This window comes from Scyliorhinus torazame, chromosome 16 (assembly GCF_047496885.1).
Source record: "Scyliorhinus torazame isolate Kashiwa2021f chromosome 16, sScyTor2.1, whole genome shotgun sequence".
NCBI classification, from domain to species: Eukaryota; Metazoa; Chordata; class Chondrichthyes; order Carcharhiniformes; family Scyliorhinidae; genus Scyliorhinus; species Scyliorhinus torazame.
In genome coordinates, this window is record NC_092722.1 from 177,802,980 (window position 1) to 177,947,158 (window position 144,179).

The 144,179-nt window shown below is 44.4% G+C and overlaps 2 protein-coding genes across 2 annotated transcripts in view; both read right to left on the reverse strand.

The window, feature by feature from the left end:
- Positions 1 to 646: 646 nt before the first annotated feature.
- Positions 647 to 103,327, reverse strand: smc3 (structural maintenance of chromosomes 3). The gene is made up of 29 exons (XM_072479521.1): positions 103,107 to 103,327; positions 90,090 to 90,165; positions 87,548 to 87,586; positions 86,435 to 86,502; positions 82,569 to 82,640; positions 80,213 to 80,292; positions 79,089 to 79,167; positions 74,450 to 74,567; positions 73,150 to 73,325; positions 71,093 to 71,173; positions 68,863 to 69,027; positions 67,217 to 67,338; positions 60,054 to 60,267; positions 57,389 to 57,492; positions 54,951 to 55,050; positions 54,047 to 54,207; positions 53,402 to 53,543; positions 52,460 to 52,610; positions 41,978 to 42,131; positions 38,985 to 39,135; positions 26,649 to 26,807; positions 25,896 to 26,003; positions 19,281 to 19,389; positions 13,345 to 13,592; positions 9,580 to 9,792; positions 6,570 to 6,740; positions 5,791 to 5,968; positions 3,199 to 3,305; positions 647 to 1,196 (listed from the first exon to the last, which is right to left on the reverse strand). The coding sequence occupies exons 1-29, from the start codon at positions 103,119 to 103,121 to the stop codon at positions 1,125 to 1,127; spliced, it is 3,633 nt and encodes a 1,210-aa protein (XP_072335622.1). The 5' UTR covers positions 103,122 to 103,327; the 3' UTR covers positions 647 to 1,124.
- A 29,761-nt stretch (positions 103,328 to 133,088) lies between these two features.
- Positions 133,089 to 144,179, reverse strand: part of dusp5 (dual specificity phosphatase 5) — a 13,702-nt gene continuing 2,611 nt past the window's right edge. Inside the window, 4 exon segments of the mRNA XM_072479522.1 lie at positions 133,089 to 135,508; positions 135,510 to 135,750; positions 137,111 to 137,330; positions 141,021 to 141,178. Of these exon segments, the coding sequence (XP_072335623.1) occupies positions 135,358 to 135,508; positions 135,510 to 135,750; positions 137,111 to 137,330; positions 141,021 to 141,178 (770 nt within the window). The 3' untranslated portion in view covers positions 133,089 to 135,357.

The following is a 144,179-nucleotide window of genomic DNA, read 5'->3' on the forward strand; positions in this document are numbered from 1 at the left end:
GATGCCTCCAACCCCCCAAATCGGGTAAGGGTAGCATAGACATTTGACCGAGAAAAGGTTGTTGTCCTTCCTAATGCAAGTACATTTTTAATGGCACAGTGATTCTTAATAACTGTCAAACCTCTTTCGGACTGACTGAAAATTAGCCTTTACCAAGTGTGGAATCTCAATCTGGCAGCTTCTAATTGTAGCTGGAGATTTTTGAAAAGCAACATTTCTCACATGATTTTCCGTCTGTAGCATGAATCCTACATTTATTTTCCATTCTATTGTGCTTTCTGTGCCTGATGTCATTGAATTAATGATTCCAACTGGCTCAGATTCTGCCTGCCTCATTATCGCTTCTTCAATCTGACTGGTTAAGGAGATACACAGTTCCTCGTCCTGTTCGCACAGGCCCCAGACACCTGGAAGAGGATGACACATAAAACTCCACGGAGGTGTGTGTGCAATACCAAGTATGATGAAGCAACAGCACTGTTTGTTTGTCACTGACTGCAAAATCTGGCCCGTAATGTGTTTTAGTTAAATTTAGACATTAGTGCACGTGTGGAAATGGCTCCATATGCAGCCTTGCAGATGCCAGGAACAAGATTGCAGTAGAATAGGGGAATTCACTCCAACAAAAACCTCAAAACACTTAAAATTTTCCTCAAACATTTTATTGCAACCCTTTAAGACAATGAACTAGTTATAGAGAGGAAATGATAAAATTACATAAAGAAAAGCTATTTATTGCAACAGCAATTATAAAGAGCATAAAAACAGCAACTAGAAACTTTACAAAATCATGAGCATAGTCCAGCGGTGTGTGCGAAAGAGATCTGATGCATATTTTTATTTTTAAAAACGTATAGCAATAAAGATATAATAAAAGCAAAATTTACTGGGAGGAATAGATCTACACTGGTCACTTCCTAAATGCCATGGATTTTGTAACTAAATTTATCTCAGCTTAACTTCAGAGGCAGGATAAAGAATAGCTCCAAAGTTGACCATCTGAAATGCAGTCACCACCTAAGAGTTTAGTATGATGAATATGTGCATTACTTGCAGAAATCACATCTGCAGATAAAAAGTGTACAACTGAAGGTCAATCGATTGGCAACCAAGCTCTCGCATCTTTATCCATGTGTAGTATCATCTTCCACAAAATCTTTAGCTTGTTCAGCTGTGATCACGTCAATGTGACTGACCTGTAAAACAGACCGTTTAAAAAAAATAAAGCAAAGATGTACAGTAATCTGAACAGATCGATTGTAACTGAAAGAAAACATTAATAAAACAAACCAAATAATACTATGAAGGAAGCCCCACATAAATGGGCAAGTTAAACAAAAGAAATGTGCGACTCCTTAAATATTGTAGCGATAAAATTAATGTGAAGTGCTTTTTACATGAATTCCAAATTTCTTCAAAACAACATTTTTGATACAGCACAAATTTATTAATGGAAGGAGAGTATTTTGACATTCACATTATGCACCTTATTGATTATAAATCTGACAAGTTACTGAGGGGTATAATTGCTATACAACTTATCTTTAACTTATTAAATGCTACAAATCAGGGAAAGAGGAAAATTAATTATGCAAATCTGAGTAGGTACAGAAGGCGGTAAAGAAGGCAAATGGTTTGTTGGCCTTCACAGCGAGAGGATTAGAATACAGGAGCAGGGATGTCTTGCTGCAATTATGCAGGGCCTTGGTGAGGCCACACCTGGAATATCGTGTGCAGTTTTGGTCTCCTTATCTGAGGAAGGATGTTCGTGCTCGAGAGGGAGTGCAGCAAAGGTTTACCAGGCTGATTCCGGTGATGGTAGGACTAAGGTATGAGGAGAGATTGAACCAGTTAGGACTGTATTCGTTGGGAGTTCAGAAGAATGAGGGGGGACCTCATAGAAACGTCTAAAATTCTAACAGGAATAGACAGGATAGATGCAGGAAGGATGTTCAGGATGGTGGGGGTGTCCGCAACCAGGAGTCAGAGTCTAAGGATACAGAGATGAGGAGAAATTTCTTCACCCAGAGTGGTGAGTCTGTGGAGTTTGTTACCACAGGAAGTAGTTGAGGCCAAATCATCGCATGTTTTCAAGAAGCAGTTAGATATATCACTTAGGGTGAAGGGGATCAAAGGATATTGGGAGAAATCAAAGAATATTGGAGGAAAGCGGGATTAGGCTATTGAGTTGGATGTTGTTCACCCATGATCATAATGAATGGCGGAGCAGGCTCCTCCTGCTCCTATTTGCTATGTTTCTGTGGTGAAAACCCAGTTAATTGATTCATTATCTTTGGAAAAACAAGTCATATGGATGTTCAGAGTTTTCTTTTTACAGAACCAACCCAATCAATAACAGTCCATTTTTTGGAGATAACTTAAAATATGGTAAAACAATTTTAATATCGGCAATGTGGTCTTTCCATGGTCTGGAGCTTGATATGGCTCAGCTTAGCCATTCACTACTGGGTCTCCAGTTTTAGAACATGTCAGTCACAGCTCTGGTCGCACAGTGGCAAAAGGTGAAGCCTGCCACCTCTACCGAAATACTAACATTCAACAGATTACGTTCCACAGCATCCCCCAGCATCCAGCTAGACCACAAACTGACATTAGTGCAGCAGTTACACAAGAAAAAGTTGAGAACAAAGTTAACTCTGAACAACTATTTCAAGGCTGGCCAGGAAATACTTTTTTTTTTTTATAAATGGGAAGAATATTTTTCACTGCAATTCTCCATTACTCCCAAAAAGGGGAAGAAATACTCCCACTGACAATTCAAAAGTCTTTTCAAACAAGCAACAACACCGAGCTTCTAAAACGTTCCACACGTAATTAAAACGTAATTGGGGAATTTATTATGAGACCCCTTAATCCGAAATCTACGAAACTAAAAACATATTAATACACTTAAAAAGCGAGTGGCATAAGTTCAACTGAATTAGGTGCCAGAGAAGGCAAGTTGAAGTGGAGTGCTTTAAGTTCCAACGCATTGTATTAATCAGTCGCAGGATTGAGGCATGCAGTTACTGTGTGCCATAAGAGTAAACTCCTGTTCAGAATTACCCTGCTATTCAGTTCAGACCATTTAAAAAAATATATATACACATTTTTAAACTGACCAAATAGCTTTCCCAATAAATCCAGAATGCAAAAAAGAATAGATTATGCCATCCAATTCACATGGTGTGAAGTTACCTTGTTCCTGAATTTCACTCCATAAAACTTGTCTGCTGATTCAAGCAATTCTGGCCTGAATGTAGTGGTAATGAACTGAGCATGCGCAGAGAGTTCAGAAATCATATCTATTGTGCAAAACATGGGAAAAAAATAATAGTGAGGAAAAATGAACACTATTCCACTTTATAAAGGCAGGAAGTAACAAGCGAGACTACTACACATCAAGAAGTAAACTAAACTTTTATGAAGTGGACCTGATTCACTGAATCAGAGCAGCCACTTTGCAGCTGGCATGTGAAGTATTTATTAACTCCAACACTTGGGCACAGCCACCGAGGGACCATCGTGGCAGCATGTCTGCCAGATCAATTCAAACCAACGGGCGGTCACAGGTTTGCGAGGTTTGTTTATCAAGTGCCGGGAAAGCAAGGCGACCAGTCCACTTCACCTTGCTTTCTGTATATGGGCAGCCACAAGTGCACATCCCGGATCAGGCCCTTTGCCAGTGGACCCGTAACAACAAAAAAACATCCATCAAATTGATGGAGAGCTGCATCAAATTATTTATTGTAACTAGCAATTCTTTTTGTCCATGGGTATGAATAAATAAGGTCAATGAATAGACATCTGAAGAATCCTTGCTGAAATTCTCTCCCTGACCAAGGCCCCATATGACCCCAATTTCTATTACAGCATGAAGTAAGCTAATCCACCTTGTACCCGAGCAGGCTCTTTGAAATAGATATCCAATTAATTTCACTCCCTTACTCTTTTTCCACAGCCCTGTAAATATTATCCAATTTCCTTCGAAAGTTAATGTTGAGATTCATTCCACCACAGGCAGTACAATACAGATCAGAGCCAACTCACTGTGTATAATAAGTGGTTCTTTTTGCCCATCACAGTAAACCTTTCCTCGTTGGTTACCAACCTTTCTGCTACTGGAAGCAGTTTCTTCTTATTTACTCGTTTCATCATTTTGAACACCTCTATTAAATCTCCTCTTAACCTTCTCCGGTAAGTAAGAGTGCCAACGCACTCTAAAAATGAGTTGCAACCTGACTTTTAAGACCACTACCGACATTCACTGGATAAACTGGGCACTTTAAAAAAAAGAAATACCGACCAGGAAACCTTTCCAAGTGATTTTCTGTCATCTTCAATCATAAAATTAAAACTAAATTGTTTCTTTACCCATTAGGCCGCTGTTGATGCCATCCGAATGACGTAATGTTTGTGAAGAAATAGGTACATGATGTCATCTATAACATTAAGTATCTCTTCACAGCTGGCAACTTTATGTAATGGTGAACGCTAAGATTTAACATGACGATTAGGACATTTTTCCATTTTTCAAACTGCCTCCTGGAAGGGAGGGAGCCCCACCTGGTGGTAGAGCAGATCAGAAATGAGGATGCTTGCTGCCTACAATTTTCTGACTGTTTAGGTTAAATGATCGCAAATTCATGTGCAGTACATCCCATGTCTCACTCCTAATGGTCAAGGCGCGTGCCATTAGGATCGGGGAATTGTGAAACTACCCATTATAGGCTAGCTATAAGTGTACTCTCCATCTGTCTCACTGCTTTAAGTGCCTCAAAACCCAAATTAAACTGTAAAGACAGTTTTTCACACAAATGGAGAGGTAGTAACAAACTCATTTTTATTATGCCTGCCCATTCCAAAACCTAATTATATTTTCTTTAAAGGTTGAAATCCAGGACAGTTTAGGGATTGTTAACCACTCACTTCATTGGTATCGTTACAACTGTAATAACTTGCATTCATACTACATTCCCACATGTAATGTGACACAATACATCTGGCCCATGAATATGTGAACTGTAAAACACACTTTTAGGGCATTTAGAGGAGTTTGTTCAAGTTTAATCTGATCCGGTCTTAAAATACACAGATCAAATCATTGGCGTAACTGTTCAACACCAGGAAAGGATCAATATCACAAAACAAGTTAACCTTTCAGCAAACCAGGCAAAAGGTTTCATGAAAAGATACCAGCAAAGGTCAGGAGGATAAACTTATTTCTCTCCCTTAAAACCTTTTCCAACACAAAACAACATTTACTGTAATGCAAACCTGAGCTCAAGCATGCAACAGCATAGTGAATCTAAAAGGTTTACTTGTCCATAGTTTGTACATGTGCCACTTCATAGCCGCCACAATTTAAGCAGGTGGCCTTACCTATGGTAAAGTTTCCTATCTCATTATTAGCTCAAACACAATTTTAATCTGAGATTGACAGAATTTGTTCGACAGGGGTACAAACATGGATTGAGCCAAGATATGTGGTCAGAGTTACTTGACAGGCAGGATGACATTGAAAGGCTTAAAGGACTGAATATACTAGAGTAGCATCGCGCCACATGTATGCCATTCCTTTCAGTAGCGTCACCCAAACTTATCTCTGCACTGGGCAACAGTAACGGGCAGCTCCACAACAGTCCCAACTTAAAAACTCTCAGTTGGGTCTTAAATATTTCTATTATTCCTGTTGCTGGATCAATAGACGTAGACAAACTCACAACAGACATGAAGCATTCTTACACTCAAAAAAAAAAATCAGAAACACATTTCTTTGGGAACGTTTACCTGAAACAGCTTTTCTGTGTTGAGCATCCAGCGCCTGGTCAATTTCATCAAAGAGGTAAAAGGGAGCTGGGTCACATTTCTGAATGGCAAAGATTAAAGCCAGTGCCACGAGAGATTTCTGACCCCCAGAAAGCTGCTGCATTTCTCTCATTTCTCCTTGCTTCCCTGTAAAAGATACCTGACAACAAAGATAGAGAACAGCAAATGCTTGTCAAAGGATTGAAAAACCTGTCATACATACAGATATGCAAAGTACTTAATAACAGTATATTTTGGGCAGCCTAGTCTTACACTGTGGTTAAGTTAAAATAAGCAAATCAGAAGATGGAACAATTTAAATGTTGTACTTAAAGATCTCATCACCGAAACAAAGCACTGTGTTGAAGGAGTTAACAACTTTTGAGACAACCCCAGGGCTCATCCTGATTAGGTAGAATCTAGAAAGATTAACCAGATATCAGATGTTCAAATTTTTTTGAAGGAGTGATGTCTTGAAAGGTACGCAAATTTGGGGGTTCAAGTTTTCCAGAGGATGATGCATTCTTATAAAGTCTTGAATCTAAGTTTTGTACAGCAAACTGATCAGATTTCTGGCATAGTTTCACGAATATCTTCAACATGGTCAAATTTGTAAAACTGAATTACCAGTTCACCTGTCAAGAGTATAGAGAAACAACTACAATAGATTTAATTCTGAAAACTGTGAGGGATTTCACTAAACAAAAAATGATTGCAAGCTTAGAAAAGGATTAAACTGCAGAACGCAGTCCATTACTTACCCGAATTCCAACTCCTGTGAATTGGTCAACAGACGGAACACTGCTCTGAGATGCGCTACCTTCACCCTCATCCTGTGACTGGCTTCCTTCCACATCGCCTTTCTTCATAACCAGTGATGCTTTACCACCCGGCACCAACTTGGTGAATACCTCACTGAAATTCTTAGATACCTGGTCACAGAAACATCGTGATTCAGCAGGCAAGAATATCGTATTGAAGGAAAAAAATGTGATGCAAATCTTACATTCTTCTTTTTCAAACTTATGGACATGCAAAGTCAACGCATTAAGAACATACAAGTTCTGTAGAGACTGGTGCCGTGGAAAACAAAACTTGGCGAGATGAGGTGAGCAAAGTACAATTAAATTTGGTGAAACATCGTGGCCTTAAAATCTAAAAGGTTTGCACCATTAGCAAGCGATTACTGTGCAGAACATCTTCAACTGGAACTAAAAACAGCACAGATCAATAGAAACCGCTTAGTTAATGCACTTGCATATTCTCCCATTAGATAAACATTAGGCGAGAGCTTTGGGAAGTAAGAGCTTGCATAAGCACAAGTATCTACATCACGGACTGCATAGGGCAGTACAAATAAGAGTATGGCTGGCTATAAAGGTTTAAGTTTACATGATCTGCATCATTCAAAACATTTTTTTAAAGTCAATTATGGGGTGTGGGCTTCAGTGGCGAAGTCAGCATTTATTGCCCACTCCTCATTGCCCTGGAGGTGGTGGTGGTGAGCTGCCTTCTTGAACCGCTGCCGTTCATGTGGTGTCGTACACCCAGTGCTGTTAGGGATGGAGTTCCAGGATTTTGATCCAGCGAAAGTGAAGGAAACGCGATATATTTCTATGTCAGGATGGCGAGTGATTCACAAATGATAATTCATTTTGTCACTCAGCCATGTTAAAAGTTTATGGCTTTTAAAAACAAATTAATGGGGCATTCAAGCATACAACCACAGGCTACTTTATAAAGATTTTGGTCATCTTCAGAGCAAGTGGAAAGCATGCGAAACAATTAATATAACTACCAAACCTACTGATTTAAAGAAAGAAACAATCATTCCAGCCCCCCCACCTCCAAAGGAAATGGAATGATTCAGGTCGGTTATTTGTAAATCAGGTAATCATTGGTCCTTTGTCTAAGTGACCATTATGTATGACTGAGCTTTGGCAAATGTGGGTAGGTTATTCGAGCATGGGCAAATACAGCAGAGTCCAATCTTGGCTCATTTCTTTTATTCATTCTCACCATGTGCGCATCATTGCCAAGGACTGCATTGGTTGTCTATTCTTAAAAGGTGGAGGCAGGCTTTCTTTGTGATTATAGCAGTTTGATACCACTGAGTGACTTGCTAGACCACTTCAGAATGCAGTCAAGAGTCAGCCATCTTGGTGTGGGTCTAGGGTTACATATAGGTCAGACTGGGTATGGAACTGGTCGTGACATCAGTGAACCAATTGTATTTTTACGACAATCCAGCAGCTTCACAATCGCTGTTACAAGTAGCAGCTTTTTCTTCCTAGGTTTTAAAAGCTGAATTCAAATTCTCAATCTGCCACGGATGGAATTGGACCTTCTTTCCCTGGATTATTCATGCATTTCAAGTCTAGTAACATTACCAATACACCACCACACTACATATCCAGTGGATTATATTGGACTATCCGAGAAGAATTTTAGCCAATTTTCCCCTTCCTAACACTATTCAATTACAGCACATCTAATACTTCAACTGTGATCAGTCAACACAACAGAGACGAGATTGAGCAGTGATCTCACTGGCTAATCCATTCACTGGATAGACTCACCGAGGCATTGAGGGAAGCTAGCTGCTTTTATAAAGTGATCATACTGGCTGCTCCTGGAGCTTTACACCCCACCCTTTTTGCTCTGAAAACAATGGAGCAATGCAAAGTTGAGACCCCGTCAGGGTACAGCTTCTGCCCAGCCCATTGATTTTAGGATCAGTTTGTTTAAAATTATCTTTCTTCCCGTCACTTATTTTCTATTTTTCTGGAAGAGTGAAAGAAACACTGGGCTGGATTTTCCCAAAATGGGATTATGTCCCCATACCAGCGTAAAAACTGGAGTTTTACTCCAGAAATTCTGATAAACAAGTTGAGCTAATTCAATGCCCTGCAGGGGGCTAGCAGGGACCTGGAGTGATTCTCGCAGTTTTAATTGCGGATAGGGGCCCCCGCACTTCCGGTTTGGAGTCCGCGCATGCGCACAGCGGTGGCCTCCAGCAGCCGCCCCGAGCCCCATGGCGGACTCAGACCGCGGAGCCAGACGGAAAAATGAGACCCCATCCCCGATCGCCCGCATGCCCCAGCATCAAACTGCGCGGATCTAACCGCCAGCTGCCTAGAAGGCCCCAGCTGCGCGGTGTATTCCGCAGTCACGCCGATTTTCGGGTCCCAGAGAATCGCTGAACCAGCGCCGGGCCCGATTACAGCATGAAAGTAGATTCACCGCCCCCTCGCCGGACACGATTTTGGCACTGCTGTGCTGCGGAGAATCCAGCCCACTGTTTCTACCCCGCAGTGTATCCCTTAGATCAAGGATTATATCTGGAAGCTGTTGTGATTTTAGCCAGAGTAAGCAGTGGAATTCTCAAGCCCTCGACACATGCTCTTTGTGCAAAGACTATTTTGCGCTATTGGGAAACATTACATTGAAATGAAAGCTATGGAAGAATGAAAACTATCAGCAAGATTAGCAACTACTGTTATTGTGAATTAGTTTCCCTGTAATTCTAAACTCTGCAAGACATTAAAAAAAATCTTCGTATTTTTAAACGATTAGAAATTGTGGCTGAGTTTTTACCAATTTCCACAACCCAGTTAATTTTACACCAGGACTGATAAATGGTCTTGACCTGAAGCATTAATTCTCGTTTCCCCGGCCTACTGAATTTGTCCAGTGTATTTTTGTTGTTATTTCAGATTTCTAGCATCCCCGAGTATTTTGCTTTCGGGTTCACTTTACGCCGTGTCTTACCTGTTTGAAGGTAAGCTGTATGGCTTCATACTTTCTCAACTCCAGTACGTTCATAAGTTCCATGATGGATTTGTGGCCACGGTCAAGCTCCTCTTGCCGTTTCATAAGTTTCTCCTTCTGTTCCGAGAAATTCACAAACTGGTCCAAGGCTTTCTTGTTGACGTGGCTGTACTTCTTCAACTCCTGATTACACTGTTCCAACTTGCGAAACAGCTGTGGATGAAAGGAAGCAAACATGAAACACAAAGAAAAAGGTAGAAAAATGCTTAGAAAAGGCAAAACGGCAACTATAGATTACAAATCTTTGTCAAACTGAAAGCCAGCAATCTCAATCACATTCACATGACAGACTACGCTACAGGTACTCACAGGCACAACAAACTCTACATTACTATCTTTAACTGAAAGAAAATTAGAATGTATTTAGTTATTTTAAAATCTCTTCCAGAATTATAGGTAAACCCGTTCTGCACTGCAGCTTCAGACAGGATGAACTGTCCACCAGAACGAGTTCTGTCAAGCATGACCCGACCATGATCTCAAAACGTTGTCAGGCGAGATCCAGATAGAATTTATTTCTCAGAACCAAACTGCAGAGAGGAGAGAATGAGGAGTGCACGGTTCAAAGGCCCGGAGAAACATTTTGACGGAATTACCTCTAGGAATATTTGTTAATTAAATAAGATATGCGTGGAATTGACTGGATGGCACGGTGGCACAGTTGTTAGCACTGCTGCCTCGAGTTCAATTCTGGCCTCGGGTGACTGTCTGTGTGGATATATGCATATGCATGATGCAAATCAGTAGCCTTTATGTAGCAAATTTAAAATATATATGCGAGATACAAAACAATTTAGTTGCTTTTAGGTTTGATAAGTAGGCTTATCTCAGTTACTTTGCAATATTATTATACTTCAACTCATTACAGGTCACACGTGTAATACAATGTAGCTCCTCAGCTATACATATTTTATGTCATCTGAATAAGGTAAAGATACTTCCAAACAGCTTTTAACTGCAGTCGTTTTAAAACAGAAGTGTCTTGGAGCCATTGGATTTTATAATAAACATACCCCAACTCAAGAGTCTTGAAAACGTTGCTTAAAGAAAATTCATAGAGTCCCTAGAGTGTAAGAGGCCATTCAGCCCACCGAGTCTGCACCGACCCTCTGAAAGAGTACTCTCCCTAGGCCCACACCCTCGCCCCATTGATCATGGCAAATCCACCTAACCGGCACATCTTTGGATTGTGGAAGGAAACCAGAGAACCCGGAGGAAGCCCACGCACACATGGGGAGAACGTGAAAACTCCACACAGAGAAGACACCCAAGGCCGGAATTGAACCCAGGACCCTGGCGATGTGAGGCAGCAGTGCTAGCCACTGAGCCACCCTTTAAAAACACTTTATAAATCGGTTTGAAATTTATATTAAAATAAATCATTACAATTTCTATACACCCTCTCCCATCCCAAAATCAAAATCATGGAATATGCACCAGGTATCACCAGAAAATAGAAATTTGCAATATCATAACTTACGGACAATGGTATCAATTACCATCAGCATGAGCACACTGCTTTGACTAATCTGATATGTTCTGAATTTTATATCTTCATAGTGGGTCTGATTTGTGTTACTTTTAATAGGATGAATAAACAAATTACAGCCATAACAGGATGAGAAGCCTTAACAGGATGACATGCCTTCAAGCAATTCCTCTAGCCTGTCATCTTAATGTATCAGCTTCTATTATTATTATTATTATTGTTCTATGTTCAATTAATGCAGTGGAGGATTTATAACTCTTCATGGTGGATCCCCCAAAAAGCTAACATTTGTAAAAAAAAAATTTTTAAATTCGAAACTAAAATACAAAAATCTGATTATTTTAAAACATTTTTGTTCAAGCATGCAGTGCTGATGGCATCAGGAAAACTAGCCAAGCGAATGTGCGAGGGATCTAAATTGATGCAACAGAGATGCAGTCATTTCTTCAACAATAAGGTAATTTCAATCAGGCATTAACTCAACTCCCTCACTGCCTAGCTCACCAATTCCCAACACTTGCTCCTCTCAATGAAGTCATCAGATCGCACTGCAGAAAAAATAATATGTAATCTACATACGTCAGTTTGCTTCAAAGTTATACACTGTGAAGTACTCTGGGATGTTTTGGAGAGACAGTGCGTCACTTTGCTTTAGTAAATTCTCTAGTCTGGTTACATGTTCGTGCAACTATATTTTTTACATCAAACAAAATATAGAAAGGCGGCTTGAAATTGCCAGAAGCTTTTTCAATCAGTGCAAGGGTAGCTTTTAGTGCATGAGAAGCATTTATTATTGCAGTTAGAAAATGGAATAGTTCAGACAGGAGCATATCCTAGCAACACAAGTGCATTACGGCATGTCTCACCTTCAAGCCCAGGGATGCTAGAACGGACAGGATTGCTGGCCAGTGGGGTCATGTCACCACCCACCTGCTTGTCTCGCATGAGCATGGACACAGAGCACCCCCTCCCTCATATTAGAAATGATGCTTGCAAATAAAAAAGTGTGGGTGGGGGAGACACAATGGAACAAAATCCTGCCCTAAACCATACACTCTCAACCCTAACCACCAACACAGCACCCTACCAAGAATGTCAGGGCCAGTGAAATTCCCTCTTTGACTGATCCAGAACAGCACAATTGGCACATGATATTTCATACTACAATATTCTACTAGAAAGTTGAGAATGATAAAAAAGCAAATCATACACACACCCTAATGAAAAGCCACTGTTAAGAAACTACAAGTTCACAAATGGAACTAGTTCTGATATGGTAGAAAAATAATATAGAAACTGTAGAAGGTGCAAAAAAGATTCACTAGGACAATACCTGAACAGAGGGGTAATGCCGACCAGAAAAGATTGAACAGTATGGGTTCTTCTCTTTAGAAAAGAGAAGATTGGCTGGAGAACTTTAGGAATATGAAAGGATATTCTTTCATATAGAGAAGATGTCCCCACTTGTAAGAACTACCAGAACTTGGTGTGATAAGTATAGGATTGTCGCTAGCAAAAGCATGTGAAGGTTTAGCAAGAGTGATTAGAATGTAGAACTTGGCTACCTTGGGAAATAGTTGAGTGTTATAGCATAGACCATAGAATGGTCACAGCCACATTTCGCCCTTTGTGTCCTTGCCAGATCTCTGCAAGTTTAATTTAGCTAGTCCCCACCCCCCCGTCTTTTCCCATAGCTCCTCTTCAGGTGCTTATCCAATTCAAAGATGGATTTGAAGGGAAGCTAGACAAGCACGGAGAAGAAAGGAATAGGATTCCTGATGAGGTTAGATGATGATTGGGAGGAGGCGCATGTGCAGCATAAACACAGAAAGCTGCTAGGCTGACTGGCTGGTTCTGTGTTGTAAATACAAAAACTACGCAACACAAACTAACAACCCCAGTCAACCTGCAGAGGGTGCTCACTACTTTCCACTTGGCTTCAAGTGAATAGGTCTCCTACTTCAAAATTCCAATTTATAGAATTTGGTGAATCGGTTACCTCGGACTCCTATAAAGTTACATTCTGTCACAGCTATAACTTCAGCAACCCAATGGCCTCCCATTACATAAAATTAACATTGCAGTAGGTCATGTTGAGTAAAACAGATTCACCGGCAGCCTATCAACACTTAATTTCAAAGATAAGGAATTAGGGATCCACTTTTATCAAATTCAGCATCTTCCCTAATTCCACAGCAATTATCCACGTACGTTACCTGTTTGAGACTCAGTGTTTGGTATTTTTCAAAGGCCTCTTGTGGCAATGAGCCCAATTCTCTGATTTTCTTCATGCATTCCTCTTTTTTCTTAAGCAGCATACCCTGCCGGTTTGTCATCTTCTCCAGCTCCTTGGTGTCATGATTGATGGCTTCCATGTGATCTTTCTCCATGTTTTTCCAGCGGTCCATGCTTTTCTGACGATCTTTGGTTTCTCCTTCTATTTTGTCTATCAAACTGTCCAGTTCTGCAACATACATGTTATTTTAGCACAGATTTTGTTTTTTTTGGAAGATATGGAGGGCAAAAAAGGGAAAGACAACCAGACATTGCTCATCTTACATGAATCCTTAAAATGTTCAACCATTCTAACGTGACATGTGTGTGAATATTATTAATGAAATTACCTACATCCAATAACTAATCTTGTATTTAGGCAATGAAATATCACAGACTGTACCTCAAGAGTTCTAACAACAGCTACTACAGTTACCTGTCTGTGCACGAAGTTAATTCAATGGCAATAAAAAATTGAACCGTGGTTTGCATCGTTAAGATGATCTCAGATAGCCGGCACAAACAAGGAAGCTGCAAATCCTCTTGAGCCACCTGAAGTACTATTCTTCCACATGAAGAAATAGGAGCACTGGCTTATCAATCCTGTTGCAGCATTCAAAAGACCATGGGCGCGATTCTCCACTCCCACGCCAGTTGGGAGAATCGCCTGGGCCGCCTTAATTTCCGGGGACGCCGGTCCAACGCCCTCCCGCGATTCTCCCAAGCGGCGGGAACGGGCCGGTCGCGTTTCGCGGGCCGCAGGCTGGAGAATCGCCGGAGATACCTAAAATGGTGATTCTCCGGCACCCCCGCTATTCTGAGGCCCAGATGGGCCGAGCGGCCAGGCCAAAACGGCGGGTTCCCCCCCCGGCGCCGTCCACACCTGGTCGCTACAGTCGTGGGCGGTGCGTGAACGCTGGGGGGGGGGGGGGGGGGGGGGGGGGGGGGATCCCTGCACCGGGCTTCACCTTGAATGTCGGGCCGTCCTCTCAGAAGGAGGACCTCCTTCCTTCCGCGGCCCCGCAAGATCCGTCCCCCATCTTGTTGAGGGGCGGACTTAGAGAGGACGGCAACCCGCGCATGCGTGGTTGCCGTCCTCTCTAAGTCCGTGTGCGGCTGGCCATTCTCCCTCCGTATCTGCAGGTAAAGCCGGGGGCTTTACGTGGTGCGGGTGCGCCGCCGCAGTTTTGGTCGTAAGACCAGGCGCTTCCTCTGGACCCCCACCCCACCCCACCAGTGCCCACCGAAGCCCCACCTGCCAGCGGAACGGCTCCCCTCCCAACTGTGGCGGCATACAAGGTCCCCGAAAACTGACAGGACATGCAACTGACGCCGTCGGGAAGTTGGCCCATCGGGGGCGGAGCATCGGGGGAGGGCACCAGGTGACGTCCTGAGGCCGTCCCAACGGTGTGCGGCGTACTCAGCGATTATGCCGTTTTTTAGAGGGCGGAGCGTCCGGAAAATGGCGCTGCCCCCAATTTCAGCATTAAACTCGATTCGCCAGCCAATTGCCGAACGCGATTTCGGCGTCAGCAATCGGAGAATCCCGCCCCATGTTTGATCTTCCACCTCAATTCCACTTTACTTCCTGATCTCTATATCCCTCAATTACTTAATAACCCAAGAATCTTGATCTGTCTTGAGCATCTACAGAACCCTGGGATAGAGAATCTCTAAGATTCAAAACCCTCTGAATTTGGTTCAGTCCTAAATGATCCCTTATATGCTGAGCATATAGCTCCCTTGTTTTATACTCTGGAGTACAGGGAGAAAACCTCTCGGCATCAACCCTGTCCAAGTCCTCTCACAATCTTTTATGTTTCAATGAGATCACCTCTTATCCTTCTAAACACTGGAGAATATAGGTCTACTTGACACAATCTCTCCTCATTAGGCAACACTGATCCCAATAATCTCTAGCAGGTAAATACGGCTTCCTTGGGTAGAGAGACTAAAACTACACAGTACTCAGGTGTGGTCTCACCGAAGCCCTGTACAATCACAGCAAAACCTCCGAGCTCTCAAATCCAATCCCCTTGCAATAAAGGCCAACTTACCAACTGCCTTCCTCGCTGCTTGATCCACCTGCATGTTAGCTTTCTGCTATTGTGCACAAAGACACCCAAATCTCTCAAAACAACACAAATAGTTTCTCACCATTTAAAAAAATATTGTTTTTCTATTCTTCCTACCAAAGTGAATAACCTCACATTTTTATCCATTTACAATCTATCTATATTCCTTTGAAAACCCAATGTGTTGTCCTCATAGCTTACTTTCCTGCCTGCTTTGCATTGTCATCAAGCTTGGATACATTATACTCAGTCTCTTCATCAAAATCATTAATCTATAGTAAATAAGCTAATGTAGCCATCTAAGATGACCACCTGCAAAGGGCCATGGGAATTATGGCCAACCCAGGACTCAGACAGATACACAGCCTATGTGTATCTAAGTACGAAGTCTTACAACACCAGGTTAAAGTCCAACAGGTTTGTTTCGATGTCACTAGCTTTTGGAGCGCTGCTCCTTCCTCCATTCACCTGAGGAAGGAGCAGCGCTCCAAAAGCTAGTGACATCGAAACAAACCTGTTGGACTTTAACCTGGTGTTGCAAGACTTCGTACTGTGCTCACCCCAGTCCAACGCCGGCATCTCCACATTATGTGTATCTAAAACACAGGTAACCAGACCTGACCGAAACCCCCACTCGTTTACATTTCAATGGCCCATTTCCCCAGGACAATAGAACTCCAATCAAGCAACCGGGACAGCCACAGACTGATCGGCGCCACTCCCCTTACTCAGAAAGCACAACTGCCAAGGTCAATGACCGCTAAGGACCCGCCCAGCTACCAAGGCACCCGCCCCTTTATTGGCCGAAATCGAAGAGAGTGACCAGAGTCCTGTCGAACTATTGGGTCCAAGGTTAAGGACCGCCCCAGAGAGCGCAAAATCCCAGAGGGATAAAAGAGAGCACAGCCATGTGTTCTGTCTCTCTTGGATTCGGCCTGTGCCTACCCAATTGCAGCAGGAACAGCCAGCTAAGTTCAAGACCAACGATCGCTACCGGACGGATGAGCCCAGCAGAGACAGAGCCACTTTCTTCGAACCAGCCAAGTGAAATCCAGATAAAGGCCTTTATCAGGTCGCCCTGAAGTTAAGTATAGGTTATTGTAGCTGATCGTGTAGTTTAACTCGTAGTAGATATTGTGTTTGCATGTTGAGATGACTCTTGTGTATGTAAATAAACCATCTTTTGAACTAACTAACTGTGTGGTCATTTGATCAATGTAAGGGAAAGGCTTGTGGTTCACCGAGATAAATAAATAGAGCAACACTAATGCCCCAGCGCCATTCCTTGCAGCATCTCATTAGTAACAGTCTGCCATCATGAAAATGACCCATTAATTCCTATACTATTTTCTGTCCTTTAACAAACCCTATATCCAAGATAATATATTACCACCAACCCCATGAGCCCTCATCTCATGCAACAAACTTCTTTGTGACACCTTATCAAATGTCTTTTGGAAATCTTAAACACCACACTAACTGGTCCCCCTTTATCTACCCTGCTTTTCAGGTCCTCAGAAAACACTAAATAGATTTATCAAACACAATTTCCCTTTCATGAAACTGTGCTGATTCTGCCTAACCATATTATGATTGCCTAACCATATTATAATTTAAGTGCCATGTTACCGCTTCCTTAATAATGGATTGCAGCATTTTACGACTGACTGATATTTGGCTAACTGCCCTATAGTTTCTGGTTTTTGCTCTTCCTGCTCTCTGGAATAGCATTATTGCTACCTTTCAATCCAATGGAACTGTTCCAGAATCTAGAGAATTTGGAAGAGCACAATCAATGCATCCACTATTTCAGAACCCTAGTCTGTAGGCCATTAGGTCCAGAGAATTTGTCAACGTTCAGTCTCACTAATTTCTCCAGTATCTTTTCTTTAGTGATTACTTTTAAGTTCCTCACTCTTGAGGGCGACATGGTTCTCACTATTGGTTTTCATTATTTCAGATATGTCCCTGTGCCTTCAACAATAAGAGGCAGGTGGAAAATAGTGACCTAACATCCTGCTCCTGATATTTATATGATCTTAGAGGTCTATAAAATAATGAGGGGCATAGATAAGGTAGATAGTCAACATCTTTTCCCAAAGGTAGGGGAGTCTAAAACTAGAGGGCATAGGTTTAAGGTGAGAGGGGAGAGTTTCAGAAGGGCCCAGAGGGGCAATTTCTTCACTCAGAGGGTAGTGAGTGTCTGGAATGGGCTGCCAGAGGTAGTAGTAGAGGCGGGTACAATTGTGTCTTTTAAAAAGCATTTAGATAGTTACATGGGTAAGATGGGTACAGAGGGTTATGGGCCAAGTGCGGGCAACTGGGACTAGCTTAATGGTAAAAACTGGGCGGCATGGACTGGTTGGGCCAAAGGGCCTGTTTCCATGCTGTAAACTTCTATGATTCTATTCTATAACTGACCAATGCTGGAAGTCAGGTGAGAGAACTTCACCTTGTTGCGGTGTCCTAATAGGCAAATCAGTCACTACTCATTGTTTTGGATCAACACCAAAAATGGTTACTTGGGTGACGTGGCCAAGGATGGTCAGCACTTTTGTGCCTCAGTCCAGGCAGCAACTTCAGAGACTGAGAAAAATTGGAAGGAAGAAAACTGCACATATTGAGCTGGAATAATTATCAGCCTATGACCATGCTCAGAATCTACATTTTCTTGTTTTAAAAAAAAAGGACCTTCTTTGGTCTGATCTTTGATGAACAGCAAGAATTCGGTAATTTTCAGATGACCTGACCACTTATGACGCGGAATTCTCACTTCAGCTGCTTTACCGAACTTTCAGAAAATCTTAATATCGAAAAATGCTCCAAGCAAAGTTATGAATGGAGTTATGTTTATAACCAATATTAACATTTTTACTGAGCCAAACAGTATTCCATTAGACAAATCATTTTCCAGTTTTAAGTGAACTGTGAAAATCTCTACAGTATGCAATATAACTAATTCACAACTTAAGTTTAGAATCAATTTTAAAGTCAGTAAGCACACCTGACCATGATACAATAGAGTGATGGATCATAACTCAATTAAAAGATACATCCTATTGATTTTATTCATACTTGTGCACTTTATTGAGATATGTATAAAAGACACATTATAAAGAAACATTGATCAGTTCTTGGAATTGTTATTGATTTCAGAAGGCAATTTTTCACAAAATGGTAGTGCTAATCTGGAACTTCGGCTGTTGAAGCTAGATCAATTGAAAATGTCAGAACTGATACTCAAGAGATCCCCCTGATTTCACAACAATATTTATCTGTGAACCAACATAACTAAAACTATCTGGTCATGATCATATTGCAGTTTGTGGAACCTTGCTACGATCATATTGGCCACCACATTTCCTGTATTACTCTTCAAAAATACTGTTAATTAGAAAGCACATCGGGGTGTCTTGAGGTTATAAAAGGTAAGTACATAAATGCAAGTTGTTTCTTTCCTTAAAGTCTGTCCTTTGACCAAGCTTTTGCTCGATCCTCTTTCTTTCAAGCTCTTGTACCATTTTCTATATTAAAAGCATTATTTAAATGTAACCATTAATTAGTAATTCAAAACACCCACATTCTCACAAAATCACTCAAAGCTACGTGTATCCCAGAACCGTTGCATTTCATTTGAATTACCAAGGTCTAATCTGCAGCCCTACTCAATCTCACTTTTGAGAAGGCAATTTAAGAATTCCTCCTCGATTAAAGCAATCAGGTCCTGCTAGACACGAAGGCTGCAGTTTAAGTATTATATTAAAACAAATTTCAAAAAGGTAGGAAATTACAGTTGTTCTAACCTTCGGCACGTGCAGTGGTCTCTCTCACTCGCTTATTAATGTTCTCCAGTTCAGAAGTTGTGGCATTTAGAACAGTGTTGCCCTCGGTTTCTCTCAGCTCATTTAACTCCTAAGGAAGCACACAACCAATTTCATTAAAGTTTAAATTACTTTGGAACAAAACAATATAGCAAGGTACAGCTGCTCATATTAGAATAAAACAACCCATAACCAGGATCAAGCATTCCCAGGGAGGTATTATAAAACACTTCTGTCATAGGGTTCTATTCACTCACCTCCTAAAATAAACGGTCACTCTTATGTTGCTATGGTGAAAATTTATGATCCTCTTAAACGTGATTGCTAAATTGTGGTGAATTATTGGACATTGCATCACCCATTAGGAAACTGTCAAAATCATTTCACTTGGAACTCGTCCAACCAATGCTGTGATAAAATTCTCTTCTCACCAATCAAAACTGGATTCAAACTAATATGCAGCACCAAAAGCAGCCATCCTCTAATTCGCTGTGCCACCAATTCACTCAGTTTGATTTTTCCCTACTTTCATTATGCTCAGTGTTTTGACCTTTACTCTGTATTAGTCATGCCCAAACCTCAGCCAGATTAACATGCAGCGACGTGTTATGGTACCAGCATTTACTCTATATATGGCTTAAAGAAAAGCCAAAGGCTTGAACATAGGCTGTGGATTGCATCTGATCAGAAAGTCAAAGAATCAATATTTTAGATCCAAGTGTCAATTTAAACCCATGAAATACTGGCATTTAACATGCTGAAGATAAGAGATCGGGTCAACTAATTGGTGCATAGTACTTCAGAGATTTGTCAAATTGATTAAAGCTTCAAGAATTTGTTAGACCCTTGGTCCATCCTTTTCCAAATGATACAAACTAACTATTATGTAATTTCGAAATCTGTCACTGTTCAAATCTCTAGCATGTAACATAACCAATCAAAACAGAGTATCTTTGACTTCCGGGTGCGGCGATGACCAGCTAAGTCGCACGTTTCGGCAGCTCCCGGTGGAACGGACTTTTGGGCTCTTGATAGGAGCCCCAACGGCAATTTTAACGGCAAAAAACACTGTGCGGTAATCCAGAAGGGAATCCCCCCTGGACACGGATGGAAAAAAGAGAGGAAAGTGGCCGGATTGCGGTGGATCCTCTAGAGCAGCGGCCAGGAAGGCAGGCACAAAGCAAGATGGCGTCGGAAGGAGGCAGTTTAATATGGGCCCTGACCAACAAGAGATCCTGCGGCGTTGCGTGGAAGAACTCAAAAAGGAGATGAAGAAGGAGCTGTTGGCCCCGATATTACAAGCGATTGAGGGGCTAAAGGAGGAGCAAAAGACCCAGGAACAGGAGCTTCGGGTCGTGAAGGCAAAGGCTGCTGAGAATGAGGACGACATACAGGGCCTGGAGGTGAAAACGGAGATGCACGAGGCACAACACAAAAGGTGTGTGGAAAGGCTGGAGGTGCTGGAGAATAATGCGAGGAGGAAGAATTTAAGGATTCTTGGTCTTCCCGAAGGTGTAGAAGGGGCGGACGTCGGGGCATATGTGAGCACGATGCTGCACTCGTTAATGGGATCGAAGGCCCCGACGGGTCCGCTGGAGGTGGAGGGAGCCTATCGAGTTATGGCGCGAAGACCGAGGGCTGGAGAAATTCCTCGAGCCATAGTGGTGAGATTTCTCCGATATAAGGACAGAGAGACGGTCCTCAGATGGGCAAAGAAAACGCGGAGCAGTAGGTGGGAGAACGCGGTGATCCGCGTATATCAAGATTGGAGTGCGGAGGTGGCGAGAAGGAGGGCAAGCTTTAATCGGGCCAAGACGGTGCTGCACAAAAGGAAGATTAAATTTGGAATGCTGCAACCGGCAAGACTGTGGGTCACACATCAAGGGAAACACCACTACTTCGAAACGGCAGATGAGGCGTGGACATTTATTGTCGAGGAGAAACTGGAGTGAGCGGGCCAGAAAAAGAACGTTTGGGACAAAGTGGGGGGGTGAATATGTGGGATGAAGGGGGGGGAAAAGAGGGAAGAGATGACTTCCCAAGTTGTAATCCTACGACCCTGTAACTTTTCTCTCTTCCCCATGTCGTTGGGGGGGGGGGGGGGGGGGGGGGGGGGGGGGGAGGATGAGGAGTTGAGGGCGCCGGCCATTGGGGGCGGGGTCAAAAGGGAAGCGTGGGCTTTGTTCCCGCGCTATGGTAATCACGGCGGGAACAGGGAAGAAGGAAGGAGGGGGCCTCGCACAGTGTGAGCCGAGGTCACGGGGGGAAGCCGAGGTCGGCCAGAGTTTGCTGACTTCTGGGAGCAACATGGGGGGTGCAATTACGCTAGTTTGGGATCTAGCGGGGGGGGGGGGGTTAACTGGGTTGCTGCTGCTGGGGAGAAGGGGGAGCTGGTATGGGGGGGGGGGTCGGGGCGGGGGGGCGCCGCTTGGGGGAGATACGGCTACGTGGGAACCGGGTGAGGAGCTGGATTGAAAAAGGGGATGGCTAGTCGTCAAGGGGGGGCGGGGGGGGTAAAGAGCCCCCCAACCCGGATGATCACGTGGAATGTGAGAGGGCTGAACGGGCCGATTAAGAGGGCACGGGTACTCGCACACCTAAAGAAACTTAAGGCAGATGTGGTTATGCTTCAGGAGACGCATCTGAAGCTGATAGACCAGGTCAGACTACGCAAAGGATGGGTGGGGCAGGTGTTTCATTCGGGGCTAGACGCAAAAAACAGGGGGGTGGCCATACTAGTGGGGAAGCGGGTAATGTTTGAGGCAAAGACTATAGTGGCGGATAGTGGGGGCAGATACATGATGGTGAGTGGCAAATTGCAAGGGGAGGCGGTGATATTAGTGAACGTGTATGCCCCGAACTGGGATGATGCCAACTTTATGAGGCGTATGTTAGGACGAATCCCGGACCTAGAAGTGGGGAAGTTGGTAATGGGTGGAGATTTTAATACGGGGCTGGACCCAGGGCTGGACAGATCGAGGTCCAGGGCCGGAAGGAGGCCGGCTGCAGCTAGGGTGCTTAAGGACTTTATGGAGCAGATGGGAGGAGTAGACCCCTGGAGATTTAGTAGACCTAGGAGTAAGGAGTTTTCGTTTTTCTCCTATGTCCACAAAGTTTATTCGCGAATAGATTTTTTTGTTTTGGGAAGGGCACTGATCACAAAGGTGACGGGGACGGAGTACACGGCTATAGCCATTTCGGATCATGCTCCACATTGGGTGGACCTGGAGATAGGGGAAGAAAAACAACAGCATCCACCCTGGAGAATGGACATGGGATTATTGGCAGGTGAGGGGGGGTGTTTAAGGGTGAGGGGGTGTATTGAAAGGTACTTGGAACTCAATGATAATGGGGAGGTACAGGTGGGAGTGGTCTGGGAGGCGCTGAAGGCAGTGGTTAGAGGGGAGCTGATATCTATTAGGGCACATAAAGGAAAGCAGGAGGGTAGGGAAAGGAAGCGGTTGTTGAAAGAACTTCTGAGCGTGGACAGACAATATGCGGAGACACCGGAGGAGGGACTGTACAGGGAAAGGCAAAGGCTACATGTAGAATTTGACTTGTTGACTACGGGTAATGCAGAGGCACAATGGAGGAAGGCACAGGGTGTACAGTACGAATACGGGGAGAAGGCGAGCAGGTTGCTGGCCCACCAATTGAGGAAAAGGGGAGCAGCGAGGGAGATAGGGGGGGGTGAGAGATGAGGAGGGAGAGATGGAGCGGAGAGAGTGAATGGAGTGTTCAAGGCATTCTACGAAAGATTATATGAAGCTCAGCCCCCGGATGGGAAGGAGAGAATGATGTGCTTTCTGGATCAGCTGGAATTTCCTAAGGTGGAGGAGCAGGAGAGGGTGGGACTGGGAGCACAGATTGAGATGGAGGAAGTAGTGAAAGTGATTGGGAGCATGCAGGCGGGGAAGGCCCCGGGACCGGATGGATTCCCAGTTGAATTCGATAGGAAATATATGGACTTGCTGGCCCCGCTACTGATGAGAACCTTTAATGAGGCGAGGGAAAGGGGGCAGTTGCCCCCGACTATGTCAGAGGCAACGATATCGCTCCTCCTAAAAAAGGAAAAAGATCCGCTGCAATGCGGGTCCTACAGGCCCATTTCCCTCCTGAATGTGGATGCTAAGATTCTGGCCAAGGTAATGGCAATGAGGATAGAGGATTGTGTCCCGGGGGTGGTCCATGAGGACCAAACTGGGTTTGTGAAGGAGAGACAGCTGAATACAAATATACGGAGGCTGCTAGGGGTAATGATGATGCCCCCACCAGAGGGGGAAGCGGAGATAGTGGTGGCGATGGATGCCGAGAAGGCATTTGATAGAGTGGAGTGGGATTATTTGTGGGAGGTGCTGAGGAGATTTGGCTTTGGGGATGGGTATATCAAGTGGGTACAGTTGCTGTATAGAGCCCCGATGGCGAGCGTGGTCACGAATGGACGGGGGTCTGACTATTTTCAGCTCCATAGAGGGACGAGGCAGGGATGTCCTCTGTCCCCGTTATTGTTTGCACTGGCGATTGAACCCCTGGCCATAGCATTGAGGGGTTCCAGGAAGTGGAGGGGAGTACTCAGGGGGGGGGAGAAGAACACCGGGTATCTCTGTATGCGGATGATTTGTTGCTATATGTGGCGGACCCGGCGGAGGGGATGCCAGAGATAATGCAGATGCTTGTGGAGTTTAGGGATTTTTCAGGGTACAAACTGAACATGGGGAAAAGTGAGTTGTTTGTGGTGCAACCAGGGGAGCAGAGCAGAGAGATAGAGGATCTACCGTTGAGGAAGGTAACAAGGGACTTCCGGTACTTGGGGATCCAGATAGCCAAGAATTGGGGTACATTACACAGGCTTAATTTAACACGGTTGGTGGAACAGATGGAGGAGGACTTCAAGAGATGGGAAATGGTGTCCCTGTCATTGGCAGGTAGGGTGCAGGCGGTTAAAATGGTGGTCCTCCCGAGATTCCTTTTTGTGTTTCAGTGCCTCCCGGTGGTGATCACGAAGGATTTTTTCAAAAGAATGGAGAAGAGTATTATGAGTTTTGTGTGGGCTGGGAAGACCCCGAGAGTGAGGAGGGGATTCTTGCAGCGTAGTAGGGACAGGGGGGGGGGCTGGCACTACCGAGCCTAAGTGAGTACTACTGGGCCGCCTATGTTTCAATGGTGTGTAAGTGGATGGGAGAAGGGGAGGAAGCGACGTGGAAGAGATTGGAGAGGGCGTCCTGCAGGGGGACTAGCCTACAAGCAATGGTGACGGCACCGTTGCCGTTCTCACCAAAGAAATACACCACAAGCCCGGTGGTGGTGGCTACATTGAAAATTTGGGGGCAGTGGAGACGGCATAGGGGAAGGACGGGAGCTTCGGTGCGGTTCCCGATAAGAAACAATCATAGGTTCGTTCCGGGGAGAATGGATGGGGGATTTGGAGCATGGCAAAGAGCTGGGGTAGTACAACTGAGAGATCTGTTTGTAGATGGGACGTTTGCGAGTCTGGGAGCGCTGACGGAAAAATATGGGTTGCCCCAAGGGAATGCATTTCGGTACATGCAATTGAGGGCTTTTGCGAGGCAACAGGTGAGGGAATTCCCGCAGCTCCCGACGCAGGATAGAGTGATCTCAGAGACATGGATGGGGGATGGTAAGGTATCGGACATATACAGGGAAATGAGGGACGAGGGGGAGATCATGGTAGATGAGCTGAAAGGGAAATGGGAAGAAGAACTGGGGGAGGAGACTGAGGAGGGGCTGTGGGCTGATGCCCTACGTAGGGTAAACTCATCGTCCTCGTGTGCCAGGCTAAGCCTGATACAATTTAAGGTGTTACACAGGGCGCATATGTCTGGAGCACGGCTTAGTAAATTTTTTGGGGTAGAGGATAGGTGTGCGAGATGCTCGAGAGGCCCAGCGAATCACACCCACATGTTCTGGTCATGCCCGGCACTACAGGGGTTCTGGGTGGGGGTGGCAAAGGTGCTTTCGAAGGTGGTGGGGGTGCAGGTCGAACCAAGCTGGGGGTTGGCTATATTTGGGGTTGCAGAAGAGCCGGGAGTGCAGGAGGCGAGAGAGGCTGACGTGTTGGCCTTTGCGTCCCTAGTAGCCCGGCGCAGGATATTGTTAATGTGGAAGGAAGCCAAACCCCCGGGTGTGGAGACCTGGATAAACGACATGGCAGGGTTTATAAAGTTAGAACGGATTAAGTTCGTGTTCAGGGGTTCAGCTCAGGGGTTCACCAGGCGGTGGCAACCGTTCGTCGATTACCTCACAGAAAGATAGAGGGAATGGAAAAGAAGTAGACAACAGCAGCAACCCAGGGGGGAGGGGGGGGAGGAATCGGACAGACTCTCAGGGATGTTATTGTATAGTTATTTGTTATAGGTAATTGTATATCGGATTGTTTTTTTGGAGAGTATTTACTTTGGACAAGGCAGTTGCCATTTAGTTTTGTTTTTGTTTATATATTATTTATTTATTTGTTTAAAACTGGCCACTGTTATTTATATTGCTTTATTGTTGTGTAAAAGAAACACTACGTATTGTTATGTTTGGCCAAAAATCTTGAATAAAATATATATTTTTTAAAAACAGAGTATCTTTTACCTGCTCAACCTGGTCCAAGCGCTTTCTTAAATTTTCACTGAGGTAAGTCTCCAGTCTGGTCATTATACCTTCCAACTTAATTCGTTCATTTAATAGCTGTCGATTATCCTAAAGGAAGAAACACATTTTTAAAACACCGTCCAAGCCCAGATGTACGAATAATGTTGACTCCAAATCCTTTCTTTTCAGCCTGCATTAACAAAGTTCTTTCAAACTATCATCCACGGGTACAAGAGGGATAAAACCACCAGACTGGATTTAAAAAAAACATATTCTTGTTTGCATTGCCTGACATTTATCCAAATTAATATATCTCATATTTCAGTCCACCTATGCAATTCATCAAGGCACAAATTTCATTGCAATTCATTTTCTAAACACAAAGGATTTCCAGATTTGAAAAGGATCATCTATTACTTCTAAATCATGCTGGCCATTCCAAACCATGTTGACCATTCCCCGTGAAACCAACATGCTCACTTGTAGCATTCCGTAGAATGGCCTCGGGCATTTAACCCACTACGGATGATAGTTTCTCTCCAAATAAGCCAATTAATTTACTTAAGTAAATGATACGTAATTATGTTGACATGGATAATAAGCAATTACCCCTCGCAGATGGTACAATCACTTAATCACTCTCCTTTTTCAACAAAAAAAACAGAACATTTCCCTCAACTCCAATTTAAAGAAAAATTAAAATCTGATGAGATTGGGGTAAAAGGTGACTTTCCACATTTGAAAATACCATACCTGTTGGAGTTGTCGGATTTCGTCGTTGAGTGCATCAACTCTCTTTTGATCATCCAGACTGAGCTGTGAAAGCAGGTCTGTACCAAGCTCAGCTTTTAAGGATTCCCGTGTTGACTCCATAGCGTGCAAACTGGCCTCCAAACTTTGCAAACTCCGTTGCTTTATAAATAAAATTTAAAAATTGACATTAAACAGATATTAGCTGATCATACCTATATCCCCTTTTGGTGCTGAATAACAATTACAACTTTCAACAGAAGGGACATACATGAGCATCACGTTTAGGAGCAAAAGCAGCTGCTGAAAATGGCAGGCAAGAGTGCCTCAAATTATTTTCTTTAAATCAAATGCGCATTTTGCCTCATTGAAATCCATTACTTTGTGTTGCACAATGTTCCTACGAATGAAAGAAAATGAAAACACTAGACTGGAATACTCTTGCAGTCATCAGATTTAATACTTCATTCTTTGGAAGTTCTCCACAATAATCTCACTAAATTTCTGCACACCCCACTGACATGATCGCATTACGACTACTGAGCCACAACCATTTGCAAGATGCACTGCAACCATTCACCAAGGCTTCTTTGACAGTACCGTACACCGCTGAGGATGAGGCAGCAGGTTCATGGGAACAGCACTGCCTGCAAGCTCCCCTCCAAGTCAGACACCACTTTCCTTCATTGCTGCCCCCAATGGATGTACCACGTGGATAGCAGCGGTTCAAGGGGTTGGCTCATCATCATCACCTTCTCAAGGGAATTAGGGATGGGCTAAAACCGATAGTGTCACCAGTGACACCCGCATCCCATAAATAGATTTTTAAAAATTAAAATTAAAAGATTAAAAATCTTAGAAGACTGAACGCAAATCTCAAATTTATCAATTTTTCCTCTTAATTACAGTTTGTTCTCCGATGCCTGGAAGATAAATGAAAAGCTGCTTTAATTTTACCATTTTCATAAAGTTTTAATTAGCTAACCAAGCTGGTGCTCACATAGGAGGAATAAACTTGCTCTGTTTTGAAGATTTATCAGCATTATTCTGCAATAAAACTAATTTCGCAATTCGTTAAGTGAAAGTCCTCTATCCAAAGGTGGATAGCTCAACCCAAGCGAGGTTATTTGGCCCACCGTGTCTGAACTGGCTCTCCAAACGAGAATTACAGCTTAGTGCAATTCCCCCGACTTTCCCCCGCACCTCTGCACATTGTTTCTACTCAGGTAATCATCTAATGCCCTCTTGAATGCCGCAATTGAACCTGCCTCCACAACACTTCCATGCAGCAAATTCCAGACCCAAAACACTTGTGTGAAAAAGCTTTTTCAAACATCACATCTGCTTCTTTTGCAAATTAAGTTGAATACTAGCCCTCTCGTTCTTGATCCTTTTATGAGGGGAATAGTTTCTCCTAACTTTGTCCAGCACCCTCATGATTTTGAACATCTACTGAATCTCCTCTCAGCTTTCTTCTCTCCATGGAGAACAGTTCCAACCTCTCCAATCTTGTAATCCTCATCTGCACTCTTTGAACGCATTCACATCCTTCCCATAGTGTGCCACCAAGAACTGTACACAATATTCCTGCTAGCGTCTTGTACAAATTCAGCATAACCTCCTTGCTCTTGTACTCTATGCCCCTATTAATGAAGCCCAGAATACTATCAGCTTTATTAACTGCTCTCTCCCACCTAACCTGCCACCTTCAATGATCTATGCACATAAACACTAATCGTGTCAGTAATATCATTTTTTTAAATTTAAAGCTGCTTAGTTTTTCCTTGATGGGTTTTGACTTCCATTCAATCTGTGAGCTGGAAAGAGAATCACAAGCAACTCTCAAACTTGAAATCCAATCCAGCATGATCTTGAGCAGATAACACATTTACAATTGGGATAAAACATTTAAATAATCAGTTCAGTCTTATTTCTTCAACTCAAAAAAACATCTGATCCATTCAAGCCGTGTAGTTTGAGTTGAATGAAATAGTCTGCCGTCATACAATGGGCGAGAAAACCAAAGTTAATAATCAAATTAAACAGGTGTAGAGGCTGGAGGCAAAAGTTGACCAACACAAGGAAGTAAAAAAAAAAGGGGCGATTTCAGCTGATTCAAGTTAAATTGGATGTTTCTCTGCGCCTGCAGGATGAAGACCCTGCTATTCAATGACACTTTGCCATTTTTTGGGGCCTCGGTGAGGAACTCCCTATTTCCTGTGCTAGCGAGATACCAGCAGATCGGGGCGCCACTTTTAAAGGCAGCCCCAATCTTTTGACTGTCCTCTGTGTCCCCACCGGGGCTTCAGGCCCCCCTCTTTCACCCAACTTACCCATTCCAGGGTCTGAGAGGTCCCCTTAGCCCATCTCTTATAGGCAAGGCCCGCACCCGCACCCAGTGACACAGGCAGCCTGGCAATACCCAGGTGGCAGGGGGAGTGCCAGGGTAACACCCTGCCCTATCCCCGACCACCCAGCGAGACTCTTCCCCATCCCTACCCCCAGCTAGCAAGGTCACTGAATCCCGGGACCGGATGAATTGGTGAGCGCATATTTAAATGTGCCTAATGGCTTATTTTAAATATGTGCGGCAGTATTTCGTCCAATGAAAGCAAGATAGAGGACAGGGTAGGTGCAGGGAGGATGTTCCCAATGGTGGGTGTATCCAGAACCAGGAGTCACAGTCTGAGGATTCAGGGTAAACCATTTCAGACAAAGATGAGGAGACATTTCTTCAAAGAGCGGTGAGCCTGTGGAATTAATTACCCCAGGAAGTAATTGATGCTAAAACATTGAATATATTCACGAGACAGCTAGATATAGCACTTGGGGCAAATGGGATCAAACGGTTATGGGGAGAAAGCAGGATTGGGCTATCGAGTTGGATGATCAGCCATGATCGTGATAAATGGCGGAGTAGGCTCGAAGGGCCAAAAGGTCTCCTCCTACTCCTTTCTTCTTTGTATCTATATATATATATATATTATATATATATATATATATCCAGATTGCGAAATGAAACGAGGATCCACTGAATCTCATGAGATATTTCGAGCATTGCGAATCCCGATGCAGGCCACTCACGCTCTCACAAGATTCAACAGCCTTGTCCCGACAGAGTTGGCCATTGGTAAATGGAAGGAACGAGGAAAGGAATGGAGATAGTAAACAAAAATGCTCTTCGACTGATAGGACGTTCAAGTTCTGTAGGGTTGCACCGCATGTGGGAAGTAGAGGCCTGTGGGCCTAATGGCAGTTCTATGATAGAGGCAGGTTCAAGGCTAAAGGATTAGTGAGGAAAACGGAAAACCATTGCCAATTGCTTCTCAATGTTGGAGATTGGACGAGGGGAAATTTCAAAGCAAAAAAAGGAGCTCCACAATACTTTTTAAAATCCTTTCACAGGATGTAGACATCACTGGCGAAGCCAGCATTTATTGTCTATCCCTAATTTCCTTAGAGAAGATAGTGATGAGTCTCGTTCTTGAACTGCTACAGTCCATGTAGTATAGGGTACACCAACAGTGCTATGAGGGAGTCCCAAGATTTTGACTCCGCTACAGCGAAGGAACGATACGTCTGGATTGTGTGTGGCTTGGAGAGGAATATACAAATGCTGCCCTTGAGCTCCTGGGTGATAGAGGTTGTGGGTTTAGGACTTCCGGTTGCGGCTATGCTGAGCTAAGTCGCACGTTCGGCAGCTCCCGCCAGAAACGGACTTTTGTGTTCTTTTGAGGGGCCCCTGCGGCATTTGTTCGACGGTTCCCAGTGTGGGAAGGTGACAGTACGATTTCCCCGGCACTGTATGGATTGGACCAGGAGTGGAGTGGTGAAAAAAGTAATTCTGGCGCAGGGAGAAGTGCGAGGGAGGAAAGCCAAGATGACGGCGGGTGGAGACCAGGCAGCGTGGGCGCAAGAGCAGCAGGAGTTCCTCAAGCGCTGCTTCACGGAACTGAAAGCAGAGTTGCTGGAGCCGATGAAGGCTTCGATCGACAAGCTGGTCGAGACCCAGAAGGCCCAAGGGGCGGCGATCCAGGAGGTGCGGCAGAAGGCCTCGGAAAATGAGGACGCGATATTGGGCCTGGCTGTGAAGGTGGAGGAGCACGAGGCGCTGCATAAGAAATGGCAGGAAAAGTTCAAGGACATGGAGAATCGGTCGAGGAGGAAGAATCTGCGGATTCTGGGTCTCCCGGAGGGAGTGGAGGGATCGGATGTTGGAGCATATGTGGTCACGATGCTGAACACGTTGATGGGCGCGGGTGCCTTCCTGGGGCCCCTGGAGCTGGATGGGATCCACCGAGTCCTGGCGAGGAGGCCCAAGTCTAATGAGCCGCCGCGGGCGGTATTGGTGCGGTTCCACCGCTTGGTGGTCAGGGAGTGCAGTGCGTCCTAAGATGGGCAAAAAAGGAGCGGAGCAGCAGGTGGGAGAATGCAGAGGTCCGTATATATAACAGGACTTGAGCGCGGAGGTGGCCAAGAAGAGGGCCGGGTAGGGTTCTGGTTGCGGCGATGACCAGCTGAGTCGCACGTTTCGGCACCTCCCGTTTCAACGGACTTTTGGGCTCTTATCGGGAGCCCCAACGGAAATTTTTTACGGCCAAACCCAGTGTGAGGCGACAAAGGAAGGAGTCCCCCCGGGTGTGGATGGAAAGAAGCGATAGTAGTGCCCAGATTGCGGAGGATCCTCTGGTGCAGCGGCAGAGAAGAGAAGGGAGAAGCAAGATGGCGGCTGAGGGAGCCCAGATGGTATGGGGCCCGGAACAGCAGGAGTTCCTCCGACGATGTGTGGAGGAGCTCAAGAAGGAGGTGCTGGCGCCGATGTTGCTGGCGATTGAGGGATTGAAGCAGACGCAAAAGACCCAGGCGATGGAGCTCCGTGGAGTGAAGGCAAAGGCAGCCGAGAATGAATAAGAGATACGGGGCTTGGTGGTGAAGACGGAGACGCACGAGGCACTATATAAGAGGCGCATAGAAAGGCTGGAAGTCCTGGAAAATAGCTCGAGGAGGAAGAATCTAAGGATTTTGGGTCTTCCCGAAGGGACAGAGGGAGCTGATGTTGGGGCGTATGTGAGTACGATGCTCCATACTTTAATGGGAGCTGACGCCACGACGGGCCCCCTGGAAGTGGAGGGAGCATACCGGGTCCTCGTGAGAAGACCAAAGGCAGGGGAAATACCGCGAGCAATAGTGGTGAGGTTCCACCGCTACAAGGACAGAGAGATGGTTCTGAGATGGGCTAAGAAGACACGGAGTAGCAGGTGGGAGAACACGGTGATCCACATGTATCAAGATTGGAGTGCGGAGGTGGCGAGAAGGAGGGCGAGTTTCAATCGGGCTAAGGCGGTGCTCCACAGGAAGAAAGTAAAATTTGGAATGCTGCAGCTGGCAAGACTGTGGGTTACACACCAGGGCAAACACCACTACTTCGAGACGGCAGAGGAGGCGTGGACATTTATTCAAGAAGAGAAGTTGGACTAGATTTGAGGAATTGATGTTTGGAAAGAAGTAGCGAGCTGGTGGCAAAGAAATGCAAAGGGGGGAGAGGGGGAGGACTTATCGGTAAAAATGTTAGACGGGAGGATTTTTCTCCCCTCCCCCCTGAGGGGGGGGACGCGAAGAAATGTGGGCGCCGGTGGGGAAAGGGACAGGGAAGGGGAGAGGGAGCAGCGCCACTAGGGGCGGGGCCGAGAGGGAAGCGCGTTTTTTTTTCTCGCACTATGGAAATTGCGGCGGGAAAAGTGGGCGCAGGAAGGAAGGGGGCCTCACACGCAGGGAGGCCAAGGGTAAACGGGGGAAGCCGAGGTCAGCCAGAGTTTGCTGACTCCTGGAAGCAATATGGGGGGAGCAATCAAGCTAGAAGGGAATCTAGCGGGGGGGGGGGGGGGGGATTAACTGGGTTGCTGTTGCTGAGGGGAAGGGGGAGCTGATACGGGATGGTCGGGACGGGAGGGCGTTGTCTGGGGGACAAACGGGTGCGTGGGACCCGGGTGAGGAGCTGGTTTAAAAAAGGGGATGGCTAGTCGACGATGGGGGGGGTAAAGGGCCCCCCAACCCGGTTGATCACGTGGAACGTGAGAGGGCTGAATGGGCCGATTAAGAGGGCAAGGGTATTTGCGCACCTAAAGAGACTGAAGGCGGATGTGGTTATGCTTCAGGAGACGCACCTGAAATTGGCGGATCAGGTCAGATTAAGGAAAGGATGGGTGGGACAGGTATTCCACTCAGGCTTAGATACGAAAAATAGAGGGGTGGCAATACTGGTGGGGAAACGATAAGGAACAATCACAGGTTCGTCCCGGGGAGGATAGATGGGGGATTCCAATCTTGGCAGCGAGCAGGAATTGGGAAGTTGAAGGACTTGTTCTTGGACAGGACGTTCGCGAGTTTGGGAGCATTGGTAGAAAAATACGAGTTGCCACCTGGGAATGCATTCCGATATATGCAAGTGAGGGCATTTGCGAGGCAACAGGTGAGGGAATTTCCGCAGCTCCCGGCGCAAGGGATCCAGGACAGAGTGATTTCGGGGGCATGGGTTGGTGAAGGTAAAGTGTCCGATATATACAGGGAAATGAGAGACGAGGGGGAGACGATGGTAGAGGAGCTGAAGAGTAAATGGGAGGAGGAGCTGGGGGAAGAGATTGAGGAGGGGCTGTGGGCAGATGCCCTAAGTAGGATAAATTCCTCGTCCTCGTGTGCCAGGCTTAGCCTGATCCAATTCAAGGTTCTACACAGGGCGCATATGACGGGAGCAAGGCTGAGTAGATTTTTTGGAGTGGAGGATAGGTGCGGGAGGTGCGCGGGAAGCCCGGCGAACCACACCCACATGTTTTGGTCATGTCCGGTATTGCATGGGTTCTGGGTGGGTGTGGCAAGAGTGATCTCAAAGGTGGTAGGGGTCCGGGTCGAACCGAGCTGGGGGGGGTTAGCTATATTTGGGGTTGCAGAAGAGCCGGGAGTGCAGGAGGCGAGAGAGGCCGATGTTTTGGTCTTTATCATAGAATTTACAGTGCAGAAGGAGGCCGTTCAGCCCATCAAGTGCGCACAGGCTCTTGGAAAGAGCACCCTACCCAAGGTCAACACCGCTACCCTATCCCCATAACCCAGTAACCCCACCCAACACTAAGGGCAATTTTGGACACTAAGGGCAATTTTGGACACTAAGGGCAATTTATCATGGCCAATCCACCTAACCGGCACATCTTTGGACTGTCGGAGGAAACCGGAGCACCCGGAGGAAACCCACGCACACACGGGGAGGATGTACAGACTCCGCACAGACAGGGACCCAAGCCGGAATCGAACCTGGGACCCTGGAGCTGTGAAGTAATTGTGCTATCCACAATGCTACCGTGCTGCCCAACTTTGCGTCCCTAGTAGCCCGGCGAAGGATTCTACTTATGTGGAAAGAAGCCAAACCCCCGGGCGTGGAGGCCTGGATAAACGACATGGCAGGGTTTATAAAATTGGAGCGAATAAAATACGCACTAAGAGGTTAGGCTCAAGGGTTCACCAGGCGGTGGCAACCGTTCCTTGACTATCTCGCAGAGCGATAAGGGAAAACAGGAAAGACAAAGACAGCAGCAGCAACCCGGGGGGGGTTTGGGTTTTTTGTTCTTTTCTTTCTTTCCATGCTAGTTGTTTATATTTATTTTTTCAGTATTATTATTTCTCTTTTCTGGTTCTTTCTCTGCACTTGCTGTTAGTTTAATATATTGTTTAAATAACGGTCAATGTACATTTTGTTACAAAGTTGTAAAAATGGAAAATTCTTTTTGATCGAAAAACTTTAAAATATATTTTTTTTTAAAAAGAAGAGGGCCGGGTACAATCGGGCTAAGGCGTTTCTGCATCGGAAGGGGGTGAAACTCGGGATGCTGCAGCCGGCGCGACTGTGGGTCACGTTTAAGGACCAGCACCATCACTTTGCGACGCCGGAGGAGGCGAGGACCTTAATTCAGGCCGAAAAGTTGGACACGGACTGAGGGTCGGTTGTGAGGGGAGGTCGAGGGGGGCTACTGTGGTTACTGTGCTTTGGGGGATGTTCTATTCTGTTCTGCATTGTTTTCTTGGGTGCTGGGTGGGGTAGGGTAAATTGGTTAGAAGTGGGGTTTTGTGAGTGTGGGCATCGGTGGTTGGAAGGACGGGGCCATGGTGGGGGGAGGGGAGATGGGAGGCCCGAGGTGGGGGAGCTGGGATTAGGCCGCAAAAGGGAGATGCGCCAGAGAGGGCGGGGCCGGTCTGAAGGAAAGCGCGGGCTTTTTCTCGCGCTAGGGAAGGGGGCAGGGCCTGGGGAGAAGGGCGGTGTTGGAGGAGCGCCTGCTGATGGACAGGAGGTGGGGGGGGGGGGGGGGGGGGGGGGGGGGGGAGGGGGAGAAAGACTACCACACTGGGGGGGGTCGATGGAGTGGTGGGAGACAGCAGGAGTCAGCTGACTTAGAATCGAGGGGTGGCGATTTTGGTGGGGAAGCAGGTGTCGCTTGAGGCGCTGAACACCGTGGCAGACAATGGAGGTAGGTATGTGATGGTGAGTGGTAAGCTGCAGGGGGTGCGGGTGGTATTAGTGAATGTATATGCCCCGAATTGGGACGATGCCGGATTTATGCGGCACATGTTGGGCCGGATTCCGGACCTGGAGGCGGCGGCCAAGGTGCTGAGGGGGTTTATGGACCAGATGGGAGGAGTGGACCCATGGAGGTTTGTCAGGCCGGGGGCCAGGGAATTTTCTTTTTTTCCCCACGTCCATAAAGCCTACTCCCGGATAGACTTCTTCGTTATGAGCAGGACACTAATTCCGAGGGTGGAGGGCACGGAGTATTCGGCCATAGCCAACTCAGACCATGCCCCGCATTGGGTGGAGCTGGTGCTAGGGGAGGAGAGTGACCAGCACCCGCTGTGGCGCCTGGATGTGGACTTGCTGGCGGATGAGGTGGTGAGCGGACGGATCCGGGGGTGCATTGAGGAACACCGGGTTTCGTTGTATATCGATGACCTGTTACTGCATGTGGCGGACCCAGTTTGGGGGGGGGGGGGGGGGGGGGGGGGGGGGGGGGATGCCGGAGGTGATGCGGATCCTCAGGGAGTTTGGGGACTTTTCCAGGTATAAGCTCAACGTGGCGAAGAGTAAGCTCTTCGTGGTACACCCAAGGGACCAGGGAAGGGGGCTAGACGAGCTTCCACTGAAGAGGGCGGAAAGAAGTTTTCGGTATCTGGGGATCCAGGTGGCCAGGAGCTGGGGGGCCCTACACAAGCTCAACTTGACGAGGCTGGTGGAGCAGATAGAGGAGGAGTTTAAAAGGTGGGATATGCTGCCACTCTCCTTGGCGGGTAGGGTACAGTCGGTGAAGATGACGGTGCTCCTGAGGTTCCTTTTTATATTCCAGTGCCTCCCCATCCTGATCCCGAAGGCCGTTTTTAAGCGGGTCAGTAGGAGCATCATGGGATTCGTGTGGGCGAAAAAGACCTGGAGGTTGAGAAGGGTGTTTCTGGAGCGGAGTAGGGACAGAGGAGGGTTAGCGTTACCTAATCTGTGTGGGTATTACTGGGCTGCCAATGTGGCGATGATACGCAAGTGGGTAATGGAGGGGGAGGGGGCGGCGTGGAAGAGGCTGGAGATGGCGTCCTGTGTGGGCACGAGTCTGGGAGCGCTGGTGACAGCACCGCTGCCGCAGACTAGGTACACCACAAGTCCGGTGGTGACGGCGACTTTGAAAATTTGGGGGCAGTGGAGGCGCCACAGGGGCAAGATAGAGGCTTCGGTTTGGTCCCCGATCCGGGAGAACCATCGGTTCGTCCCGGGGAGAATGGATGGAGGGTTCCTGAGCTGGCACAGGGCAGGAATTAGAAGGATGGGGGACCTGTTTTTAGATGGGACGTTTGCGAGCCTTGGGGTGCTGGAGGAAAAATTCGGGCTTCCCCCCAGAAATGCCTTCAGTTACATGCAGGTAAGGGCGTTTGTAAGATGGCACGTGAGGGAGTTCCCGCTGCTTCCAGCACTCAGGATCCAGGATAGGCTGTCCTCGGGGGTGTGGGTTGGAGAGGGCAGGGTCTCGGCGATCTACCAGGAAATGCAGGAGGAGAAGGAGACCTCGGAGGAGGAGCTAAAGGGTAAATGGGAGGAGGAGCTTGGGGAAGAGATAGACGAGGGTACGTGGGCGGACGCCCTGGGTAGGGTTAATTCTTCCTCCTCTTGCGCCAGGCTTAGCCTGATACAATTTAAGGTTCTTCACAGAGCGCATATGACAGGGGTGAGGCTGAGCAGGTTCTTTGGGGTGGAAGACAGGTGTGGGAGGTGCCCGGGGAGCCCAGCAAATCATACCCATATGTTCTGGGCGTGCCCGGCACTGGATGGGTTCTGGAGGGGTATTGCGAGGACGATGTCTAAGGTGGTGAACACCCAGGTTAAGCCGAGCTAGGGGTTAGCACTATTTGGGGTATCGGACGAGCCGGGAGTGCAGGAGGCGAAAGAGGCTGGTATTCTGGTCTTTGCGTCCCTGGTAGCCCGACGGAGGAGTCTGCTACAGTGGAAGGATGAGAGGCCCCCGAGCGTGGAAGCCTGGATCAGTGACATGGCAGGGTTCATTAAATTGGGGAGGGCAAAATTTGCCTTGAGAGGGTCTTGACGAATGTGATATAAAATAATTGTTTTAGAGATATTAGTTACTGTAATGTAGAGATAGGCCAGTCTCATTCTGGTGAGTTCACAGACAAAGGAAGTCAGAACGGATGGCAAAGCAAGGAGGAGGAGTGTCCAGCAAAGGAGGAGAAAAGGATGCTGGGTCTTAGGGGGCCAGAGGAAGGGATTGGAAGTGAGCCAATTAGGATGTATGACCAGGTCAGGAGGGGTATAGGATGACCTATGGGAATAGTGTATGTGAAACTTGATGCCATTTGAATGTATCAGTAGAGATTCCTTTGTCCTACAGACACACTCGATTCCGGAGGTACAGAAAGCAGGATGTGTTTTGTACCGCTGTGAACTGAGTCAGGCTTGCAAGTCAAATAAAATAACTAATGCTATACCTGCAAATCCATCTCGACTTTTATTGAGGCCAGACTGATTGGTAAAGAAAATTGTGTTTTGTCAGTCTGTGCAAGGGTTCTTTAGGTGGTGGCAACCGTTCCTAGACTTTATAGCGGGGCATTAGGAGGTGGTCAGCAGCAGCAGCAACCCAGAGGGGGTGGGGGTGTACTTTGTGTTTTCTACTGCGTTTATTACTGCTTAATGGGGGGTTTGTATATTGGGGGAATTTGTGATGTAGTTGTAAGATGTTTATTTATGTGTTCTTTGTTTTTCTTTTTTCTGTAAGGGGGTGTTTGTTGAAAATATGTAAACATTTGAATAAAAATATTTCTATAAAAAAAAGAGGTTGTGGGTTGGCAGGTGCAGTCAAAGCAGCCTTGATGGATAGTGCAGTGCATCTTGTGGATGGTATGCACAGCCTCCACTGTACATTGGTGCTGAAGGAAATAAATGTTGAAGGTGAATGGGATGCCAATCAAGCTGGCTGCTACATCCTGAATGGCGTCAAGCTTCTTGAATGATGTTTGCGCTGTACATCCAGGCAAATGAACAGTATTCCATCAAATTTGTGCCTATAGATGTTCCTCTCTGCAGAATTCCCAGCTCTGGCATGCTCTTGTAGCCAGTATTTATTTAGTTGGTCCAGTTCCCGGACCAGCCTCCCCGAACAGGCGCCGGAATGTGGCGACTTGGGGCTTTTCACAGTAACTTCATTTGAAGCCTACTTGTGACAATAAGCGATTTTCATTTCATTTCAGTTTCTGGTCAGTGGTAATCCCAAGAATCTTGATAATGGGGGATTCATCTATGGTAATGCAAATGAATGTCATGGGGAGATGATTGGATTCTCTCGTGTTGGAGATGGTCAGTGCGAGTCAAGAGGCAGAAGGGGAGTTTAATCACTCCAATACTCTTTATTATAAGTGTAAAAATTACACTTGAATATATGTAATTTAGCTATGAAATCATGTTTAATGTAAATTCACTTTTAACATTAAATAATTTTTCAAATCTGTAGTCAGTAATTAAAATGTTAGGGTTCCTTAAATTTATTGTGCAGAAATTATTCTAATCGCGTCAGCTCCCTATGCACGTGTCTCATGTAATCAACTATAAACCGAAAATAAACTTACTGGAATCTTCTCAGGCTGGTAGCGGAGGCCCAATAAAGATGGGGTTTACCAGTTGGCAGCCTTATCAAATCCCAGGAAATGTAGTTCTGACTACAGCCAGGTGCACATTGGGAGATCTTAGCCCAATTTAAAGGCAATGTTGACCCAGATCTTATCAATATTTCAAAGTATTCATTGAACCATTACCTTAGGCATGAAGGTTTTCTCAGACTGCTGCCTCTTCTCCTTCAACATCTTCATTTCTGACAGAATGCTGTCTCGTGATGCCTTAAACTTTCTCTGCTGTGTTTCAATCTGCTGCATTTGGTTCATCAATTGATCGATCTCATTATTAATCTGTATATTGTGCTAAGGAACAGAATCTTTGCAAGTGTCAAAAGAATATCCTGAGCAGACAATCAGCTGACATTTAGTTGCATAAATAATGTAAATGGATTTTGATCTCCAAAATAGGTTTCTTGTTCATATGTATTAAGAATCTTATCTAAAAGAACAAAGTAAGCACTGGTCCCTTTTTAATAATTTAGCTGGCTGTATTTCCACACTGCCAACACATAGCCACTTAAAAAAACACCCAAGACTTACTATTAAACTTTCTGAAACTTTGTAAAATATTACATGCAAAGTACAAGAAAAAAGTTAGCTCAATTGTCTCCATATTGGTTGGTCCTCTTCTACTTCATGTCATTAGGCTTTTATCTCTGGTTTGTCTTAGCATTTGCCAATGCGCGCGGGGGCAGGGGCGGGGAATCTTTTTTGCCAAGGACAGGAGGAGCCTGTGAAGAAACAATTTAGTGTGACAAGACATTCACTTCAGCCTCAAGCAGACCGAAGACAACGTTATCGTCCATCTTGGTTCTTGAGAAAGGCATATCGATCACAAAACAACTAACTCCAATGATAAATGGTTATCTGACCAAGGGTGGGCAAACGGATAATCCTTTCTTGTAAAAAAAAAGGACACACTGGTAACCCAAACTAGGGGAACAGAGTTTAAAAATGAGGGGTCTCCCATTTAATACCAAGCTGAGGAGAATTTTCTTCTCAGAGGGTCATTGATCGGTGGAATTCTCTTCCCTAGTGGGCAGTTGAGGTTGGGTCATTGAATATGTTCAAAAGTCAAGTAAAACAGATTTTTGATCAACAAGAGAGTCAAGTGTTCTGGAGGCATAGAGGAAAGTGGAGTCAACGCCACAATAAGAATAGCTTGATCTGTTGAATGGCAGAGCAAGCTCGAGGGGCCAAAAGGTTTACTCCTGCTCCTAATTCTGCCGTTCCTATAATGCAACATAGAGCAACCTGCTATTATTATTTAATGTATATTATAATTCTGTATAAGTAACCTTGATCTAAATTAAAATAATCAATTATATTTACATGCTTGATTTAAAGAAACATTTTCTGTGAACCGTACATCTCATTAGTTCAAACATCCACAAAGTTGATTACTGTTATTTTCAGAAACCACAGTGCTTTTGAAGAGTATTGTGTCATATCTGCATTCTGTTTGTCCTAAGTTAAAGTCATTAATTTGGGATGAATCATGCGGAACTGAAAAGACTTGTATACAGCTGCATACTCATTATCATCAGCAGAAAAGCAAAGGCCAGAATAACTTATCACACTGACTCACTGCTATTAGGGGAGTCCAGTTTTTACCAACTGGTTTAAAAAAAATTTTTTTTAATTTTTTTTATACACACAGCATATTTCCAAGAACACCAGCAGTGAAATGTCTCTGAAAAGCAGGGTGAATAATATTTTCTTTCTGCTTTCCTACCCGCACTCTGCCCAAACTGAAGAAATCAGAGATGACTTGTATGGATCATCTGATGCAGAATAGCGCTAGTGTGATGGTTTCTCAATCAACAATTTTTTTAACCCACTTTATACATCCAGTTACAACAAAAATTTGAAAAATATAACTAAAGTAACTCTTTCAAAAAAATCATCTTCAAAGAAATCAATTACTTGTGCCTTTTGGAATAAGAAAATGATTGACCAGTAATAATATCATAATACTTAATTATTTGCATGATGGCCATCTTAGAAACAATGGGTTGGAGAACGTGCGGACACCTTAGAAACAATGGGTTGGAGAAATGTATGGCCATCTTCGAAACAATGGGTTGGAGAATGTACGGACATCTTAGAAACAATGGGTTGGAGAAATGTACGGATATCTTGGAAACAATGGGTTGGAGAATGTACGGACATCTTAGAAACAATGGGTTGGAGAAATGTACGGATATCTTGGAAACAATGGGTTGGAGAATGTACGGACATCTTAGAAACAATGGGTTGGAGAATGTACGGACATCTTAGAAACAATAGGTTGGAGAATGTACGGACATCTTAGAAACAATGGGTTGGAGAATGTACGGACATCTTAGAAACAATAGGTTGGAGAACGTTCGGACATCTTAGAAAGAATGGGTTGGAGAATGTACGGACAACTTAGAAACAATGGGTTGGAGAACGTTCGGACATCTTAGAAACAATGGGTTGGAGAAATGTACGGACATCTTAGAAACAACGGGTTGGAGAAATGTACGGACATCTTAGAAACAATGGGTTGGAGAATGTACGGACATCTTATACACATTGCATTGAAGAATGTATTGACCTCTCAGAAACATTGGGTTGGAGTGTGTATGAACATCTTATACACATTGGGTTGAAGATCGTATGGGCATCTTAAACATTAGGTTGGGAATGTATGGACATTAGAAACATTAGAATGGAGAATGTATTGACATCTTAGAAACATTGGGTTGGAACATGTATATGTGGAGCCCAAAAAACAAAAATCAGATTTTCAGAATTAAATCTACATGAGCAATAAATTAGTAACAAAAATAAGGTTCACCTACATTTATACATTGATATCAGAAATTTATACTTAGAACCTTGGAATAACAAAGTACAGAGGCCATTTGGCCCATTGGATCTAGGCCAGCTCTTTGGTAGATGTATCCAACTATTTCCACTTCCCTGTTCTTTCCTCTTAGTTTTGCAAATATTTTGCCTTCAAATACTTATACAATTTCCTTTAGAATGTAACTCAATATACTTCCACAACCATAAAAGACAAACCATTCTGTAAAATAGCACAGAATATGTCCCAGCACTTTTCTTAGACATTCAGGAATAATTAAGTAGAGAATATTTGAAGGATATTTTCAATGTTTCTACGGAGGTTTTCATTCAGCTTTGCTTCCAGTTCAGTTAATTCTTCCTCTGCTTTTCGTGCATCCTTCTGAAGCTCAAGTCTTGATTTTCGAGTATCATAATAGCCACCAGTTAAGGCACCTCGATGACTAACCTGGTCACCTAGGAGGAATTGAACAACATTTATTTCTGCTGAGTCAGGGTAATTCACAATTCTTACAGCATAATGTAGGTATTTTAGGTCAGGACCTGCAAGTTTTTAAAAACTTGGAAAGGCGGCCAGAATTTTACACTCTCTGGAAAGAAGGCCAGAACTTTACACTCCCCGAGGCAGGCTGGCAGGGTGAGGGAGGGAAATGTAAAATTGGGCACGCCACGGGTGCTATTCCCAACGTCTTCCAATTTCCTCCAGCCCCACAGTCATTTTACATAGTGGAAGAGGCACCAGGAGGAAGACCACTTATCTTGGGCCAATTGGGGCTGGTTTAGCACTGGGCTAAATCGCTGGCTTTTAAAAAGCAGACCAAGGCAGGCCAGCAGCACGGTTCAATTCCCGTACCAGCCTCCCCGAACAGGAGCCGGAATGTGACGACTAGGGGAATTTTCACAGTAACTTAATTTGAAGCCTACTTGTGACAATAATCGATTTTTATTTCAAATGGCCATCTAATGGCGCTTAAGGGTCTTTTCCCACCCCAGCAACAATTTTTGCCACGGTGGGCGAAGGTTGGCATCAAGATTGGAGCCGCCATGTCTTACTTCTCAGATTATTTGGTGGGAAAGGGTACATCCTTCACACACCCCACCACACAGCTCCAGACCTAAACCCCCCCCCAAACCCCCACAACTGCCTGTGCGCTTGCCAGGGCCTTGGACTGAGCACACTGAAGCCGCCTCTAGCCTCCTCTCCTTCCCATCCAACTCCAGCAAAGATCTGTGTTGGGGACTGGATGCAGTCCCTGCTGTAGCCACTGCTCCCAATGGCAGAGAGCTGCTAACAATTTGATTGGTTGATAGCTCCCAGGGCGAGAGCTGCATCCCCAGGTGAGAACTGCATCCCCAGGTGAGAACTGCATCCCCAGGTGAGGGTGGAAGTCTCACCCTGAACCAACAAATGCCCTGCCAAGCATTAAATGACTGCAGGGCAACCTGCTGGTACATGTTCACCACCAATCTTCATGCCAAAGGTGAGAAGACCTCCGCAATGCAAAAGCCTGGCCCATGAATCAAGCCAACTAAAAATAAAAGCAATAGACCTCAGATAGGCAAGATACGGTTAAATATTAATGCGAGCATTAAATCGAGCTACAAAGGTGTTCAATCAAAAGCTGAAGCAAGTTGACTTAATAATTCCATAAGGAAGAACTGCAGTCACCACTGCAAGCAATAAATAAATTATATTGAATGTATCTTCAAATCAAATGTATCATTAATGTCTTTATGAGTTGGTGGTGGTGCATGGGCAAATCAAGGTCTGCAAGAGTTGTGTGTACAAGATTTATGTCGACCCTCAATGTCAGGAAATAAACGAGCAGGAAAATTAAAGAAGTGGTTGGACCTGGAAACATTCTGATTCCGAAACAACGTTTAGCTGGCTGGCTTATAAGGAATGATTTTCTGAATACATGTTCCCAGCACACCGCCTCTTTGCTGGGAGCACAGACAAGAAAACTGCAAAGGCATGCCTCAATTTCTAACCATATAGAACCAAACAAGGCATCATTAGTTTAAAGTGTACAGTTAGTTGCAAGATAATCTTTATAGTGTTCTAAAGAACAAAATATAGTGAAGAGATAGGACTGGAGGTGTAAAATGGTCAAGCTCAGGACACAGGAGACTGTTCAGGAAAACAGCTCTTCACTTACTGGCAGCCTGATTGGTTGAAAAGGAGCACAGTCAATACTGATACAGAAAATGGAGGTCAACAAGGTTGCTAATTTCAGGGGAGAAGTGATTCAATTCTACTAACTTGACAAATTATTCAAAAGCAAAGCAACAGGTCAATTTAGAGAGGAGAGGTATTTTCAATCAAAGATGATCAGTGAAATTATGTGAAGGAGCCATGGTGAGCAACAGTGTAGGCAGAAACACATGCATCACCTTTGGGCCAGAAATTGCATTCGAAATTACAAGTTGAAAAATCCAAAAAGGCATACATATGTATTTCAATACAAAAAATTGAGAGCAGGATTACTCAAAATTAAGAAAACTGAGACTTTGCTGCCATGCACAGAATCCCTAGTGCAGAAAGGGCCATTTGACCCATTGAGTCTGCACTGACCCTCTGAAAGAGCACCCCACTCCCCCACCCAATACCGCAACTCCACCCCAATCTGCATATTCCTGGACTCAAAGGGGCAATTTAGCACAGCCAATCCACATAACCTGCACATCTTTGGACTGTGGGAGGAAACCCACGCAGACACAGGGAGAAAGTGCAAATTTTGCACAGCCAGTCACCCAAGTCTGGAATTGAACCCTGAGAGACAGCGTGAGGCACTGTGCCACCCCGTGTAGTGCAGTATAGTTTCAGCTGTTGTTGCTCAACTCAGCCCAAATTGTATAAATTGACACTTTCACATTGTACATGATATTGATGCGAGACAAGAAAAAGACTATCACTGTTGAAACACCAAAGGGGACCACTCACAGCATGGCAAACAATGGTATCCAAGCTATATTCCCATTCTACAGATATCCAAGTCTACAACACAGCTATGCCAGGATTTTCATTTGCTGGAAACGGTTTGGGTAGAGATGAGAAATAGTAAAGGCAAGAAGTCAGTTGTGAGAGTTTGTACATTCCCTAATAGTAACCACAAGGCAAGATGGAACACAAAGGAGAGGTTGTCAGAAAGGCATGGCGATAATCTTGGGAGATTTTAATCTACATATAGACTGGAAAAGTCAGATGGGCAAAGGTAGCCTAGATGAGGAGTTTTCAGGATAGTTTGTTAGAACAGCACATACTGGAACCAACCAGAGAGCAGCCTATACTAGGCCTGGTACTGTGCAACAAGATGGGATTAATTAATGATCTCCTAGTGAAGGGGCCCCGAGGTAGTAGCGACCATAATATGATTAAATGTTACATTCAGTTTGAACGAGAGAGGAGCGGGTCCAAGACTCTTAAAAAGTCCAGTTAGGAGGCATGAAAGCAGAGCTGGCTAAAGTGAATTGGCAAATAAAGATTATAGGATAGGTTAATAGAGATGCAGAGGTTAATAGAGATGCAGTGGCAAACATTTAAGGGGATATTTCAGAATACTCAGAATAGAAAACATTCTAACGACTAATAAAAAGTCCAAGGAATGGACCCATCATCAGTGTCAACTAGAAAGATTAAAGATGGTATCAAAAAAACAGAAAAAGCATATAATTGTGCAAAAACAAATAATTTGTGGAAAGTCAGAAGATTGGGCAGAATATAAGGATCAGTAAAGGATGGCTAAAACAGTTAATAAGGAGGGAAACATTAAAGTATGAGAGAAAGCTAGTCTGAAATATAAAAAACAGATTGTAAGAGTTTCTTTAAATATTTTAAATAAAAACAAGTTAACAAAGTGAACATTGGTCCTATAGAAAATTAGTCTGGAGGATTGATCATGGAAAACAAGGAGATGGCAGATGAACTGGACAGACATTTTGCATCAGTCTTCACTATACAGGATACATGTCACATCCCAAAAGCAGCTATAAACCAAGTAATGGGAGGGAGGAACTCAGGAAAATTACAATCACCAGAGAAGTGGTACTGAGTAAATTGTTGACAATTTCCTGGACCCTGTTGGACTTCATCCTAGGTGGAAGTAGCTAGTGAAATAGTTGACGCATTGGTTTAATTTTCCAAAACTTCCTAAGATTCGGGGAAGGTCCTGTTAGATTGGAAGATAACAAATATAACTCTATTATTCAAAAAGGGAAGGGGACATAAAGCGGGAAATTACAGGTCATTTAGCTTAACATCTGTCATAGGGAAAACGTTAGATGTTATTGAAGTTATAGCAGGGCACTTGAATAAGTAATCAGGCAGAGTCAACATGGTTTTGTGAAGGGAGGTAATAGAATAATAGAATCTATGGCAGAGACAGGCCCTCTGGCCCAAACTGGTCCATGCCAACCAAAAGGCCCATCTAAGCTAACCCAATTTAGGATAGAATGTTGAACCATCTTATTGAAGTTCATTGAGGAAGTAACATATGCTGTATATAAAAGGTAACCAAGTGGATGTACTGTACTTCAATTTCCAAAAGGCTTTTGATAAATATCCACATCAAAGCATATTACAGAAAATAAAATCGTATAAGGGGTAACATTTAGCATGGATAGAAGATTGGGTGGCTAACAGGAAGCAGAGAGGAGGCATAAATGGGTTTGCAAGATCTAATGAGCGGTGTGTCACGGATCAATGCTAGGACCTCAATTGTTTACAATTTTATGAAGGGATGCTGCCAAATTTGCTAATGACACAAAAGGAAAGTAAGTTGTGAAGGCATAAGGAGGCTACAAAAAAAATATGTTAAGGAGGGACAAAGATCTGGAAAAAGGAGTTAAATGTGGGAAAATGTGAAATTGTCCATTTTGGCAGGAAGAATAAAAGAGAAGCATATTAACTAAATGGTGAGAGATTGCAGAGCGCCGAGATGCAGAGGGATCTGGGTGCCTTAGGACATGAATTGCGAAAGTCTAGTATGCAGGTACTACAAGTAATTAGAAAAGCTAATAGAATACCATCATTTATTGTGTGGGGAATTGAAAAAATAGGGAGGTTATGCTTCAGTTATATAGAGTAGTGAGACCACATTTGGAGTACAATGCACAGTATTTAAATGAGGATATAAATGTGTTGGAAGCAGTTCAGAGAAGGTTTAGCAGATTAATACCGGAATGGGCGCATTGGTCTTGTGAGGAAAAGTTGGACAGGCTAGGCTTGCACTGACTGGAGTAAGAGACGACTTGATCCTGAGGGGTCTTGACAGGGTGGATGTGGAGAGGATGTTTCTTTTTGTGGGAGAATCTAGATCTAGGGGTCACTGCTTATAAACAAGGGGTCGCCCAATTAAAACAGAGATGAGGCAATTTGTTTTCTCTGAGGGTTGCAAGTCTTTCAAACTCTCTTCCTGAAAAGATGGTGGAAGCAGAGGCTTTGAATATTTTTAAAGACAGAGGTGGATAGCTTCTAGGCACGATGCAGATTTGAAGTTACAATCAGATCAGCCATGATCTTATTAAATGGTGGAACAGTCTTGAAGGGCCAAATGGTCTACTCCTGCTTCTTGTTCGTATGTTCATGGAAAGGCAACTTTCCAAAATGCTACTCTCACACAATCATATTTTAGGTGGCCATGCTGCAGGTGATTGTAGCTTCAAGAGAAACCATCCTGGCATTTCAAGTAGTCATGAAGCAAAGGGATACAATACGAGGGGAAACAACTGGAAACAGAGATGAGGAACTAAATAGCTCCTAGGAGAGTTGGAGAAAACAAAGTCATTTCAGGACACTATTATACACTTATGGAAGCTAGTGAGGTAACTTTTAATTTGCCATTGAGGCAGTAAACTGGATTGTGAATTGAATGTTCATTACAGAAATCACATCAATCTATTCAAACCAGGAGGTTTCTACAATGAGAAGCACGTCCCCCACACTTATTTCTTCCCCCAGGGGAAAGTTGAAAATCTACCCCAATGCCGATGAGGCGGTAGCATTAGTACAGAACCAGATGATTTGAGAAAGACTACTGTCAATTTGCACAAGAAAATGATTTATCTCTCGTGGGCAGTGATGCAAAGCCCTAGGTTAGGTGGGGTTACTGGGTTACGGGGATAGGGTGGAGGTGTTGGCTTAAGTAGGGTGCTCTTTCCAAGGGCCGGTACAGACTCGATGAGGCGAATATCCTCCTTCCGCACTATAAATTCTATGATATCACAGAATCTTTATGATGAAGAAAACCTAATTTGGCCCATCGTGCCTGCAGCAGCTCTCCAAAGGAGCATGACTTTGTGCCATTCCCCTACCTTCTCCCCGTGCATTGTTTCAATTCAAGGAATCATCTAATGCCCTCCGATTGCTTCAATAAAAACTGCCTCCACCACAATTCCAGGCACCACATTCCAGACCCGAAACTTCTGCAAGAAAACGTTTTTCTCTTGCATCACATTTGCTTCTTTTGCCCTCTCGTTCTCGATACTTGAACGAGCATTTTTTCCCGTTTACTCTGTCCAGCTGCCTCATGATTTTGAAGATCTCTATCAAACCTCCTCTTTGCCACCTCCTCTCCAAGGAGGACAGTCCCAACTTCACCAATCTATCCCCAAAGTTTCTCATCCGTGCACAACCTTGAGAACCAGGTCACTTCACACATCCCAATGCCATTAGGACGCTTACCATGAATAACGTAATGTGATTTGTAATGATAGGATACACAACTATTACACGAAATCAGGACTCAAAGCCGTTGGCTCTTCAGGTATTACAAGATGGACTATGTCAACAACAATTTTTAGTTTCTGCTGCAAAATTATTGCGTTAACCTAATTAATTCACATCTCAGAACGCCAACATCGGAAAAATAAGAGGGGAAATGGAAGAAACAAATACATTCAAAACAAAACTGTAAATGGCATCAGGAATGCAAGCTCAAAATTCTGAGTCAACATCAGCATCATCCTATAATTTCAGCTGGATAAATGGCAAGTGAATATGGGTGAAGATGACAACTTTACACCATTTTATACTTTTAAATTATGTCACGGTAAAAATCAAAAAGACTACTGCACTTTGACAATGATAAACGGATCAAATCTGAAAACATCAATTTGATCTGGAAGAAAATTATATAATCAGAGCGGAGGAGAAAATACATATAAAAGCCCATCATCTCGACTGTGGATGAGTCAGCCTGCTTCTTCCTCCCACTGAGCAACTACGCTCTTACTTCATGTACAGGAGCACAACTTTACATTTACATCTATGGCCAAGGGAATTGCACATCCAGGTATTCCTGTAAAAATGGTGTCATCACCCTTTATATTGTAAAATAATTGAAACTACAAAAATCCAGTGTGTGCACGCCACACAAAAGACTTTACAGAATATTGATCTCACTCCAGCTTTCCAAGCCTACGCTCTTACACATCACTGTGAGTCAGAACTGACCCATACACCACCAGAGCTGTCAATGAGGGTAATCATCTAATAGAGACAGCACTATTGGTTTCAAAGCTGACTAACCTCCCCAGAGAATGCAAAATGGTTCTCGAAGTAGTGTTTTAGCATTTATATCCAAAATCAAGTGTTTGAAATAATAATTGAAATCATCAAACTAACATGAACCAATGTCACACAGAATTCATTCCTTTAACTCATCGCGGTCATTTTAAATTGAGTTCTTGAGTTTGAATTCTAGCACTGAAATAGTTGAACAAATTAATTTGAAAAATAAATGTCATACTTTGCAAGTTTAGTGATTTCAATTGATAAAAACCATTTGTATTAATATTCTGTACTTTGTATGGCTCAATCCTATGCAAAATGACAACTAAGTATACTAATATTCTGTACTTTGTATGGCTTAATCCGATGCAAAATTACATCTAAACTTGAAAGAAAGGTTGAAATGGAGAGCATAAACAAACGTGTAGAAGAGTGTGCGATGCTGCCTTTTGCATTAAAATATCCTGAGCAGGTCATAATTAGTGTTGTGCACAGATTATTCCATTACATGTGGCACCAGATTAAATAAACTATTTATTACAGTGCTGCTCAATTAGCCAGCAGTCTCTTTCTCTCAACTATCCATCACATTTGAGCTGTTGCTGCTCCTTTTCGTTACTAGACAAACAATTAAGTGCAATACAGAGTGAATGTTACATTGTCAGAGGTGTTGGGCGGGATTCTCCTGTTTTCTCTTTTACTATCTTTGTTATCACATTTCCTAATTATTTTTTCATTTGGGTCATGGATGGAAGTTGTCAGTGGAGAAAGGAATTCAGCCAGCACCCGAGGTCGATGAGACACGGCAGGGTATTTTAAAGGAGAAATCTAGCTAAGACTACAGGTTTGGATGTGGTGGTGCAGCCATGCAAGCCTTTGGCAGTGCCGTGGTGCATTGTGCCAACCAGCTCCTGCATTACTAGATCTTAATAGTATGTTTTGACAACTTAAATACCGGCACCCAAGCACAGAGCAAATCGTTAACAGACAAATCAAGACATAGGAAGAAACAATGACACAAAGAGGAAATCTGCAAACTTAGCAAATCTCCAGTGGCACAGCTCAAAACACAATGCATCATTCTTTTCTCAAGTGCAGAGGTGTCCTTTAAAGGTTAAAAAGTAAACAATGCATGAGATCATTTAGGGGTTAGTTAAAATGCAATGGGCATTTTTGGTTCCAAATTTTGTGACGTTGGAGAACTGTTTTATACTTTTCCATGAAGTGTTCAAATTAGGCAGATAACAAACCTGTACTGGGGTGCCAGCTAAAGCAAATTACTGCGGATGCTGGAATCTGAAACCAAAGAAAAAATGCTGGAAAATCTCAGCAGGTCTGGCAGCATCTGTCGGGAGAGAAAAGAGCTAACGTTTCGAGTCCAGATGACCCTTTGTCAAAGCTGGGTTACCATATTTTCTAATATTACTGGGCGATATAATGTGGCATTGCACACAAACGGTCAATATGCTATTGTGTTGCTGTTTCTCTCATTCACCTATTCTGCTTATATCTCCCAACTCTTTTTCCTTCTCTCTATTTGTTCTCTTTTTTAATGGGAGGAAGTGAGCAATGTGTCTCCAAACTTTATTTGTGCTATCAGGGAAAATCTGATACCGCCACTTTCTGCAACCCCTCCCCTAACTGCTCATTCATCTTCTCGCAGCCACCTCAACCACAAGTCAAATGGAATGCGAAGAGAACTGTAAGCAAATTTAAAGTAGGATTTCAATGATAATAAAAATGAACTTCCGTTTACTAACTCCTCTGCAAATAAATGTAGCAGTTGGAAACAAAAACAGGTTTTGCTTTTCATTTTTTCCAATTGTCATAAAGATAACGGGGCGGTCGAGAGACCACTGCAGTTATGAAGCTGATCCTGAACTTGGTATCCAGCATGGATAACTTTTCCTTTGCCGTGGAAAATAGTGATTTATTTCAAACAAAATAAAAACAACTGTAAGTCTAGGAAATGAGACACCAAAGAGTCTGGCCTATCGCTCCATGTACTTCAGTGGAAAGATGATTGAATGCAGAGAACTACCGATTTGCTACAAGTCCATCTCATGCTGTTGGCATTGAACAATGTCACCTGGTGCCTTTTCAAACGAATCACTACAACATAACAATTATACATTACAAGCGATGAAGCATTACTTTAATTAAAACCGGAAAAATCTCATTTTCACCTTGTTCAAGAAAATCACCAAGAATTCGGCAACAATTCTAAAATTTAAACTGGTAAGTACTGTTATGATATGGGTTTTTAAAATGATTTATCTCAAAAGGTTGCACTGGATTCCTGACATAATCAGAAAGTGTGCATAATGGTGATTTAGCGTTAACCTTATTTTGTAAAGGCTGATAACTAAATTACAATTCATGAATCAAAAGGCATTTGACAAGTGCGAACAATAAAGAAATTTAGAAAAAATTCACAAGGGTTTAAACAGTGTGGATTTAACTAGAGATTTTACTCATCAGTTACTGAGTTCTATTAATCTGAATAGTAATCAGCACTTAAGCGACAATCACTGAACAGTACCAGATTCTGGTCTTATATTCTTAACTTCTCAGATAATATGGCTGTGAAACAATAACGATCATACAATTAACAATAACGCAGATTCTAATATTTAAATCATAATTCTGTGACGATCTTCTGCAGCGCTGACAAGGTAAACTATCTGTAATCTTGTTGCTTTCACTTCACAAATACATGAAGGCCCACGAAAGACACGTTTGGTTTGACATTAATCTATTAACAAACATCTTAAAATCAATACTCCAATTACACAAAATTGTTTGCAATGAAAAAATGTCACCCAGCTGAAGACAATCTATTCCCTCTTCAGAAGAGTTTCTACTAATTCTGGTTAAATGGGCCACTTAGATGTACAAGTCATAATCTGAAAATGCAGAATGTAGCACTTCAAGCAATTAAACCTTAAATGCCTACAGCCAAAATTTGTTTCCCCCTCTGGACATCGTGATCATTAATTTCACCCTGTACTATGGGAAGCTGTTTCAAACTCATTACGGCACAATTTTAAAAATTCTGGTTCAAAGCTGGATTCTCCTGTGCAATACTAGAAATTACACAAATTAAGTTACAAATAAGACCAGGCAAAGTGTTGCAATAGAAAAGCTTTTTAAAAAAAACACATTTACCATTTATTTTACATAGTTTTTGATGGCACTATTTGAGCATGAAGAAATAAACACAAAAATATCCAGCACAAAAACAAATCCCATTTTTAAGAGTTAATTTTCACACCTTCCAAAGTTATGCAATCCATATTAAATGCTCTGGCAAGCTGAGTAGATACCTCCATGCTACGACATATCAGTGTTTTTCCAAACACATGTTTATAAGCTTTATCAAATCTCTGTATGTATCGAAGTTTACTTATCATGGGAATTGCATCCTGCAAAGTGAAAATTAAAGGTTAGAAATGCTGTTAAAGGAAATAAAATGTTTGAAAAAACACTCAAAAGTTGCTTTAACCAATACAAGGATTGCAAACATTAAATAAATATTTTGGACCACAACTCATGCTAAATGGATAATCAAGAGTAATGTTTTGGATAAATTACCAGTTATGCGCACGCAGTTCTTACTCAACATTTGGGGGCAGCACGGTAGCACAGTGGTTAGCACAGTTGCTTCACAGCTCCAGGGTCCCAGGTTCGATTCCCCGCTGGGTCACTGTCTGTGTGGAGTTTGCACGTTCTCCCCGTGTCTGCGTGGGTTTCCTCTGGGTGCTCCGGTTTCCTCCCACAGTCCAAAGATGTGCAGGGTTAGGTGGATTGGCCGTAATAAATTGCCCTTAGTGTCCAAGAAGGTTAATTGTGGTTACGGGGATAGGGTGGAGGTGTGGGCCTGAGTAGGGTGCACTTTCCAAGAGCCGGTCCAGACTCGATGGGCCGAATGGTCTCCTTCTGCACTGTAAATTCTATGATTACACGTTGTTAAATATTTATTTTAGGAATGTTTCAATCAGGTCAGCCATGACATTATTGAATGATGGAGTCAGATCAAGATGTCAAATGGTCTAATCCTGCTCCTATTTCTTCTGTTATGTCCAGAATTGAGATTTCAAAATTGAATGCTGCAACAGCAGCTAGGTTTTAAAATATTTGCTTACAGGTACACCTTTGTGGGAACATGAGGTTATGACAGCAAAGGGAGTAGAAGGGAAAAGAGAAGTTTACTTACATTGGTTTCCGGATAAGCGGTGTCTCGCACATCCAGTTTGTTGAGTGGAAGGAAAGTGACTTCGCCAGGAAAGTTTTGTTTATTAAATTCCATCAAAATCTTTGTACTAACTTCATCAGATTCCACAATGTGATAGAACAGTCTAAAAATGGAAAAACAAATTAGCATTGCAAGCCATTTTCATAGAATCCCTACAGTGCAGGAGGGCATTCAGCCCATTGATTTTGCACTTACTTTCTGAACAACCTATCTAGGCCCACTCCCTCACCCATCCCTGTAACCCCACCTAAGCTGCATATCTTTGCACACTAAGAGGCAATTTTTATCATGGCCAATCCACCTAACCTGCACATCTTTGGAGTGTGGGAGGAAACCGGAGCACCCGGAGGAAACCCACGCAGACAAGGGGAGAACATGCAAACTCCAGTCACACGAAGTTGAAATCGAAACCAGGTCCCTGGCACTGTGAGACAGCAGTGCTAACCAGCCACCATGCCGATGCCACTTCAAAGCCAAAGAATCCTTAAATGCGGCATGCTTGTCAGCATTGACTCATACTTGTATTACATCTTTTTAGTAAGTTCCACTCAATATTTCATTCTCCAATAAAAACAATTTAATCTTTATTGCCCAAAACCTGCTCACCGGTTTCCAGCAGTGACTTCCACAGAGGTGTAAAAAGCCGGATCACACTCAAAGTTATTCATTACAATTCCATGATATCCACTTATGACATGTGTGTTGATGCCCTTACGACCAAAGTGTTCCAACACTTTGTTAATACTATCGATACCATTCAAAATAGCCTGAAGGGGGGGGGAGAAAAATAGCAGAGTGGGTATTGGAAAATATAACAGTGCAGCATGAATTTAGTGAACTTTTGAAAATTATCCCAGAGGAAATGCAACAAGTAGGACGTTCACCCACATGCAGAGTTCCCTCATTTGGCCATGTAATCAAGGGCAGGCACTAGTTCTCCTAGTGAGGTACAGAAGAGTACCGGGAAGGACTAATGTTAGGATGTTGCTGCATTCCTTTCAAAAGGAGTAATAACCTGGAGACAGGTGGTCTGCTGACAGGTGGTCTGGGGGAATCAATGTGTAGTCTGGGGTGAGTGGAAGTCAAGAATCTTGAAAATGTACCATAGATATTTCTACCAAATCTCACATTTCTATTCTTGAAATTTATGTGAAATGAAACAAATTACACCTTTGAATAATAGGTAAAAAGGTGCAGTCATCACTACAAACGCCAGTGAGTTCTCTGCAGTGCACAGCTCACATGCCATGAAGCTGGTGGGGTTCAGGCACTGTCATCTTTGCTTTTCACTCATACCTTGTGAGGCAACTGGACATACAATAAAAATGATTTGCAGCATTCTGCAAATGCAATTCACCATATGCTTCCCACAAGCTAAAAGGAGAAACATTGTCCTAAATATGATTATAAATTACAAACTACAATCCTCCATGCTGTTCACTCTGGCAACATGCTGCCTTTTTTCATTCCTGCACAATTTGTTCTACGCCAGATTAGTAACAAGACTTGCCTTTCCTGTTGCACCTCGAAGAAGCTGTTGTTTCTTTTCCAACTCTTCTCGCTTTGCTGCTAATGCTTGTTGCTCAGCATTTTCTTCCCGCCACAAATAACTAAGAAATAAATAGTACAGGTTTGAAAAAAAGCTTAGGAATAGGAGGGTAGAGATGGTTGAAAGGAGGGCTTGAGTTTCCTGGATCACTGGTCAGGTTTTGGGAAAGTGGGACCTGTACAAGTCGGACGGGTTGCACCTGAACCATAAATGGGACGAACATCCTTGCGGAAAGGATTGCTAATGCTTTACCAGTGCTGTTGGGGGGTTGGGTTACGGAGTGGAGATACAGTAAGGGATGATGTACAGCCAATTAGAGACCAAAGCAGCAATGTGTGTGTGAAACCAGAAGACCCGAGGTATTAAATGAGTACTTTGCATCCGTGTTCACTATGGAGAAGTACAATTCAAGTATAGAAACCAGAGAGGGAGACTGTAATAAGATTGAACAGATTAGCATCAAGGAGGTGTTAGTGGTTTTAGCGGGATTAAAAATGAATAAATCCCCAGGCCCAGATGAGATGTATCCTAGGCTGCTGTGTGAAGCAAAGGAGGAGGATTCAGGGGCTCTGACACTAATTTTCAAATCCCGTCTATGGCCACAGGAGAGGTGCCCGAGGACTGCTGAGCACTAATGTTGTACCAATATTCAAGAAGGGAAGTAGGGATAAACCAGGTAATTACAGGCCAGTCTAATATCAGTAGTAGGGAAATTATTGGGGGGGGAAAATGAGCAACAGAATTAATCTCCACTTGGAGAGGCAAAAATTAATGCAGGACAGTCAGCATGACTTTGTCAGGGGGCAATCAAGTCTAACAGATTTTACTGAATTTTTCGAGGAGGTGGCTAGTTGTGTAGATGAGGGCAATACAGTTGATGTAGTCTACATGGAGTTCAGTAAGGCTTTTGACAAGATCCCACACGGGAGACCGATTAAAGAGGTAAGAGCCATGGGATTCAGGGTAGTTTGGTAAATTCAATTAAAAATTGGTTTAGTGGAAGGAGGCAGAGGGTGATTGTCGAATTATGTTTTTGTGACTGGAAATCTATGTCCAGTGGTGCAAACAGGAATCGGTGCTGGGTCCATCACTGTTTGTAGTGTGAACTAATGATCTAAACACGAGTGTAGAAGGTATGATCAGTACGTTTGCAGATAACACAAAAATTGGTGGTGTGGTAAATAATTAGGAGGGAAGCCTTAGACTATAGGACGATACAGACAAGTTGGTCAGATGGGCAGAACAGTGGCAAATGGAATTTAACCCTGGGAAATTTGAGGTGATGCATTTTGGGAGAACTAGCAAGGCAAGGGAATACATAATGAACAGTAGAACTATGGAAGTACAGAGGACCAGAGGGAACTTAGGGCGCATGTCCAACAATCCCTGAAGGCAGCAGGACAGGTAGAGAAGGTGGCACATGGAATATTTGCCTTTATTAGTCGAGGTATAGAACGTTGAGAGGGAGGTTATGATTGAACTGTATAAAATGCTCGTTAGGCCACAGCTCAAGTACAGTGCGCAGTTCTGATCGCCACACTGTAGAAACAATGTGATTGCATTAGAAAAGGTATAGAGGATGTTCCGTGGGTTTAAGCATTTCAACTATAAAAAGAGGCTGGGTACGTTGGGATTGTTTGTCTTGAGAGCTGAGAAGGCCGGGGGGCCTGATTGAGGTATTAAAAAATTATGAGGGATATAAGGAAAACCTTTTCCCCTTAGTACAGGGGCCGATAACCAAGGGGCATAGATTTAAGTTAAGGAGCAGGGGATTTAAGGAAAAACTTTTTCACACAGGCCTTAATCACCTCATCTACCCCAAGGGTAAATGGCAATCTGGAACTCACTGCCTGAAAAAGGGGAGCAGAGATGGGAACTCACACATTTAAGAATTTAGATAAACACTTGAAATGCCATAGTAGACAATGCCATGGACCAAGTGCTGAAAATGGATTAAGATAGGTAAATGTTTGATGGTTGGTGCAGACATGATGGGCCAAAAGGCCTCTTTCTCTGCCAAAATCTCTATGACTTGGTTGCAGCACTATTTCATCTGATATGAAACAATTCTTGCACAGGAGGTTCATCCTCATTTAGTGCTTGCCAGAAAGTTCATAATGTGCCACATTCTATTGTCATTATGTTTTAAGAAGTTTTGCCAATTACTGAAATAATTTGTTAACAAAATTCAGTTCAGTTATATTCATAGTCAGAAGACACTGAAGAAGATATTTCAATATTAATTGGTCTATAATGACATACTGTATTAAATTATAAACATTAAAAATAAATATTATTTTAGGAAACCAATGACCACAAATAATATGACATTTCATAGTTCAAATAAGATTGTGGTTAATGAACATTATAGTGCATTATAACTGTCTTTTTGAACCTACTTCCTTTCACTTTGCAGCTCATCCTTCCTGTTTTTCACTTCATAGTACTTCTTGTCAAGATCCTCAACTCGCGCTTTTACTTCAGCCAGATCCTGATCAAGTTTCTGATGAACAATGAAGAAATAAGTTCAGTGAATCATGGAAAGTTGCAAAACAAAGTTTTTGACTCCATTACTTCCCCTCCAAGCCACATATCATCCTGACTTGGAACGATATCCTTGTTGCTTCACTGTCACTGGATCAAAATCCTGGAACACCCTTCCTAACAGCATTATGGCTGTACAAGAACTGCAGTGGTTCAAGAAGGCAGCTCACTACCACCTTCTCAAGTGCAATTAGGGATGGGCTTAACCAGTTATAGCCACGTCCCATGAAATAACTTATTTTCAAACACCCAGGGAGGAAAAATGTTCAAGACACCTGTACCCTTGTTGACATGGCAGAATCTGTGTCAAGATTTATGGTGATCTGCTGCACCTGGACAAACGTACCGTGATCCACATCTGCCGTGAGATATATGGATAGCAGTCAAAGAGTAGGAACATTAGGAGCAGGCTGTTCGTGAAAACCAATTTAGATGCCATACAAGTATCATATGTCAAACAATGCCACACCTCGGCTTACCTCTGTCACTTACTAACAAGCGTCGATATGGCCACAACGAGGTGTTCAAGATAATGAGGGGCATGGACAGGGTGGTTAGGCAGCAGCTGTTCTGCTTAGTTGAAGGGTCAGTCACGAGGGAACACACGTTCAAGGTGAGGGACAAAAGGTTTAGGGTGGGATGCGAGGAAAAGCTTTTTTTTTTTTTACCCAGAGGGTGGTGTCCGTCTGGAATGCACTGCCTGGGAGGGTGGTAGAGGCAAGTTGCCTCACATCCTTTAAAAAGTACCTGGATGAGCACTTGGAACGAATTAACATTCAAGGCTATGGGCCAAGTGCTGGCAAATGGAATTAGGTAGGTAAGTCAGGTGTTTTTTTCATGTGTTGGTGCAGACTCAATGGGCTGAAGGGGCCTCTTCTGCACTGTACTTCCTGTGATTCTGTGAATGTAAAAATAAAAGCTACCACACGATCGACATTCCAAACTGGATTTATAAATAAAATCCTATTTCACACCATGAAATGCAAAAACATTTATAAATACAAAAGTAAATTAGTTGCCCTTGTACATTCTCTTAGTACCATTCTTGCTGCATGTGCCTTTGCTTACCTGAAGAGCCTCTACGTGGTACAACAGGCTGCCGATTCTCTGCAAAGATGGCTGCAGGTGACCTGGGAGGATGAACTTGAATAGCTATGGGCCAAGAAAGCCCAGCTACAGACTGCTCCATCTCAGTCTGGGCTGGCAATGACAAAATTTGCGATCCATGTGCCCATTTTGGGGGGTTATCCAATGGGGTGCATTGAGCGGAAAACCCCGTTGACAATGGCAGGACGAGAAGATCCCACTGCCAACCAATGTTGGGCCACCTCCGCCGCTGCGAAACACGCGGCGCGCTGCCCAGAAAATCCCACTGCTGGAGTGTTCAGAAAGTTAAAACCTTTCCAAGTTTAAACATCCATACATTTCACCTCATCGCATCCAGGAAGAATCTGACAACTTTGTTAACCCAATACACAATTAACTCATTGACTTTATAACAAAGCCCCTTTAATTCATAGAATTTACAGTGCAGAAGGAGGCCATTCGGCCCATCGAGTCTGCACCGGCTCTTGGAAAGAGCACCCTACCCAAGGTCAACACCTCCACCCTATCCCCATAACCCAGTAACCCCACCCAACACTAAGGGCAATTTTGGACACTAAGGGCAATTTAGCATGGCCAATCCACCTAATCTGCACATCTTTGGAGTGTGGGAGGAAACCGGAGCACCCGGAGGAAACCCACGCACACACGGGGAGGATGTGCAGACTCCGCACAGACAGTGACCCAAGCCGGAATCGAACCTGGGACCCTGGAGCTGTGAAGCAATTGTGCTAGCCACAATGCTACCGTGCAGCCCTTTAAGATGCCATAAAGCACTGTGGTGTGACTTTTCCATCACTGTTCTAATACAAGAAGTATCAAAGCCAATTGGAGCACAAGCAGCACCCAAAATGCAATTGAATAAATTACCCTGGGTTTTAGTCATTTTGATTAGGTGATAAATGTTGTCCCAAGTCACTGGAGAACTCCTTTACCCTACTTCAAATTGTACCATGGAGACTTTTAGGCCCAGTTGAGAGCGCAGGCATGACCATTTTGCTTTTTAACCTGAAAGATGGTACCTCCAAATGTGCAGAACTCCCTTAGCACTGCACTGGGAAATAAGCCTAGATTATGCACTCAGGTTTCGCAATGGGGCATCGGGAATACGAAGCTCAGATTTATAGAGGGTGCTATGCCAGACTGACACAAATGTTTTTGTTGTTTTCTTCTTAATCTCCCTACTGAGTCAGATTATTTGTGACCTGCTTCAGAGCATCATACTGATGCAAATCCCTTTGTAGGTCATCTGCTTTATTTGGAATCCCCATCAAAATTTTCAGAGAAAATATAATTTGAACAAGAATGCCTTTTAAAACAAAAATTCTCACCAAACGATAAGTAACAGTACACCATGCAACATACAAAAGGTAGATAAACATCACAAATGATCCATTGGTGGCACTAATTACTTACACTGTACTGCTCCAAATTTCTCTCTTTATTGGCTTCAGTATCCTCCAGGTCCTTGGTAATTGCAGCAATTTGTCGTTTTTTATCATTGATAGCTTGATCGAGTGACTTCAGCTCTTTCTTGATCCATTTATCCCTCTCCTCTTTTGACGTAAACTGACTGCCTCGACCCTGCTTCGCATACAAATCTGTTCTTTCCTGGGTGGCCTGTGCCAACCTAAGCAGAACAAAAGAGATTGAGCCAAAGGATTGTGCGTACTACAACCATTGCCCACAGTAATTCACTTCAGGTCATTAAGACAGAGTGCACTAACGTAACAACTGGGTTTCTGAAGCCTCTATTCCATAAAAACAGAATTTTGAATAAACTGCCATGAAAACAAAGATCGATTCCCAGTAGTACGGTTATTCTTTAGATTTATTTTTATTCTTTTAGAATGGAAGTTTTGGCAGCGGCTTGATCAATTTATACCGTGCAAACGTTTCAAAAGCAAATTGCTTTGAATCTGTCAGTTCTGCATTTTGAAGGTATCTACCTTTACATTATGGGATGGCGAGCTACCTTGGACTATTGCTGTCCGTGTGGTTTAGGCACACTGTCAGTGCTGTTGGGTAAGAGCTGCAAGATTTTGATCCAGCAATAAAAGAATGGGAGGGGGATTATACTCCCAAGGCTATAGATCAGTTTGTCTTGAAAGCAAGTTTTAATATAAAATAAATCCTTCACAACCAACAGGCGGTTCGGATGTCATAAATAACAGACTGGAATTACAACAAGAAGTAAAACAAACAAACAGAAAGTACAGGTTTAAAAACAAAATAAAAGAAAACAAGAGTTTAAAAAAAAGAAATGGTTTGCCAAAGACTCTCCAGTCAGGGCCTTTGCTGCCATGACTCCTGGTGTGTAAATTCAATGCAAATGTAATATTGTGCAACAAGAAGGGGTTAATTAATACTCTTGTTGTGTGGGGCCCTTTAGGGAAGAGTGACCATAACATGTGGGGAAATCTTCATCGAGATAGAAAATGAAATAGTTCATTTGGAAACTAGAGTCCTAAATTTAAACCAAGGAAACTACAAAGGTATGAGGGGTGAGTTGGCTGCAATAGGTTGGGGAACTTCATTGAAAGGTATGATGGTGGTTAGGCAGTGGCTAATATTCAAGGAACGAATGCATGCATTGTCACAATTATACATTCTTTTCTGGCCCAAAACACTATATGCAAAGTGTTCCAAAAACACTATATGCAAAGTGATCCAACCCCTTCTCGTTAAACAATATTAAATTTGCATTGCATTTACACATTAAATAAATAAAGGATAGCATTAGAACCAAAGAGGAAATTAGTATTAGTATAAAGTGCTGGATTAATTAATGGGACTGAAAGCTGATAAATCTCCAGGGCCTGATGATCTACATCCCAAGGTACTAAAGGAGGTGGCCACGGAAATAATGGATGTTTTGGTTATCATCTTCCAAAATTCTGTAGATTCTGGAGAATGGCAAATGTAACCCCACTATTTAAAAATGGAAAGAGGGAGAAAATAGGGAATTACAGACCGGTTTGCCTAATCTCGGTGGTAAGCAAAATGCTAGAATCTAATATAAAGAATGTGATAACAAGTTACTTAGAAAATATCAACGGGATTATACAAAGTCAATCATGGATTTGTGAAAGGGAAATCATGCTTGACAAACTTACAGGAGTTTTTTTTTTTTGAGGACATAATTAGTAGAATAAATAAAAGAGAGCCAGTGGATGTGGTGTATTTGGATTTTCAGTAAAGTGCCATAAAAGAGGTTAATGTGCAAAATTAAAACATATGGGATTTGGGTAATATACTGGCCTGGATTGAGAATTGGTCAGCAGGAAGGAAAGAGAATAGGAATAAATGTGTCTTTTTCGGAGTGGCAGACATTGACGAGTGAGGTACCACGGGGATGAGTGCTTGGGCCCCTGCTAGTCACAATATATATCAACGATTTGGATGAGGGAATCCAATATATTTCTGAGATTGCTGACAACAAAACTAGTTACAATTGTCAGTGGGAAGTAAAGAGGCTTCAAGGCAATTTAGGCAAATAAATTGATTGCGCAAATACAAGGCAGATGCAGTGCAACGTGGATAAGTGTGGTTATCCACTTCGGTAGGAAAAACAGAATGGCAGAGCATTATTTAAACGGTGACAGATTGGGAAATGATCTACAAAGAGACCTGGGTGTCCATGAAAGCAAGCATGCAGGTGCAGCAAGCAGTTAGGAAGGCAATGGAATGTTGCCTTCATTGAGAGATGAATGGCGTACACATATAGGGATGTCTTACTACAACTGTGCAGGACCATGGTGAGACCACACCTGGAGTAGTGTGTGCAGTTTTGATCCCGCTACCCAAGAAAATACTTGCTATAAAGGGAGTGCAGCAAAGGTTCACCAGACCGATTCCTGGGATGGCAGGATTGTCATGCAGGATAGGTTGACTAGGCTGTATTCGCTGGAGTTTAGAAGAATGAAAGGGGATCTCATTGAAACATATAAAATTCTGACAGAGCTGGACAGACTGGATGCAGGTATGATGTTTCCTGGCTGGGGGGTTCCAGAAAAAGGGGTCCTGGCCCCAGAAGAGGTAGGCCATTTAGGACTAAGGTGAGGAGAAATTTCTTCACTCAAGACGATGGTGAACCTGTGGAATTCTCTACCAGATAAGGCTGTGGAAGTCAAATCACTGAATGCATTTAAGAAAGAAATAGATAGGACTTCCGGTGGCGGCTAAGAAGGAATTAGTTGCACATTTGGTGGCGCCCACACGGGTCGGACTTTTGGACCTTTTCCCCCGATTTCTTACCGGACTTGATTTGAAAAATCGATGATAGAGGCAATTGTGTACTGGATTCCCACATCGGTGCATGGAGAGGAGGACTCGCAAAGTGCTCGCAAAGGCAGAAACAGACGGACAGAGAAGGCTTGGGCTGAAGCTGCAGTGGGAGAAAGCATGGCGGATGACCGGACCTCTGGCTTGTCGACCCAGCGGTCAACGGAGCAGCTGATGCAAGTTATCCAGGAGGGCTTCGGCAAGCAGAAGCAGGACTGCTTGGAGCCGATTAAAGAGTCAATTGCGCGGCTGGAGCTTAGATTGGATGCCCAAGATCAGGCGATCCAGAAAATAGAGAAGGCGCTGGCTGAGCAGGAGGAACATCAAACTGCAGTGGAGTTGGGGATGCTGAGAGACCAGCCGAAAAGGTTCCTGGAGAAGGTGGAGGACCTAGAGAATAGGTCCTGCCAGCAGAACTTGAGGATCGTTGGGCTCCAAAGGAGCAGACGCTGGGGCATACATAGCGGGCATGTTCAAGAAGCTGCTGGGGGATGGTGCATTCTCCCGGCCCTTGGAGGTGGACAGGGCTCACAGAGCGCTCGCGAGGAAGCAGCGAATGGGAGACCCCCGCGCCCTCCCCCGCCCCGCGGGCAATGGTGGTGAGATTCCACAGGTATTTGGATAAGGAGCGTATTTCACAGTGGGTCAAGCAGACACGGAGCTGTAAATGGGAGAACAGTATCCTGCGGATCTATCAGGAGGTGGCCAGGAGAAGAGCGGGGTTTAACCAGATCAGGTCGACCCTTTTTAAGAAAAAGGTGAAGTTCGGACTGCTGTATCCGGCCCGTCTCGGGGTCACGTACGAGGAGCAACATTTTTATTTTGAGTCGCCTGAGGAAGCACTGGACTTCGCGAAAAGGAAAGGACTGGTGGCAGTCTGAGAACGTTTGAACTTTGTTGCAATGTTCATGTTTTAAAAAGCTTCTCGTTTTTCGTTTTGTGGACGGTATTTGTAATGCCTTCTGTATTGATTTGGGGCCAGTTGCAGAGCTGAGTGAGTTAAAGTTTACATTTGCAATGTCGGGGGATGGAGGTGTGTTTGTTTAGATGCTGGATCTCTTGTTTGGGCGTTTCTTTGTTTAGCGGTTTGTTTTTCTGTCGGGCAATTGTGTTGGAATATGTGAGTATGAGCGGTGGGGAGGGGGGGGGAACAATAGGTGGGAGAATGTCTGGCGCCAGGGGTGGGGGCCACCAAGCTAGCTGGGCGGGCTAGCTCACGGAAGCATAGTGGGGGGTGAGCAGCCGTTAGGCATATCAATGGAGTCGATTTACATTGTGCAGTTACTAGGAGGGGCGCGGGTGGTGGAAAATGTTCTGCTGACGAGGGAGGGTCTGTTGCTGAGGGACAGAGAGGAGGTCCGGGGCGGAGGCTGGAGACTGGCCCAAGAACGGTGATGGCTGATCGGCAAGGGGGGGGGGGGGAGATGATCTAGGCTGATCACCTGGAATGTACGAGGGCTAAATGAGCCGGTCAAGAGGGCACCCGGGTTCACGCATTTGAGAGGACTGAAGGCGAATGTGGTAATGCTGCAGGAGACGCACCTTAGAGTAGCTGACCAGATTAAATGAAGGATAGGTTGGGTCGGACAGGTTTTTCACTCGGGACTAGACCCGAAGACTAGAGGGGTCGCGATCCTGATCAACAAGTGGGTGGTGTTTGAGGCGGGAAGAATGGTTTCGGATTATGGTCAGTGGGAAACTAGAAGGAGTGAAGGTGGTACTAGTAAATGTGTATGCGCCAAATTGGGACAATGCGGAGTTTATAAAGAGGATGCTGGAGAAGATACCGGACCTGGACTTGCATAAGTTGGTCTTGGAAGGGGACTTCAACACAAGTTATTGACCCTGGTTTTGACCGGTCAAGCTCAGAAACGGGCAGGGTGCCAGCATTGGCAAAGGAACTAAAAGGGTTCATGGAGCAGATGGAGGGGTGGATCCATGGAGATTTGGGCAGCCAAGGGTGAAGGAATTCTCCTTCTACTCACATATGCATAAAGTGTATTCCCGGATTCATTTCTTTATTCTGAGCAGGGCTTTACTGACGGGGGTGGTGGATACGGGGTATTCGGCGATCACAATCTCAGACCATGGCTCACACTGGGTTGAACTACAGGTTAGAAGACAGTAACCAGCGCCCGCACTGGAGGCTGGACGTGGACTTTTAGCTGACGATGAGGTGTGCGGGCAGCTGAGGAAATGTAATCAGAACTACCTGGAAGTCAACGACACGGGGGAAATTTCAGCAGCGGTGGTCTGGGAAGCATTGAAGGCGGTGGTTAGAGGGGAGCTGATCTCGATACGGGCCCACAGGGAGAAGGTTGACAGGGCAGAGACGGACCGACTGGTAAAGGGGATACTACAGGTCGACAGGAGGTATGAGGAGACCCCAGAGGCAGGGCTTTTAAGGGAACGGCGGAGGCTACAGACCGAGTTCGGCTTGTTAACCACAGGGAGGGCGGTGGAGCAGCTGAGAAAGGCGATGGGGGGGGGGGGGGCGATTTATGAGCATGGAGAGAAGGCCAGCAGAATGCTTGCACAGCAGTTTAGAAAGAGGGAGGCAGCCAGGGAGAGAAGGAAAGTAAAGGATGGAGATGGGAACCTGGTTAGAGACTCAGCAGGGGTGAATACGGCGTTTTAAGGAGTTTTATGGTAGGTTGTATGAGTCAGAACCCCCAACGGGTCCGGAGGGGATGAGGCACTTCCTAGGGGGCTGAATTTCCCAAAGGTGGACGGGGAGCTGGTAGAAGGGCTGGGTGCCCCGATCGGGATGGAAGAGATAGCGGAGGGTCTGAAGGCCATGCAGTCGGGTAAAGCCTCAGGGCCGGAATGGTACCCAGTGGAGTTCTATAAAAAGTTCTCTGGAATATTGGGGCCGTTGTTGATGAGGACATTCAACGAGGCAAGGGAGAGAGGGGTGCTTACCCCTTTGATGTCACAGGCAATGATTTCGCTGATCCTGAAGCGGGACAAGAACCTGGAACTGTGTGGGTCCTACAGGCCGATATCCCTATTGAATGTGGACACCAAATTGCTGGCCACAATCTTGTCCTCTGGGATTGAGGATTGTGTTCCGGACGCTATTGGGGAGGACCAGGTGGGGTTTGTTAAGGGAAGGCAGTTGGTGGCCAATGTAAGAAGGCGATTAAACGTGACCATGATGCCACCCGGAAGGTAGGGAGGTGGAGGTAGTGGTAACAATGGATGCAGAGAAGAACTTTGATCGAGTAGAATGGAAATTTCTGTGGGAGGTACTGGGACGGTTCGGATTTGGGCGGGGCTTTATTGAGTGGGTCAGGTTGCTGTATCAGGCACCTGTGGCGAACGTACAGACGAATAGCACAACATCGGACCTGGATATCTGACATGGCTAGCTTGCTCTGTTTGGAGAAAATCAAGTTCGCCTCGAGAGGGTCAATGTTAGGGTTCGCCCGGAGGTGGCAACCGTTAGTCGACTTTTTTGCGGAAAATTAATCGTCAGCAGAAAGGGTTAGTTTAGTTTAGGGAGGTTAATAAGGTTGGAACTGTAAGGGAGGAAGACGGTTTTTGCACTATGTTTATAGATTCATGTACATTGTTTATTTTGTTGTTGTTGTCAAACCAAAAAATACAATTTATATTTACTATATAAACAAATGGCCCATTAAACAATAAAACCATTTGGTAACAGGTGCTTCTGAATAAGCCAATGTGCATTACAAGCACCTAAATCAGCCCAGGTTCCCACTCCTGCTTGCTATGCAGTGAACCCTGCTGGAAAGTGTACAATGAAAGCATTCAAGAATAGGAACAGATTAAGCAGTGGTGTTGCCCACAGTTAAACAGTCTACATCCACATTAACACTGCAATGAAGTTACTGTGAAAACCCCCTCGTCGCCACATTCCAGCTCCTGTTCGGGTACACAGAGGGAGAATTCAGAATGTCCAAATTACCTAACAGCACATCCTTAGGGACTTGTGGGAGGAAACCAGAGCACCCGGTGGAAACCTATGCAGACACATGGAGAACGTGCAGACTCCACGCAGTGGAGACAGTGACCCCAAGCTGGGAATCGAACCTGGGACCCTGGAGCTGTGAAGAAATAGTGCTACCCACTGTGCTACCATGCCGCCCAATCCAGAGATAGCAGAAGAATTCCAGCATCCGTCAAACTATATCCCAGCATAATACAGCTGCTTAACAGAAATAATTGAGGAGAAAATAGGCACAAAAAATCTATTCAATTAAACATTTCCTTGTATAGAAACAAGCTGTTTAATTTTATCTTGTAGTTGCTCCAGAGCAATTGCTACTGACCTCGCTATCCCATTTTCTTCTTTTTCTTTGACAGCACTGAATTTTGGTTCTGTTTCTGCAAGCTCTTTTTGCTTCTCTTCTATCTTTTCTAATAGCTTCTGCCTTTCCTTCAAAAGACGTTTCTACAGAAGGGAAAAATAAAAAGCATCAAATATAAACATAAAATAAGCAAAAGGTTTTGCTTCAATATTACATAGAGCTTCTAGGTCAACACAGATAAACTGCTTCGTAATAGGGAAAATGCGCTATTTAGTTAGATATACAGAATAAAACCAGCTATGGAATCTGAAAATCCAGCTACAGCATGGTACCCAGCGTAGGCGATTCTGGTACAGCACTCAGGCTGGTGTGTTTCCCATGGATCTGTGAGGATGCACTGGGACACTCCAGACCGAGCTGTCTGCTAAGGAAAGAGACCTGGTTTAAGAGTCTCCAAACATGCAAGACAAATAGATAATTTTCCAAGCATCTCAAAATAAATTTGCATGACATTACAATTAGAAGGCAGTACAAGAAACAACCCCCTCCTCAAACCTTTATTTCCCTTCAATGTGTGGTGTTGCATTTTTAATACCCTCTAGTTTAAAATGCTGCTCTTCAATAAATAGGTATATCCGAGTGAACCTTACTGGAACTACACTGTATGTGTGCCAGTGAAGTTAATTTCCTGAATGTAATTTGTTTAAAAATAATAGATTAAAATTTTCCACCATCAATATTTTAAAATCCATAATCACGTCATGAATGAGTCAGCTGGTATGAGCATATTACAGCTGTGGTCATACTTTATCTGGCTGCACAGACCTTGCCTGAGGATGACTGTTGGCCTTATGATAAGAGGATAGACAAATAAACATTTTTGGTCTCAGCAGAGTAATCAACACATGCATCGACTGTAACGTAGTACAGTACAATTCTAAACAAACCGCAGCTTGTTCAGCATGACATCACTACATAATTGAATACAACACTGAAAAGGAAACAATTTTTGTTACGGCAATTCGATGAGTCAGAACATTCAACTGAACCTCTTCAGTTATTGATATTTAACGACGAGAATACTTAAATTTATATGGCATCTCATCATATCAAAGTACTTCATACATTTGTAATGATTTACGTAGACCAATAGTTTTGTATCATACATTAAATAAGAAGGGTAGAAAGGGCAAAAGTTATGGGAGATCAACTACCGTAAAGACACAGTATAGATTCCCACAAACAAGCGCAGATATTCTAATAAGTGTAGGTTTCAGTAGGTAGGACTGCCTTTTACTTTAGGTCTTTCAACTTTGAATATAGTCCCAGGGAATAGATTAGAAAACATTTTGATTATTGGAAAAGGGCATTAGGAAGATTGATCCTGCATTGCTGGATTTTCATCAATGAGACTAACCAGCCTTTTTTATACCAATCAGGAAACACGCTTTTCAATCCAACAGCCCCATACTTCAAAGTCTAAAGTGGAGCAGCCAAAATAGTGGAAGAGAGGAACTGGATTTTTTTTTTTTTTTTTTTTTTGCAGGGTAGGATAGTCTGAATTTAAGGGCTAGACCCATATCACAAGCCATCATTTGGAAACTTCCTTTCTACTTTCTCTCCCCACTCATGTAAAATCTCAAGTCTGATAATTCCCCTTTCCTTACTCTTTGTTCACTGTTTCCAGCCATTTCATCCTGTAGGTCCTTTGCTTTCAACTCAAGTTTAGTCCTTTGTTTAATCTGCTCCTGCCGTTCAGCACTCAGCTGTTCTTTCTCTTCCTTCATGGATAAGATTTTTGCTTTCAGTTCACGTGCCAGTCGCTCTATATCCTTGTTTTTGCAAAACATAGAACAGATATTTGATTTAGTTTCAAATACAAATGGTAAGACAAGCAATGCCACAGTCTACTGAAGATATTTGATGGCATGTTCAACTACAAAAGTGATGAAACAGGAAACTCAATTTTGCAATCCTTGTAAATCCAACAGTAACAATTCGATCTTTTTCTGTTATATAGTTTACTGTTCCAAGTATCAATTAGCACCACAGGCTTCCATCTGATATGCTTTTTATTCTCAAGATACCATACACTAACTGCTGAAACTAGATGTAAACAAATACACATAGATACATAAAAGATAGGCGTAGAAGGAGCCTTTTGACCATTTGAGCCTGCTCTGCCATTTATCACGATTGTGGCTGATCATCCAACTCAATAGCCTAATCCTGCTTTCTCCCCATAACCTTTGATCCCATTCACCCCAAGTGCTATATCTAGCCGCCTCTTGAATATATTCAATGTTTTAGCATCAACTACCTCCAGTGGTAATGAATTCCACCGGCTCACCACTCTTTGGGTGAAGAAATGTCTCCTCATCTCTGTCCAAAATGGTTTATCCTGAATCCTCAGACTGTGACCCCTGGTTCTGGACACACCCACCATCGGAAACATCTTCCCTGCATCTACCCTGTCTAATCCTGTTAGAATTTTATAAGTCTCTGTGAGATCCCCCCTCGTTCTTCTGAATTCCAGCGAGAACAGTCCTAACCTAGTCAATCTCTTCTCATATGACAGTCCGGCCACCCCTGGAATCAGTCTGGTAAACCTTCGCTGTACTCCCTCAAGAGCAAGAACATCCTTCCTCAGAAAATGAGACCAAAACTGTACACAATATTCTAGGTGTGGCCTCAACAAGGCCCTGTATAATTGCAATAACACATCCCTGCTCCTGTACTCAAAACCTGTCGCAATGAAGGCCAACATGCCATTAGCCTTCGTTACCGCCTGCTGCACCTGCATGCACAGCAACATCGGGTCCGATGCCTTCCCCGCGGACTGGAGAATCGCCGACAGTCGTGCGCGCGCGGTTGACATGGCGCCGGTCGGGGGCCCCTGCGGTGATTCTCAGCCGGCAGCTGGCCGAGTTCCCCCGGCGTGGTTCTAACATGGTTCCACCCAGTGGGCACTCGGGGTGGCAGCTGCGGATTCAGTCCGCGGCTGCCCTGGTGGGGGCGGGGAATCCGTCACCGGGGGGATGCCTCCAGGATGGCCAGGCTCGTGATCGGGGGCCACCGATCGGCGGGCGCACGTGATCAGGGAGAGGGGGGGGGGCCTAAATTGTGGGCGCCGGCTGGCTGTGTAGGTCCACCATGGTGCGCGGGTCTGCCGCAGGCAGCCGCCGTATGCATGAGCGGACCCACGGCCAGAAGTGCAGAGCTCCGTAATGGCAGCTGGAGCTGCGCGGAGCGCTCCGCCGCCCACTGGCGCCCTGTGGGCCACAGAATCGCTGGGCCAAAGTGCCCGTTGATGCCGGCGTGAAAAGCTGCGGTGTTTACTCCGTCAACACTTAGCCGCCGTTTCAGAGAATCCCGCTCACCGTTTTCTCTCTACCTCCCTTTTAGAATATTGGAGTGACATTAGCTACCCTCCAATCTGCAGGGACTATAGATTGTTCCAGAGTCTATAGAATCCCAGATCAACACCAATGCATCCACTACTTCCGGAGCCACCTCCTTAGGATGCAGATTACCAATCCCTGGGGATTTATCCGCCTTCAGTCCCCATCAATTTTCCCAGCACCATTTCTCTACTAATATTGATCTCTCTCAGTTCTTCCCTTTCACTAAACCTTTCATTCTCCAACATTTCTCGTCTCACAAAACAATAAACAAAATATTTTTGTGATTAATGAGAAGCACGGAAATGCCAGCTATTTATAAAGATGCATTATAGCGAAGGCAAAATACAACTCAATATAATGTTTATATAAAAATATAAAAATGTCTCATCTTCACAAAACATCAAATTTCAATGCAAATGCATTTGCTAACAATTAATCTTGGAGCATGCAATGAAATTAAAACCCAGCAACTCACTTATGAGAAAAATATTACCTCCATTTTATCTCTGGCTTCTTGCTGTGCATCACGCAGTTGCCGTGACTTCTCTCCACTGGTCTCTCGTTTTGCAGAAAGCTGTCAACAGAAAGTCACACTCCAATGGATGGGAACTTCAGACTAATTAATTATCAATGGAACCAAATGGCAGAAATGGTACCTTATCAACCAAATTATTAGCATTTACATCAAAAAATTCAATGTTCATAATAAATTGTAAAATAATTTAGCCAGGACATGATAAAAAGAGGAGGTAATTCAAACTCTAGATGGGATTAAAATTAATAGAGATATTGAATAGGCTATCGGTACTTTTGAAAAGGCACTGGGACCGGATGAGATGCATCCCAGGATATTGAGGGAAGTGAGAATGCACATTGCAGAGGCACTGCCCATAATTTTTCAGTCTTCCTTAGACTCAGGAGTGGTAGCAGAGGGCAGGGAAATTGCAAACATTGCCATCTTGTTCAAAAAAGGGCATCAACAAAAGCTCAGCAATGACAGGGCAGTCAGTTTAACACTGAAGTTGGGCAAACTTCTAGAAAATAATAATTAGGGACACAATTAACAGTCTGTGAACAAATGTCAGCTAATTAAGCAAAGTGGGCATAGATTTCCTGAGGGAAAATAATGTTTAACTAATTTGCTTGAGTTTTTTGAAGGGCCAACGAGGGTTGATGTGGCATACAATGGACTTCCAGAAAGTGCTTGATACAGTGCCACACAATAGACTTGCAACCAAAGTTACAGCTCGTGGATTTAAAACAAAAGTAGCAACATGGATACAAAATCGGCAGGATAACAGGAAACAACAAGTAAAGATGAATGGATTTTTTCAGACTGGAGGAGGGTTTGTAGCAAAGTGCCCCAGGGATCAGTTGCCTTCCCTTGCCTTCCTTGATATATATATTAATGACCTATATCTTGGTGCACAGGGCACAATTTCAAAACTTCCAGAGTATACGAAAGTCGGAAGCATTTTGAACAGTGAGGTGGAATGTAGAATTTCAAAAAGACAGTTGATAGAATGGACAGAAAAGTGGCTAATGAAATTTAATTACAGAGAAATGTGAAGCGATTAATTTTGGTAGGAAAAAATGGAGAAACAATACAAAATAAAGGATATAACTCTAATGGTATATTTATGCATAAATCATTGGAGATGGCACAAGATTGAGAGAGTGGTCAATTAAGCATACAGTATCCTAGGCTTTAAAAGTGCATAAGAGTACAAGAGCAAGGAGGTTATGTTGAACTTGTATAGGACACTAGTTAAGCCTCAGCTTGAGTACTGTGTCTGGTTGTGGCACCACACTTTAGGAAAGATGTGAAGGCACTGGAGAGAGTGCAGAAAAGATTCAAGGTAACCGTTCCAGTTTTGAGGAACTTCAGTTATGAAAATAGATTGGAGAAATCTGGACTGTTTTGCTTAGAAATCTGAGAGATTTGATAGATGTATTCAAAATCATAAGGGGTGGGGACAGAGTAGATGGGGATAAACTGTCCCCAATCATGTGAAGATTGAGATCGAGGTGGCACAGATTTAAAGTAATTTGCAAAAGCAATTTGAGATAAAAACGTCTCCATGCAGAAAGTGGTTCAGGTTTGGACTGCACTGCCCGAGAGAGTCACAGAGGCAAGTTCAATCGAGGCATTCAAAAGGGAATTAGAGAGTCACTGCAGACATAATAGGCCAAATTCCTCCTTCTGCAATGTAACAATTCTGTGAATTTATGCCCAAATATAGATCTCTTCTTCGAATCACAGTAGTGTCATTGGAAATTGACAAAGAAGCTAAAAGCTCTCTTATGCTCAACTGAGTTTTCTCTGGTCAAGAACATACGAGAGGGAAGTTGAAACATCATTAAACCCCTGGAAAAAATAAAAGCACAGAAAAAGCATAACTCGAGACCCCCATAAGATTGCCAAAAGTGATTGTTTAGCCCAACCAAAGAATTCTGCAATTCCTTAGGACACATGCAAATCATAACATAATGAAATTTAGTCTAACTTTAAACGGTTTTCCATACATAACTCCCTCTTCTCTTTCTCACCTCATCAAGTTTGGCACGAGTCTCATTCAGTTCCTGATTGTAGATAGTATATTCAAGCGCTCTTCTCATCTTATCCCATTTCTGATACTGCGCCAACTCTTCCTTCTCATCTTCCAGTGTATGCAGACGCTCCTCAATATATTTCAACAATTCATTAATCTTTTCTCTCTTCCCCTCTGCACAATAAACAGAAAATGGCATTAGATAAACTAGATGTTCATAAAGCACGAACCATTGGATCTAAATTAATGTTCCAAGTAAAGATAATCAGTACAAATACAATAAGTCAAAGCTCGCACCCTCGGGACCGGGTCCGTGCCGGATTTCAAAATTTTCCTGGATTTCCAGGCAGGCAGTTCGGGTCAAAACAAGTTGGGAGGGGGCAGCACAGTGGCGCAGTGAGTTAGCAGCCCTGAGGTCCCAGGTTCGATCCTGGCTCTGGGTCACTGTCAGTGTGGAGTTTGCACATTCTCCCCATCTTTGCGTGGGTTTCACCCCCACAACCCAAAAGATGTGCAGGGTAGGTGGATTGGCCATGCTAAATTGCCCCTTAATTTGAAAAAGTGAATTTGGTACTCTAAATTTATAATAGAACATACAGTGCAGAAGGAGGCCATTCGGCCCATCGAGTCTGCACTGACCCACTCAAGCCCTCACCTCCACCCTATCTCCGTAACCCAATAACCACTCCTAACCTTTTTGGACACTAAGGGCAATTTAGCATGACCAATCCACCTAACCTGCACGTCTTTGGACTGTGGGAGGAAACTGGAGCATCCAGAGGAAACCCACGCAGACACGGGGAAAATGTGCAGACTCCGCACAGACAGTGACCCAGCGGGGAATCGAACCTGGGACCCTGGCGCTGTGACGCCACAGTGCTAGCCACTTGTGCTACTGTGCTGCCTTAAACTAGAAAACTAGTTGGGAGGGGTTAAGGGTCACTGATGTCGAGGGTTGTCACCCTCACCTCTAGAGTTCAGCTCTTTTCCCCACATTTGGACCAAAACTGTAATCAGGTTTGGAGCTGAGTGACCTTGGCTTCACGCAGATAGAAATTCCTTCTATCTCTGCCTGCCATTTGCAGAAAATAAAATAATAGTGCAACTATTTGGAAAATCCATCAAAGAGCCAGCACAGGAACAATGGATCAAATGGCCTCCTTCTTTGTCATCTGATTCCATAACATTAAAAATAAAGAACGCAGGCTAGCATCACAAAAAAGCAAAGAACTCCTGCTGAATTTTGTTTGGGACTTCTGTCACAAAATAAGTCAAAAAAACACACTCAGCATTCTTACCGGTTTCCTTCATAAGATTGATACTCTCCTCTTTACGTTCATCATATACTCTGGTACCAGCAACTTCTCGCAAAAGTTTGAGTCGCTGCGAATCTGGAGCTGTTGCCATTTGATTAATCTATTCCAAACACAATTCAAAAAGCTAATAAGCTATTTTGATGTTATATTAATTCAAAGACTGTTCAAAAACACAAATACACATTTACATAGTCAGTGCAAACTATATAAAATTACAACCCCTTGAATAAACATTTGTTGAAGTCACATTGTTCAAAAGAAGTCCAAAGAAACCTCCAGAGTCCATCTGGAAATGAATACTTGAAAAATAATTAGAAAAGGATCTCTCTGCCTGCAAGAATTTTACAAGTTTACATGGCCTGATCCTATTTTGCAGAGGATTATCGCAGAACACAGTATGGCAATTGGGATTGAAGGCAGGCAATTCCCCAGGACCTGATGACCTACATCCTAGGGTGTTAAAGGAAATGGAAGCGGAGACAGTGGATCCATTGGTTATAATTTTCAAAAAATCCCTGGATGCGGGAAAGATGCCAATGGATGGGGAAAATGCTAATGTAATGCCCTTATTCAAAAAGGGAGGGAGACAGAAAGTGGAAACTATAAACCAGTTAATTTAACATCTGCTGTTAAACCGGACATTAGGATAGTCAAAACGCAATCCATCACAATCAGGTAAATCATGGTTTATTAATTTGCTACAGCTCTTCAAAGATGTAACAAGCCAAATGGATAATGGGGAATCCTGTAGATGGTATATCTGGATTTCCAGAAGGCATTTGATAAGGTGCCACACAAAAGTTTAATACACAAGGTAAGATTACCTGGGATATGGGGTAATTTATTAGCTAGGACCGAAGTCTAGCTAGCCAACAGAAATCAGAGTAGGGATATAAAAAAAAATTTCCTGCTTGGCAAAGGTGTAACCAGTGGGGTGCCACAGGGTTTGGTCCTTGGGGCCCCAACTAATTACAATATACATTAATGACTTGAATGCAGGGATAATAAAACTATAGCAAAATTTGCAGATGACATCAAAATAGGTGGGATAGAAAGTTTCAATAAGGATATAAGAAAATTACAAATACATAGAGATAGGTTAGGCGAGTCAAAATTTGGCAGATGGAGTTTAACATGTGTGAGGTTATCCATTTTCACAGAAAAATGGAACGGCATCTAATCTAAATGGAGAGAACCTTCAGAGTGCTTAGGTGCAGAGGGATCTGGGTGTACTCGTGCATGAATCGCAGAAAACTAGCATGCAGGTACAGCAGGTAATATGGAAGCCAAATGGAATTTTGGCCTTTATAGCTAAAGGAATGGAGTATAAAAGTAGGGAACTGCAACTGTACAAGGCTTTGGTAAGACCACAACTGGAGTACTGCGTACTAATTTGAGGAGGGATGTAGTTGCATTAGAGGTAGTTCACAGGAGGTTTACTAGATTGATGCCAGAGATGATTCCAAAGGTGAGGGGTTTATCTTATGAAGAGAGATTGAGCAGTTTAGGCCTATACTCTCTCGTGTTTAAAAGAATGAGAGGTCTAACTGAGGTATAGAAGATGATGAAAGGTATTGACAAAGTAGGTGTAGAGCGGATGCTTCCTCTTTTAGGGCAATCTAGAACGAGAGGTCAGGACGGGATTCTCCGTTGGCTGACGCCGAAACCACAAAATGCGATTGGGCGGTGAATAGGTCCCGACGCCAAAATCAGGGCTGGCGCCAATTTGACACCAAATTGCAATTTTCCATCACCTCAACAGCGTGTCAGTGCGGCCCGGAACACACGTACAGTAAACACCGTTTGCATGTCATTAGGGGGCCCGACCCGGTATTCTCCGGGGCCTCCACGATGCTCCGGCTCCGATGGGCTGAGTCCCCGATGGCGTGGTTCACTTGTGTTTTTAAAAATCATGAAACCGGCATCGTGGTTGCTGAGAGAGAGAGAGAGAGAGAGAGAGAGAGAGAGAGAGAGAGAGAGAGAGAGAGAGAGAGAGAGAGAGAGAGAGAGAGAGAGAGAGAGGGGGTACGGAAATTGATCAACATCGCCATAGATTGCTGAGTTATGCTGCTGGCCGGGGGGACGGGGACTGCTGCCAGGGCCGTGGGGTTGGAGTGAACTGGCACGGAACACCATTGTCACAGCCGACAAGAGAAGCGAAGCATGCAGCTGCGCACGCCGCTGACTGCCCGCTGTTCAGCACCAGTCTTTTTGTCATGAAAGTCCACAAATTCTACGTCGCCGTCAGCACTTAGTCTTAGAAACGGAGAATCCCGCTCCTCAGTTTTACAACAAGGGGCAGCAGATTTAAAATAGAGATGAGGAGAAATTACTCACCTCAAAGGGTTGCGAATCTGTGGAATTCACTACCCCAGAGTCGGACATTTGAGTAAATTTGAGAAGATAAACAAGTTTTTAATTAGTAATGGGTTAAAGGGTTATGGAGAATGGGCAGGAGAGCGGAATTGAGGTAGAGATGAGATCAGCCATGATCATATTGAATACTGAATGGCGGCGCGGGCTCACGGGGCTGAATTGCCCATCACTTCTCCTAGTTCTCATGTTCTAATTTAGTAATCTGCAGCCTCCAAGTGACGCAGCAAAGCAGTGAAAAGCAGGCTTACCAGGTGAAGATGTTTAATCTCAAACTTGAGAAATGTAAAGACTGGGTATGGCTCCAACAGGTCAAGAAGGATGCAAAATGGGCAACTGACATGAAAGAAACATGTGGCAATACTATTTATCCGAGCCCAATTTTTAAATTAATAAAAGCTTTGCGGAGTGCTTTTTCACGATACTATTCCTTCAAACGTGATCGTATCATATGACTGACAAGTATATGTTCTCTAAAGCTAAATTACATAACCTATAAATGGACACATTAACTATATTATCTTTTAATTTTTAATTAGAATTTGCAAAAACACACACTGAATTCAGGAAAGTACTGAAATAAAGCGATGCAGTTTTAGCCCTAAAGGGAGTGATTCATATTGAATTAATCATAGTGAACAAGTAAATATGATTCATACAGTGACAATGTCAGCACAAGTAGCAGCTTACAAAGGCAAGTGGAATAAATAATTGATGTGCAATGTACAACTGAAGCAGGTATAGATAACTATCCTTGAATTACAGACAAACAAAACTAATTTCTTCCTAACCCCCCCACCCACAGTTTACTACATTAATAATGTGCAAAAAAAGTGTTTTACATAACACTTCCCTCAAAACAGTTAATGCCACATCTGTTGGTGGATATTCATGAGTTGGAAGGGGTATGGCAGTTGGCGGAGCAACAAATACATTGTCCACTGAGCAACTCAACAACTAATGTAGGGCTTTGCAACCCACATGCTGAATCTAGCCTGAGCCCGAATGGCGATATAATATAGATAATTGCAAGGTACATATAGATTTTTAAAAATTGTTCAAACGCTCCAATCACCCCCCCCCCCCCCCACCCCACCCAAACCCAACTTCAATTTTCTCTCCACGTTCCACACAAAATACTTTCCTGCATGCACAAATCAGAAAAGGTTTCGTAAAAATCAGCAAAATTCTACATATGTACATATGTTTGCAAATCAATGACCCTGCAAGAAAAATACACGGATCTTCAGTGTGCGCGCTCTGGCATTTGGTGGCAGACAAGTCAAGGTGGACTGACATGCACCTGGTCTTTCTTTTGAATCAGTTAACTCTGTACTGCAAGACATAGGGCGCGATCTACCGGCCAAGTTGCGCCCGCACAGTGGCGCAACGCAGCCGGTATATCCCTCTTCCGGGATCTACCAGCTTGCCGGTATTACTGGAAATTATGTGGAACAATCTAGCAAAACTAAATGTTAAAAGCTAAAGCACTGGAATTATTCAAAATACAATTAAGATTACAAAATGGGAGAGCTGATGTACCAAGCAATGACTCTCAAACAATAATCCAAGTCCCGCTATGAGGCATAAAATCTGCCTATGTGAGATGTAGCGCCCATGAAAGGTATTCGGTGGGATGCAAATAACCAGGATTTGAGAAACACTGCACTAGGAGGATGAGCTTCAATGAGAGCTAGGGCCTTGGCTCATCAATTAGTTCACCAATTTGGTCCACTAGTGCTTACATTTTATAGCCCCGGTACAAGAATTACTAACAGCACAGGCACAATAGATTAAATGGGCTCTTTCCGGCCTGTAACCATTCTATGATTCTGTTGCGAACTGCCACAACCTTCTGCTGCCTGAATCAGAGCTGCCACATTAATTTCTCAATTTCTGTCTATTTTTGTTACTTAAGTTCACCCTCACATTAATGACAGCAAGCCACATAATGCTCACAGATGGCTCAAACAGGTCACAATGGAGTCAAGGTGTGTAAGTGAGTTGAGTCATCAAAACAAGCTAGAAAACATGTTTGTTTCGTTGTTGCTGTGCTGCAGTGATAGAACATTAAAAATGAACACCTCCGAATCTCTTCCAACTTCACCACTGCTATATGAATAGTAACTTTATATATAGTAATTCTAATTAAGAGCAGCCTTTCAAACAATGTTTCACCATAAAACTAAAAATCCAGTAGAATTTTTTTATTTCAGGAAATTCCACTTGCATTTCTGTATTCAATTACCTTTCCTTGCTTGACAATGTAGTACGGATTGCTTCTGGAAAACCCAGCACTTTCCAAAAGATTCATGACATCATTTTTCCTAGTGAACAAAAACAGGATTGAAGTATGACATAAATTATTTGAGAATCCACAGAAGCAAGGTATACAAGAATATTCCTGTTGCCACTCAAGACACACTGCAATTCACACACACACACGATACATTTTTATTTAACAATTTAATAAACCCGTACACTTATATTTGGATATTTGGCTCTCATTTCAACAGCTTTCAATTATTTTCTTAAATTGCCTTTTGTGGGGCTCACATGCTTGCATGCTACTTTTCAGTCCTTGGATAAGAGGGGACGGTTTCTTGTACTGGAGGAAAGAAGGCAGGCACCACAGTACTGCACAAAGCACTCACTATGGCCTCTGGTGGCTTTGCTCTTATTTCCTCCTTCTGAAAATATCTATCCATCACTTGGCACTTGTCTCTAGCTACACATTTTATATAAACCAAACAGTATCACATCATTAATGTAAAATAGTATTCTCCAGGTATAACTTGTTACTGCAAAATTGATCATATAAGAAATCCACTAGTAATAACATGTACAATAAATGTACCATTAAAAATATTCAACATGCAGAGCTTTTATGTTGCAAGGTTACCAACAGTCTGTCATATTTGTACATAAATTTCTATTCAGGACGTGGGTATCACTGGCAAATACTATCAGTATTTATTGTTCATCTTTGGTTTGGTTTGTAATGCAGAACAATGCCAACAGCGCAGCTTCAATCCTGTACCGGCTTACCCGAACAGGCGTCGGAATGTGGCAACTAGGGGCTTCTCACAGTAACTTCATACTTGTGACAATAAAAAGTTTATTATCTTGAAAGAGAAGTGGTGGGTTGCATTTGTGATCCACTGAAAGCAGTGGTTTGCTAGGTCACTGAGAGCAGTTGAGAGTCAACCACATTGGTGTGGAACTGCAGTTACATATAGGACTGAACGGATAACAGTATTATAATCCTTACTCTACCATGCCCTGTATCTACAGTGTACACAATGTAGAATTTTGCGAAAAATGGTTAAAAACTGATAGTGTCGGAGAGTCAAAATAAATCAAGAAACTTACGTCACCATTTTCTTGTCTAAAAAATACTGATCTTTCTTTGCTCCAATGACACGACGGAGAGAAACCTCTTCTTTATCAATCTACAGAATGATAGGAATGATATAACATAACAGCTATAAATCTTACTATTCATGTGCATCTTATTTACACAAGCTCAATAGAGCCAATTATCAGAATTTTCTTTTTTATTCATCCATGGGATGTCAGCATCACCACTCTAAGGTAGGTGGTATTTGTTGTCCATCCCTAACTGCCCATAAAGGTGATGGTGAGCTTCCTTCTCAAACCACTGCATTTCATAGGTGTAGATACACCCATATTGTTGTAAAAAGAAAATGTTTCTCAGACTTTTCACCTAGAAGGTGCTCATATTCAACAGTGAGTGAATTGCTCAGGGTCACTCCCTCCCAACTGTATAGTTCTGTGCCACTACCTCTGGTGGGTTGATGATTCGATAAGCATGACTGTATCAAGCTGCTGTTTGCCTTGTCGGAAGGACAGCTCTCTCAATTTTGAACAAGTTCCCAGATGTTAGTGAAGAGGACTTTACAGGCTCACACGGAATTTGAGTGGACAATCATAGTCGTTAGCAAATGATCACGAAGAAGGAAGATTGGGCAGAGTGTGAAAGGCGTGCCTTTGTTATTTCCTGTATCGAGGTCGATGCAGGATGATCCATCCAGGTGTACTATAATTCAACATTTCTGGCTTGCTAGGCCATATTAGTGTGGGTCTGGAATCCCACAAAGCCAGACCAGGTAAGAAAAGCAAATTGCCTTTCCTTAAAGGTAACAGATGTTTTTTTACAACAATCTGCTAATTTTATGGTCACCATTACAAACTCTAACTTTCTATTCCAGATTTATTAATTAACTGAATTTAAATTCCCCCAGTTACTGTGGTGAGATTTGAACTCATGGGGCGAGATTCTCCGACCCCCCGCGGGTCGGAGAATCGCCGGGGGCTGGCATGAATCCCGCTCCCACCCGTTGCCGAATTCTCCGGCACCGGAGATTCGGCGAGGGTGGGAATCGCGCCGCGCTGGTTGGCGGGCCCCCCCCAGCGATTCTGCGGCCCGGATGGGCCGAAGTCCCGCTGCTTGAATGCCTGTCCCGCCGGCGTGGATTAAACCACCTCTCTTACCGGCGGGACAAGGCGGCGCGGGTGGGCTCTGGGGTCCTGGGGGGGGGGCGCGGGGCGATCTGGCCCCGGGGGGTGCCCCGACGGTGGCCTGGCCCGCGATCGGGGCCCACCGATCCGCGGGCGGGCCTGTGCCATGGGGGCACTCTTTTCCTTCCGCCTTCGCCACGGTCTCCACCATGGCAGAGGCGGAAGAGACCCCCTCCACTGCGCATGCGTGGGGATACCGTGAGCGGCCGCTGACGCTCCCGCGCATGCGCCGCCCGGCAATTCATTTCCGCGCCAGCTGGCGGGGCACCAAAGGCCTTTCCCGCCAGCTGGCGGGGCGGAAATCAGTCCGGCGTGGGCCTAGCCCCTCAAGGTAAGGGCTCGGCCGCTCAAGATGCGGAGGATTCCGCACCTTTGGGGCGGCGCGATGCCGGACTGATTTGCGCCATTTTTGGCTCCGGTCGGCGGACATTGCGCCGATGACGGAGAATTTCGCCCATGACTCTGAAGCAATAGCCTGGCCTTCTGGATTGTACTACAGTAACATTCCACTTTACTACTTTTCCCATTTTATTACAAGATAATTCATAAAGCAGGATCAGTGCCTATTTGTTTCCCAGACTTCTGCATTTGAGTAGTCAAATTCATGTTGTGCATATATAATCCTGATAAAACAGAAATTATATTGAACTCCAAAATGAATTCCATCCAGCATCATTTCATTAAGTTAATGACAGAAAAGAGTTGCTTTAGCAATTTAGATCAATATTGTTCAGTCCATAATAGGTCCCTTGCATATACATATACACACATTATACATCTTTATTAAAATAGTCATGCATGTTAAATTATAGACGTCATATCAACAAAAAGCAAAATACTATGTAGTTCACTTATTTGAGTGATATGATAAAGCTCCCCACTCAGAAAGGTACAAGTTTATTTGGATTGGATGGCACATCATCATATTCTCCAAAGGAGTACCACTGAAAGGCAGAACTTTCCATGTGCACACTAGCAGAGGCTGGTGAAGAAAAAGGAGCAACATCGGCCCAGCCTAGAATACTGCATTTGAATCATGTACATTTGCCAATCACATTAACAGTGACCATAAATTAGCAGTTTTCAGACCACGGCTCCTTCCTGATAGAAAGGAGGTTACGTCTTCAGGTAATTTACACCACAAATAAAATAGTTTGTCTTTCAACTTAATGAATGCGATACTTACAGGTAACCTATTGTCTGAATTGTCAAATATGATTTCAACAAATGCAGAAATAACACGAGGTCCAGTTCCTTCCTGCCAACAGCAAACAAAATTTAAAGTTAACAACGTTTGGAAGTTAAAGTTAAATGTTGTGAATTCAACTGTTTCTAAATGACACGGTCAAACCTCAAAGGGTTCAATGTTACACACAACTTGTATTTATATTGCACCTTTAACATAATAAAACGTCCCAATGTGCTTCACGCGGTCATTATAAAACAAAATAGGGGTGGCATAGTGTTTAGCACTGCTGCCTCACGGCGCCAAGGACCCAGGTTCGATCCTGGGTCACTGTCCGTGTGGAGATTGCACATTCTCCCTGTGTCTGTGTGGGACTCACCCCCAGAACCCAAAAATATGCAGGGTAAGTGGATTGGTCACACTAAATTGTCCCTTAATTGGAAAAAAAATGAATTGGGTACTTTAAATTTAAAAACGTTTAAAAAATTATAAAACAAAAGATTACACTGGGCCATATAAGGAGATATTAGGGTGGATGACCAAAAGCTCGGTCAAAGAGCTAGGATTTAAGGAGCATCTAAAAGGAAGAAAGTGAAGTAGAGAGGTCGAGGGATGAAATTTCAGAGCTTAGAGTCCATGCAGCTGAAGCCACCAATGATGGAGTAAACTAAAATTGGGACTATTTAAGGGCCAGATTTAGAGGTTCCCAGATATCTGGGAGGGTTGTGGGGCTGGAGATTACAGAAATTAGGGAGGGGCAAGATCATGGAGGGATTTGAAAACAAGGAGAGAATTTTAAAATCAAAACGATGTTCATCTGAAACTTAATGTAGGTCAGTGAGCACAGGAGTGATGGGGGTGAATGGGATTTGGCACAAGTTAGAACTTAGACAAGAGAGTTTGGATGACCTCAAGTTTACAATGTGCGAGGCCAGCCAGGAGTGTGTTAAACAAGTCAAGTCTAGAGGCAACAAAAGCATGAATGAGTTTCAGCAGATGAGCCAAGGCAGGGGCAGAGCCAGGCAAGGCCTTCATGAATAACTTCGATTGCTAGTCCAGTGACAATACCAATATGCTACTGCCTCCCCATAACTGAACAACTAGCTTAAAAGTAGAAAATGGTCACTTCATAATCCGCTTATTTCACAACTACTTTTGATTGGTATGTGGCCAGCTGACCATCTTGCATTAGAATTAAATATCAGTGGCATGTAAGAGGGAATAGAAGCAACAGAACATGCAAATACTCTGGCTCATGTTAAAGCAAGAAGAGCAGGATAATTCACCTCATCAACAGCAATTTTTGCTCTCAGGTGATACTATAATTAGCTCATGCTTTTTTGCCTTCATGTGTATGAAATATACAGAGGTTAATTCAGCATCCAATTTAAAAAAAAAATCTGGCTATAATGAAATGGATGCCGAATGTGTTCAACAGTTACTTTTCACTTCAAAGTTACATAAACATTTTCATTGAAAATCCCCTCTTATCCAACCTGTTTATGAAATGAAAATTCTCACAAACCCAACTGTTGCTGCAGTCCAGAAACGTTTAATGACAAGGGCAATTTCTGCTCCGCAGTCAATCCTAAAAGGATTAAGTTATTTTACTCTTACCATTGATATTGTATAAGTGTGTAAAGCAGAAACTGAAAGGGAACGAGGTCACCAGTACACATCCGAACAGTTGGTATTAGAACAATACACGACTAGTGACAGTGGTAGTGGAGGGGTTTTGGGGGGGGGGGGGGTGGGGTAGATTATCTTCCTTTACCCTGATGGGCCGTAACTTGTTCTTCCTTCCCATCTGATTAACTTCATGGGCGTGATGTTTGAGACACATATCCCCAAATGCTTTCCCTCATCGTGGAAGGTGGCCAGAGTTCTCCAATGGTGTGTACTGTTTAGGTCTTTGTTGAAAAAGGATATAATTACTTCTGGAGCAGTTCAGAGAAGGTTCACTCCACTCATTCTTGGATGAATGGCTTATCTTGTGAAGAAAGGTTGAGCTTATATCCATTGGAGTTTAGAAAACTGAGAGGTGATCTTATTGAAACATGTAAATTCCTGAGGGGAAATGATAGGCTGTATACCAGGAGGATGTTTCCTCTTGTCAGGGCAAACATTTCAAGAATAAGAGGGCTCCCTTTTAAGATGGAAATGAGGGGAATCCTTTCTCTAAGAGAGTCATCAGTCTTTGGAATTCTCTTCCCCAGAAAGCTGCAGTGGCTGACTCACAGAATTTATTCAAGGCCGAGTTAGATACATTGTTGATAGACAAGGGAGCCAAGGGTTATGGAGGGTGGGGCATTCATAAAAATGGAGAAGAGTCCACAAACAAATAAGTCATGGTCTTATCAAATGGCAGAGGAGGTGCAAAGGGCCAACTTCTTCTCCCATGTTCCTATGGCTTTGTAGCATCCCTCTCCCCCATTCAGGTCCAGCACCTAAGAGGCCAAAAGCCTAATTTCTTGGCCGACGCTGCCTGCAGATCACTTCTGTCCCACTGCAGCTCAGCTGGGACTTTGCAACCTTGTGGCGTGGGCTCTTAGTGACAGGAACTCCACTGTCCATCACAAAATGGCCCCTGACCTAAGGAAATAGCTCACGGCAGCAGATAATTTGGGAATACTGGCCAAAATCTTGATTTTATGGACAAGAGGAGAAACCCAGCTCAGAAATCAAATGGCTACATTTAGCCAACAGGGGAATGGACAAACAGTAAAGTGGACTGATGGAATCTCACTAGTTAGTCCTACTTAATAATAAAATACTAATCATTTTTCTTGTTTTAAAATGTTTTGTTCTATAGAAAAAAGTACACATGCATTATAATGCAGAAAGGTACACATGCATCATAAGGCAGAAAGGTACACATGCATCATAAGGCAGAAAGGTACACATGCATTATAAGGCATGTGCCGTCTAAGGAGCCTTGGTGAGCTCCTGCAATTCATGGTACACACTGCTGCTACTGTGCTTCGGTGGTGGAGGAAGTACCAATTAAGCAGGCCGTTTTGTCCTGAATGGCATCCACCTTCCTGAGTGTTGTTAGAACTGCACTCATTCAAGCAAGGGGAGAGTATTCCATCACATATCTAACTTGTGCCTTGCAAATCGTGGACAGGCTTTGGGGAGTCAGAGCTCGGGTTGCTCACCACAGGATTCCCAGCCTCTGATCTGCTCTTGTAGCCAAAGTATTTATATGGTTAGTCCAGTCGAGTTTCTGGTCAATGGTAACCCCCAGGATGTTGCTAGTGGGGATTCAGCGGTTGTAATGCCATCAAATGTCATGGGGCGACAGTTAGATTTTCTCTTGGTGGGCTTCTCAAGAACAAGATTTTCTCTTGGTCACTTGTATGGCGCGAATGTTACTTGCATAACTTATGTAAAGAAGCATATGTAAAGAAGCAAAATTAATGGAATTAAAAGAATTAACCTTCATTTTCTTATTCTGAAAATGTTTATGACTCTGTTGAACTAAATACAAGGTATTTTTAATTGAATTAGCAACTGAACTCAGATCTCAACTTTCTTTAAAATGCTGTTTTCCATATATGGCTTATGTAGGTTTTGTGGATTTTGCAATAATTTTAAAGCTCTTAAGATGTTGGTCAGGCACATGAAATTTGAGCTGTAGCAAATGTCACAAGAAACTCTCTTTTCTGCTCGCGTTAAATAATATAGTTTAATGTATGTTCCACCCATAGGTTCCCCAACTTTTTAAAGTTTTATAAATTAGACAGTTCAACAAATTCACAGATGTGCATCCACCTCCCATAGTATTAAGAATGACCAACTTTCAAGTTGTGTAATACAAGACATTGCATTCAATTGATAAACATAATCTTGGTACTAGTACTTACATGCAGAAGAGCAAGTCTCTGCTCAGGGCGAAGGTGGCTGAACTCATCACTAAGCACAAACTGAATTGCTGAAAGTATGAAAAAAGATGGTGAAGTTAGAAATATATTCGAACAATTAAATATACTTTTCTTCAAAAAGAGGATGACAACTGAGGTAGTTCAGTTAAGACAGCACAAAACATCTTCAAGTGAGTTTCAGGCCAGCAAATGTGTGTCAGTAAACGAGTGTCACAGCATCTTATTGAACAGTATAATTGAAATTAAATTCTGCGAAAGTCCTATTCTGTAGCCATTCACTTGATTCAAGATAGGATCACATACGGTGTTGTCTAATAGTGCAATTTAATCTAGTCATGCAAGGTTAACTCTTAAATTGCTACATATTTTATTGTGAATAAATGATCTGAACTGGGAAGTTTGATCAAAGGATAGAAATATAATACATCAATTCTGAAAAATGGTGCACTCAGCGGATAACTTTCAGGAAAATTTTAGCACTAGCAAAACCTGCTGTACGTATGCTCTTCAATATAGTGATTTAGAGGCTCTCTCTTGTAACTTTTACCATTTGAAAAACTTTAAAAGTTTGAAAGACAGAAGGCATCTCGTTTCTCACTTATTTTGTATTATTTGATTCCTCTTCTCCAGGAACCTCACTAGCTGTGTCTTGCTTGCATACCACTAATAATATTCTATATCCTTCATACAATCATGTGAAAAAAAGCAATCAATGAAACTACCCTTCTGATTTTCACTCCTTCCCCAACTTTGCTTCCAATTGAGAACTTCCATAGCAGCAGAGCCCTAGAAAGTCACATATTCAATTATGGCCATATGTAAATACCCTATTACTCAATTTTCAGTTCATGGGAGGTCCATTGTTAATATATTAGCAAACTGCTCTCTACAAAGCTTATTGGCAATAACACAGGACTAAAGTTTAAATACAGTATTTTTCACAAATATTGAATTCATTTTACTATCCCTCTCCAATGTTTGAGAATTAGTATTTTGAGAGTTTACAATGTGTCAGTCCACTTGATATCTTTATCATTTCAATAGTTTCTAAATATAAAAAATCCTAACCCAAAATTAAGAAGTGACAGATCTTACCATAGAAAAAGTTACTTTTCCCTGATCCATTTCGGCCAACTGAAGAGAAAGAAATACAATTACAGATGTTATGTAAAGTACTATACCGTATCTTATTTTAACAACTGTGCCAAGCTATCAATCCAATAGCATCAGAACAGGAAAGCCTTTGAACAAAAATATATATGTGAAGCAAAATAAGAATTTCTAGATCAAAAGAAGGATTTGGAATAATGCATCTACTTACTGTATTTTCTCCAGTTTATATAGTGGAAAAGCTCAGGCAGTACCAATCAGTCCTCTATCAAAGCATTTTATTCCTCTCTTAAATAACTGGCACACCAAAAAGTAGTGAAACATTACACTGATGCTAAATTCTTAAATAATATATTTTGTTCTGTTAAGTGTTGAGTGAATTGTTCACAATAATTTAAATCACGAAACAAGGCAAGTTCAGATTTGTAAAATTTAGAACCCCCAGATACCGTATGGGAAGAGAAGTGCCAAGCGATCTTGTGGCGGAATTGGTAGCGTCCCGGCCTCGATGCTCCAGGTTTCTTTAACAATTATCTTCTCATGTGGGCAGGCACATGGAGAAATGCAATGACACATTTCACCAAATTAATGGGATCATCTAGTATCTTGAAATCAAGATTTGTGCATTAATTGGATAGAGCTTTGTAACATTGCCCTTTCACTCCAGAGTCACTCTATTCAAAACTCATCCACATGAGGGTCTTAGTGACTCTGCCTGTGAGGGTCCTAGATGATTTAGGCAGTCTCAAATTATGACAAAACCACGCAGGCAACAGTCCAAAATTAAACGCAGAAACAACTGACAGCTCACTCCAAAAAGCAGTATGGATTTAATGCGCAAAATGGAAATATATTTACACTGGTACATGGTCAATGGTTAGATGGTGGAGCAGGACAGAGAGAGTTTTGTTCTTTATTTGATCAGAGTACATATTATTTGGAAGTAGTAAACACTGATACGGTGTACTAAAAGTCAAAAAAGTCCATTCGCCAAAACTGTTAGGCCTGATGAGCACAAATATATATTAAAAATGGCAGACGATTATTCATTTCAAGCTTTTACTGCTGGGGAGCAAAAGTACCTCAATTTTTAACAGCCAATTCCAAGATCTCCAGCAAAAACCCAAGCCGGAGAATCGGAGCTACAATGATATAGTCTCATCTCGTAACTAGGTACTCTACAAAAGCACAGGATTACAGAATCACCCCTTCAACTTTCAGCATTAGGCATGTTTGAATATAGAATACCCTGTACCGGTTAACAAACAGAGTACAGCATCTTTTACTATGTGCCAATATTGTGAAAACTATAACCATATATTTTCATTTGGTTAAAATGTTACTCACCATCTTTTAAATTAGCACTTGTTTTCCCAATCATTTTAAATATTTATGTTTATGACACTGAAAAGAGCTGAACCGCTCAGTGATTTGGGAACAGTGCTCAAAGCCAAGTCCTCATCGCTCCAGCTTTAATTCTACACCTTGTCCTTGGCCAACAAACATAATTCTTTCCCCATGCAATTTTCTCCTTTTGGGAGAATAGTCCAACTGCAGCTACTCTGCACTAGCACGTCCCCACAAATAGATATGAAAAAAAAATCAGTTAATTATATTGTTCACATTTGCATTAAAGGAACAGTTGCTTTCTTTCAAATTACTTTAATGAATACTGAATTACCAGAACAGACATACAACTCCTTGTACACTTTATTTAGATACTGCACAGGTTTCGCCTAGATAACACATCCAAGTGCAATGAGAATGCTACCAATAGAGTCAAACAGACCCCATTCCTCTTAACAGCTCGAAGACTCACAATATCCAATCGGAACTTCATCGAAACATTTTTTAAAAGCTTTAATGAGTTTCAATTGCACAATTCAGAGTAAATTATCATAGAATTCCCACAGTGCAGAAGGAGGCCATTCCACCGGTCGAGTCTGCACCTACCCACTGAAAGTGCACTTAACCCAAGTCCATTTCCCTGCCTTATCCCAATAACCCCTTAACCTAACATACACATCCCTGGTCACGAAGGGGCTATGGCCATAGCATGACCAATTCACCCAACCTGCACATCTTTGGACTGTGGGAGGAAACCCCCCAAAGGCACGGGGAGAACGCACAAATTCCACACAGTCACCCAAGGCCGGAATTGAATCCGGGTCCCTGACACTATGAGGCAGCAGTGCTAACTGCTGTGCCGTGCCAAAATAAAGCATTGTACAAGGAGTTGTCTGCCTGTTCTGGTAATTCAGTATTAATCAAAGATAAAGTAATAGTATTTGAAAGAAAGCAACTGTTCATTCAATGCCAATATGAACAATATAAATCTTAAGTAATTTCAAATCTATCACCCCTGTAAAGACGTTGGAGACTAGTTCAACTTACATTGAAGTTTACTGTAGTGGTGCATTAATCAAGCAAGAAAGTGATATTTAATGTAGTTAATTAGCAAATTTATCACCAAGTAAATAAACATGCTGGACAAATCTTTTTTGAACTAGCATGGTTAGAAACTTACCTATAACATTATGTTTGGAGCTGAAAGGATCAACAATTGTTTGATCCCTGTAGCTGCGGAAACCCTGGATAATCACCTAGAAGAAGAATCACACAATTAACTTTAGTTTACAGTCTTACCAAACTAAAGTCCACTCTTTGGGAACGTAAATCCAAAGATCCATAGCTCTGATGAATGGAGAGAACTATTTTGCATCAAAATCCTACCATAATCTTTAGCTTACAATAGAAAGAGATTGGTGGACTGAAAATACCATCCAGTCCAAAAATGGGAGGCAGGCTAAAAGAAAAGCACTGATTTCTTAAAATAGCATTATATTTTGCGCATGAATATAATTATATTTAATTTAAAAGAGGTTGCAGATTAAAGTCTCGTTCAGGTCTTGAGCAGAAACAAACTCGGTCCAGTGAAGTGCAGTGCATGATCAATGATTCCATCTTTCAGATGAGATGTTAAATTGAGGCCCCACTTGGCCACTTAGGTGGACATAATGATCCCAAGGTACTATTTTGAAGAACAGCATGGGATTATCCCAGTGTGTTCTGGACAATATCAATCTCTGAATTAACATCACAAGGAAAAATAAAGAGCATGCTGTACACAAACTGGCTGCGGTATTTCCTATATTACCAGCGCCTGCATGTCAAAAGTACTCCATTGATAATAAAGTGCTTTAGAAAGCCCTGCAGTCATGAAAGGTGCTACATAAATGTTATAAAATGATTTTTCCGAATCAGGCAAAGAGACTATTGGGACCATTAAACAAGATCAGATTTGCAAATTAAAACTAGTTACTTGTATGCTAACCACTACAGTCTTGTATTAATACAAGATAAATTATTACAACTTTACGGGGCAGCACGGTGGCAGTGATTAGAACTACTGCCCTACAGCTCCATGCACCAGTGTTCAATTCTGGCCTCAGCTGACTGTCTGTGTGGAGTTTGTACTTTCTCCCCCTGACTGCGTGGGTTTCCTCTGGGTGCTCCGGTTTCCTCCCACAGTCCAAAGATGTGTAGGTTAGGTGGATTGACCATGCTAAATTGCCCCTTAGTGTCTAAAAGGTTAGATCGGGTTATGGGAATAGGGTGGAAGCGTGGGTGCTCTTTCCAAGTGCCAGTGCAGACGCGATGGGCCAAGTGGCCTCCTTCCGCTCTGTAAGTTTGATTAACACATTTTCAAGGGGATCAATAACAATGCTCAAATAAGATCTCAGTTGACCCAAACTTGTACCTATGGTAGAAATATGCCTGAACTGATCCATGACACAGATGCTGTCGCAAAGCAGGATAAATGTTGCAAGAAGAACTTCCCCCATCTCACCACTTTAGTAGGCTCACTGGCATGGTAACAGGGAGAAAATTAGAAAATCTGACAAGACTGCATCTGTTCAATGATTACAGCTTGCCACTAAGAGGGAGAAGTGCAACTGTGGCAAAAATAAATATACTGAATGGTTCACAATGGAGACATCTTAGCAACAGTCAGGACTTAAAACATTGCAAAAGACGCTGAGATGTGCACCAAAGGATGATCTATTTGGAGAGGAAGATCAAGTTCCAGTAAAAGCATTGAGGAAGGCTGTCAAGTTGTTGAAGCCACCTTGCTCCTACATATGCAGCTCCAAATAAAGAAGAAATCTGCTGGTATCACAAAAAAAGCAAAGGCTAGAGTGTTTCTCACTGTATTTTCTACATATTTCTTGAGGCGCCATTAAACACAAACATCACTCTTTTACACACATTGTAAAAGTGTCACAGCTGCACAGCACACTTTCCTGGAAGGTAGCCGTGTGGGTAGCAAACTAAGGTACCCAAATCAAACCATTTGGTGTTCTCAGTGCAGTTAGCAGCCACAAATCCAGTCCTGCAAATCAACACTCGAGCCCCTAAAATCTTCACTTTTGGAGTACGATGCTTTCTATCAATAAATAGTTGTTCGATTGTTCCCCTGCCACAATCACAAGAACTAGCATCAGGCAATTCAGCCCCTCGAGCCTGCCCCACCATTCAATACAATCATGGCTGATCTCATTTTGGCCTCATCGCCATCTTCCAGCCCACTCCTCATAACCCTTCATCCTGCTACTGATTAAATCCATCTCCTCCTTAAAATTTGTTTAGTGTTCCGGCATCCACTGCACTCTGGGGTAGAGAATTCCATAGATTCATAGCACTTTAAGTGAAGTAATTCCTCCTAATTTATTTTTTAAATCTGCCACCCCTTAGCCTAAACCAATTACCTCTTGTTCTAGAATATCTAACATGGGGAAACAGCCGCTCTACATCTACCCTGTCAATCTACTTTAGCATCTTAGATACCTCAATTAGATCTTCACTCATTCTTCTAAACTCCAGGGAGTATAGGCCTAAAATGCTCAATCTCTCTTCATAAGACAAGTCATTCATCCCCGGAATCAATCTAGTGAACCTTCTCTAATGCATTTATATTCTTCCTTAAGGGGAGCAAAACGGCACAGTACTCTAGATGTGGTCTCACCATGCCCTAACAGTTGCAACAACACTTCCTTACTTTTATACTGTATCCCATTAGCAATGAGTGCCAAAATTCAATTTGCCTTCCTTACAGGTAAAGTTGTCATAGCCCCAGAATACCATAAGCTGCTTTCCCCTGAAGGGGGGGGGCAGCTGACTGGTGGTGGTTTAACCTGAAGATTACCACACCTCAGGCAAGGGCAAGGTTGAGAAGGCAGGCCTTCATGAATAACCTTATTACTTGCTGCACCTGCATACTAGCTTTCTGCCATTCATTCAAGAAGACACCCAGATTCCTCTGCACCAAAGATAATAAATTGCCTTTTTAATCCTCCAATCAAAATGGATAACCTCACTTATCCACATTAAATTCAATCTGCCAAATTTTAGCCCACACACCTAACCTATCCATTTGTAAAGAGGAGGTATGAATCTTAAAGCGTTGCCTTTAGAGATGATCCATAGCCATTCATTCCAATACCACAGTGAACTTTATATGAATCATGTTCCACATATCCAATCTCCTCCAAATAACAGAAATAATAAAATGCAAGCCTGGAGCTTAAGATAAACTCCAGTTTTTAATTCTAAACTCGGCACAATGAAGCATTGGAAATTGGACCACGATATAGAAACATGATTACATAGATCAAGATCAACTAAATAATGGTACAAATCCCGCAACAAAAATATATCTTGCTCAAATTATGCAACAAGGTCAAAACATGTTACCTTTAATAACACTATATAGGCAAATGTGGAGAGCATACACTAAAATTCCAAAGGGATTTTTGTAATATTGATAGACAACTGTTCTAAGATTATGTAGTTACTGGTAAAAATTCTGAAAATCTCGGCTCCAAATTGATATTAATGAAAACTCTAAAAGGCAAAGTTTAATCACCACATATATAATTCCTTAATAACTAGCCTGATTCTATCTACAGCTGTACAGAGAGCACTGTATCCTTCATTGAACAATTGCAAAACCTACTGATCCACAATTGTGTCAGAATACGCATAATTTCTTTAGCCTAGGTCTTCTTAATCATAGATTATCATAGAATTTACAGTGCAGAAGGAGGCCATTCGGCCCATCGAGTCTGCACCGGCTCTTGGAAAGAGCACCCTACCCAAGGTCAACACCTCCACCCTATCCCCATAACCCAATCCAACACTAAGGGCAATTTTTGGACACTAAGGGCAATTTATCATGGCCAATCCACCTAACCCGCACATCTTTGGACTGTGGGAGGAAACCGGAGCACCCGGAGGAAACCCACGCACACACGGGGAGGATGTGCAGACTCCGCACAGACAGTAACCCAAGCTGGAATCGAACCTGGGACTCTGGAGCTGTGAAGCAATTGTGCTATCCACAATGCTACCGTGCTGCACTGAACACTTATCACCAGGACATTTTAATATACAGGAAAAAAACACACAATCATTTACATAGAACAGCATCATACAGAGTTCAGGGTATAGAAAGAGGCTGTTCAGCCTATTGGTGGTTGTTCGGCCTACTGGTGGCAATGTTTATGCTTCAACACAGCCATTCAGTACTTAATTTAACCTCATCAACGTATACTTTTTAAGGAGATCACTAAGGTCTAGTTGTATGCACTTTTCATAATGTGTCTATTAGAACAATAAAAAACATGCAGCAGCAAAATTACAGGTTTTGTCTGGGGTAAGTTCAGCTTTAACATTCGATGAAAGTAGTGCTGAGTGCATGTGCTGCTAATGGGACCTATCGGAGATACTAAATTGAGATGATCGTACAATATAAAAGTGCATTGACTGGAATGAGCCCTTCTTTACACAAAGGTCTGTGGAAATATCAAGCTTTGTCCCCAAAGGGTTGTACAGAGAGCACTATCTTTCACAAATCAATTGCAAAACCCACTGATCCAAAATGGAGACTGACAGGTTGTTGCTTGGAATTAAGGGTATTAACAATGCCGTTAGGTGGGAGTCAAATCATAGCTCAGTCACAATCTAATTGAAACAAGCCTGTGACGATAAATTACTTAATCCTACATTTCCCGATGCCTACTGGCACTACTATAGTAAACCCAGTGTGGGATGACAAAGGAAGGTGTCCCCCCCGGGTGTGTATGGAAAAGACCAGTGGCAGTGGCCAGATTGCGAAGTATCCTCTGGAGCAGCGGCAAAGAAGAGAAGGAAGAAGCAAGATGGAGGCGGATGGAGCCCAGACGACATGGGGCCCGGACCAGCAGGAATTCCTCCGACGGTGTGTGGAGGAACTAAAGAAGGAGGTGCTGGTGCCGATGTTATTGGCAACTGATGGGCTGAAAGAAACACAAAAGGCCCAGGCGATAGAGCTCCGTGGGGTGAAGGCAAAGGCAGCCGAAAACGAGGATGAGATACAGGGCCTTGTGGTAAAAACGGAGACGCATGAGGCGCTACATAAGAGGTGTATCGAAAGGCTCGAAGCCCTGGAGAACAGCTCGAGGAGGAAGAACCTCCGGATTCTAGGTCTCCCCGAAGGAATGGAGGGAGCTGACGTTGGGTCTTATGTGAGCACGATGCTCCATACGCTAATGGGAGCTGAGGCCCCCTCGGGCCCCCTGGAGGTGGAAGGGGCTCACCGGGTCCTTGTGAGAAGACCAAAGGCTGGAGAACTACCAAGGGCGATAGTGGTGAGATTTCACCGCTTCACGGACAGAGAGGCTGTCTTGAGCTGGGCCAAGAAGGTACGGAGTAGCAGGTGGGAGAATGCGGTGATACGAGTGTATCAGGACTGGAGCGCGGAGGTGGTGAGAAGGAGGGAGAGCTTCAATCGGGCCAAGGCGGTGCTTCACAGGAAGAAAATAAAATTTGGGATGCTGCAGCCGGCGCGATTGTGGGTCACGCACCAGGGCAAGCACTACTACTTTGAAACGGCGGATGAGGCATGGACCTTCATCCAAGAGAAACTGGACTACAACTGAGAGACTGATGTTGGGGGGGAGACAACGGGGTTGTTGTACAGAAGTGTAAATTGGGGAATGGGAGGTTTATAGTATTGAAACGATAGATGGGGAATTTTTCTCCTCTTGATAGGGGGACACGGAGAAATGTGGGCGCCGGTGGAAAAAGGGACTGAGAGGGGGGATGGGGAATGAGGGAGCTGCGCCATAGGGGGCGGGGCCGATAGGAAAGCCGGGTTTTTTTCCTGTGCTATGGAGATGATGGCGGGAAGATAGGAGCAGGAAGGAAGAGAGTTCCACGTACAGGGGGGTCAAGGCGAGAACGCGGGAAGTCGGGGTCAGTTAGAGTTAGCTGACTTTCAGAAGCATCATGGAGGGAGTAACCATGCTAGATGGGGATCTAGCGGGGGGGGACGGGGGGGGGGACGACTAACTGGGTTGCTGAGAGCAAGAGGGAGCTGGCAAGAGAAGAGGTGGTCAGGAGACGCATCTGAAGGTGGCGGATCAGGTTAGGTTAAGGAAAGGATGGGTGGGACAGATGTTCCACTCAGGGTTGGACGCGAAGAGTAGGGGGTGGCGATATTGGTGGGGAAACGGATGGCATTCGAGGCCAGGAATATAGTGGTGGATAACAGGGGTAGATACGCGATGGTGAGTGGTAGATTGCAGGGAAAGGAGGTTGTGCTGGTAAATGTATATGCCCCGAACTGGGATGACGCGGGATTTATGAAGCGGATGTTGGGACGTATCCCGGACCTGGAGGTGGGAAGCCTGGTAATTGGGGGGGGGGGGGATTTCAATACTGTGTTGGATCCAGGACTAGACCGGTCTAGATCCAGGACCGGAAGAAGGCCGGCAACGGCCAAGGTGCTTAGGGGGTTCATGGAGCAAATGGGGGGAGTGGATCCGTGGAGATTTGCTAGGCCGTTGGCCAAAGAGTTCTCCTTTTTCTCCCATGTCCACAAGGTATACTCCCGGATAGATTTCTTTGTTTTGAGTAGGGCACTGATCTCAAAGGTGGCAGGAACAGAGTACTCGGCCATAGCTGTTTCAGACCATGCCCCGCACTGGGTGGATCTGGAATTAGGAGAGGAAGCAGCGCCCACTCTGGCGACTGGATGTGGGACTATTGGCGGATGAGGGGGTCTGTGGAAGGGTGCGGGGATGTATTGAGAGGTACCTGGAGGCCAATGACGATGGTGAGGTCCAGGTGGGGGTAGTATGGGAAGCGCTGAAGGCGGTGGTTAGGGGAGAGTTGATCTCTATTAGAGCTCACAAGGAGAAACAAGAGGGTAAAGAAAGGGAGAGATTAGTGGGGGAGATTTTGAGGGTGGATAAAAGATATGCGAAGGCCCCGGACGAAGGACTATATAGAGAGAGGCGAAGACTTCAGACGGAGTTTGACCTGCTGACCACAGGAAAGGCAGAGGCACAGTGGAGGAAGGCACAGGGGATGAGATAGGAGTATGGGGAAAAGGCGAGCCAGCTGCTGGCCCACCAACTGCGCAAGAGGATAGCGGCGAGGGAGATTGGGGGAGTTAGGGATGAAACGGGAACTACGGAGCGGAGAGCAGGGAAGGTAAATTAGGTGTTTAAGACCTTTTATGCGAGGCTATACAAGTCCCAACCCCCGGAGGGAAAAGAGGGAATGCAACGGTTTCTGGACCAACTAAGGTTCCCAAGGGTGAGGAGCAGGAGGTGGTAGGTCTGGGGGCGCCAATTGAGGTGGATGAGGTGACTAAAGGGCTGGGGAATATGCAGGCAGGGAAGGCCCCGGGACCAGACGGGTTCCCGGTGGAATTTTACAGGAAATATGTGGACTTGTTGGCCCCGCTGCTGGCGAGAACCTTTAACGAGGCCAGAGAAGGGGGGACTCTACCCCCGACAATGTCGGAGGCAACGATATCACTGATCCTGAAGCGGGATAAAGGTCCGCTGCAATGCGGGTCATATAGGCCTATTTCACTCCTAAATGTAGACGCCAAGCTGCTGGCAAAAGTGCTGGCGACGAGGATTGAGGATTGTGTCCCGGGGGTGGTGCATGAAGACCAGACAGGGTTTGTAAAGGGGAGACAACTGAATGTCAACGTTTGACGGCTGTTGGGGGTGATAATGATGCTCCCAGCGGAGGGGGAGGCAGAGATAGTGGTGGCGATGGATGCGGAGAAGGCATTCGATAGGGTAGAGTGGGAGTATTTATGGGAGGTGTTGAGAAGGTTTGGGTTCGGGGAGGGGTTTGTCAGTTGGGTCAGACTCCTATATGGGGCCCCAGTGGCAAGTGTAGTCACAAACCGGCAAAGATCGGAGTATTTTCGGCTACATAGGGGAACAAGGCAGGGGTGTCCCCTGTCCCCATTACTGTTCGCATTGGCAATTGAACCACTGGCCATAGCGTTGAGAGACTCTAAGAAATGGAGGGGGGTGGTTAGAGGGGGAGAGGATCATTGAGTGTCACGCTACGCAAATGACCTACTGCTATATGTGGCGGATCCTGTAGACGGAATGACAGAGGTTATGCAGATATTGAGGGAGTTTGGAAATTTTTCGGGATACAGGCTAAATATGGGGAAGAGTGAGCTTTTTGTAATACACCCTGGGGACCAGAGAAGAGGAATAGACGCCCTGCCGTTAAGGAGAGTGGAAAGGAGCTTCCGATATTTGGGGATCCAGGTAGCTAGGAGCTGGGGAACTCTACACAAACTTAATCTGACGTGGCTGGTGGAGCAGAAGGAGGAGGATTTCAAGAGGTGGGATATGCTGCCGCTCTCACTGGCGGGTAGAGTGCAGGCGGTAAAAATTATGGTTCTCCCAAGGTTTCTTTTCATGTTTCAATGTCTCCCCATTCTGATCATGAAGGCCTTTTTCAAGAAAATAGACAGGAGCTTTGTGTGGGCAGGGAAGACCCCGAGGGTAAGGAGGGGGTTCCTGCAGCGTAGCAGGGACAGAGGGGGACTGGCGTTGCCTAACCTGGACGACTACTACTGGGCCGCCAATGTGACGATGGTTTGTAAGTGGATGAGGGAGGGAGAGGGGACGGCGTGGAAGAGGCTGGAGATGGCGTCCTGTAAGGGAACGAGCCGAAAGGCGCTGGTGACGGCGCCGCTCTCCCCGAAAAGGTATACCACGAACCCAGTGGTGGTGGCAACCTTAAGGATCTGGGGGCAGTGGAGGCGACGCAGGGGGGTGACGGGTGCCTCGGTGTGGTCCCCGATCAGGAACAACCATAGGTTTGTCCCAGGAAAGATGGACGGAGGGTTCCAGAGCTGGCAATGGGCAGGAATTAGAAGACTGAGAGATTTGTTTATAGACGGGACGTTTGCGAGTCTGGGAGCGCTGGAGGAAAAATATGAGTTGCCCCCGGGGAACAATTTTAGATACATGCAAGTGAGGGCGTTTACGAGGCAACAGGTGAGGGAATTTCCACTGCTCCCAACACGGGGGATCCAAGATAGAGTGATTTCCGGGGTATGGGTCGGGGAGGGCAAAGTGTCCGAAATATATCAGGAGATGAGAGACGAGGGGGAGGTGCTGGTAAGAGGAGCTGAAGGGAAAATGGGAAGAAGAGCTGGGGGAGGAGATTGAGGCAGGTCTGTGGGCTGATGCCCTAAGTAGCGTAAATTCCTCGTCTTAGTGTGCCAGGCTTAGCCTGATACAATTTAAGGTTCTACACAGAGCACATATGATGGGAGCAAGACTGAGCAGGTTCTTCGGAGTGGAGGACAGGTGTGGGAGGTGCTTGGGAAGCCCGGCGAACCACACACACATGTTCTGGTCGTGTCCGGCACTGCATGAGTACTGGAGGGGAGTGGCAAGGGTGATCTCAAAGGTGGTGAAGGTCCGGGTCAAGCCAGGCTGGGGGTAGCGGAAGAGCCGGGAGTGCAGGAGGCGAAAGAGGCCGATATTCTGGCCTTTGAGTCCCTGATAGCCCGGCGAAGGATCTTACTCATGTGGAAGGAAGCGAAACCCCCCCGGCGTGGATGCCTGGATAAACGATATGGCAGGGTTCATAAAACTAGAACGAATGAAATTTGCGCTGAGAGGATTGGCTCAGGGGTTCTCCAGGCGGTGGCAACCGTTCCTTGACTATCTCGCGGAACGTTAAGGGAAAATAGATCGTCGTCAGCAGCAGCCCGGGGGGGGGGGGTTGATTTGTAAAGTGGAAAAATTCTGTTTGAAAACCTTAATAAAAATTTTTTTTTTTTTTTTTTTTTTTTAAAGGAAGGATTTTGCAGGTTGATACTCAACCTGTTGGCTGCAGCTATGAACACACCTATCATGGCCATCAAGTCCTGGGGTGGGACCTGGAGCTGCTGGCTCAGAGGCAGGAATTCTAACCATTGCTCCACAAGACCTCTCACAACACTAAGCTTTAATATTCTTAAATCAGTCTAAATATCCTAAATGTAGAGCTGCATTTAATATTTGAAGCAACATTTCGCATTCTGGTTTGAATTTGAAATATGAAAATGTTCAATTCTGGTAAATGTCCACTTCAATTATTTTTATTTTAAGTGATGACCACATCTACACATAATACTGGTCAAACGGACTGAACTACAAATCAAGGAGCTCTGACAACTTCAGTCACAACATGAAAGCAGTTTGCTGCTGAGTCCTGACGCTCGATTATTATTTTGTAATTTACACCTGCAGATAGTATTTTATTTTGTATTGTTTTCAAAACCTGCTTACTCTCACATGCTTTTGATATGAGGATAGTATAGGACTGCAATGTGCAGTTGCTATTAAATGAACCAGCTAAATGAATCAGCAGTTGGCCAAAATTCTGGGCACTCAAACTGATCTTGTGTTTGTCTACAGCAGTAGCATCACCTGTACTCTGTACAACCCAAAAATAAACAAAGGCACCTGAAGCTAATGCCTAATGTCTGAGATGGCAGGATCTATGATGATTTATGTAATATAATTAGCTCTCAGATACTACAAGGGTTGCCCACCTTATGTCAAAGGATTCAGTAGGAATTTAAATAGAATAAATTTCTCTTTTTGCGTTCACTGTAAAATAGCCACTCCAATGCATTCAGGCAGAAAATAGCAAGCAAGAACCTATTACATAGCAAGCTCCTAACCTTGCAGGTGCCGCGGAGTCAAGGTTAAACATTTGTCAGATGGGAGGAAGATGGTGCAAAGAGCATTTACTCCCGCGCACTCTTCATTTTTTGTTCAACAGTAGTATTGAGGGGTTTTTAAGCTCAAAGTCTCTCCACTCAGAAATTATATTCAAGGTAGAAAATAAATTATAAATGTGACTAGAGAGAGTTGTACGAGTATATATTAGGATAACAAATTTTTTAAAAATCTAAACAATGACCCGATTCTCCACCTGAAAGCACTTTGAGAAACTACACTAATCACAGTATATGGTCATTTTTTTCAGGTACACTCTTCGCCAATTCATCTTTCACAATTTTGCCTAAAATATTACAAATAAATAAACCTCTGCACGTCAATTATACTGTACATGGTTCCTTTTTTGTTTATAAGTCTTAGAATTCACAATTGTATAATAGAAACAATGTAGGACCATGTATATATCTCAACAACAAAAAGAATCCTTAACAAAAGCTATCCAAGATGGAGTCAAGCTCAAGCTGGCCTCCAACTAAACTTTGGAAAGACTGACACCATTGTTGCAGTGACTGAAGACAAAATGTTACCTAGTCATCAAGTCCATCCCTCTGCCAAGCAATTGTCTAACGCTGAAGCCAGACTGTTTGCAAACTTAGTTTCATACTTAACACTGAAATGAGATTCCAACCACTTGTGCACCATGAAAATACCAGCTATTTCCACCTCCACAGCACTACCCAGACTCCATCCAGTGCCGAGTTCATCTGCTGCTGAAACGCTCACGCACCCTTTTGTTACCTCTAGGCTTGGCTATTCTCGACGACCGCCCACATCCAATCCTCTAGAAACTTCAGGTCATTCAAAACACTCCTGCCCGTGTCTGAACTCGCACCAAATGTCATTCATGCATCACCCGTGCTCACCGACCTGCACTGGTTGCTGGTTAAGCAACACCCCAATGTTAAAATTCTCGTTCTGGTTTTCAAATTCCTTCATGGCCTCTCCTTGTAGGAACATGGTGAGGTCAATTCATAGTATCCCTACACTGTTGGAGGGCATTCGGCCCATTGAGTCTGCCGACCCTCTGAAAGAGCACACTACCGAGGTCCACCCCCTGTCCATCGCCTTAACCCCTTTAGCATGGCCAGTCCACCTAAACTTTGGATTTGATTTATTGTCACATGTACCGAGGTAGTGAAAAGTATTGTTCTGCATACAGTCTAGAGAGATCGTTCCATACATGAAAAAACATAGGACATACGATAAATACACAATGTAAATGCATAGACATCGGGTGAAGCATACTGTGTGTAGTACTACTCAGTGGAGAGGTTGTGTAGAGAGATCAATTCAGTCCAACAGAGGGTCATTCAGGAGTCTGGTAACAGCGGGAAAGTAGCTGTTTTTGAACCTGTTAGTGTGCGTTCTTAAACTTTTGTATCTCCTGCCCGATGGAGGAGGTTGGAAGAGAGAATAGCCCAGGTGGGAGAGGTCTTTGATTATGGTGCCTGCTTTCCCAAGGCAGCCAGAGGTGCAGAGAGAGTCAACGGTGGGAGGCTGGTTCGTCTGATGGACTGGACAGTATTCACGACTCTCTGTAGTTACGGTCTTGGGCCGAGCAGTTGCCATACCAGGCTGTGGTGCAGCCAGATGGGATGCTAACCTGCACATCTTTGGACTGTGGGAGGAAACCAGAGCACCCCGAAGAAACCAACACAGACATGGGGCAAATGTGCAAACTTCAGTCACCCAAGGTCAGAATCGAACCCGGATCCCTGGCGATGTGAGGCAGCAGTGCCAACGTGCTTTGCCCAAAAAACTGACGTCAATTGATTTTTGACTGAAAATGTAAACTTACCACTTTTTCAAGCACTCACCCCCTCCTCACTTTCTACAGTAAGAAGTCTTACAACACCAGGTTAAAGTCCAACAGGTTTGTTTCAAATCACTAGCTTTCGGAGCACTGCTCACCAAGCTATCACCATATGCCATCCCATCAGCTGCTTTCCGAGTTCGCACATTTTGAAATTTCCTCCCCTTCCAGACTGCTTCACTCTGCCTCCACTTCACCCCGCGGTACTTCCGAGACGCTTCTGTGCTTTAAAGGCATCATGTCAATGAAAGTCCCCTCTTCACAACCATGATAGTCTTAACGGGTCGGATCAGGCGTCAGCCCCCTCCCGCCCACACTTTCCACAACTGACTGCTCTTTGTGCTGGCGACCGTCCCCCAACTCTCAACCGGGGCCGTGTGGGCTCTAATTAATACCCGCAAGAACGGGGTTAAAATATATCCTGGAGGAAGAGGGTCAGAAACTGGGGAAGAGGCGGCTGCTGGAAGCCCGGCCTCGATGGGCCGCGGCCCGTCACTCGGCCTTCCCGCATGAGGAGTGGCGGGCGGACACGGAATGGCACCAAGAGTTTATTCCCCACCCCAGAGTCCGGCCTCAAACGCCCCGGTGAGCGGCGCGGGGCCCCGGGAGAGGCCCACTGTACCTGTTTAATGTACATCTCTCTGCTTCGGCCTTCAACCCGCCGCCTCTCCTCAGCGGGACCGGCACCGGATTGCGGGCCACGGCGGCTCCCCCTCCGCCCCGCTCGGTGTTGTTTATTACTCTCGAAACTCCGCTGCCGGAGTCGCCGCCGGAAATTCGGCGGAAAGAAAAACAAAACAAAACTCGGAAAGCGGCAAAACTCCGAGAAAATGGCGGCCCCACCGTCCTCTACCAACTCAGGATCGGGGGGGGGGAAACAGAAATATAACAAGACGAATAGGAAGGATTGCAGCGTTGAAGCAAATGTCCATTAACAATGTTGAGTCATTTCTTTTACATTTGTTTCCCGCGCATTCATTTAACCTTAAAACAGGAGAGAGTTTTAATTTCCTACATAGTCTTATATCTCTCCCCCCCCCCCCCCCCGATTGATTATTGGTGTGATCCCAGTGAGGTCAAAGGTTTGGCGCCAAAAGGCAGTCCCAACGCCCGGCGCTGAACCGGGCATTTAAAGGGGCATGTCATCGTGTCCCTTTAAACACTGCAACCCTCTTATTTTTTGTCGGAGGGCAGTCATTTCAGTGGGAGAATCTCCTGCAGCTTGACTGTTGCTGTGTCCGCTTTATTATTTCAAGGTTTGGGCAATTTTTCTTTGCAGAAATCTGACTGCAAACACCCAAAATATTTCTAAAAACAAAAACAGAAAATGCTGGATAAACCTTTACTCAAAATCTTTCTCACTGGTTTTAAGCACATTGGAAAATGATATGCCATTCTCTAGAATCATAGAATCCCTACAGTGCTGATGGAGACCATCGAGTCTGCACCAACTCACAGGTGGGAGTCAAGAAAGAGCTTGACGAATTGTGCACAGCTATAAATAACAATGAAACAGAACACCTGGAGGCCTTGTTCATCGTGGTAGGGGACTTCAACCGGGAAAACCTCATGAGTGTACCGCCAAAATTCCACCAACACATCTCCTGTCCCACCAGGGGCGCCAACACTCTCAACCACTGCTACTCAAAAATCAAGGGCGCCTATTGATCCATCCCCCGACTGCACTTTGGACCATAAGACGGTGCTCCTTCTCTCAGTGTACAAGCAGAAACTTAAGTGGGAGAATCTGGTTAAGAAGATCGTGCAGGGCTGGTCTGAGGCAACGTAAGAGTTCTTATGTGACTGCTTGGAGTCAATGGACTGATCCATATTTAAGAACTCAGCAGCCAACCAAAGCGAGTATGCCACCACCATCACAGACTTTATCAGGAAGTGTGTAGAAGACTGCATGCCAAAGAAGGTGGTACGTACGTTCCCCAACCGGAAACCATGGCTTAATCGGGAGATTGACTGAGGCGTTCAGACAGTCGACCTTTACCTATACAAGGAATCCAGGTATGACCTCGGCATAGTCATCAGGCACGCGAAGAAACAATATCAGACTAAGCTAGAGACACAGACGAACCGGACTCTCATCGGTTGTGGCAAGGTATAAACAACATAACAGGCTGTAAAGCGAAGCTGAGTAGAATCTCCGGTAGCAGTGCACCCCTCCCCGATGAATTCAATGCATTCTATGCTCGGTTCGAGCAGGAAACCATCAAACCACTGCCAAGTGCCCCAGCAGCCTCGGACAGACCCATACCCACCGTCACAGCTTCTGAAGTCAGATCAGCCTTCTTGAAAGTAAACCCTCGGAATGCGATGGGTCCTGACGGGGTACCTGGTCATGTACTCAGATCCTGCACGGATCAGCTAGCAGATGTGTTCACGGACATGTTCTACCTCTCCCTACGCCGTTCCAAGGTTCCCACCTGCTTCAAGAAGACTACCATCATTGGTGCCAAAGAAGAACCAGGCAACATGCCTCAACGACTATTGTCCGGTGGCCTTGACATCGATCATTATGAAGTGCTTCGAGGGGTTGGTCATGAGGCACATCAACTCCATACTCCCAGAATACCTAGATCCACTGCAATTCGCATACCACCATAACCGGTACACGGTCCACAACAGACACCATCTCCCTGTCCCTACATTCATCCCTGGAGCATCTTGACAACAAGGACTCCTACATCAGACTCCTATTCAATGACCAAGACAACGTTACGATCAAGAAAGCACAACAGTGCCTATACATCCTCAGGAAACTAAGGAAATTCGGCATGTCCACATTGACTCTTACCAACTTTTACAAATGCACCATATAAAGCATCCTATCCGGCTGCATCACAGCCTGCTTTGGCAACTGCTCAGCCCAAGACCATGAGAAACTACTCAGAGTCGTGAACACGGCCCAGTCCATCATGCGGTCCGACCTCCCATCCATTGACTCCATCTACTGCCTGGGGAAAGGGGGCAGCATAATCAAAGACCCCTCCCTCCCAGATTATTCACTCTTACAACTTCTTCCATAGGGCAGGAGATACAAAAGTCTGAGAACACACAGTAACAGACTCAAAAACAGCTTCTTCCCCACTGTTACACGGCTCCTGAATGACCCTCTTATGGACTGATCTGATTTTTTCACACATCTCCTCTACTGAGTAGAACTATACTCTGTATGCTTAACCCGATGCCTGTGTCTATGTATTTACATTGTGAATTTATTTTTGTCTTCAGCTCTGCCTTCAACACCATAATCCCAGCCAAGTTCATATCAAAACTCCAAAACCTAGGAATTGTTTCCTCCCTTTGCAACTGGATCCTCGATTTCCTGACCCATAGACCACAATCAGTAAGGATAAATAACAAAACCTCCTCCATGATAGTCCTCAATACCGGGTCCCACAAGGCTGCGTACTTAGCCCCCCTACTATACTCTATATACAAACACGACAATGTGACAAAATGTAGCTCCAACTCCATTAGGAGCAGCACGGTAGCACAAGTGGCTAGCACTGTGGCTTCACAGCGCCAGGGTCCCAGGTTCGACTCCCGGCTTGGGTCACTGTCTGTGAGGAGTCTGCATGTTCTCCCCATGTCTGCGTGGGTTTCCTCCAGGTGCTCCGGTTTACTCCCACAGTGCAAAGATGTGCAGATGGATTGGCCATGCTAAACTGCCCTTAGTGTCCAAAAGGATTAGGAGGGGTCATTGGGTTATGGGGATCGGGTGAAAGTGAGGGCTTAAGTGGGTCGGTGCAGACTCGATGGGCCGAGTGGCCTCCTTCTGCATTGTATGTTCTACGTTCTATGTTTATCTACAAGTTGGCTGATGACAAGACCGTAGTGGGTCGGATCTCGAACAACGATGTCAGAGTACAGGAGGCAGATAGAGAACCTAATGGTGTGGTGTAACAACAACAATGCCACCTTCAACTTCAGCAAAACTAAGGAGCTGGCCAATGATTTCAGGAAACAATAGCAGAACAGATATGCAGACAATTCACTAAGATGTATTAAAATTATAATAATAGGATAATTATATTAGGGGATTTCAACATCCCCAACATTAATTGGGATAGTGTTACGATACCCTGGACTAGTGCACGTCAATTCCAGCCCACAGGCCCTAGAGTTATAACACAAGTGAATTAACCAATAATTCTCATAAAAATACCCAAAGTCCTTTGCTGCCCTATAACTACTGTCAGCAGGTTTGTAAATGTAAATACAATTCTGTTTATTTCTAACAAGAACTATAATGAAATATGCAGCAACACGACTGGTTAACTATAAGCAAATTCCTAATCCCCACTTTAGCCTGCCCCCACCTTCTACATACACACACAAGACAGGCAAACACAGAGGGGTCAAAAGGTGTAAAAAAAACATAAGTGGAAAGAAGAAAGATTCTTTGTTTCAGATGATGATTTTAGCACACCTTTCTTTACAGCAAATTGCAGATTAAAGTCTTTGGTTTACAGCCTGTAATGGTCTCCTCTGTAGATTCATTCATTTGTGTTCTCTGTAGTTCAGAAATTCAGTATTCACAGCTGCTGTCTGGAGAGATATAACAGGTTCTGGACTTTGCCTGCACAGCCTGTAATGATTCTCATGTAAAGAGATTCACTCAGGCTATCTGCCAGTTCAGAAACAGAGCCCACACAGCTTTTATGGAGATAAAGGGAGGGTTGAGGGTAGCAGGACCTTTCTTGGGGCTGCCAGGATCAAACTGAAACCTTGGAACTCTGAAAAGCATCCCAGTGAGATATGGTGCAACTACTGCCTGTTACCTGGCAGAATACAGCCTTTTGGGCCACCAGCCAATCAATCAAACCAGGTCCCATCTCTCACCCTGGAGCTGAAATGTCTATAGCTCCAGTTTAAACCAGCACAGACTTCTGGATTCTTCTGCTTCAACTAAAGATAAAGCTGCTTGACTTAAAGACATATGTCCATTAATTATCCATCGATCAAAATCAGAATGGCCAAACAAAAGGAAAGGGAAATAAACAGGAAGGACCCTGACAATAGTCATAACGTAAAGGGTTTAGAGGGGCCAGATTGCTTGAAATGTATTCAGGAGAGCTTTTTATGTCCAACAACGGACGGAGTATCTCCGGATCTAATTATGGGAAATGAAAACACACAGGTGTACAAGGTGGCAATGGGGGAGCATTTTAGTGATAACGACTACAACACAATATGGCCGGAATTCTCTGGTCATCGGGATTCACTTTTGCAGCAATGTTTTATTGTTTCGATGGGAAATTCCACTGACAAGCAGTTTTGGGAGGCAAGGGAGGAAATTACAGGGGGCAGGATTCTCCAACCCCGCGCTGGAGAATCACCAGAGGGCCGCAAGAACCGCGCACCGACGCCGGCACGGATTGTCCGCAGCGCGGAGAATTGGCGCTGGTGTGGTTGGCACGGCGCCAGTCGCAGGCCGATCAATGCGGCCAGCCGGCTGATTCCCTGGCCCGAATAGGCCGAGCGGCCGTGAGAAAAGAGCCGAGTCCCGCCGGGGTTGTTCTACCCTGCTCTGGTCCGGCAGGACCTCGGCGTGTAAGGGTCGGGTGGCGGCCTTTGGGGTGGGAGGGGGGGTCCAATGAGGCCTGGCCCGCGATCGGAGCCCACCGATCGGCGGGCCGGCCTCTGTGGCTGGGGGCTTCCTTTCCTACGCGCCGGCCCCTGTAGTCCTGCGCCATGTTGTGTCGGGGCTGGCGCGTTGAAGGAGGCATCTGCGCATGCGTGTGTTGGCGCCGGTGCCACTGCGAATGTCCCCGTTGGTGCCGGCGCAACTGCACATGCGCGGATCCCGCAGCGCACAGTTCGTGCCGGGATCTGCAGCTGGAGTGGCGGGAACCGCTCCAGCACCGTGCTGGCCCCCTGGAGGGGCCAGAATTAGTCGTGGGAGCGGCCCATTCACGCCGTCGTAAAACGCGCCGGCGTTTACGACAGCGTGGACACTCTGCCGCGGGATTGGAGAATCCCGCCCTCGGGATCTGACCCAAATTTTTAATTCCTCACTTGTTACAGGGGAGCTGCCAGAGGAAGGCAGCTAATGTGGTTCCCCTTTTCAAGAAGGGTGGTAGAGATAAATCAGGGAGTTGCAGACCAGTGAGTCTCACATCAGCGGCAGGGAAACTATTGGAGACAATTCTGAAGTTGAGAGTTAATCTCCACTTTGAGAGGCAAGGTTTGATCAGGGATAGTCAACTGGCTTTGTCAGAGGGAGGTCATGCCTAACAAATTTGATTGAATTTTTTGAGGAGGTGATCGGGTGTGTAGATTAGAGTACTGCAATTGATCTAGTTTATATGGATTTCAGCAAAGCCTTTGACAAGGCCCCACATGGGAGAATGATAAAGAAGTAAACACATGGGATCCAGGGTAACTTGACAAGTTGAATCCAAAATTGGCTCAGTGGTAGGAGGTAGGTAGTGGTGGTAGAAGGATGTTTGCGTGACTAGAGGCCAGTATCCAATGGCGTACAACAGGGATCTGTTCTAGATCTCTTATTGTTCACAATATATATAAACAATATAGATGAGAAGGCTGGGGGGGGGGGGGGGGGGGGGTGGTTTGCTGATAAGTAAGTTTGCGGATGGCAGGGTGGTTAATAGTGAGGAAGAAGATCTTAGGTTTCAGGAAGATATAGACGGGTTGGGCAGATGGGCCAATCAGTGGCAGATGAAAGTTAACCCTGCAATGTGCGAGGTGATGCACTTTGGAAGAAGTAACAAGACAAGGGAATACTCAATGAATGGCAGAAAACCAGAAAGCTCAGTGGAACAGAACTTAGTTAAAACCTTTAGTGGTAAATAATCTAGTCTAGTGACAAATTTATTGTTAAGGGCAGGAGGAATTAATCATAGTTAAAAGTCCCTCAATATGTGTCTGAATTGTTTGCCATAATTACTTATCATACTTACTGCGGTAGTATTGAGACCACATTTAGAAACTTCGACAATTTCAGATGACTGTTCGCTATTTAGGTTTCCTCCAATCTTGCTCTTAACGATAATCCTAGGACACTTACAAATTATAAAAAAAGAAATCTTGAGTTTACATAGCATTATGACCTCAGGACATCCCAAAACACTTTAGAGCCTAGGAAGTAACTTTGAAGTGTAGCCACTTTAAAGTGAAATGAAACTTAACTGCCCACTTTGTTTACATGAGACAATGCTGGGTACTCTCTGGCAAGCGACTCATTTCCTGACTCATAAGCTTTTCCACCATTTTCAAGTTACAAGGCAGGAGTGTGATAGAATTATCTCAATTGTCTGAATGAGTACAGGCAATCAACTCAAGAAGTCTGACACCATTCAGGACAAAGCAATCTGCTTGATTGGCCTTAAATATTCATTCCCTCCGCCACCCATGCACAGTGGCAGCAGTGTGTACCACTTACAAGCTGCAGCAATTCACCAAAGGTCCTTCGACAGCACCTTCCAAAGCCACAACCTTGACCACCTAGAAGGAAAAGGGCAGCAGGTGCATGGGAACACCACTACCAACACCGCCGCCTTCAAGCACTCTCCAAATCAACCTGATTTGGAAATATATCACCATTCCTTCATCATTGTTGGATCAGAATCTGGAATTACATACCAGGCAGCATTGTGGGAGTACCCTCACTACACAGACTACGGTTCAAGAATTTGGCTCACCATGACCTCTTTAAGGGCAAACAGCGATGGGCAATAAATGCCGGCTTTGCCAGCGATGCCCACACCTCATGAATGAATGCATGAAAAGAATGTGGGTATACATAACAGCCAATTTTGCACAGCAAGGCCTTGTAATGTTCTCTGTTCTCTTGGTAACGATGGCTTTGATGTTCAACAAAGAACATCAAGCTGTGTTGATTAAGAAAGCTAATTTATTAACACTACTTACAACTAGATTCGAACGTCTTCCTAAGTACAAAGGTTGCTAAACTAAACTGTGCTATAATTCTATCTACAGAACTCTCAAATACACAACCACTCTCTCTCACGGCTAAACACCTTCTCCCAGAATCAAAGGTGTCAAGTGATCTACATGACTGCTCTTGATCACCATCTGGTGGCGACATGTATTTACATAAAATTGTCAACCCTTCATTCACCATGCAATATCCATATTGTTACAGGTCCCATTTTAGCAATGAGACAAATGATCTGATAATCTGGTTTTACAAAGTTGATTAAGGGATAGAAGTTGGCCAGGTCACCAGAGAGAGCACCCCTGCTCTAGTGCCACAGTATCTTTGATGCTCATCTTTGAGAGGGCAAACAGGGACTATTAAAAGTCTCACCCTAAAGACAGCACCTCTGACAAAGCTGCACTGAAGTCTAAGTGTCTGAAATGGTACTGGAAGCCACAACCTTCTGCCTCCAGTGAGCGGATTGCCACTGAACCACAGCTACAGAGTACAGAGGAAACAGGATAAATTAAGATTTAATGACGCAGTGCAAAAATAAATTGTGATAAGGAAGGAAGGACTGGGAAAGTTAAGGAGAATCAAAAAATGGTGCAACTAGAGCCTTACACAGTGAGAATACAGAGAGTAGAATGAATATGCAGTGGGTTTGAATTTTAAGGAGGACAAGAGTGTAAAGTTCAGAGATATGATGACAACAGTTTTATAAAATAAAAAAAGATAAATATTGAGATAGAAGATCATCTATCTTACAAAAAAGCATCAATTGGAAATGTACAAAGGAAATGTACAAAATTAACTTTCTGTGACTGCACCTCCCTTCCTATTGGGAAAGTGTCTAAATTGCTCTCAGCACTTCCTGTAGCTGCATAACTAACTTTAAATCCAGAGTTCTTGAGTACAGAAACCACTTATTCAGCAACGTGTTATTTAAAGTTCAAATAATTTAAACAGAACAAAGTTAGAGGGGTGGCCGAAAGCTTGGTCTAAGAACTAGGAATTCAGGAGGGTTTTAAAGAATGAGATGGAGCTGGAAAGGCAGAGGTATTTTGGGGGTGCTTGGTGCTTGAGCAGTTCAGGCACAAGCACCATGGTGGGCCAAGGGAGGAGGGATACCTGAGTAAGTGGAATGGATTTCCAGTAATTGGGGTGCAATTAGATCGCCCCATAATCTAGACATTGCAGTCTTGCCTCACAATTTAGTCCAGTGCATCTGCTTTGCCATGGATGCCCCCTTGCAATGTGGTCGTTGCTTGCAAGTCGCATCAATAAAAGAACACAGCAGTTTTGAGCCTGCTCCTCACTTTAACACAATTTAGGCTGATTCTACCTCAGTTCCACATTCCTATCACCCTGATCCTTAATTCCCTTAGACCCCCCCAAAAAAATCTATCAATGCCTGTCTTAAATATACTTAATGACTGCGCAGTCACAACTCTCTGGGGTAGGGAATTTGAAGATCCGTAATCCTCTGAGTGAAGAGATTTCTCCTCAGCGCATTCCGAGATGGGCAGCCCCTTATTTTGAGATTGTAGCTTCATGTTCCAGATTTTCTCAGTACCTATCCTATCAAGTTCCTAAAACATTTTAAATATTTCAATTGAATCACCTCTCATTCTTCTAAACTGCAGGGAATAGGTAAAGTCGCCATAGTCCCAGAGGAACATAGACTATGTTCCCCATATGAGGGGGAGAACTGACCGGTGGTGATTTAACCTGAGGATCACCACAACTCAGAAGAAGGGCAAGGTCATGAATAACCAGGGTATATAGACCAATCAATCTATTCTCATTTAAGAAAACAACCGAGTGAACATTCGCTGTACTCCCTCCAGGACAAGTATGTCCTTCTTAAGGCGAGGAGACCAAATCTGCACAAAGTAATCAAGAATGGCCTCACCGATGTTGTGTATCATTATGGTAAGATACCTTTATTATTATGCTCCAATCACTTTGTCACAAAAACCATTTTCTGAATACCTGCATGTCAACTTTTTGTGATTCATGCATAGGGATGCACAGGTCTCTCTGAATGCAAATACTTCCCAGTCTCTTGCAATTCAAAACCGTTTTACTTTTGCATTTCTCATACCAAAGGGTAACTTCACACTTTTACACATTGCATTTCACCTGCTGTTGTCTTGCCCACTTACTCAATCTGTCTGTATCCCTCTGCAACCTCTTTCATCCTCCTCACTGTTTATTTTCTCACCTGAGTCATCAGCAAACTTTGATACATTACACTCAGTCCCTTCATCTAACTCATTACTTTTTTTTTAAGAAAGAGACCCAATTATTATTTTTTTTTCCAATTAAGGGGCAGTTTTAGCACAGCCAATTCACCTACCTTGCACATCTTTGGATTGTGGGGGTGAAACCCACGCAGACACCATCTAACTCATTAATATAGATTGTAAATGACTGAGGCCAAAACAGTGATTCTTGTGGAACCTCAGTGGTTACAGCCTACCAACCTGAAAATGTCCCATTCATACTTCTGTTTTCTGGCCAGTAACCAGTTCTCAAGCCATGCCAAGGTGCCCAGGTGGCACTGCCAGGTGGCATGGGCACTGCCAAGGTGGCATGGGCACTGCCAAGGTGCCAAACTGGCATTTGTTGTGCGCCTGTGATCGGGGGTGCCCTGCGTGGGTGTTGGGAGGGGGGGGGGACCCGCTCATATTGTGTTCGGGCTGGGGGAGGGAAAGGTCTGGGATGGTATTGGGGGCCTCGGAGATAAACATTTTTAAATGGCGTCCCGATCTCTCGCTATAATGTGGAGTTCCGGCAAGCGGAGCTCCCCATTGTACAAAACGGGGCTACGTGCGGCTTACCCGTTCAGGCCCCTTATGCCATGTGTTTCTTGGCATTGCAAGTGCAAGAGCGGCTAAACGCAGTCGGTAGGGGACTTTGATCCCTTTTGGGAGAATCACGCCCAGGGTCCTTTAGATGAAATAGCCATTCCTTTAAGGGCTGGATTCTTCCGCCCCGCCCGCCGCAGAATGTTACGGGCGAGAGGCAGACAATGGAGAACTCCATTGACCTCGGACGAGATTCTCCGGTCGCAGCCGGAAAATCTCGCGCTTTATCTTTACCCGAGATGGTAATCAGCATTTCAAAAGTACCTTGTCTTGAAACAGGGAAGTGTTCCATTGTCCCTCAGTGATGACCCTGCAGCCATTCCTGACAGTGGCTAACAGTAGGTTCACAACCATCTTCAGGGTTTGCGACCATTTAAAAAAATCTAAAGCTCAGGTCTTTATCATGTCCAATATTCCCATTTAATAATTCCATGATTATTTCCCCCATCATCATAACGCTTTGGATGAATAGGCTGTTGTGGAGTCAAGCGTGGTGATAGAAATGTAGAGTTGGGTCTTGCAAACATTTGTAGACTCATGCAATGTGTATTATTAGTATCCATGAATGAGACATGATCTATCGTCTCAATCTATGATTCATTGTGACAGAAATGCTGCATTTAGCAATTGAGTTCAACCACCTAAGATTTGGAATAATTTCTATTGACTTTCTTACAACCTTTCTCATGACATTTGAAAACACATTGACCAGAGCCTGACATGATATCCCACAAGAGCTTGCAATAAATGTTGTCCTTCATACATAGTCATAATTACATTGTTGTTATCGAGATCTATGTACACATTGAAAATCCCATCTGCTTTGACAATCATTGGCATTTTAAGAACAACTCATCATTTGGGCAACTGTCACATCTTCCCCGTCCCAACTTATGTCATTCAGTAACCTTTTATTGTTGAATCATGTTCGTATTTTTACTATCAATGCGATTTACTTCACATTTCTCAGTTTTAAATGTCAGGTACTATCCATCCGTTCAATTGCTAAGTCTTTGTACATCCTCAAACAATGTCCCTTTCCTCAGAGAATGTTTGACTCCCACACTTTTGGAATAATTTACAGGTTCAGGTATCCCACTTAAACCCCTTCAATGAGGTCTTTAATAAATATAAGGGAGTGGAAAGATCCCATGCTTTTCTTGAGCGAAGACCTACCAGAGGAATTATTTAATCCTTTAAAGAATAATTGCACTGTCCTGCTGGCCGGGGGTTGCAGTGTTTGCTGTCTGGTCAGAATGCTGACCTCGTGAACAGTCGTCGGAGCCGGAGGTTGAGGATCTTCCTGTTGGTGGTTGCCCTCTTGTCTATCCTCCACTGGAGACATTGTGATAACCATCTGAGTGGTTGGCTGGTCTGACCAATGAAGGCTTTCCGGCACCCGTAATGAAAATGGACTAATTTGCTCTGCAAAGAGAGGAGACAGTTCAGAGCTGGAGTCCAAGTCAGAAATACGCTTTCTTGTTTGAGCCCACAGGAACTTGCTGTTCTGTATAATTTGCGACAGTGGCTGTCTTGAAATCTTCTGCCATTTTGAGGAGATTCAGGGATACACAAGCATCTCTGCTCAAGAGAGAAAAGAACTAGTTACGGATAACGTACGTCCGATCGAAGGTTCGTTTGCCGCCACACCTTAGTGGTTCCAGAATCACGCCAATGACCAGAAGTTGGATTCCTCCAAGCCCATAGAGTGGTGTGTCTAGTATTCAGAGCCATTGGTTCTTTGTCCAATTTAAAGTTAATGAGATGGTCGTTAATCAAAATGTTCACATTCCAATGCGAAAACTCAGGATCTTTGCTCTCACCTAAGAAGCAATGCTGTGTGTCCTGTTAGTGTGCAGTCTTGACCTCATAAATCACTTTTGCAGGGGCTGTTTAGCACAGGGCTAAATCGCTGGCTTTGAATGCAGACCAAAGCAAGCCAGCAGCACGGTTCGATTCCCGTAACAGCCTCCCCGAACAGGCGCCGGAATGTAGCGACTAGGGGCTTTTCACAGTAACTTCATTTGACGCCTACTTGTGACAATAAGCGATTTTCATTTCATTTCATTTTGGGTCTTCTGTGCAGATGTTTTGGCCTTGTACACTTTGTTGAAGTGTCCAATTCTGTTGCATTGAAAGCATTGGGCTGAAATTGCAGAATACTGATGTTACTTTGCCCCTCAATACTGGCATGGTCCCTCTACTGGTCGGTTAGGATATTAGTTCCATTGGTCTGGAGTGTCCTGTTTCTGTTCTGTTTCTGTTCTGTTTAACTAACTGGTCAGTGGGGTCCTTTGTACCACAGTTTGCTATCCCCTCTTAAAATGGACCACTGCTGCACACGGAATTCAGACTGCCTATCAATCTGGATAGCTTTCTTGAGGTGTGGACCTTCCTTTGCAGCATGTCTGAGAATGCATCATAGAATATAGAACATACAGTGCAGAATGAGGCCATTCGGCCCATCGAGTCTGCACCGGCCCACTTAAGCCCTCACTTCCACCCTATCCCCGTAACCCAATAACCTCTCCTAACCTTTTTGGTCACTAAGGGCAATTTATCATGGCTAATTCACCTAACCTGCACATCTTTGGACTGTGGGAGGAAACCGGAGCACCCGGAGGAAACCCACGCAGACACAGGGAGAAAGTGCAGACTCCGCACAGACAGTGACCCAGCGGGGAATCGAACCTGGGACCCTGGCGCTGTGAAGCCGCAGTGCTATCCACTTGTGCTACCGTGCTGCCCATCTGTTGCTACATCTGCTGCTTCTCCAGCTATTCTATCCCTGATAAGATCAGATAATGCATACCATTAATGAATTAGTTGACAGGTTCCCCTGGCTTTGGACCCACTTATTAAATCAAGTCCTTTCGGGACTTTGTTACTTCTTGGGTTAAAATAAACATTGAATGATTTTAATATTTCTTCAAATTTAGCAAATGATTTGTTGATCCCCTGTCCAGCAACAACGTTATCCACTATCTGGCCTACCGAGTAAAGCAGGTTGTTAACTTATTGAGCATTTGTGTTTTTCCCCAGACCTGAAGCACTCATGTATCGAAGGAATCTTTTTTCTCAATGGCCCCAATGGTGTGACTGATCTGAGACGTGGATAAGTCCAGATTGATCCGGAAGAGTGGATTTCAGATCGATGGTTAAAAAATGTTACACTGTAGGTTCAGCTTTAAGATGTTGCTGAAATTCAAGGTGGCGTCATCATTTGCTTGAAGACAAAGGGTTTACCCGCACTTGCCAGTTTTGTCAGGCCTTCACGGTAATGCACTCACGCTAAGCCTTGAAAGAATTTTAAACGAAGACTTCGTGAATTAACGAGTTGCAGATTTCTGCACTTCAGCACTCGGCTTTAGGATCAGGAAAGCATTGAATCCTGGCCTTGGCTGGACTTTAAAGCTGATTCTTTTGTCAGGATTCTTCAGAATTAGGGCGGCATGGCGGCGCAGTGGTTAGCACTGCTGCCTCATGCCACCGGGTACCCGGGTTCAGTCCCGGTTCCGGGTCACTGTCCGTGTGGAGTTTGCACATTCTCCCGTGTCTCCGTGGGTTTCATCCTCACAACCCAAAGATGTGCAGGCTAGGCGAATTGGCCGTGCTAAATTGCCCCTTAATTGGAAAAGAATAATTGGGTACTCTAAATTTATTTTAAAAATGATTCTTCAGAATTAATTAATTAACTTGTTTTCCTTTTGGGAGTGGGCTTGGATACAAGGGGTTCAGGTGCAGACTGGGGAATCCGATTTTTCTCGACAGTTTTTTAAATGGCAATTTCTGACCACAGAACTATTCAACGGTTTCTCAGGACTTGCTTTATCTTGGAATTTAAAAGCTTCAGGTCACCCCTGCTGAGTCTGCTGACTGCAATCTGGGAATTGAAGCTGGATTTCCAATAGGTCCCATGGCATCTTCTGCTGCAATGAGGAATTTTAAATTACTGCCTTCAGCTTCCAAGCCTTTCTTTGGAGTTTTTCCCTGAAGATCTTCCTCTGTGCATGAACCCTTTACTGTCTCTTCCACCTACGGGTGGCACGGCAGCACAGTGGTTAGCACAGTTGCATCATAGCTCCCGGCTTGGGTCACTGTCTGTGCGGAGTCAGCACATTCTCCCTGTGTCGGCGTGGGTTTCCTCTGGGTGCTCTGATTTCCTCCCACAGTCCAAAGATGTGCAGGTTAGGTGGATTGGCCATGCTAAATTTCCCTTTGTGTCCAAAAACGTTAGGTGGGGTTACTGGGTTGCGGGGATAGGGTGGAGGCGTGGGCTTAGGTAGGGTGCTCTTTCCAAGGGCCGGTGCAGACCCGATGGGCCGAATGGCCTCCTTATGTATGGTAAATTCTATGATCTGCTTCTTGAGCTTTTCCTCAGGTCAGAAAGCTTCTTTTAATTTTTCTTTAGACTTGCAGGTTTTTGTTTTTTCTCCCCATTTTTTGTGGTTTTTCCATTCACTGCCATCATGTTGTTGGGTGTTGGATACTGTTGGTATATCTTAAAGACTTCTTGTAGTCTTAAGTAGGTTAACTGTATGTACTTATCCATTACAATGACTAAATAGGTATATACAGTAAATGGTTCACGTTTGTTTGTGCACATAGTCATCTAGATAGGAATAATATGATCAGGGATAGTCAGCATGGCTTTGTGAAGGGTAGGTCATGCCTCACAAACCTTATTGAGTTCTTTGAGAAGGTGACTGAACAGGTAGATGAGGGTAGAGCAGTTGATGTGGTGTATATGGATTTCAGCAAAGCGTTTGATAAGGTTCCCCACGGTAGGCTATTGCAGAAAATACGGAGGCTGGGGATTGAGGGTGATTTAGAGATGTGGATCAGAAATTGGCTAGCTGAAAGAAGACAGAGGGTGGTGGTTGATGGGAAATGTTCAGAATGGAGGAGTACAGTCACAAGTGGAGTACCACAAGGATCTGTTCTGGGGCCGTTGCTGTTTGTCATTTTTATCAATGACCTAGAGGAAGGCGCAGGAGGGTGGGTGAGTAAATTTGCAGACGATACTAAAGTCGGTGGTGTTGTCGATAGTGTGGAAGGATGTAGCAGGTTACAGAGGGGTATAGATAAGCTGCAGAGCTGGGCTGAGAGGTGGCAAATGGAGTTTAATGTAGAGAAGTGTGAGGTGATTCACTTTGGAAGGAATAACAGGAATGCGGAATATTTGGCTAATGGTAAAGTTCTTGAAAGTGTGGATGAGCAGAGGGATCTAGGTGTCCATGTACATAGATCCCTGAAAGTTGCCACCCAGGTTGATAGGGTTGTGAAGAAGGCCTATGGAGTGTTGGCCTTTATTGGTAGAGGGATTGAGTTCCGGAGTCGGGAGGTCATGTTGCAGCTGTACAGAACTCTGGTACGGCCGCATTTGGAGTATTGCGTACAGTTCTGGTCACCGCATTATAGGAAGGACGTGGAGGCTTTGGAGCGGGTGCAGAGGAGATTTACCAGGATGTTGCCTGGTATGGAGGGAAAATCTTATGAGGAAAGGCTGATGGACTTGAGGTTGTTTTCGTTGGAGAGAAGAAGGTTAAGAGGAGACTTAATAGAGGCATACAAAATGATCAGGGGGTTGGATAGGGTGGACAGTGAGAGCCTTCTCCCGCGGATGGAAATGGCTGGCACGAGGGGACATAACTTTAAACTGAGGGGTAATAGATATAGGACAGAGGTCAGAGGTAGGTTCTTTACGCAAAGAGTAGTGAGGCCGTGGAATGCCCTACCTGCTACAGTAGTGAACTCGCCAACATTGAGGGCATTTAAAAGTTTATTGGATAAACATATGGATGATAATGGCATAGTGTAGGTTAGATGGCTTTTGTTTCGGTGCAACATCGTGGGCCGAAGGGCCTGTACTGCGCTGTATTGTTCTATGTTCTATGTTCTATAGTGTAGCCATCTGGGATGGCCACTTACAATAAGGAACATGGACGGTCGCAAGGTTCAAAAAAATGGACAATGCAAGGTTCAGGCAGGCTCAGAGCCTGAATGTATATTTGTGAGCGAAGAATCGAGACAGTATCGAAACCCCCAACTGATTAACATTTTGATGGCCCGTCTCCTTCAGACAAAGGACTGATACTTGAGCGACCGATACTATCCCAGACATTTCGGCGCCACTCCCTGTACTCAGGAAGCGTAAACAACAGGGTCAATGACCGCTTAGGACACGCCCAGCCATCAAGGCACCCGCCCCTTTATTGGTTCGAATCGAACAGTGATCAAGAATTACCCAATTAGTGGGGTCCAAACTGAAGGACCGCCCAAAAGAGCGTGAAAAGCCCCAAGGATAAAGAGAGAGACCACCATGTGTTCGGCCTCTCTCGGACCTGGCGCTCCGGCAACGTCTACTTCCAAGTGCAGCACCACCAGAAGCAAGTTCAAGTTCAACGCCCGCCACCAGACGGATGAGCCCAGCTGAGCAGCAGTTACTTCTACAAACCCGATAGACCCAGATTCGAACAACGGCCACTGTTCCTCTGACCTAAGCCGGGTGCCTGAAGTTAAGTACAGGTTGTCATAGTTGATAGGTGTAGTTTAACTAGTAGTGTTTATGTTGCATGATAATTGTGTGTGTAAATAAAGTACCCTTGATCTTGAACTAACTAACTGGCGTTTGGCTCTTTGATCGATATCCGGTTGAACCTTGTGGTGGTATCATTTGATACCTGGCGACTCTGAGCAATATAATAGCGATATTTAGATAAAAGGGCAACCTCATTGATTGCCATATATTGCCATAAAAAAGGCAACAATAACTCCGTCCAACACTAGCCTGATCCCTAGGTGCGGGTCATGTGGTCTCTCACATCATTGTGTGAGTGGTAATGTATTCAGTCCTACATTAACCTTGTTTGTGCCAGAGACTTGTATTCCAGGCAGGACTTCTGTTGCCTCTATATCCCGTCCTGGAGCCAACCAACAACAGGCCATGTCCCAAGCTATGGAATAACCAGTGCTCCTTGTTCGAAGGAATATTGGAGCCAGGAAAAAGATGCAATGTCAACTGAATAGGAAAGTATCAGAAAGCATATAGCTGCAGTGAGAATCTTTAAAAAACTAAGGTTGTATTAACTGGAGCAGAGAAGGCTGAGGGAGGTGTAATACAAATGTTCAAATTATGAAAGGATTTGAAAGTGTAAATAGTGGTAGATGGGCAGCATGGTAGCACAGTGGTTAGCACAGTTGCATCAAAGCGCCAGGGTCCCAAGTTTGATTCCTGGCTTGAGTCACTGTGCGGAGTCTGCACGTTCTCCCCGTGTCGGCGTGGGTTTCCTCCGGGTGCTCCGGTTTCCTCCAACAAGTCCCGAAAGACGTACTGTTAGGTAATTTGGACATTCTGAATTCTCCCTCAGTGTACCCGAACAGGCGCCGGAATGTGGCGACTAGGGACTTTTCACAGTAACTTCATTGCAGTGTTAATGTAAGCCTACTTATGGCAATAAAGATTATTATTAAATAGTGGTAGATCATTTCCACTGTTTGGCAGATTGATAACGAGGGCACTTAGATTTAGAATTGCCGCCCAGCACTTTTAATTTAAAATGTCTTAATTCAAATTGCCTGCAAATTCAATGTTTAACTACATTCTCAATTTGAAATGCTAATTATATTGCTTGATTCAAATTACTGGATAATTTAACCCAAAATTTGTGCAAAGCAACCTTTGGGCCATTAGGAGTGGATTATAGAACAGGAAACTGGAGGATAGATGTATTTCACATAAATAATTACAATATGGAATACAATATCACAAATGGCTATTGAAGACAATTGAATCATAATGCTTAAGAGGGAACACCTGAAAAAGGGAACTATTAAGGAGAGCAGGGAACATAAAGGTAAATGAAACTAGAGTACATCGATCCGATGTTGAGCTCTTAATAATTACTGGTATATGGACTGAAATAACCTTTGATTCTGCTTAAAATTTAATGGTTTTATGAGCTAGGAGAATTGACTCCTTGGAGAACTTCAAGGTACATATGTGTTTTGATGAGTTGCTCATTTGATGCTCAGTGTTTCTGTAATAATAGTATCAGAATGTGCAATGGAAGCAAATTTGGTTGAATCATTTGAAAAGGAAGTGGGCGATTTCCTGATTCAGTAGGGAGTGGAGGGATATGGGTTTGGCTCTTGGGTGGAGTGATGTTAAAAAAAAAAGGCTGTTAAAACAAAAAGACTTTACGTGTGGAAAAAGCAGAGCTATTGTGGTTGCGAGCTTTCTCTGGCAGCATGAGTTAATTAATTAAATTGAGAAACTTGCATTGAAAGGCTAAGGCCAATAGTGCAGAATGCCAGTGAAGTTGAAAAGAGTCGGATAAAACGATGGTGTGAATTATGAAGCAGCCGTTAGCTGACACCTCATTTTTGTTATACAGTGATAGCACTGGGTAAAAGTGCAGGTTGTGCCCAACAGAGTTTAGAGCAGCCCATTCTAACATCTCAACCACATCAAAAAATGATTGTGGTATAGAAGTATGTATTACTGTGCTAAAAGTCACGGCAATAGGTGCTGTGTAGATTTAACCTTTTGAGCCACAGAATTCAGTTCCTTAGCACTATAGGGGCCATTCCAGTATAAAAGTGGTAATCATGTCACATTCTCTCACTTCCAGCATGATTCATGCTGAGACCTTCTTGCTGAGAGCATGGGCAAAGATGTTTTGTATTTGTGCGGAAATATACAGAGTACCGTGGCGTCAATCAGCGTCTAACTTTGATTTGACACCAGCGCTGCCATTTTAGACCTCATCTCTCTAGTTAATGCCTTCTCTTTTTTTAAAATTTAGAGTACCCAATTCATTTTTTCCAATTAGGGGGCAATTTAGCTTGGCCAGTTCACCTAACCTGCACAACTTTGGGTTGTGGGGACAACACGGGGAGAATGTGCAAACTCCACACAGACAGTGATCCAGAGCCAGGATAGAACCCGGGTCCTCAGCACCGTGAGCCACAGTACCACCCATGCCTTCTCTTAATGTGCACAGATAAGCAAGCATCCAGCAGCACAAGGGATCCCTCCCATCATCCCAACTGCCCCCAGCAAATGGAATTTATAGGGATCAACAACAATTTATAATGTGGTTGCTGATTACTTCTTACCAGCTGTTCGGGTTTGTGGAAGTGTTGGATGCTTTGAGGAGTTGGTTCCAGTTGGGGGATTCACAGGGAGTGATGCTCCATGTGGGGCAGACAGTGGTTCCTGTCATGATATGCAGACACACACATAATGGTATACAGGCAGGCACAGACAAGCAGCTAATGGTCACAGAGAACAGGACATGACCAATAAGCAGGCAGGACACTCAGGGCTGGGATCTGACTATAAAAGACACGAGGCACTGACACTCTGCCTCTTACCACTGATGAACACCTAGAGAGTCAGCCAAGGGTGTTGTTACAATCTCACACCTCCACCACGTGGCTAAGAGCTAGTCTGGTTCAGTCAGACAGAGTAACCACACTTAAGTTAGCAGAGAGTCAAACTCACAGAGAACTGTGCTAACTGTGCTATTAGTTCAATAAACCTGATTGAACTAACTTCAAGGTCTGGAGTATCTTTTTGATCTAAGCTGCATCCAGTGTTATACCAGTGTACCTAACACGACAGCTCCTACAGTAAGGCACACTGCTTGCTTCCAGTCATGGATGTCATTGTAGCAATCCTCATTGGACTGCAGCATGGGAGTGCGATGATGGAGAAGCAGCAAAGAAATGATATGCTGTTAACAGAGGGAGCAAGAGGGCGACAAGAGCTCTCAGCAGCAGGACTTATCCGCGTGGAGTCTACCGGGAGCATTTCATTACCGAAACCATGAGCAGTGTCTACACCACCCATGATCATGAAGGAGATGCTCAAAGATCTATTCCACCTCTTTGAACCAGTCCTGGAGTCTCCGATCAGGGCAAGGATGGTGCTGGCAGTGGCTACGAACATGGACTTGGTCCTGATTTTCTTTCCATCAGAATCCTTCCAGCCTGGAGCAGGTGACATATTTACCATCTCTCGCCATTCATTCCCACATCAGAGAGGTGACAGAATCCCAGTTTGCCAGGGGAGAGGACTTCATTGTCCATTCTCCGAACAGAGAAATGCAGGTGGAGTCATATTCAACTCAAAACGTTAACTCCACAGATGCTGTCAGACCTGCTGAGTATTGCCAGCACTTTCTGTTTTTGTTTGTTGGTGTGTGTTCTTGCCTGCCAGAACACGCTTCCCCATGGCGCAGGGTGCTAGTGTCTTCTCACATAAGTATTTGCAGGCATCGTGTCTCGGCACAGAGATGTGACACACCACAAAGATTCCCACTCACTGAACGTGAAGCCAGTCAGAAGCCACACACATTCTGCTGAATGCCTATAAAGCTGGCAGCTGCCATGTTGGGTGGTTCATTTTGTGCCAATCTGCATTTCCAATAAACCTGGAAGCTGCCAGCTCAAACCAGAAAGTAGCTGTTGGATGATATGAATTATTTGCTCTCCACCTGGCTCCTGGCCACACGTGGCCAGCAAGAGTATAACGAGACCTACCTGCTACAAGAAAACATCATGATTGAGGTGCTGAGTCAATGGCTCAACCACTCAGCAGTAATGTTCACGTACTCACTGGAGCAGGTGTCCTGATTCGTGTTGGTTTACTGTATCCACCACAACCTGGGCCATCATGAGGGCACAGCCCTTATTACCAGGGATTCAGTGATCATCTCAAAAGGAGCAGGATGATGATCAGGCAGTGGAAGGGAGGATGCACTTCCACAATACAGCCAGGTTGTCCATGAGCACATCATTTGTCTCCAGTTCTTGTGAGTATGGTCACAAATTCCCCATTGTACAACGGTCACACTCCTTACTATCCCCTCCGTGATGGACCATCACAGTATCCTCTTGGCCACAATCCTGAAATAAAACCAACACAAAACAATCATTCCATACCAGCTTTATCTAAAACATCCACTATTCTGTATTAAACTCAGCTAATAAACTTTGTGCATTCTTGATGCTCCATCAATAACTCCTGAAGCGCTATTGGAGACAATTGAAGGCTTTATTGTACTAGATGTTTCCCCCAGCAGTGCAGGTACAGAATGCGGCTGCTGGGGAGACACAGGTCCTTATACTCCGCCCTACTGGGCGGAACCAGCAGGCAGGCTTCACCAATGAAATAACAGTCTCAGGTACCTCCCACACCAATGGTCTTACAGCATTATTCAAGGTACCATAATACCCCTAATACCGACTACCACATTCACCCCCTGTTAAAAAAAGAGTCCGGCGGTTGTGGTGGTCTCGCGTTATACAGTGGTAGAGGTTGAGATTATGGTGGTACCCAATATACATTAGTACAGTGTTTTGCCTCGTTACATGTCGCAACTATTTACAGTAATTATTTACAGTCAGAATGAAGCAATTACAGTCAGAATGAAGCAGAATGGTCGTCCTCTGCGATCGTCGTAGCTTCGGTGGTGGTGCAGGCACCGGCTCGAACATCCGTGGCTCCGGGAGCATGGCTTTGGCTTCTTCAGCAGCTTCATCACCCCTAGATGGGACCAGTGGAAGGACCGATCCACCTGGGAAGGGGGCTGCTGTGGGGTAGGAGGGAGGGTGGTACGCCACCCACAGTGTAGGCGTATTGAGGGTTCACGTGAAGGAGGTGGACCCTCTCGACCAATGGGTCCGACTTGTGCGCCCGCACGTGTTTGCGGAGCTGCCAGCCAGGTTGGGAGCAAGGTCCCAGAGGAGGACTTCCTAGGGAAGACAAGGAAACGTTCGTGAGGGGTTTGGTTGGTTGTGGTACACAGCAGTGAACGGATGGAGTGGAGAGCATCCGGGATGACCCCCTGCCAGCGGGAGACTGGGAGAATCCTGGACCGTAGGGCCAGTAGGACGGTCTTCCTGACCGTTCCATTCTCCCTCTCCACCTGCCCGTTTCCCCGGGGGTTGTAACTGGTCGTCCTGCTCGAGGCAATGCCCTTGCTGAGCAGGAATTGACGCAGTTCGTCGCTCATGAAGGAGGACCCCCTATTGCTGTGTATGTAGGCGGGGAAACCAAACAGCGTGAAGATACTGTGGAGGGCTTTTATGACGGTGGCTGCGGTCATGTCGGGGCAGGGGATGGCGAAGGGGAACCGGGAGTACTCGTCAATCACGTTCAGGAAGTACAAGTTGCGGTCAGTGGAGGGGAGGGGCCCTTTGAAGTCCATACTGAGGCGTTCAAAGAGACGGGAAGCCTTTATCAGGTGCGCTTTCTCTGGCCTGTAGAAGTGCAGCTTGCACTCCGGCAGATTTGGCAATTCCTGGTGGCGGTCATGACCTCCTTAATGGAGTAGGGCAGGTTGTGGGTCTTAATGAAATGGAAGAATCGAGTGACCCCCGGGTGGCAGAGGCCCTCGTGGAGGGCCTGGAGGCGATCCACTTGTGCGTTGGCACATGTGCGCGGGATAGGGCATCAGGAGGCTCGTTTAGCTTCCCAGGATGATACAAGATCTCATAGTTGTAGGTGGAGAGCTCGATCCTCCATCGTAAGATCTTATCGTTCTTTATCTTGCCCCGCTGTGCTTTATCGAACATGAAAGCAACCGACCGTTGGTCAGTGAGGAGAGTGAATCTCCTGCCGGCCAGGTAATGCCTTCAGTGCCGCACAGCTTGTACTATGGCCTGGGCCTCTTTTTCAACTGAGGAATGGCGGATTTCGGAAGCATGGAGGGTGCGTGAGAAGGAGACCATGGTTCTGCCCGCTTGGTTGAGGGTGGCCGCCAGAGCTACGTCGGATGTGTCGCTCTTGACTTGGAATGGGAGTGATTCGTCGATTGCGTGCATCGTGACCTTTGCGATGTCCGCTTTGATGCGGCTGAAGGCCTGGCGAGCCTCTGCCGATTTGGGAAAAACTGTGGATTGAATTAGTGGGCGGGCCTTGTCCACATAGTTGGGGACCCACTGGACATAATACGAAAAAAATTCCAGGCAGCGTTTCAGGGTCTTGGAGCAGTGGGGGAGGGGAACTCCATGAGGGGCCGCATGCATTCGGGATCTGGGCCTTGATGTGTTGGGTGTTCTGGATCACATACAGGTCACCAACACTTGCAATAGTGCAACACTATTTTATTGAATCATTAACTGTTTAAACATACTCAGACTGTGGGTTAATACGATACTAGCTTTAACTAAAGACCTTTGCCTTGTCCTAACCAGTCGATGCAGTCAGCACATGGTGAATGTCTGTGCTGCAGGCTGTGAGCTCTGTCCTCCTAGCTAGCTGCAACTCGAATGAGCGGGAACTCTGATGCCCCCTGTCTTTATAGTGCGTGTGCTCTCACTGGTGATTGGCTGCGGTGTTGTGTGTGTTGATTGGTCCCACTGTGTGTCCATCAGTGTGTGTCTGCACCATGATGTACTGGTGTATATTATGACATCCCCCTTTTATAAAAAATGTACCTGTGTGGCAATAAATAGTGTATGGTGAATGTTCCTGACTACGTGTGTGCGAAATATTTACAGGACTATGTACATAAAAACTAAGCTATTTACATGGGAAGGTGCCTGGTGCAGAAAAACAGTATGTCACAAGAATAACGGGATGAACACTATATACAAACCACTTGAACAATTAAACGGAAGAACAGAACAGATCAGAAAGTCCATAAGTCCATAAAGTTCACAAATTAAGTCTCGAGGTGGGCGACGAATTCTGGTTGACCGTCAGGGTGGCACACCACTCATCGTCCGGATCGATGCTGTATACCGAGAACGGCTGGTGTCTTTGCTTTGGGGACAGCCTGTTTTTCGTTACGACACCGACTCGAAAAGGCGCCTTCAGGTCCTCGGTGTCACTGCTGTGTGGGAGGTCCGCATCGGACTCGGTGACCGTGGGTTGAATTGCCCGAACATTCCTGCGAGGCTGGCTGAAGCGATATGAATTGGCAGGCTGAGCTGCTCGGCATAAGGCAGCATAGTGGCCAAGTCTGCCACATCGTAGGCATTGTCGAGATTTTGCAGGGCATTGCCGCTTTAAATGGGCAGAGCCACAGTTGCCACACGTTGTGACGTCAGCATGTTTGCTGCGCCACCGCGCATGCGCGGTGCGGTCGTGCATGGTGCGTGCCTGCGCATTACGTTCCTCAACGTCGCCGTCCCCTCGTTTGGTGTGCACAAGCGCGGGAGTCCGCAAAAAGCACGCGAAATGGCCGCCCTCATCCAGGCTGAGGCCCCGGAGGTGCTCAGTCACCCGTTCCGCCTCATGGGGACCTTGCCGCGTCGTTTCAGCCGCTTGTATGTGGGAATACCGACTCGTGGCATTTCCATGTAAGACACAGGCCTCGATGGCGGTCGCTAGGGTGAGTCGCTTTACTTTGAGGAGCTGCTGACGTAGGGGGTCCGACTGAACACCAAAAATGATCTGGTCGCGTATCATGGAGTCGGACGTGGGCCCGTAGCTGCAAGACTGCGCAAGGATGCGGAGGTGCGTGAGAAAGGATTGGAAAGGTTCATCCTTACCCTGCAAACGCTGCTGAAGGCCTGGCGTGCCTCTGCCGATTTGGGAAAAACTGTGGATTGAATTAGTGGGCGGGCCCTGTCCACATAGTTGGGGACCCACTGGACATAATACGAAAAAAATCCCAGGCAGCGTTTCAGGTCCCACTGTGTGTCCATCAGTGTGGTGATGTTATCAAGGTACGGAAACGTGGCCAGCAAACCGTACCGGTCAACCATTTGGTCCATCTCCCGTTGTAAGATCAAGACTCCATTTGTGACACCGAAGGGAACCCTGAGGAAGAGGTAGAGCCGCCCATCTGCTTCGAATGCAGTGTATTTGCGGTCGCGAGGGCGGTTGGGGGCGCTGGTGGCAGGCGGATTTTAGATCCACCGTGGAAAAGACCTTGTATTGTGCAATCTGATTGACCAGATCAGATATGCGGGGGAGAGGGTACGCATCGAGCTGCGTATACCTGTTGATGGTCTGACTATAATCGATGACCATCCTATGCTTCTCCCCGGTCTTTACAACCACTACTTGACCTCTCCAGGGACTGTTGCTAGCCTCAATAATACCTTCCTTCAGTAACCGCTGGACTTCCGACCTAATGAAGGTCCGGTCCTGGGCATTGTACCGTCTGCTCCTGTACCGTTTGCAATCCGGGGTGAGGTTCGCAAACAGGGAAGGTGGATCGACTTTGAGGGTCGCGAGGCTGCAGACAGTGAGGGGGGTATAGGGCCGCCGAATTTAAAAGTTACACTCTGGAGGTTACATTGGAAGTCTAACCCTAGGAGCGTGGCAGCACAGAGGTGAGGAAGGACGTAGAGCCAGTAATTTTTAAACTCCCTTCCCTCGACCGTGAGGTTCGCTATGCAGAACCCTTTGATCTTTACCAAGTGAGACCCGGAGGCCAGGGAGATTTTTTGGTTAACTGGGTGGATGGGAAGAGAACAGCACCTTACCGTATTGTGCTCCCGGAGTCAATCAGGCAGGATGTTTTATGCCCGTTGATGAGCACGGTCGTCGTCGCAGTCTAGAGTGTTCGGGGCCCAGACAGGTCCAGGGTCACCGAGGCAAGTCGTGGCAAAAGATTCCCTTGGGCGGTGTGTGATCATCCGAGTCGGGGTCCTGAGAGTCCAGCCAAGATGGCGGCGCCCACTGGTCGCACATGGTTGGAGGTGTACAAGATGGCGGCACCCATCCGTCGCCCGTGATCCCCGGGGACCAAGATGGCGGCACCCGGAGGCCGCACGTGGCTCTGGAGAAGGAAGATGGCAGCGCCCGCTGGCCGCACGTGGCTTGTGGAGAGAGTTGTGTTGGCAGTCCCAGAGACCGCGGCGACCACCCAGGCCTGGCATACTGCCACGAAATGGCCCTTTTTGCCGTACCCTTTGCAGATGGATAAGCGAGCCGGGCAGCGCTGCTGGGGGTGCTTGGCTTGCCCGCAAAAATAGCAGCGGCGCCCCCCGGGGTTGCCTGACAAGCTTGTGGGAGGATGGGGGATGTATCGGAGTCGGCCGCGGGGGGGGAGGGGGGGGGGGGTTCCACGCTGCCCAAGGGGCTGCTGCGCAGTCAGGGATGTAAGCGCAGGCGTTTCGGGAGGCCACATCCAGGGAGCTAGCAAGGGCCCGTGCCTCCCTGAGGCCTAGTGTCTCTTTCTCCAACAATCGCTGGCAGATTTGGGAGGACAGCAAACCTGCAACAGATGTGTCCTGGATCAAAAGTTCTGTGTGGTCGCTGGCCAAAACATGCGGGCAGTCACAGTTCATCCCCAACACCAAGAGCGCATGGTAGAACTCCTCCAGCGATTCCCTGGGGATTTGTCGCCTCATCGCTAGCAGATGGCGTAGACCTGGTTTACAGGGTGAATATAGTGTCCTTTCAGCAGGGTGATTGCGGCCTCGAAATCATCCGCATCCTCAATGAGGGTGTAGATCTCTAGGCTCACCCTCAAGTGGAGAACTTGCAGTTTCTGGTCCTCCGTAGGTTCAGTCGTGGCCGTCCTGAGGTACCCTTTGAAGCACGCCAGCCAGTGTTTAAAGGTTGCTGCTGGGTTTGTAGACCAGTGAGCCTTACTTCTGTTGTGGGCAAAATCTTGGAAAGGTTTATAAGAGATAAGGTGTATAATCACCTGGAAAGGAATAATTTGATTAGAGATAGGGTAGGTCGTGCCTCACAAACCTTATTGAGTTCTTTGAGAAGGTGACCAAACAGGCGGATGAGGGTAAAGCAGTTGATGTGGTGTATATGGATTTCAGTAAAGCGTTTGATAAGGTTCCCCACGGTAGGCTACTGCAGAAAATACGGAGGCATGGGATTCAGGGTGATTTAGCAGTTTGGATCAGAAATTGGCTAGCTGGAAGAAGACAAAGGGTGGTGGTTGATGGGAAATGTTCAGACTGGAGTCCAGTTACTAGTGGTGTACCACAAGGATTTGTTTTGGGTCCACTGCGGTTTGTCATTTTTATAAATGACCTGGAGGAGGGCGTAGAAGGATGGGTGAGTAAATTTGCAGATGACACTAAAGTCGGTGGAGTTGTGGACAGTGCGGAAGGATGTTACAAGTTACAGAGGGACATAGATAAGCTGCAGCGCTGGGCTGAGAGGTGGCAAATGGAGTTTAATGCAGAAAAGTGTGAGGTGATTCATTTTGGAAGGAATAACAGGAAGACAGAGTACTGGGCTAATGGTAAGATTCTTGGCAGTGTGGATGAGCAGAGAGAAGTCGGTGTCCATGTACACAGATCCCTGAAAGTTGCCACCCAGGTTGAGAGGGTTGTTAAGAAGGCGTACGGTGTGTTAGCTTTTATTGGTAGAGGGATTGAGTTTCGGAGCCATGAGGTTATGTTGCAGCTGTACAAAAACTCTGGTGCGGCCGCATTTGGAGTATTGCGTGCAATTCTGGTCGCCGCATTATAGGAAGGATGTGGAAGCATTGGAAAGGGTGCAGGGGAGATTTACCAGAATGTTGCCTGGTATGGAGGGAAGATCTTATGAGGAAAGGCTGAGGGACTTGAGGCTGTTTTCGTTAGAGAGAAGAAGGTTAAGAGGTGACTTAATTGAGGCATACAAGATGATCAGAGGATTGGATAGGGTGGACAGTGAGAGCCTTTTTCCTTGGATGGTGATGTCTAGCACGAGGGGACATAGCTTTAAATTGAGGAGAGATAGATATAAGACAGATGTCAGAGGTTCTTTACTCAGAGAGTAGTAAGGGCGTGGAATGCCCTGCCTGCAACAGTAGTGGACTCGCCAACACTAAGGGCATTCAAATGGTCATTGGGTAGACGTATGGACGATAAGGAAATAGTGTAGATGGGCTTTAGAGTGGTTTCACAGGTCGACGCAACATCGAGGGCCGAAGGGCCTGTACTGCGCTGTAATGTTCTATGTTCCATTCTTTAAAATCTAGTACAATAAATTGATGCTGGATCAATAACTCCTGAAGCGAGATTGGAGACAATTGAAGGCTTTATTGTACTAGATGTTTCCCCCAGCAGCGCAGGTACAGAATGCGGCTGCTGGGGAGACACAGGCTCTTATACTCCGCCTTACTGGGCAGAACCAGCAGGCAGGTTTCACCAATGAAATAGCTGTCTCAGGTACCTCCCACACCAATGGTCTTACAGCATTATTCAGGGTACCGTAATACCCTAATACCGACTACCACAATTCTCTTAGCACCCGTCGTTCCCCTTCCTGACCTGGTTGTCACCCAATCATCACTGTCTTGGTCTTATTGGAGTTGTTATGTAGACTAACCTAAGTGTCACTACTCTCACGACTGGGGGCATCATGCCATAACATACATAATATTTGCACTAAAGTACTTGATTGGCCATAAAGCAAGTCCTGAGGTTGTGACAAGCAAGTCTTTTTTTTCCTCTTTTATTGAAAAACCTTCCAAAACAGGTTTAAATTGGGACTTTGTTTTTATCAATTAATGCCCCTTTTGGGGCAGCACGGGAGCACATGATTAGCACTGTGGCTTCACAGCGGCAGGGTCCCAGGTTCAATTCTCTGCTGGGTCATTGTCTGTGCGAGGGTCTGCACGTTCTCCCCGTGTCTGCGTGGGTTTCCTCCGGGTGCTCCGGTTTCCTCCCACAGTCCAAAGAGGTGCAGGTTAGGTGGATTGGCCATGATAAATTGTCCTTAGTGACCAAAAAAAAGGTTAGGAGGGGTTATTGGGTTACGGGGATAGGGTGGAAGTGAGGGCTTAAGTGGGTTGGTGCAGACTCAATGGGCCGAATGGCCTGCTCTTAGCATGGCCAAACAACTTACCCTGTGCATCTGAGTTGTGGGGGTGAGAACCACACCGAGAATGTGCAAACTCCACAGGGACAGTGACCCTGAGCCGGGATCAAACCTGGCTCCTCAGCGCCATGGGGCAGCAGTGCTAACCACCCTTTAAATTGGGACTATTGACCATTTCTGCGCGCACTAATATTTGGCGATTGTTAATAATGTTTTGAAGAGTTTCTAACATTGCACTGGCATTCAGGATTTCATCTATACACAGTAATCTAAATGGAAGAGAGTATGCCTGTGTTATTATTGATCTGTGGCACCTTAAGAGCATTTTGTGCTCATTTAACTGCTGCTGCTCTTAACCTTCTTCTATGTCAGTGGTATAAAATGAAAATAAGTACCAGTTTGATGTGAATATTGAAAAGTACAGATCCTTTAATGGTATTGGGTGGAGGTTAAATGCTCCTCAGTTAAAGAGGTGGTCAATGATCGTCTTTACTACAATACTTTAACGTTCTACCACTTACAGCTTGATTTCTATATCCATACTAGCAGACATAACAGGCTCATTCTCGAATCGGTTAAGGTACCCTAGTCCAGTGAACACAGAAGCCCGTTGGGGTCTGGCAAATGAAGGGTGTGCTACATTACATTATCTTACTTAAAATATGCTTCACGAAAACAACAGGAATGAAGACTGGTTATATAATCAAATGCAACATTAGACCTCTTTAAAAAGAGCCGGAGCTGGCGCAGTGGGTTAGCCCTGCTGCCTCACGGCGCAGAGGTCCCAGGTTCGATCCCGGCTCTGGGCACAGCGATAATGTCAGTGGGCTACTAATCCTGAAGCACAGGCTTTAGGGACACAAGTTCAAATCCCACTTCAGTGGCTGGTAAAATTTAATTGAAAGTGATGGTGTCAATTGTGAAAATCCATCTCTGCCCCATATGTAACGCCAGACCCACAGCACCGTAGCTTCAACTGCCCTCCGAAATGGCCTAGCAAAGCCACCAGGATCATGGGAAATAAATGCAGGCGATGTCCACATCCCCCGAAAGAATAAATATCAAATCAACTTGTATTTTTCCCCCCATTTGAAATATTTTATTGACACGGTATAGGGAAACATACAAATAAACAGCACTGCACATATTCCCAAAGTGTATTGCTCATTTACAATAGGATATTGCAACATTCCCTGAAAACATCTACAGGCTTCATAGATTAATTCCCAAAATCCTGAGACAAACTTAACATCAATGACTCCATTTCAGTTCTCAGAATTGTACAATATACCAGTAGGACAGCTGGCAAAACAGGACAGGGGATTCAAAAGTTGTTTCAAATCATTGTAACTGTAGAAAGCACCTAAAATCACATTAACATTTATTTTCAACCTTCAGAGGTAGCAGTGTGTTAATATAGTCATGAGGTGGTATGAGTCACGCCCGCATGTGATGAGGTGGTAGGGTTACCTAAATATACACATCCAACCTTAAGTAGTCGTCATTGTCTTGTTTTTTTATATAGGGAAAATAACTTCATAAAAACAGTTTTGGTTGGGAGGGAAAAAAAGGTGACAAATTGTACAGAAATAAATCATGGAATTTACAGTGCAGAAGGAGGCCATTTGGCCCATCGAGTCTGCACCAGCCCTTGGAAAGAGCACCCTACTTAAGCCCACGCCTCAACCCTATCCCCGTAACCCCACCTAACCTTTTTGGACACTAAGGGCAATTTAGCATAGCCAATCCACCGAGCCTGCACTTGGGACTGTGGGAGGAAACTAGAGCACCCAAAGGAAACCCACGCAGACATGGGAAGAATGTGCAGCCCCCGCACAGACAGTGACCCTGAGCGGTGAAGCAACTGTGCTAACCACTGAGGATACTATATAAATGAATGAGTTTGATAGTCTAGATTTCAGTATCGATCTGCAGACAACATAAAATGGTGTGATGGGGCAGATTTAGACTAGGGAGGCTCAATAATACAGTGTGAGGGTTTAATACAGGTATTAAATCCTGCTCCATCCCACTCCAGGCTGAACCATGAGAGGAGGTTGCAGTGATTCCCTCTGCGGTGGAGGCAGTGAGGCACAAGTAGACTTCAAATTCCCACTCGGGCACAAATTTGGTGCTGCAGATGGGCCTCTGCATGTAGACAGCCCAGGGGATTATCCTGGTGTCCTGCCAAAATTGATCCCTCAAGCATCTGGTCATTTACCTCATTGCCAATTGTGGGACTTTGCTCTGTGCAAAATTGTCTGCTGTGTTTACCTCCACAGCAACAGCAACCATACTTCCAAATGTATCCTTTTATCGTGGGACATCCTATAGGTGTGAAGGATACTATATAAATGTAAGTTCTTCCTTTTCAAGAATAATTCACTAATTTGTTGTAGATGATCTATAATAAATGTGTATATGTTAAAGGTATACAGCTATGGTCCCTTGGGCTCAACCCTATGGTTTTGAAACTTAGTGACCATGCAAAATAGGTTGTTGATGCTGCAGAACAAGGTGAAATCTCACATTGGGGTAAAAGCTGATTTTCATTTAATTAATTCATTTCAATTTGGCTTGTATCTGAAGTGGAGGTGCAGAGACTAAAATCCTGAATCAGGCCTTTATTCTGAAACTCTAAACCCAGAACAAAGATCACAGATCATGGCCATTGATAAAGGATTCGAACTGTCCCTCCCCATTCTTTTGAGTTATGGCTCTTTTCTTTAAATACATTGACAACATTTACTCGTTCTATCTAGTATAACACAGCACATATAAAACAGAGTCTGTTCATGCAATTGTTCGATACTAAGACAAGAACACATAGCCCTGAATTGATAGAAATAGTTAAATACAGAAGCATTGAATACACTGTTTATGCTACCTTTGGTCTGCATTGATTTACTCAGAATACTGGAGTCACAGAACAGTGAAAGATCCTAGCTACAAAAGGCTAGGTGGATGTTGATCTGATGTGGTACATGTTGATCTGATGTGGTACATGTAACCAAGATGATAATCAACGTAAACTCCATTCAGGCAAGGTATTGAGCTGCCTTCCCATTCCATCTTGATGCTCTCATGTTACGATCGTATGCCTACTCCACATAGGCATGGCCACGGGTTCCATGCAGCTTTTGTCCAGAAAATGTGCCGACCTGATTTGGTTGCTGACGTTGGGCAAACGTCGCAAGATGGAGGGCTAAGCTGGGCAAGCACAAAATACTGCAGGAATTGATGAGACTGCTCAAAAGCAGCCAGGATTCGCCTTTGTTTCAGCAATCCATCATCACTTGTATTTCTTTCATTCCGAAGTTTGTGATGTGGCCCTTGTATTTCAGCAGGACAGAGATACCTTTATCGGACTGAATTCAAACTGATGGGCTGGTGACAGTATTGGTACTGTACTCAAAAGTGAACTGGGGAAAGTGTAGACTGAACTTTCCAAACTTTTGTTGTACGTCAGTTCCTCTGCCGAGCAGGACACTCTCTCTTTTGCAGGATTTGACGGTCGGGGTGAGGGAGAGGATTTCAGATTCGTACTGCAATAGCTGGTTCATGAATCCAAAATTGGGAGAAATAGTACTTCTTCGTTCTTTAATGTAGTCAAAGGCTTCTTCCAATCGTAGCTCCTTAGACCTCATGAGATAGGCCAAACAGATTGTGGGTGACCTGGAAATACCTGCTTCACAGTGGACTAGGACCTTCCCTCCTGCGTGTTTCACATGATCTGCAAAATAACATTAGCTCAATTTAACTGATCATTAATGTATAATCCCAAACTATTTGATAATCCAGTGCAGCACAGTTAACATGTCTTCAACGAGGTTAGGTAATGTTACACTATGTAGAAAATTGCCAACTGCAAAGTCTAAAAGATGCTTTAGCCAAGAAGGCCAAAAGCATCTACTTGGTAAAACTATATTCAATAGTTAAAATTTCTGCCCCCCTTATTTTTTTCCAATTTATCGCCTCCATTTGTTAAGGTGTTAACTTAAACTGAGGTTGAGGTACAGTTTCATCGCTGTTGGACAACCTCCATTACTACATCCAAATGACTATTTTAAATAGGTGAGCCTGAACACATGGTGAGTTATTCATTATGGCCATCATGGCTAAGCCCAATTCTGTTCTTGTGCAAAATCCACATATTCACATTTTCCATCAGGAATTGCTGGATATTGTCGGATTTATTTCTCTCGCTCTAGTTCACAGGCACAGAGGCCAAAAACAGCTCCACTGCGGTCACTTTAAGCTCTAAAGTAAGAATGTTTGTTGATAATTGCACAATGTTCCACTCGAAGCTCCTCAGATAATGAAGCAGTCCTTGCCCCACATGCAGCAAGACCAGGACCACATTCAGATTTTGGTCACATCAGTGTCGGACAATGATCATCTCCAACAACAGAAAGTCCCCTTGACATTTGGTACCATCACTGAATTTCTCACCCATTAATATCTTGGTGGTCGCCACTGAGCAGAAACTGTACCAGACATAAATACTGTGATTAAAATAGCAAGTCAGAGGCTGAATATTCAGTTGTTGCTGATTCAAATCCTGAGAAGGCACAGCTCAGGTCCTCATCCCAGGCCTGGATGAGTGCAGCTCCAACTCTAACAACACCCAGGCCAAATCAATTAAGAAGGGTGGGCTCTCAAAGCACCTTGACCTATTAGAACTATATTGAAGTCTGGTGAATTACTAGCAAGGTTTGAATTTGGAAAGAAGAGAAATAGTTAATAAAATTGGAGTTTTCTATCTCAAAAGAGAAGAAAAAAAAATTACTGACTCTCATCACTATTGGTCCTTGAAATATTATCCCAATTTCTGTGATCAATTGGAATGAAATGGACATTCCCATTCAGGTCTCCTTTTTATGAGTTTAATGTGGAAGGGGAAGCAAAGTCGAATAGAATGAATTCTTCGAAGTCACAAGAAATTTGCATCTGTATGAAAAGGACCCACCCAGTCATGTAAAAGTGACACTGTTCACAGGATAATGACCAAAATTGATAAAAGAAAAGCCTTTTCCCAACAGATATTAAAAGTTAATTGTGAAAGAAACAAAATCCACATGATAGTTACATACCAATGAAGTCTATTGCTTCCTGGAAATGGGAACTCATGTCTGCAGTTGCACTATCTTCTACAGGGATGAACTTGTAATGATATTTGCTTTTGAAGTACTCCGCACAGTCACGAGACACATTCAACAGAGCACTGATGTGGAGATCATCTAGAAAGTCTGGTCTGGAGGCATGGTAAGCGCTACCCAGGTATAGAAAAGGCAGGATTTCAACAGGTTTCCCCTGGAAAATTAACACAACAAACATGATAAATAATATGAAGAGAGTGAAAGAAACACAATTGCATTGTAAAGTCACAATAGTGACAAAGTAATTATACAAGAATTTCAGTCGGTGATTAAAGAGGTTTATATTGAAGAGAGACACCACCTCAAAAACATGGATCTTTTTAATTGCCTAATATTCAGCCTCGCCTTTCTAGACCACACATCATTCTCATGAGTTCCTGGGCAAATAGATTACGGTTGGATTTGGACAGGTTAAGTGAGTTGGCAAGAAAATGGCATAGGAATGAAATGTGGAGAAATGTGAAATTCTCTCTTTGGCAGGAAAAATAGAAAAGCAGAGTTTTATTTAACATTTTGAAAAAGTGAGAAAAGTTGGTACTCAGAGGGATCTTGGTGTCCTTGTACACATATCACAGTACATTAAACACAATTAGGAAAGTAAATGGTAAATTAGTCAAATTATAAAGGGGTTGGATTATTTGTGAAGAAGCCTCACTTTAATTCTATAGGGCCTTGGTGATGATGTTTTTCATCATCTGACCCAATATATCCTTTTGTGGCTTGATGTCATACTTTGTTCTATAACAAAGGCTCCTGTGAAGAGCCTTTGTTACATTAAAGGCACTATGTAAATATAAAAATTGTTGTGGTTGGAAAATAGTGGTTTCATATCAGATTATCAGTCCCTACGCAGAAAAACAATTCAAGCTTGGTACCTTCTGGAATTTGTGAAAGGAGTGTGCTTTCCAAAATATAAGAACACCAATGTGTCCTGACTTATGTCACTTCCCCACTTGAATCCTACCTCTTATTGTCCATATCATTCCAAAGTGAATGCAATATAGACTCAGCTCCAGGATAGAAGCTAAAATAAAGACTATGCTGAAACAGCTGAACTGCAGTAACATTGCCATTGGGAAGGCAATGCTCCAACCACGTCTGTGTAATCAGGAACGTAAACAGTTTCCAGAGGTTGTTTTAGGAGCCCAGTACTGCTGTGCTTACTAATTAACTGAGGAAACAGTGCTAAAGGAAGACTTCCGTCACATCTCCACATCCTACCCATCCAACTAAAGTGGCAGACAGCTTTAGCTACATGGACACTTGCATCAGTGAGTACAAGTGACCCACAGTGATGATCAGTCTAGCTGGAGAGCGCTAATTGCAATTGAAAGCATGATATGGATTGACATGAAACTATTCTTTTAGGATATTTATTACAGATGTGATTTTTGGCCTATCTTAGTTTGGTTATAATATTTCAAATATCTCATATTAATGCCAAGTTTACACTTGTACACCATTCCTCTTCCTGCTTTTTCACTTCACACAGTATTCAGTAAGCAGCTCCCATTCTAAGGGGTTGGGCATTTACACAACTGAAGATCTTCTATCTTGTCAATGTTGGAACCACATGGTGGATCAGAATGTTTATGAACCAACATGTTTAACAAAATGGTGGATCTGTAATTGCCTATGTGCCATTACAGCGAAGGTCCAGGTGCTTCCAACACGGAGAAAGAAAAGACAAGAAATCTTTGAGCCATTTTGATATACTTCCTCGATGCGGATTATATTGTAGCAAATCCCTGACATATGCACTTGGGTAGGTCTAAAAAGAAGTGAAACTAAAAGGCGTTTTTTTACACCGATGAATGCCGTTTATGATATAGACAGAGTTTGTCTGCCATCAACAGTGCTCCTTAAAATAAATGACTCAATCTCTGGAGACTCCGCCATCAGAGAGTCACATTTTTACCTAACTCATGGGCCACCCACCTATCAGATCTCGCGTCAGAACTCAATTTGTTGAACAGATTCTCTACCCTTTAGCTATGGAAATCATTGGAGTGATGGGGGTGAGATTTTGTGCTTGTGCAATGTATGGCGTCATCTTGTTGTGGAATGGAAAGTGCACAGGATTCACTCTGGTATAAAACTTTGACGCATATGGGATTAGTGTAAACAAAAATAATCTGACCTCAAAAGGTTAGCTACCTTCTTTGTTTAGTGCAAAAAACAATTACTATACAGAAATAGAAATGTTTTATTAAGATTAATTGATATATTAAATGTTCATTTAATTTTGAACAGAACAAGAAAAAGTGTGCTATCATTTCCACTAGCTCTAACTCATTTATTACCCGGAGACTCCAGTCAGGAGACACAAAAAAACAGATTAACTTCATTTGAAAACTCATTTGACTGCAATACATTTCACATACTCGTGCCAGACTCCAAGATGCTTTCCGTATGCCAGATATCATGCAATCTCCCGTAACCCTTTCAAGTTATTTAGCCATGCTCTCAAAAAATCTAGTAAAGTGGAACAGGCAAAAATATATGCGCCACAATTTGATTTTATGATGCCACTGACGGCAGACAGTACTGGCATTATTTCAACATTTGATTACAAATGACCTGAAAGGTGTTTTTCACTACCTCATGTGATGTAATTCAATCTCTGGTTCAAGTTAAATTGTGAATGTCAGGCTTCACTTTCGAGAGGGAGGGAGAGAAAGATGGGGAGCAAAGTGCACAAAGGTTCTGATATTAATTTGGATTTCAGTAGCGCTCTTGAACTCAGTCAGAAAGTTGTGGACTTGGGCAGCACAGTGGCTAGCACTGCTGCCTCATGGCGCTGAGGACCCGGGTTCAATCCCTGCCTCGGGTCACCGTCCATGTGGAGTTTGCACATTCTCCCCGGTCTGCGTGGGTTTCACCCCCACAACCCAAAGATGTGCAGGATAGGTGAATTAGCCACGCTAAATTACCCCTTAATTGGAAAAAAAAGAATTGGATACTCTAAATTTAAAAAAAGTCATGGATTTAATAACTTAAGCATTAAAATCTAGGCTGGCACCCCAATACAGTAACAAGAAAAATTGCACCGTCGGGGATGTCAACTCTTAGATGAGGTCGTAAATTGAGGCCCTGTTTGCCCTCAGTTGGATATGAAAGGTCCCATGACAGGAGCAGGCCGAGTTCTCCCTGGTGCCCTCCCCAATATTTATTCCTCAATCAACAACATCAAAAAAAGATGATCTGGTTATTATCACACTGCTCTTTCTGGGAGCTTGCCCTGCACAAATGAACTTATGTCGTCTGTTATGTCGGCTATTTTGTAACGCTGATAACACCACCTTATGCAATATAAATTCAAGTCATTTATTTTAAAAACTGTCAATTTTCAGCGTCTGTTTTAATGAAAATCATCTGTTAATTCAAACGTATATTCGCTCTGGTTTGTTCAAACTGAACTAATAAAACACCCACTTCCAGCACCAGTCAAAAACACAGGACACAATTCACAGAGATAACAGGAACAGTCTTTTATGCAAAGCAGAAGCAAAATAGGGAAGTCAAACGAAACAGAAAACCCCTTAAAATAACGCACGTAAAAACCCTCAGGAAACAGGAACTGGTTCAAGAAAAAAAAACACCTTCCTACGTTACTCGTTCGCACGGTCTTTGATTCAAGAGCCAACCTTTAGAGCTCATTTATATGCGGACCCAATTATGGCAGTGATGTCATGCAGTGATGACAATTACGAGCAGTGACTTTAAAAAAACAACTCGTTCTGATGTTGTTTCCTCTTCTGCGGCACTTGTGAAAGGAATTGTACTCTAAAGTTAGTCTGTCCCTCGGCACAGGGCTCAGTGTTTATTCTCCAGCCTTACACACCTGATCATAGACTGGTCTGCGGTTGCTGCAGGGCTTTTCATGTTGGTTCGTACGGCTTGCATCGGTTTCTTTAACCTCTTGCACACTGGTGTAGTTCAAGCTGGGCTTTAGCTCGCTGCAACATTCCGGATACTGAGAGTGAAAGTCTTCATAGCCTCCTGTAGACAGAGACCAAAGTAGAAAACTGTTCACACTTGCGTCTTTCAACCCTGATCCAACAACAAAAAGGAACATTCAGCTGTAACCTCTCTCTTGTGCAGAAGAACACTCAGGTTTGCCAACTCTAGGCTTTAAGAGACTGGATTAATATTGTTCCTTGGCTTTGGATTTGCGTCTTTTCTCATGTAAAAGATATGGTTGTCATCAAATTGAATACCTGCAATAGGGCATGCTAAATTCCATAAATTAAAAATACAAAGCAGAATACTTGGGAGGTTTTTAGTATAGCATACTGACAGTGGCCATTCAGCCCAATGAGTCTATACCGACCCTCTGAAAGAGCACCCTCCCGAGGCCCACACCCCCACCCTATTCTCATAACCCCAACTAACCTTTTTATTGGACACTTAAGGGGCAATTTAGCACGACCAGTCCACCTAACCTGCACATCTTTGGACTGTGGGAGGAAACCGGAGCACCCGGAGGAAACCCACGCAGACATGGTTTGGGGGGGGGGGGATGTGCAAACTCCACACAGTCACCCAAGGCCGGCATCGAGCCTCGGTCCCTGGCACTGTGAGGCAGCAGCGCTAACCACCGTGCCATCCTAAAATTAAATTTTAGCAGCTGATGGTGGGATTTGAACTTGTGCCTCTAAAAGCAGGAGTCTGGGCTCCTAGCCCACTGACATTCCCTCTGTGCCACCATCCCCACTTTTGGGGGATGGGTCAAGGTGTTTATTTTCTTTCTCTTCTTTATGTCCCTTCTGTTAAATACAACATCCTTGCCTGGAAAGCACACAATGATCTTACAGAATGCAAGAAAGGCAGGCTGTGTGAGTAAATGGGAGGGTGAAGAGGAGCCAGAGCAGACCAGTAGAGCCTCGGAGAATGCAAACAACAGAGGACACAGGGATGACAAGAAAATCACCGTCATTAATATCCCAGGTCTTAGACTATTTTAATGCGGTAACTGCCTTCATACAGCCCTTCATTAGCACAGGGGCTTCTCCAAGAGTGACTCCCAAACAAAATTTGACACCACCACACGCACAACACTACTGCCAGCAGAAGCATTTGGTATCAAATTGAGTGAATTGTCTGTAATTGAATCGCCATACTTTGGTAGAAAAGGAAAGAAGTCATTTGGATTTATAAAAAGCAAATTCAATAAGAACAGAGTATATCAAAATTGATGCTGTGGCCCTTTGGGCCATGTTTAAGCTGGGCAGCAAGGTTTCATAGTAAACACACGATACAAACGGAATTGAAAGCCATCAACACCACAATCTCTGTGGATTCCACCATCAGCTGCCTTTGCTGGCTGAAACATTTTGACTGGCACTGAATGTAGTGAATTAGCCAACTGATATGCAGTACAGAAATGATCTATTACTAATGGGAGCTTCAGGCACTGAAATGTGAGTCATGAAACTTGCCCAGTCAATTACTCAATGCCTTATTTCACCTTTTTTCTTGTAAGAATTCATACTCATTTCATCCTTTATTACCAAATGTTGTTTATTTTTCAATAACACTGCTCCAAATTTATATCTAAAAGCAAACATTTTATGCCAGCGCAACATTCTGATTAATAACCGTGGGCAGCAGGGATGGATAGTGGGAAGGTTTTATCACCTACCCATAAATGATTCAGTCCTTACAAGCTTATGAATTTTCCTGCCCAAACACTGCCTTCAGATAAATTTCCAACCTATTGCTCACTGGTGTGCTCACCAACAGTCTTCAGTGCTGATATCAGTTTCTGCTACATGATACATACTTAATTATCACTTCACGCCCAACTGCTGTGACGCATCCAATATAATAAGATAGTATTCCAGCCCATGAACGTATGCCGAAATACTGAATGTCACACCTTCTTTCCCATAGCCTCCCTAATTTCTCATTGCCCTTGGAGGAGATGATGGTGTTCTGGTACTGTCACTCGGCTGGTAATCCAGAGGTTTAGGATCCAACCACAGCAGCTGGTGGGATTGGAGTTCAATTAATTAATTTAAAAACCTGGAATTGGAAGCTAGTCTCAAAGCTGGCACTGTGAAACTAGCATTGATTGTTGGAAGAACCCCATCTGGTTCACCAATGACTTTCAGGGGAGGAAATCTGCCATCCTTACCTGGCTAGTCTACTCTACATTTAATAATAATCATCTTTATTATTGTCACAAGTAGGCTTACATTTTTAAATTAACACTGCAATGAAGTTACTGTGAAAGGCCCCTAGTCGCCACTCTCTGGCGCCTGTTCGGGTACAGTCAGGGAAAATTCACTTAACAGCACATCTTTAGGGACTTGTGGGAGGAAACCGGGGCACCCGGAGGAAACCCATGCAGACACAGGGAGAACATGCAGACTCCACACAGACAACGACCCAAGTCAGGAATCAAACCTGGGACCCTGGCGCTGTGAAGCAACAGTGCTGACCACTGTGCTACCGCACATGCGACTCCAGCAATGTGGTGGAGTCTCAACCTCCCTCTGAAATGGCCAGTCAGTTCAAGGGCAATTAGGATTGGGGAACAAATGCTGGGTCTCCTCAGTGAGGCCCACATTACATGAAAGAATTTTTAAAAAGCAGTGGCTTCTGTGACAGTTTTTCAGGGACGTCTAAATCCAAATGAAATAAATTCCTAGAGAGGATAGATAATTTGAGGCTTTTAAGAGGGAGTTAGATCAACATCTGCTGAGGAAAAAATAAATAAATGTTTGTATATAAAAACTTGTATTCATAAAGCACCTTTCATGACTTCATGTTGGCCTACTCTGCAAAATCTTCTGCCCTATTTCAACAAGTTCCCACAACAACCGTGTGATGTTAATTTTTTTGCAATGTTAATTGAGGGATAGATATTGGCCAAGCCACCAGGGATGACTCCAGTGGACATTTCCCTTCCCCCCCCCCCCCAAGAGTGTCAAAGGACCTCCTGCAACCACCAGACAGACAGGACCGCGGTTTTAATGTTTCATCTGAAAGACAGCAC

Coding starts and splice junctions, on each gene's coding strand:
- smc3 (XM_072479521.1), bottom strand. Junction 82,641..86,434: donor AGAGACTTGCTCTTCTGCAT/GTAAGTACTAGT, acceptor TGCTGTTGGCAG/GAAGGAACTGGACCTCGTGT. Junction 13,593..19,280: donor GACCACTGCACGTGCCGAAG/GTTAGAACAACT, acceptor TGTATGTTGCAG/AACTGGACAGTTTGATAGAC.